This window comes from Trachemys scripta, chromosome 11 (assembly GCF_013100865.1).
Source record: "Trachemys scripta elegans isolate TJP31775 chromosome 11, CAS_Tse_1.0, whole genome shotgun sequence".
Taxonomy (NCBI): domain Eukaryota; kingdom Metazoa; phylum Chordata; order Testudines; family Emydidae; genus Trachemys; species Trachemys scripta.
In genome coordinates, this window is record NC_048308.1 from 29,160,573 (window position 1) to 29,304,751 (window position 144,179).

The following is a 144,179-nucleotide window of genomic DNA, read 5'->3' on the forward strand; positions in this document are numbered from 1 at the left end:
AATGAAACTGAAAAGCCACACAATTTAAAATGGCTAGAAAATATAAACTCAAACAGGATTAGATATTTTACAGATTTTTTTAAAATTGATATAAATTCTCATTTCAAACAAAGCATTTAGTACAGTAAGTGATTGGGATTAGAAGGAAGTTTCCCCTAGGCAGTTTCCCATAATTGTCCACTGCAAGGTTTCCTGTATGTTCTTTTGAACCATCTAGTAGTGGCCACCATCAGACATTGCATATTGAACTAGACGGACCACTGCTCTGACATAACATGGCAGTTCATGTATAGCATAGAGGTGTACTTGGAATACTGTCTCCTAATCAGGTCTGTATAAGCTTCTCTTTCTGTAAATGTATCACGTGATTTGCATCTCTGTTTAGTTTATGGGAATAACCTCGGATTTCAGAATATATGATAAATTAGGAGCAAAGAGTATAATGTATGTAAAGAAGACAGTAATATATTGATTGCTCTTGCTATGAGACATTTATCAGTGTATTTATTTTGGAAAGCCCCTAGTGGCTATTTTAATTTTTGTGAGCACCCCTTTCTGGAAGATGATAATATTTGCCAGAAACAGTAGAAACAAAACTGAAACTGAAGAGGTAACAGGTAGAAATGTGCAAAGATACAATAGGGAGGGAGCAGAAGGGGCGGGCCTGAGCAACTTTGATTTTATTCCAAGAGCCTTATAAAACACAGCAGAGTAGCAGAGAAACCCTTCAAACAAACGTTCAGAGGTCCTAGTATTTAAACAGTGCTCCGTAAGAAAAGGGAATTTATTCAAACAATTCAAGATGAGAGCATACCTTTAACCTGCTTTTAAAGTTATTGGTCTTGTAATTAATTTAGATAGTAATTACTAATTTAAAATTCATACAGTGTGTGAACACGAGATATGATACACCAGCTTCATCATAATTTCAGAGCCAGGAACCTTATTTGCAATATGAACATCTGATCTTTAGCCAAAGTATTGGTGAATTACATTGGGGATTATATTGTTTAAAATTTATAGACAGTGATTACAGCAGTTGGCAAGAAGCATTTAGGGTTGTGCCCTTGCTTTCCTATTTAATGATAAACATTTTCTAACAAGAGAACAAATAGTAAACCATTTAACGATCTGTTTTGCAATATTAAAGATTGCAAGATCCATGTAGAGCAAATATTATAACAAGAAAAAACAAGCAGTCTCTCAGCAAAAGGCAAATGTTTTTTCCTCTCCTCATTTTGCAACTTTGAACATTGTACTCTGGCAAGCTTTTGGTTGTTAATCTCTCCATTTCGGAGAGGCTGCCGATTACAGCTTTCACTTTCTTCTTGTCTGACATTTTCTAATACAAGAAAAAAAAAATTCCTAATGTAGGCAAGTGAAGCTCTTATTGAGGACTTTATTTAATCAGAGAATGACTCCAGCTGTCCTGTTTCTGTACAGCATTCTATAAATGGTGTGTCTTGTGTTATCTGAGTGATGTGTCCAACCACCAATAACGAGGTCCCATTTGACTCACATGAGAGTGCTCTTACATTAATATTCAGCCTGCTGTTCTCAAGTTCCCACATGGCTTTTGGGGACCTCTCACATACATTTGTACATAAGTGCTCCTGCTCACTCAGATCCAGGAAGGGAAAAACAGACACCTTAGGAGATCAGTTCCCATTTGGTATCTATGAATGTGCAGGAAACGTTGAGCAAACTTGGTACAGGCCTGAGAGCTGTATTTTCTCCCCACATTTGAGATGGGGCAAGGCAGGGAATTAAGGCCTGATCCTGAACATACTAAAGAACATGTGAAGCTTCCCATCAGTGGTGGATTAACACACAGCCGAAAGGGGCCCAGTCAATTTGGGGCCCCAGGTGTGGGTGGCCCAAAATGTTCTTTGTGTCCAAGGTCCCAATAAAACTTAATCTGCCTCTGCTTCCCATGGACATCAGTGGGCTTTGGAGCAGAGCCTTAAAAAAAAAAAAAAAAAAAAAAAAAAAAAAGCTATGGGGATCCCACACTTCGTTCCCAACAGCTGGAGCAACAAGGAAGGGGGTTGGCTAAGACACAGGGTGCTGGAGAAGATGTATCTTCAGGAAATCAAAGGAAGCAGAAAGCACACACCCTCCTTCCAAACCACAACAAGAGAGAAAGAGTCCTTCCTCTCTTCTTCCCCTCCTGTGCACCAGCCCACAGTAAGAAAGAATCAAAGAGCCATTTTATCATTGAATAGAGTTAGTGTTGCAATACAATTGTGTACTGGTGCAACAACACCACCACAACATCAGCGTTTAACACCATTAGGGAGATAGGACCCTAAAAAACACAATAAATTAATAAACAGGGGAGTCGGCAGTAAGAGGTAGCCAAACTCTCTCTGCTTGCCTCAAAAGACTTAAGCTTTCTTAAATGTGCTTATTTGCAGGTCAGAAGTGCACCACTGTGGTTTCGCAAAGTTGAGAGCTTCATCAGGCTCTAGTGCCAATGGTCTGAGACCTAGAGAAATAAAATTCCATAATTACAAGAAGTTGCATTTTCCAGATCTGCGAGAGGAATAAGAGTTTCTAGCCCCGCATTTCCCGGGCTCCGCTTTTGGCTCAGGACATATTTTTGAATTGCTCCCCAAGTGTTTATATCCACACTAAGCAGATATCATCATCATGTACTGTTCTTTCTACTAAGCCTACTTGTTTTTTCCTGATATTTCTTTGGCCTGTGCACAGTGTGTTGAAAGGATTTTTTAGCTGTGGTGAGACAAATGTATTATTCCAAAACAAGAGTGGATGTAGGGTATGTGCTATACCATGACATTTTATACATTGTACTTACACTTTAACCTAAACCAAAATCCTAGATGTAAACTCTTCTACTGTGCGTGGATGGACAGACATCTGACTAAATCTTTAAATTAAAAAAGTTAGTTAGACCTTTTAATATTTTAGGTTTTCCCTTTCTCAAAGAGGACTATGACTAGGCTAAATTTGAATTGTGTCCTTTCCTATTTTGAGGTGAAAAAATCTGGTGTTAAAGTCCTACTTCTTGTCTGAGTCTCAGATGGCTCTGTCTGCGTCCCTCAATCTTCCCAGATAAATTCAATTTTGAGCAGAGACTGAGCATAGAAAGTTTCAGCCCAAACAGACCACGAAGAAAGTTATGAGCAAGTGAAAAATGGGACTTTAACAGTAACTTCAGTCCTAACTATAGTGTTTGTTGCCATAACTCTAAAATGATACTATGAACAGAGCACTGGTCGCCTTCAAACAGTCATACTAGGTATTAATCTAAGTGAAATATATTATGAACTAAAAATAATCAACTATTGACAACAGAAGAAAGCATGTTATTCTCTTCAATGCTTATCCTTTTTTAATCTTTATCCTATTAACTTAAAAGGGCAGATGGAACAAGTACAATTTGTTTCCATAGATAGCTAATTGAATATTTACAGTACTACTCATGCGTACCTGGTTGTTTTTATTTAAACACAAATGATATTCTCCTCTTATTGAAGTTTAGTAGCATGTCCTATCTCCATTTGAATGAAGATCCCAGACGTATATCAAAGTGCAGAACACACATTTGTCAGGGACAAAAATAATGCCACTTCAGCTATGGAGCGACTAATGCCATCTCCATAGTAATAAAAATATATTATGACCTTATGGCAACAGATTGTATTAATATACCCAATCTCTTTAAAATATGAGGTACTATGGGCAAAGTTGAAGAACACTGATTCAGTAAACATGCAGGGAACATGATCAGCATTTGTTACCTCCACCTACAGCATCTACAAACTCTAGAAGTATTTTTTTTTTAAATAAATCAAGAAACTCCCCTGAAATCTTGGGGAAACAGTTATGAAATTCAGTGGACTGTCTTCCATGATCATGCAAACAGGCACCTGAAAGTGTGGTTAAATAACCCAAGGACAGTCAAAATCCTGCACTGAGTAGGCAGATGATGTAGAGACTTAATATGGTAGGTCTATTCCTTCTTCAATTTCTATGAAATCTTACCTCCAGACCATGTTACTGAACGGTGTGGATTCTGGGTTCAATTCTGATACTAGATCAGAAAAGTAATAATCTATTGTTAATTATTAGAGTTTGCCAAATTAATTTTGATTTTTTTCCAGTGACGTTTGCTTGATTTGAGTTTACAACATCCACAAAATTGAAGCAGTTTTATGAAACTTCCAAAGTGTTCAGTGAAAATCTGGACACTGTTTCACAATCAAGATGTCAACACAAAATGCCATTTTTGTTCAAATATCCACACTGGGAATTTGGATACGTAAAGAGAAGCAGATAATGGTTGGTACTTCCAAAGAGCCTCCTGGTTAAGGGATTACCACAGGCTGAGAGCCAGGATGCTCAGTGTTTTTTCCCCTCCATCTGTACCAGTAGCTGGCTTTAACAGCAGCATTTACTTAGCACTTCATAAATACATTACAACGTCAGTTCATTATCCCTATTTTATGGGCTGGGGAAGAGTGACTCAATTTCCAACCACAGCTAATTCCTGGCCAGTTCACAGTCATTTGGTCTTGGGCCAATGCTGTTCTGTAGCTTAAATGGCTCTTCTCAGGCAAGTCAATTAAATTTGAGGGTTACTAATCATCAAAGGAGTGAGGTTCTGGCACAGACTTCCAATAGGAGTAATGGGGGCAAACAACATAACTAGTTTTAAAATGGAGCATAAATTTGAGTGGGATTATATGTTGTGGTTGACTGAAATAGCAAGGGGACTAGACACAATAACCCTTCCGGTCCTATGTACTTAAAGTTCCTTGCAAGTCCGTATCCAAAGCAAGATTAGAACATAAATGTCCTGGACTTCAGACCACTGCCTGGAAAAAAAGCTCCTTGGAAATTAGAACACAAATTTCCAATCAGCCCAGTAACTTGCACTGTGTTGAGGAATCCTATTATGGATAATACGAGATTCCTCATGCAACAGTTAAGTGTTTCATAATCCAAACAGCATTAGGAACTACAGTAAAATAAAGTAAGCAGCCAACCAGAAATACCATTTTTTACGTTAACATTTTCTTGAAGACTCCATAGTGCAAAGAAACAGGACTTAATTTTTGTAATCAGCACTTCCCCAGCAAATACCAAGATGCTGTGACTCATCTGTCTCAGTAGTTCAGGGAGAGCAGAAGTCATTGCACAAATCTGGGTGCAACCTGCCAGTAACAAACGTGCTGTTCATAAATATCAGGTATGGCAGCATGTTCCCCTGCCCGATCTAACCTCTGTGTCTAGAATTGTTTAATAAAGCCACAACAAAAGAAAATTCTACTCTACATTTATAATGAGATCTCAAGCATTCCTCTTCAATAACCGGCAGTGCCAGGTCTGGCAGACTAGAATGTTGGTAACACTACCTCAGAGACAGTTGTGTCTCCAGAGATGTCCTCACTAAGGCCATAAAATTCCATCTCTTTCATCCTTTCACACTCTAGAATAGTAGGGAATGATATAACTTATTATGTCCTTAATAGACTGGGAACTCCCTTCCTTGAGACTGCCTCACACACTGAACCCTCCCACTGCATTCCACAATGAGGATACAGCTGGACAGGTAGGTTTACACTACAAGGTTCTGGAGTCAGGCCTACTTGGGGTGGGGCCTTTACTATTTAACTTCTTGCCAAAAAAATTAGACTAAATCCAAGACTTGGCATGTTCATTACCCAGTGTCAGAAAACTTTCTGATTGAGCTTTTCCCCAGGTGTGATGTAATTAGAGGGGAGTTAGCCAGGAACGAATGAATGTGATAGGTCCCAGAAACAGTCCAATAGAAGGAGTGCGCCCCGGGTTCTCCCACTGTTGGGACCATGAGGTCCAGATGCCATAGATGGTGTAGTAAGGTCACCAGGAAGCAGGTGGAATTGTTTCTACCTTCTTTTCCCTGAGCTTTCTGAGGACCATCAACAGACCAGGGAAATAGGGGAAGGAGGTGGAAGAAGGGGAGAAACCACTGCCTTCCCTCAGTACTGAAAGTGGATGTCAAGCTGGGAACTCTGGAGTCAGTTAACTACAGGCAGTAGTCGCAAAATTTCTCTGACCAGTTCAACATGATGGGAATTCTCAGTGGCAGATCTGGCTGAGTCTTTTTGATGCTTCATTTGCCTGCTGGGAACTGGCAGTGAATCAGTCAGTGGGTTATTGTGTTATCCATTGATGGCAGGTACACTGCTCAAATTGACAACAAAAGCTAAGCTTAACAGTAGGGGACAAGATAGGGGATCAGGGAGAGGGCCTGCCATGAGACTAGATGGGGCGTTGCAATCACAGTTCCACTGAGAAAAGAGTGGTGCTACCACTGGAAGGGCTAGTATGTCTGGAGCAGAGGGGAAGCCTTAAAGAAAGGAACTGACCAGCTCTTAGCTGAGTTGATTCGAGGTGGCTAGATGTAGGAGAGATTATGGCAGTGCTGGGAGAGTTGCAGCAAAGCCCATTTCAAACCAAGCAGAGCCCCAAGAAAGGCTGAAGGCAGACACTTCCGGGTCCCTGGCTTTGGCTGCTTTGTAGTTGAATCCTCGAGTTGGAAATGGAGACTACAGTGAGAGCACTTCTACTCCTGCTCCATGGTCAGGAGACAAAACAAAGAAAGTGTGGAGGTGCTTCTATATTCATCATGTCTGTCAGCTCTTGCCTTCCAGCAGGCAAAACCATGATGCTCCATGTACTGACTGCTTCTCTTCATAGAATGGCAGAGGGGGAATGGGAGGGAGAATATAGTAAAAAGTTTTTGCTTCACAAACTGATCTATTCTGATTTTTTCTGTGATATTCCTTTTTCATGTTGAGACCCCAGCTCTTATGCACATGGAATGCAACCAGACAGTCGACTTGCTTGGAAATAAAGACGTAACCTTACAGGATGATTTGTTAAACAAGACCTAAAGACCAGATCAACCCATAATTACCTTTTCTATTGAAGGGGGAAAAAAACAACAAAAACAAAACTGAAACACCTACAACTTACTGGTACTTAATTTACTGACATTGTGGCAGTAAAGAAAAAAAACACAAATGTAACTAGTTTCCTTTAGTTCAAACATGAAATTTATCTTTTGTGATTACATCAGCAGGGAGGCGATGTAGGGGAAAAACTGAGCAGCAGGAAACCATGGCAGTAAGTATGAGAGAGAGAGATCACTAAAATACAATGTCCCTTTCACACTGCAGTGCAGCATCAGCACCTGAATCTCACACAGCAGCAAGAGAGAATGGTTATTAATAGTTCATATTTATATTACTTATCACTCAGATACCTCCACAAGGATCATGGATCCATAGAACTAAGTGCTGAATACGAACATGAAAATATGGTTCCCTGCCCAAGTCTTAAACTTTAGTTGCAGCTGCTATTTCTGGTGCTCGCTGCAAGTGAATGAACCCTCTGCAGAGTGAGCCTCTCTGCCCACATCGCCACAGCAAAGAAGAAGAGTTAACTCATTTAAATAATATATTTGAGTTGGTATTAATACTTCTGGGATCATTATTTGTCAAATCATTGCACAAACGTGTTCTAAGGCTCAAGAAAAGAAGAGAAAGTATCACGATATTCTGAGCCAACCATTTTCCTACTTTTGGTGTATTAAGACTTGTAAACTTGGGCCATAATGCACAATCACCCAGCTCAGAAGATGTGGAGGAACCCAGACATAGGAGAACCACAGCACCAGGCAAGTGTGGACTTTGCACAGGTTCCCAGAGGTCCTTATTGGGAATCAACAGCACCTATGCACCACCGGATGCAGTTTCTGGGGGTTCTTTGAGGCAAGTCTCAAGGAGCCTCTGGTCGTCTGCCATCTCCCTCCCAAAGATGTCGCTTTTCAGTAAACACACAGAACTGAACTATCTCCCCAAATCATTTAGTAAATATGAAATGATTGTGCACCAGGCATCTATAACTCTTCAGTTTGAGTGATATAGAATATTCAACAGTTACTACTTACATCTCTATCTTGTAGTAACAACTAATAATCATGACTTCTTTTTATATAGCATCTTTGAGCCTACAAATTGAAATGCAGCACATATACAGGGTTCCCTTCACCAGGCACCAAAATTCAGCCATCTCTGTTGGGTGAAACGTGGCAACTAGTTAACTGTATAGGTTCAGTACTGACTCAAAAGGGAAGAATGCCAACATATGCCTCACACCTACATGTCCCATCCAAGTATTGACATGGACCTGCTCACTTAAACTTGCAAGATCACTGAAAGATACCAGAAACTGGAAACTAGTTACTAATAGACATTAACTAAAAACACTCATTTGACTTGAAAACATTCTATTTAATTTATACAAATAACTACTAAATAGAAAAAGTAGATTAAAAACAAAATAATGTTTTCTGGCAGAGTTTAAATGCACATTATGTAGAGCTTAGAAGAAAAAAAAATGCATTTTCCAACAGCATTCATGACTTAAAAATCTACTGAAGTCCTACGTTGCTTTCATGTTCTAGATCAGTAAGACACTAGATGCGGTGTTGTGTGGGTAGTGGCTAAATATATGTTCCGCATTTGAACTGAACTCATGTTACAGACCACACCTACAAAAGTGAAGCATTTAAAATGTGACTAACACGTTGTAATATGATAATACAGAAAGCAATTTCTGTTTCAGATTATATTGTGTTACAAAAACATCTGTGTAAGAAATAATGAAAGAGGCCACATAAAAATAAGCTTTAACTTTATGCACTTATTCAGTTTTTTAAAACTGGCAAGTGCATTAGTAATAAATAATTTGCAAGTTTCGTATAAATGAGAAATTCCTAATGTTCAGCATTATTGTAAACATCAGTACACATGTAAAATGCACTAAAATCTGACAGGTACATTTTCAATTTATCAAATCGATTTCCTATTGTTCAGACACAGATCAATGGGGTACATAGCCAAACATTTTTGGCAAGTCACGTCTTTAAAATTAACAGTAACAGTGCAAGTAAGGAATGCAAAGAATTCCTAGTGCAATAAAGAGGAGAAGCACAGGCAATATTGCTGATTAAAATTTACCACTTCCATGTGTTTGTCCTGGGAGTGACTAGGAGACTCTCTATAAAAAGCTATTCAAAGCCACTGTTTAATGCCCTGATCTTGTTTTAGGATTTCTGCGTCTTCCTTCAGGCCACTATCTTTGCAACAGTACATCCAGCATAAGTCTTTATAGTTTGACCCTTTGTGAAATGCCCACGACAGTCGCTGAGCAGGGTTCAGGGTTCGTATGGTTCCATTGTTTCCCAAATGAATGGCTAGATAAGAACGTCTGCCTCTAAGAAGCCATTCGGGACCAGTTCTAGAACTCATCAGGCCAGAATATTTCTGAACTGGACAAAAGACTTCCATCTTGACAGCACCACAAGAACATCAACAGTCAGCTTTCAGTTTATCTAAGGAATTATCAATTTTGGTCAAAGTCTTTTTGATACGCAGGGCTGTTAGTCTTGCCGATGGATTGTGATACCAGCATTCTTTCATCAGCTTGGCAAGAGAGGTTAGTGTCTGGGAAGAGAAAAAAAAAATAAAAAAATAAAAGACAGTTGTCTATAAGCACACAGATTACAAGATCACTGAAGTTTCATTAGCTTTACTGCCTTGTTAATACTCAAATCTTTACAAAAATCTACAACTTGGTTTACAGCTACCAAAAATGATTTCATCCCTTCAAATTTCTGCAGGATTTTTTTTTGTTTTGTTTTGGTTTGGTTTGTTGAATAAATGGAAATAGTATTTAAAGAGGATGGGGTCAAGAAGATGCCCTGCCCAGTGCAATTAAAAAAGGTATGGTCAGATAAAAATTATATTTGAATGTTTAAAAAGAACACAGTTTTACTAAATAGTATTACTAAATCTGTAAATAATGCAACAAAAGGTAAGTTTTCTATAAAAAACATAAAAAGCACTGGAAAATACATGCATTTTCCATTTGTAATTTTAAAATATCTAGGGCAGTTTGTATATCTGGGAAACAGAGCTGTCTAACATCGCAGGACAGTTCAAGTAATATATAGCTGAAGTTTATTTTATTTGTCCATGACTAACAATGTGACTCAAATATACATAAAACACTGCAGAGATTAAACCATCATTCCATATCTTCAGAAACAGACAAACCAGTTACTCAAGTGCTGACAGGATATTCGAGGGCACAATTACATTGATTTTGGTGAAGAAAAACGAAGATTTTTACTCTTACTACTTTAATCTTCGGTTTTAAAAATATTTCTTGATATGGGCCCTTATAATGGGGGAAAGGAGAAAAGTCAATTTTGACATAATCTGCATATTTATGACCCTCTTGTCCTTACATAGGTTACTTCAACACCAACATGATTTTCTACCGAAGAGCAAGAATAAGATGCGCCACAGTGGGTGTGGCCATTTAAAAAACAGTCTGGATTTATATCACAGAGATTAGATTTGTTTCAATTTACCTGGTGAGAACTTGTTCGCTGTGGTTTTTCCCTTAACATACAGTCAGGTATCAGCACACATTTGGCAATCTATCTTTGCAAGCAATTATCTTAGCAATAAGCAACATAGAGACCATTTCAACTAAAAGAAGATATTAACAGCTGAAAACAGCTTACACCAAAAGATTATTGCAAAAGGCGCAAAAGGTATGAGCTGACATTTCAAGTCATGACCTCCAGTTTGCACACTTACTGGGTCTGAGAACCATCTGTTGGGAATGTTTGGCCTTTGCTGATCCACACAGACCACTTTTCTCATATCTTCAAAACTAGGGTCATTTGGAACCACATCATAGAATGGAGGTTTATAGTCTTCTACAATACCTAAAACAGATGAAGATTACATTATTGTGCTGCTGGCTTTTAGTGACTTCATAGATTCATCGATTCTAGGACTGGAAGGGACCTCGAGAGGTCATCAAGTCCAGTCCCCTGCCCTCATGGCAGGACCAAATACTGTCTAGACCATCAGTAAGACGTTTCTGCACTGAGGCTGTGGTTATATGATTTAACAACCATACTATTACTAATTCTTATCAGAGACACAGGTTTACATCTTCAATATGTTAATCCATATGTATGACACTTATGGAGGTAGGCAAGCATCAGACCAATTTTGCAAGTGGAGAAACCGGGGCACAGAGAAATTCCTCAAATCCACATAGTGAATCAGTGACAGAGCTAGGATTAGAACTCAAAGTTCCTTGCAAAAAAAAAAAAAAAAAAAAAAAAAAAAGGGAACACGCTTAATCGGCTAAACCATGCTGCTTCCCAAATTAATAAAGGTACAGAGAATCTATGAGATTCATAAATTTATGGCAGGTAGCTGGCTGTTGAAAGACATTAGCTAGCCACGAGGAAACCTAGCATCTCACATTTTAAAGACTATGTCGAACAAAAAGCAGTAATTTATTCCAGACAAGCAACCTCCCTCTCCGCCCCCCCCCCCCAAAAAGTAAATTCAGTGCTAAACCATATTACTAATAAAGGGTACTAGTTTTGCCTGTGCATTTCCTCCCTTAACATATTTAACTCAGAGATTGCAACTGTTAATGCAAGTGTAAATTATCAAAAATTTTAAATTCCTCTTATGCCCTTGGGAATTCATTAACTCCTTGACATGAACTGACTCTGAAGAGAAATGAGCATTTTGCTAACAAAAATCCCAACAGTAAACGTCCCCAGTCTGTATGCTGGCTTTGATTGGTTGACCATAAATATCTGTTTTTCATGACTCATGGAGGAAGACGAGAAGCACTTAAGTCTCTATATGCTCTCACACTGACACCTCAAAATGAAGATCGTTCTCTTTCTTAAAGACATACTGTAAAGCAGGTGTCATATGATACCATAAGGCTAAGTGAGTGGGGAGCACCAAAAGCGTAAATTATGTTTCAAAATTTTAGAAGCCCCAGGATTTGCTTGACAGTGCTTAAATAAATCTCTGAACTCAGGCATATGCTGCACACGCGTACCCACAGTGGACTATGCACAGGGTGTCAAAAAAGAATCAGAACTGCCAAAAACCATGAAAGAGAAGGTAGGTGAGGTAACGTTTTTTATTGGACCACTTTGTTAGTTACAGAGCAACGAGACACTTGAAATTAGCCCCTGCCAGCCAACTTGTGCTCGCAGAGCCAGAGTCAGCTGGCACAGGCCAGCTGCAGGCTTTTCATTGCAGTGTAGACAGACCCATAGACAAGATACAGAGCTGTTCTTCAGATCTGGAAAAAAAATCAGAATGTCACAGCTAGATACAAGGTGGAACAGTTGCTTGTTAAGCGTAAGGATTGAACACATGTTGCAAGAAACTATGCAAAAATGAAGTGGACAAGCTCTGAAAGATAAAGAAGCCCACTATCTGATATAGTGGGCTTTAAAACAAATACAGAGAGTGCTGGGACACAACAGCACAAGGAGAATGACCGAGGCAGATATAAGGGGTTCAACTGATGTAGACAGAAGAAGAGTAATAGAAAACAACTAGCTTTAAAACAAGGACTAAAACAGCTTGGCGTAGACTGGAATAGCTAGAGAACCAAAGCAGGAAGCACAGAATACCATTGAGATCGTGTGTGACAAGGTATGGAAAACAAGGAAAAGTTCAACGGGCTTCGATACAGAAAACCCTGAAACCACTTTATATATTGAAGCAACTGCAACTTTCAACTCTCCCACTTAGTCACTGCAATCATCTTATTTTTCGATTAGGGATGTAAAACATCAACTGTTAAAAAAAATTTTAATCATTTAAACGGTGAACTTTTAAAATGGTATTTACATCCCGATTTTGGATGTGCTAATAAAATATCATCAGGATTCCTGCCCCCCCCCTGCATGATCAGAAATGACAGACAGTTCATTGTGTCTCAAGCTCTCTCAGCTTTTTCCAAATCTCCACCTTCGAGCCCCTCTCCCATGGAGCTGGGATCTAGATATGACCAATGTCCTGGCTAACAATATGGATTAGACAGAGTGATTGCAAGTCCAAACACCCATTGTGTTATAACCCCCTGATTGAGAACCCCTGCTTTGGAAGGCTAAGGCCTTTCTATAATAAAAAGTTGCATTGCCTTTAACTACACCAGTACAGTTAACGAGGCAGTGTCCTGTCCAGTATGGACACAGTAATACCTGTATAGAAATGTTTATACCGGTATAGCTTAGGCCTGGTCTACACTAAGAATTTACAAGTTGGTGTAGCCACACGTCTCAGGGGTGTGACAAATCCACTTCTCTAAGAGGTGAGAGCTAGGTAAATGGAAGAATTTTCCTATCAGCTTAGAACTAGTTATACTGGGCCTTAGGTTGGTCTAGCTATCGCCTCTCAGTGAGGTGGATTACGTACGCCAACAAGAGAATCCCTCCTGTGGGCACATCCTCTAGTCTGTTGCTCCAGAACAAGGCTTGGTCTAGAGTAGTCCGTGGAGACATCCCTATGTTTCCTCTCAAGAGTCCCTCTTTCTGTACTTCAAATGTTGACAGGTGTGAAGTGTAAAACTAGCATTTCATTAGAGTTAAAATGCAAAACTTCTCCCTCTTGTTCAACATCTGAATGCAGAAATACCAATCTAAGGCACACATTAGGGTCTACCTTATGGGGAAAAAAAGGGAGGAGAATTGAATCTATATTTGAAGTTTGATCTCAATTTCAGCTTAATTTCCAAACCTCATTAGGATGTTAATAGAATCTTTCCTTTATCACCACAAACACAGCATGGATTTATTTTAAGTTACTATTTTCATTTGGTCTGGTATATATTGTTGAGTATAATAAATGGCCTAATTACTTTTAACCATCATAGTTGACTATATTAGATCTATAAGGAACCAGATCTGGCCTTTATTCTAACAGTTAATTCAAAAATATTTTAAACAACCATGCCAAACTTTATGGATCCTATGGGATCACTGTTGGCTCCACAACAACTGTGGGATTATGTCAGCAAGCCACCGTAACCTCTAGTCTGCATTATCGTAACAGAGCTGTCACTGTGAACTATGATATCCCTCTCTTCCTCACTTGCAAGAGAAGAAAACAAGCCTCTTAAATCAAAAAGAACAACCCTAAGCCCATGCCAGTTACCAAACAAACAGTTTAAGGATCCCTTTCATAACTCAGAAAATACTTCAACGCTCCCATATAGAAGCCAGCTTTTCAATAATTGAATTAATGATGAGCTTGCATCCAAGATGGTATTTTTCACCCGATTACTCATTTCTTCATGTATACAACGACTGTATGAAATACAATGCAATTAATTAGTTAACAGGCAGACCTTTGTATAAAAATATGAGGCAAAGCTGCCTGGATTGTGAAAATGGGTATGTAGTCTAAATTCTCTTTCAGTTACAGTATGTCATGATTAGCATTAATGCTCAACAAGATGATAGTATTAGAAATCAGTGAGATTGGGACTCCACCTCTTATTGCTATTACTTCTCAAACAGACGGTGGAGTCTCGGACAAACACCTGTCAGGAATGATCTAGATCAGGGATCAGCAACCTTTGGCACGCGGCCCACCAGGTAAGCCCCCTGACAGGCCGGGGTGGTTTGTTTACCTGCCGCGTCCGCAGGTTCGGCCGCTCGCAGCTTCCACTGGCTGTGGTTTGCCGGTCCAGGCCAATGGGGGCTGCGGAGAGCGGCAGCCAGGGATGTACTGGCCGCCGCTTCCCGCAGCCCCCATTGGTTGGAGTGGCAGACTGCGGCCAGTGGGAGCTGCAAGCGGCCGAACCTGCGGACGTGGCAGGTAAACAAACCACCCCGGCCTGTCAGGGGGCTTACCCTGGCGAATCATGTACCAAAGGTCTAAATAATACTAGTCTAGATAATACTTAGTCCTGCCATGAGTGCAGGAGACTGGACCAGATGATCTCTCAAGGTCCCTTCCAGTCATATGATTCTAGGAAATACAAGGTAAAGATTACTGAGATACTGTAAACTAACTAGGGAAATCTATTCAAAAGCAAGAGAATGATTCTGCAGTGAGCTAGTGAGGCTGTATTAGGCATAGAGTGCAGTACTGATCACCAGGCTTAAAAAAGAAATAATCAGTTATTAGAAGATGATATCTTGCAGTGTACACGCCTCACAAGGCCACACCAGCACTCTAAGTTGGGGGGGTGGGGGGGGGAAATCTGTTAATGTTGTGTCCTTCCTTAAACTAATCAACAACTGAAAGGGGGAAATGTTAGAAAATATTGAGTCACCAAAACCGTCATTAGCAGATAGAATAACCTACTCAGTCTTTATGAATTGAAAGACTAGACTAGATCAACAGTTACAGAATAGGATACAAGATTTGCCATACTGATCAGAACATTAAGACCAGCATCCTGCCAATACAAGTTCATAGCATACACAATTGTAAATTGCTTCCTGCCATCTATGACACATCCTGACAAGAGCAGATTAGCTCTACCTTAACACTTGGCATTACACATGCTATCAGTCATTAAACTAGGAGCATGACTATACGCTAAGTAGGGGATGTGATTCATAGCTCTAGGAGATGCACTGCACAGCTACGTTTTTGAGTGTAAGCTGCAGGATGGGCCAGCCACCATGTATGTGCCCATCTGAGACCCTAGCCATGTACTCAAGATGGCTCGCTCATAGGAGCTACTATAATATAGACCAACATTCTACTAAGATGGGATGGAATATTGTACACTCAATAGCAAGTAGTAATTTTTCAAATTTAAACACTTAAAATATCTAATATGACACTAAGGTCTATCAATCTGCAAACTATCAACGTGACCTATTAAGCCAGGTTAGAATTAAGATGGCAAGGAAGAGTTCAGATAAACTTCTAAGTGGAGGTTGTTTACTAGAACTGGAGGTTCTTTGAGATGTGTGGGCCCTATATGTATTCCATACGCGAGTACGCATGTGCCCCACGCATCTGAGTCCAGCGATTTAACAGCAGTATCCATTGGCCCACACACATGCAGTAGATCGCCTCATGCTCCCAAGCAAGCGTATAAGCAGTGCAGGTCAATACCCTCTCAATTCCTCTTCTTACCGCGAATCCAATCACATCTACAGTTCTCAGAGGGGACGGAGGGTGGGTAGTGGAATACAGATAGGGACCACACATTTTGAAGGAGCTCCATTTACAGTAAGTAACCTCCATTTTTTCAAGTGCTGGTCCCTATGTGAATTCCACACATTGGAGATTGACAAGCAAGTATCAGATTGGAGGTAGGTGTGAGGAAGCCACCAACGAAGATTCATACAGCACCACAGGTCCCACTGCTACACCTGCAGCAGAGGCTTGGACAGGCACATAGTGTCTAAGCAAACATGTATTCCACTCCAGGTGGCTGCTCTGCATAGGGACCTCCTTCAGGGATGCCACCTGGTGGCAGCCTGCACTCTCGCAGAGTGGCTTGTTATACCACCAGGAGGCAGGATGCAAGCTAGTCCGTAGCATTCTATAATGCAGCCAGAAACCCACTTAGAAATCCTCTGAGAGGATATAGCCTGACCATGGGATCTCTGTACTATTGTGTCAAAGAGTCTTGGAGACTGTCTGATGGTCTTAGTTCTTTGCAAGTAAAAAGCCAGTGCACGCTTGATGTGGAAGGAGCGAAAGTCTCTTCTCTTCAGAAGCATGGGGGTTTCGGAAAAAGGACAGGTAAGTGAATACATTGGCTAAGGTAGAATTCTGCAACAACCCTGGGTAGAAATATAGCCACTCTTTGTAGTAAGTCCTGTTATTGCTTATGGTTGTCCGGGAGGGGAGGCGAGGGGAATGGGAATGGGGAAGAGGAAACAGTACCTGTGGTTCTGGTTCAGCATCTTCCTCCATCTCACACACACCAAACAGAACTGGTTGATGGTGCAATGAGGAAGAGTGGAAAGACTTCTAGGTGGGTGCTGGACATCTGGTAGGAATCCCATAGTCCCCAACAGGGCCAGAAAGAGGGGCCAATGTTTGAAGGGGACCCCATGGCATGGGGGACCATTGGTCCCGAGAGAGGCAGTGCTCAGAAGGGTAGCAACCATAAGTCCTCGATCGCCTGTCCAGGCTTGGGTCTCTGTGACAACAAACGAGGGACCAGCTCATCAGATTTGTCCAAATCTGGAAACTGCTCCTTCTGTAATGTCAGAGCCATCAGTACTGTGGTAATCCTGCCTGACAGCTGTAAGAAAGACGGCTCCTGGGACAACAAAGCAATATAGTCTTCTGGTATAGTAATGTCCCTCAAGAGGGTTGGGCTAGAGAAGAAGGGAGACTGCGAGTGGGGGAGGACGATATCCTCTGGTGCCATATAGTTCTCTGTGCACCCCGTGTGCAGGGTGTTCTGATAGTTGGCACCAATGGAACCAGTACACCCCCAGTCGTGGGGTGTTCTTCAGGCGGCTGTGTCACTATCACAGAGTCCAAAGCTACACTTGTGGAAGGAACTCGAGGACAATGGTCCTTGTGCTTCAGAACTGGAATCACCAATGGAACAGGAAGATTCTTCTCCCTATGCATCTTATCCTCCACCCTGATAGTTTTTTGGCAGAATCAGTCCTTAGGGTCTGTGTGCCAAGGGCTTGCCCAACCTCAATGGGCTCAGGGAAGTAGTGTCACTTACAGACAGTCCTCAACCGTGATCTGTCCTTGTGCCCATGAAAGTGTCCCTTACTCTTATGAGAAGCCCTGGAGAGTGTCTTTGGGCTTAGAAACCGAGTGCTCCACTCCTAAGCACGTGCACAGAGGGGCACTGCTCGTTTGAGGCCGATGTACAAGGTGGTCTTCCTGGGCCAGATCAGAAAGGGGCTTCATAGACTTCTCCATCATGTCTAAAGTGAAACTCACAAGCTCTGTGAGTTCTTAGTGGAAATGAATGACAAATGCTGCATTTCACTGAAATGTGTGCCTCTCCTAGACTGTAGGGACACAGCTGGTGACTAAGGCAGGAGATACAGTTTTGAAAATGGGGAGTCCGGGCATAGTCCCTGACTGTGAGGAAGAAGTCCCCAGTCTGGGGAAAACAAATTACACTAACCTAACGAACAACTATTTACAATCTTATTTACAAGTTTTCTGAAAGGGATGACACTGGATTCCAACTCAGACCATGTAGCAGTAATAAGGAACTGAGAGGGTGTTGACGCACACTGCTTATTATATGCTCAACTCGGGAGCACGAGGAGATCTAATGCGCATGTGCGGGGGACAAAGGACGTTGCTTGTTAAAATCTCCAGACTCAGGAGTATGGTGTGCATGCGTACCCACATGTGTAATGCACGGAGGGACAAAAAATGGAAGAACTACAAACTTCACAGCTAGCTAAAAAAAGTTCCATATCTAGTTGAAACTATAAATGTCTTAATTGAAAACTGGTATGAAAAGTTTCATTGTGCGGACGGCTTTGTTGAGAAAAAAATATTGTGCAATGTGAAGATATACAGGCACCCCATTAACTACCACCAGTCCTGTTAACCATAGCTATGAATGGCATCAGTCAGTTATACTGAAACACACATTTTGTTCTCATCTCAGTTTCCCTTGTGGTCTTGGGTTGGGTTACCTATTACACAGTTGGTTAAACCACCACCTACCCAACAGAACTCTTACTAGGACAATCAGTAATTAGGTTTCCATTTCACAGTGCTCAGTGTTTAGAAAGAAAAATATGCAATTTCAGATAAAGTTCAGAGTCTAAATCTCAGCATGACAAGCTCATTGTTACAGATCAAATCTCAAGGCACTCAAGTGACAAACTGCAACCCCGAGGTTTCCAAGTATTGAGAAATAGTCCCTCAATCTTTTTGACTCCCTTTTTAAAAAGTTCACCAATAAAATATTAAAAACATTGATGCTAATTTTATATCCACACAGAATTTGTGCACAACAATTTCTTTAGTGACATTTTTTCCCACTTCTCTATTTAACCATCCCTTGTAGCTACCTCAACTCATCTTACTGGAGAGGACACATACCTTACTTCTAGGGCAGTGGTTCTCAACCTATTTACCTCTGTGGGCTGCACATGCAGCTCTCTTATGTGGGCTGCACCCACACACTAGATATTCTACCTGTATGGCCCTGAGGATGTCACATGGGCGGTAGCTGTGTGCTGATTGGGCCACAAGCAGCCCAAGGGAGCGAGCTGAGAACCACTGTTCTAAGGCCACAACCACATCACTTCATGGTTCAAAAGCCAGCTGTTGACACACCAAAGCGATCCTTGTAACTCTGATGTTCTACTGTATAGAGCAAACACCTCAGGAATGGAGGTTTTTCCTAACTCTGAACAAAACATAGTTCTTTCAAAAGTTTACAACTATTGCCTAATATAGCTTTGAAAACTTTATTATGAAGAAAAATGCTGCTTTCCCTCTATTTTAGTAGTTACATTTAACACAGTACTGCACTGTACTGGGTTTTTTGTTTTTTAGTCTTTGCTGCTGCCTGATTGTGTTCTTCTGGTTCCAAATGGGGTGTGTGGTTGACTGGTCAGTTTGTAACTCTGGTGTTTGTAACTGAGTTTCTCCCAGTGTCTCAATGAGAAGATGGTCCATATTCAGACAGCAGTGATAGTGTGATTCTTCTAGTGGGAGCAACAAGATTCCAGTGGACTTCCACGGGAGCAGGATCTGTTTGTATTTGGCTCTTAGATGTTACGTGGAATTGTTTGCCACAGAGCCACCCAACTAGCTCATCTTGTTTTCTGATCTCAAAAGAGAATCCATTTTAGAATTCTCTTTTAAAGAAATTACTCAAGTTCCAGAATGCAAATTTTATGGAAGTTACTGCCTTCCTGGAGACTGTGTTGAGCATCATCTTGGATGGGGGAGCAATGCTTTGCGGGCGGGCGGGGGTGGGGGGGATCACTGTCTACTTTATAGTTAGGATGGCCACTGCTATTCAGAAGTTGCTGTAAAATGCAGCCTACTTATTAGAATACACGACCAGCTTTTCTGCTTTGAACACTACTGCACCTGCTGACCTCCTCCCCAGGGTCCAAGTCTACTCCCTCTGGGCAAGTCTTCACTAGGACAAAAAAAAGTGTGCTCTTATTTTGAATACATATGGTAAAATCCAAGTAGAGGCAAGGTAATTTGTAGTTTTCATATCTGTTAGCAGGTTGAGACAGATTATAGGGGAGTTTAGTGTTTACCTTGACCTGCCAACAGGTATGAAAACTACCCGCTACCTCATCTTCACTGGGATTTTACCTCATGTTAAAATGTGTGACTAACGTATGGTAAGAACACAACTTTTTTTCTAGTTAAGGTAAGGCCTCAGATCAAGAGACTTCCCTAGGAAAATGATCAGGCCCAAAGCAAATCAATACATACTTATTTCAATAAACAGATTGGAGGCTTTTATCAAAGTTAAACAGATCATAGCCAAGAACCTTACTACATAATATCCCCGCTATTTTCCCTATGTGGATTTTGAATGCTTTCTTAAAATGTCAAGCTTCTCTCAATCTATAGAGAAGTTTCTTTCACAAGCCACTGGTGCTAATTCAGCAGGATACTTAGGCACATGCAAAGTTTAAGCATATGAGTAGTCCTAATCACTTATCTGGCTTGAGGGTTACCACCCCACACGGTGCTCCAAAGGGCTTCCAGTCCCTTCTGACCGAAGGAACAAGACCAGGTTCGGTATTTGTACTTCAGACTCCTGCAGTATATCCCATCCCTTTTGGTCACAGAAACTAGGTATGGTGTTTTCCACTAAAGAATCCTCGAGACAGCTATCTAGAATAGGATTCCCCCTACCAATGCACTATTGCTCACTGCTGAAGAGAAGAATTTCACTAGGAATTTTGTTCTGATAAATTTGTATTTTGAACAGGTATTTCTTTAAGAGTGCAATGTGTTTAGCTTGATATACAGTAAGCATACCCCAGAACACACATCACTTCCCTTCTCTATATTGTCCTTTGGGTTTTCTAGAAGCTCTCACTTAAATACCTCAAGGAAATAAACACGTTTGAATGGGCTCCAGAATGGGGAGCAGAGTAGAATTATCCTCTCAGGACATCAGAACCCCTCTCAGCATTAAAATTTCAGTATAATAATTAAAGTCATCTTCAATTTGGAATTCAACAATGGCTGCTTTTCATCATATCCCATCCAAAGTTGGCAAAAGCACTTTGCACATCAGATACGAGACGAGACAACAAGTCCTTCAAAGTGGGTGAGAGTTCAGCCTCAGCATCTGGAATACAAACACTTCAGAGGTACAGTATTTTCACGTTGCCCACTTAGTTCAACAGCAAAGTGTGCAGTAGAACGACAGATGCTTTCACCTTACCTCTCTTGAAAAAGCAGAGGTCTGAGTCCTAAAAAGAAATCCTCAAATACTCACCATTGCTAACCATGCGTCTAGCTACTTCCCAGAGGACTAGTCCAAAAGCCCAGATGTCAACCCTTTTATAAGAGTCAAAACAGTCCACTTGAATGGTTTCATCTAAGACTTCAGGCGCCATGTAGCGCTTGGTACCCACACGGGGGTTGTTCCCCACATCCAACTGATTAGTGCTTTGGGAATGCATAACTGCAAGACCTGAAACAAAGAAAGAGTTGCTGTTAAATCATTTTTTAAACTCTAGTAGCACATGCAGTAGAGACTTGAACTGCATACAAAAGTTGGTACACATTCCAAGGACACAGAGGTTTCTTGAAAACAAGCAATAGACAGGGTTCAATTGTCCAAAGAGCAGCTGTGTCAGCTCCAAACTAGTTACCAAATATCAAAAACAGCTAGTTTGGCCATAGACTTAGACCAACTATCTCTTACAAGATTACTATTAAACATGCGTATTTCACGGTTATAAAATTTTATCATTCCAGGGATTAAGTGTTTGGCAGCCACTGGATGTCACCGTTACTCTCTACACCAGAAGGCCAGGAATCTTATTTAAAAAGAAAACAATTCTACCCTGAGTCCAAATGTATTTATGGAACTTTTGGGTAGGCAGACACGTACAAACTGTGGGGGAAAGAACTTTCTTTGCAGAGAGAGGAAAAGATACTGCATGACCAATATGTAGACTGGAGTAAAAAATAAAGCTGAAAAACAGCAACACAGATGTAGGTCAGAAAGTAAACATCATCAAAGGGGCCTGAGATGAGTCAACTAAAACCACTCAACTTAGTTTATGCTGATCTCCAAACATTTAAGTAAAGAACATTATGTGAAAGACTAAATTATAGTAAATTTGGAAACCCACAAAGAACCCATTTTACCATGGTAAACAGGCAGTCACTCCAAAGTAAACAGTGACAGGTGCAGGACAGTGCTAAGCAATAAAACAGAACACAGACTCTTCCTGACTCCCTTACCGAATTCTGCAAGAGCAACATCTACTACTTAAATTTAACACAAGCTTATTTAAGACAACTTGATAACACTAACTGCAGACCCATGGAAGATTAAGACACAGGATTACAGTATTCCCAAATATTCCTTTAAAACACGGTCTCTTTTCCACAGTAACAAGGATTTGAAAAAAAAAAAAAAAAAAAAAAACATTTTTTCTGCCATTTAAGTGCACTTAAAGTCAATTTGGAGTTGCTACAAGAATTTGCACAGAACTAGAAATGTGCCATCTGCTAACCCCTTCATTGCTAAGGAAGATAATATACTAAGTCTGCCCATCAGCTAAAGGAACCTCCAATCCTTAATAAGTATAAATTCCCTCTTTCAGATAGGGAAAGTAAATTTTACAGAGCAATTTTCCTGGCAAACTCTGAACACATCAGTACTTTGGGGGATTTTGCTGATATGATCATAACACTATTCAAATTGGACAAAATCCAGGTTTCTCTTGTAGAAGATTCAGTAGAATGACAGGTCAAGGGCTTAACGAGACTCAAGTTAGTGTTTTTCTACACTACAAAATGAGAAAGTGTTGCAACCAGATCCTCAATATGATGGTCTCTGTACTGTAGGTGATATTTAGAGACCAGATGTTTCACTGTTTTAAGCGTACTTGCCTTCCACTTCAAGAAACCTTTTGACAGGTTCAAAGATTTTGACAGGAAACATTTAAGGGAGAGAGGGGAAGAGTTGGAACTGATGCAACTTCTTGGTTTTGGACAAGAAAAGAAAAAAAAGTCGTATTTTACAATCACTATTGGGATCATTAATGGCTTCCATACAGTTATTCTATTCTAAACATTGAGGAGATTATAATATTACCACTCAAGCAATTTTCTTAGCATTTTTACATCTTCTCTAGGAAGATAAGTACTTGTTTCAGAACAGTGACATTTACTGCGCTATTTTGTGTCCTGTACTATATGCAAGTCTCTGCTCTCTTCTACAAAGCTATTGCAATGATTCATTGCGTATGTGGATTGCTTTTATAGTTCTCCCAAACTACAATTTTCCTAAATCCAGTAACTCGAATACAGACATTCATTAAAGTGAAGCCACCACATATACTTGGGTTTCTTTATCAAAAAAGAGTATATCTATACAGAAAGCACGAGGCTTTTTGCCACAACTGTAAAAATACTGCAAGCTAGGTATTTCATTACCTAGTTCCAAAACATTCAAAGTTTTGATTTCACAGGACTTTCCTCCCTAAACTTCTAGTTCATGTCCAGCCTAGATTAGTAGCAACTAAAACTTGTTACCATCCAATTGACATTTGGCAATAAATTTATTAGTTCTCCATCCAGATCTTAGAGGACAGGCGTAACCAGCACTCTTGAAGACACTTTCATCAGAGAAGAAAAGGACTGAACAACAAAGAAATGATCCCACCAGTGACACCAATGTAGGGAAGACTGCACAGATATTGTCTGTGCTACAATTGTTCTATAAACAGAGCTGCTCAGCTTTGAGACAGTTTTCAGAGTTTTTTATTCACACTGAAAAATAAGAGAAAGAGAGAGAGAATATATATACACAATTTTTACTCCTGGGAAAACTCTCTGCAACTGCGGCGTGCAGAAAAATGTCCGCCCCCCAAACAGAATCCCTTTGCTTCCTTGCAGAAAATGGTTTCTGTGGGGAAGCAAAGAGAAACTGCACCAATACTCACTCACCCCTCCCCAGCAGCTCAGACTGTTCAGGCAGCAGAAGGGAGAGGGAGGGAGAGGAGAGGACAATGGAGACAGAGTTCCCCCTCCCCTTCCCCCACACAGAGCAGCTGGCTGAAGGAAGCTCTGCACTATTGGGGGGGGGAGGGGCGGGAAGGGGTTTCGGATGCATGGGGATTGGGCGGACGGGGGAGCAGCTCCCTGTACAGTGACACCCCACCCCCAAAACCCCTCCATATCAGGAGCCCCCTGCACTCGGACCCCCCCCAATGAGCCCCCAAACCACCACCCTGCTGAGCCTCACCCCTGCATCAGAAGCTCCCCATACCCAGACCACCACATGAGCCCCATCTTGACCCCACACCCCACCAAGCCCTAACCACCTTCACCATGCCTCCCCTTGCAGGGTCCCAATTCCCCTCTGCACCCAGAACCCTGCACCAAGCCCCTGTACACCCACGGTCAGTCAGAACAGCAGCAAATACTTCTGCTCCTATCTGTTTAACATACATTCCTCCACTATACTAATGAGATCTCTAAATACCATTGCAAAAAGGTTTCATTTCTCGTCTGTGGTGCTGACTCAATAGTAAAATAAATGCTGCCCCCTTCTGGTGATGATTAAGTATTAGCTTAAAAATGAAGTAAAGATGTGTATTACTTATTTCACTAAATAAAATATCCATTTCCTGTTTGGGATTCCCTCTGTGGATTCCAAGGAGCGGTCCCCTCAGCAGAGATCCAGGTTGTTACTTATTATGGGAGCACCTGCATTTATGCTGCACACCATTTGCGTGTGATAAGGTCAGATCTCAAGGTGTGTCACAGTCAAAAGACCCAGTGAACTTAATAGGAATTATGCACAAAGAAAATCTCAGAATCAAGTCACACAACGTTTTTAAATCCAGCCAATTATTCCCTTACATTCAACATGCCTTAAGACAACTAGTCTGTTCCTTTTTTCTTCCTTTTGCACAGATAACAGAAGCATCGCACCAGAATGCCTTGTACATTAACCAGTCGTGTTGCTTTAATCATCCCTCTACATCCCCCTGGCCTAGAAATTGCTATTTAATTAAAAAAAAAATACAAGTAAGTCAATAAAAGCTTGTTTCTGTGCTCACTATCAATGGCAAAAGTCCCACTGACTTCAGGGAATGCTGGATCAGGCCTATAGGTGTCAGGGAGTTAAATGTTATATTTTGTACAATAAGTTTTACAGGCAAAACATTTAGTAGGATTTTAAGATTTAAGTAAAAGCATTTGGAACAATAAGTACATTATTAGTATATCATTTTTTGTAAGAGTCCAGTTCAACCCAACTCCCATTGACTTCAAATCAGAGTCGGATCAAGCCCTAAATTGCCCCCCTTCCCTTTTGAAATGGAAGAATGGGGGCGGGGGGGGGGGGGGAGGAGAATCATTAATTTAAAATTTAGAGGGGAAAAAAAGTTAATTGGATCCTAAATACTATCCATAAAGCCTCTAAAATGCTATAGACTAGACATTATTAATGAAACTGTGAAGTGTTATTTATTGATGAAGCCCAGTCTGAGAATGATCAAAACATAACATCGGTTTCTGAAATCAGAAGTGGTACTAAGTTTATTCAGCTGGATAGTACTTTATAAGTGCCCCCTAGTGGCTGCCCTAACTTCCAAGAAAGTTACAAATAACTCAAAGCACCTTAAAAATGTATCTACTATAGCTGGTTAGTTATGGAACATGCAGTTTGTGTTTGTAAACTGAAACTCACCTAAATCTGCTATGCAGCACTGCCCATTTTTTTTAACAAGGATATTTTTGCTCTTCAAGTCCCGATGGGAAATGGCAGGCTTCCCCTGGGTCCCAAATATCTCTATGTGCAAGTGTGCAAGACCACTGGCTATGGACAGGACTATTCGTAGGCAGCTGACAGTGTCTAGTGTAGTGAGTTGTAGATAGTCGTACAGAGATCCCATTTCATGATAGTGTGTAATTAACCACAACTGGGTGCTGGAGTTTCTAGAAGTCATATCTGATGCAATAAAACCTGAGACGAGAAAAGCAAAAAAAGACAACAAAATTAGATTACATAGATTTCAAGTTTACATCAAGAGGTAAAATGTCACCAACAACTTATAATTTAAAAAACTGAACTGAAATGTAGTCATACTTGTGAAAGGCCACTGTGGAGATGATAAATACTACGGTGAAGGAGCAATCTTAAAAGATATTTATAAAATGCAACTCAAACTAAGTCACAAAAATGCATCAGACCTTCATTTGAATGACTACAATAAGATAAAATTGCAAGTTAGAAGTCAAAAATCAAACAAGCTTTTTAACAACTAATATCCACAGGTCAAATTTTGTTTTAAACGATTCCCTTTATTTGGATGTTGACTAATTAAGCAAATCAGTTTTTAAAAGGAATTATTAAACTAAGTGTTTTCAGCTTTTATTCCCAATAATTAAAATAAAGTAACTCCGTATTTGCCTTCTACTGTAATCAAAGCCAAGTTATTACACAGTATTTAGATTGCTAAACTAATCAAGTGAATACCCATAGCTCTAGCCACCTTGAACTCAATTAAAATATAATATACAATACATACTCACCCCCACCGGAAATGCAGTCATAAATCGAACAAACCAACTGATACCACATTTCACTTCAAAGCCCCATCAGTCTCTCTAGACCCTAAACCTTCCGCAAATGCCTGCGAGAACAGGCAAACCCTGCAAAGTGCATTTGAGGTCAAATTATTTGAGCTATTTTGGGTCATGGAGTGAGGAATGAAACCAAAATTGAGTGGCTTGCCAGCAACTTCCCCCACTTAAAGGAAGGGAGCTTCAATTTGAGCATGACTGCAACTCTAACAGCGTGGCACTGGAAGAGAAGCAGTCCCTCAAATAGGCAGGTCCCAGGGCATCTAAATCTTTATTAGTCAAAAACAACACACTACTTGAGACCAACAAGCAGCCAGAGCAGATCACAGAAAATGGGTGTTCCAGATGAGCTATTGTGCTCAGTAAGCAAGCAGCCATATTTTGCACCAGTTTAACTGTCAGATTTAAGATGTAGCCTCATGTAGAGTGCTGCAATAGCCTAATTGGAATGACAAAGGCATTGACAGGACTAGGAGTGAAGTCCGTATCCCAGAAGAAAAGACCTCACCTTTCTGGCCAAGAGTCTGGGGGGTGGGGAGGAAGAGCAGAGAGTAACAATAGCTACTTGATAATCCGTGAGCAACTGTTGGTCTAACCAGATCCCCAGATTATGAGCACATAGTAGCCAAGGAATACACCCTCAAATCAAGATATTTCCTTCAAGCTACCATCACCACCGTGGCTTCAGTCTCTTCTGGGCTGAGCAACAAACAGCTTGCTCTGCAGTTGCTGGAAATGCCACTTGGGAATTGCTGAAGCAAAACAAATTAGAAGATGCACCCTAAGGCTGCAGCAAACTGCTCTAGGGACCAAACCCAAGATGCTCCATCCACAGGATTGGTGGACAAAAGGTGGCCAATTGCCAAGAGGAATTTAGCAAGACCTAGTCGAGCATCTTTAATCAGATGATCACTTCCCCCCCACCAAATGCTGGACAACTCAGTTATTATGCAAGGTACCTCAGAGGTACAGCAAGATGGAAAGACAGCTAGTAATTATGGCTGGATTTCTTGATCCTTTCTAGAAAGTCAATTGAGAGCAATTTCTTTTGTAAACTGAGAACCAAGACCCCTAGAGGTGTCCTAGATCAAAATCAAATCCAAGATCCAGAGGTGAAAGAGAGGGATGCACTTGTATTTACAATAGAAGTTTATTCCCAAGTAAATAGAAACAAAAAGTTGTTTCTTTTAAATAAAAGCCCACAGGGATAAACCACAGGGCACACCCAAACGCAAATGCACTTCCAGCCCTCTCCGCCGCCCCCCCCCCCCCACACACACACACACACGTTTCCCTTTAAAATTCTGATTTCTTGTAAATATGACATTTGACATTGTGCCTTAAAAAGAAAAAAAAATCCAAGGAATAACCAAGCAAAATTTCACAGTAATCTAGAATGACTCAGTAAAATCATGTCAGTCTAACAGCGGAACATTGGGAAAGGGTAATATTTCAGCCAACTCAGTATACTCTCAGGAAGAGAAGTTCAAGAATTCACATTTTTGGAGACCACAATATTATTTTTGTAACAGCAGAGGAAACTGTTTCAGGAAACATTTGACAAATATCTTGGAGGCTGATCCATGGAGCCAGGGGGGAATTCTCTAACAGGAAAGAAACGAGAAAGAGCCTTCATAAAATAATTTAAAGCGAGATGGGTAAGGTAAAGTCACTAAGCAGTAAACAGACTGCTGCTTTTCATTTTTCAGAATGATACACTAGTGAAAAGGCAGAGACTGGGAAAGAAAAAAGTACTACCTAAACTTACAAACTGTAACTGTGGTACAATACATTCAAGTGTGACAAAATTAGAGAAGAAAAACCATTTTCTTAGGCTTTTAGCGCCAAAACAGAGAGAGTGTTGCAACAGGTACAGTTGACAGAGAGAAAGTGATACAGGGTCTCAGTATTCAATGTTGTTTATATACAGGAAAAATGGACTACTTCATAAAGGACAACTCTAATTAAAGTCTGACTTTAAAGCAGATTTATTAAGTTGATACACACAAGATCACTACAAAAAAAGTTAAGAGTATGAAAGGAAAATTAACAACCCAGAGTCAGAAGCTGTTTCACAGCAATGAACATAAGGATATGGAACATCTGATTGTGCGCCAAAGCTTGAACCAAAAAGACAGGAGTTTCTCAAATACACATAAGGAGAGAAGATAGTAGCAATAGCAGGAAAAATCAGCAAGGAAATGGAAGTGAAGCTCATTGTCAGGCCATGGCAAGTAGCCTGTTTGCATCCATAATCCTAAAACCAGTGAAGTTTTAGCATATTTTAAGGTGCAAAGGTAGGAACATTTTATTTAAGTGAGCAAGGAGAGGTAGAACCAACCTGTTCACAATCACCTTCATTAGTCTGGTACATTGATCTCACAGTACCAGGTTATAACCAGACCATCTCATGATCTCCTCCTCCTGCATTAGTGCAAGCTCTTGAAATATCTTGTGTTTGTAGGCTTAGTAGATGTTAATTTCAAATGCCATTTTCACCAAGAATATAAGGTATTTTAAAAACACCATGAAAATATTTCCTAATGTTTGGTTCTACATCTTTGTAATAACATCCTTTTTTCCTTATACAGGCAACTCATTTCTGTGTCCTCCATGAAGTCTAAAGGAATACTTATACTCTAATCTAATAAGCACATGTAAGTAATCAACAGTAAGAAAAAACAGAGTTTTTCCCCCCTCTTTCTTCCTACCCCATTACACCTATGTAGATTAAAATGACATTGGGCCTGGATCCAATGCCAGTGACTTGGACAGCTGTCACACAACTCTCAAAATTGTCTGGTTCTCCCCTTTGGTCACACTGCAGTGTGACCTGACAGGCTACTATAATATAATAATATATGGAGATATACCTATCTCATAGAACTGGAAGGGACCCTGAAAGGTCGAGTCCAGCCCCCTGCCTTCACTAGCAGGACCAAGTACTGATTTTGCCCCAGATCCCGAAGTGGCCCCCTCAAGGATTGAACTCACAACCCTGGGTTTAGCAGGCCAATGCTCAAACCACTGAGATATCGCTCCCCCCAGACCCAAGCTGCACACCTCCTTTCTTTTTCCTGCTAGCAATCAACTAATAGCCACGTTGCTTGCTTCTCACTAGCTTGTTTTTGCATTAAGGCAATGACTCTTGCTTTGAGGACCTCTCTGATCAGAGGCTTTAGATTCCAAGGATTGGCCTCTAAATCCCTCCCTTATTCCCATAAGTGTGTCTCCGCTCCCTTTTCCCAAAAGGATGTACCAAAGCCTGGATACTGAGGGGCACTTAGAAAAATTGAAGAGCATGCAACATTACAGTTCAAAGTTAACTCAGTTTCCTAGTGTCCCTGCTTCAGTATAATGGGTGCAATTGTTCTACTTACCTAAAATATTTTCATGCCGCAGTAACACAGTGTTGTACAATTCAGTTTCCCTGAACCAGGATTTTTCATCTCGTGAAGAAAAGATCTTCACTGCAACGTTTTCTCCTTGCCACTGACCCCTCCAGACTTCTCCATATCGGCCTTTTCCTGACAAAAAGCAAATGGGATTTTGATCAACATTCTTCATTAGTGTCAATGGAATAGTAAGTTAGCATAAATAAGTCTCAAGACAATACAGTCTAAATAAAACAATTTTGAAAGGTGATAAGCTGCAGTGCCTGCAGCTCCTTGCCCTCTCTGAAATGCTATTTTAACAAATTAAATGCACAAGCTTACATTAACACAACATAGACTGCAAAGGTAAACACACACACCCCAATCCATAACTAGGATGCACTTCAACAATACAAATAAATAAATGAATCCCTGCTGAGGGCTGGGCCCACTTCTACCATGGAGGATGCGCAGTAACTGGAACAAACATATCTAATATGATGCACAAAACAAAAAGCCAATTGAGAGTCACACATTGTATTGGCTACATCATGGCAATACTACCCTGACCACTTTACTTGCACGTATGCCCTTCCCCATAACCTGCAATCAATCAGTCTGGTCTTTAGATTGTGACCTCTTGGGGGTGAAGACCATGCCTTCTTACGTGTTTGTACAGGAGCTAGATTACTGTGGATGCTACCAGGAACAATTGTGATCACCACCACCAGTAATGAAAGTGTCATTACAGCCTAAGCTAGAACATTGGCTACAGAGCAGCAAAATCATGGCTAGCTCTAGGTCTTGTGGTCAGCAGGTTACACAATCCAGACAATCTGCAAACTCTGAAAATAGAGCATTCAGTGCACACATGCTGGGGAGACTGTGCTCTTTAGATTTTATTTTGCTTACAGCATGAGCCCTGCAAAAACAAACAATATGCCGTGGATAGAAATATAAAGTTTCAACAGGTCAGTTAAATGGACAAAACAGAACTTCAAAAACAAAAAAACCCCAAACTATTCAAAGATATGAAAACCTATCCTATTTTAGGATTCGAGTGTGCTGTAAACACTAGGTGGTTGCACACTTTTTTCCTTCTGGATACCAAGTGCATGCACATACCAGGAGCTCCTACCATTTCGCTATGCCTCCCTCCCCCAAACGCTCCCTGTGTGCCACTCTCTCATCCCCTCTATTTCAGGGACTCCCAGCAACTCCACCCACCCATTTGCTCATGCCTTGGTCTCTGCGTCCCTATCCCATTGTTCCCATTCTCCGCCCTCCAACAGGACATGGGATGTGGCCCCCCATATTCCTCTCCCAATCCCTCTCCTGGGTCCCCACTTCGCCCTCCCATCTCCATCATTTCTACCTCTGTGTCCCAGCCCCCACCAAATCTCCATTCCCCCCAACTCTAGGTCCCTGTTTCCATGGCCACCCACTCAGCTCCTCACCCCTCTGGGTCCCTGCTTCCCCAGTCACCACCACTCTCTGGTGTTGAGTGTAGAAATTTGCTCACATTGTCTGCTCATGACAATGCATTAGCAGTAGAGTGCCACACAGCAGAGCCCAAGTGGTAAAGAGTTCTGATCATTATAGTTTTCACTATTGTATATAGTGACTCATCTGATACAACTTGTGGTCTTTCTAATATGTATAGCTGCCATGGTTCAAGGGTTTTTTTTTTTTTGGGGGGGGGGGGGGTTGGCTGGCACATCGATTCAACAACAGGTGTAATCAAGTGTAAAGAGATATGAAACACTGATGTGGTAGCGCTGTCACACACAAGGGATTTCCTGTCCAAGAGCTTTCACTAGCAGTGCTATGTAGCCTTCCGATCTAAACACTGCCAACTTGAGCTAACTTAAGAGCAGGCTCAGTTCCAAACACACATGGGACGTGACCATCTGCAGACCCGAGACCATGTAAGATCATCAAGTGTATCCTAACACTCCGGGTTAATACAAACTGAAGAAAAACCTCACATGTGGTTTTGACATAAGTGTGAATGTTTGTCACTACTTAATACATTCCATACCAAGAACAGACAGACAGCAGCACTAATACCATTAAGGCTAGTCAACACACTAAGGGGCAGTCAGGGGACAGGGGCGGTTGGATAGGCATGGGAGTCCCGGGGGACCTATCGGGGGCGGAGCAGTTGGGGACAGGGAACAGGGGGGGGTTAGATAGGGGTTGGGATCCCAGGGAGATGGTTTGGGGTGGGGGGGGTCCCGGGATGGGGCAGTCAGGGGACTAGGAGCAGGGGGGGTTGGGTGGGCCAGGAGTTCTGAGGGGGGCAGTCAGGGGGCAGAACGTGGGAGGGGGCGGGGGCCAGGCTGTTTGGAGAGGCACAGCCTTCCCTATCTGGGTGTAGTGTATTAAAATTGCTCCCCGTAGGAATGTGCTACTTAGGGCATACTACTTACAGCTGCCAGTCCTGGTGCTCCATAAGTAGCACATTCCTACAGGGAGCAATTTAAATACACTACACACGGCGGCTCTTGCAGCCACACTGCCCAGCAGGACCTCGCAGCCCCGCCGCCCAGAGCGCTGGCAACACGGCAAGCTGAGGCTGCGGGGGAGGAGCCGGGGGCTAGCCTCCCCAGCCGGGAGCTCAAGGGCCAGGCAGGACGGTCCCGCAAGCTGGATGTGGCAGACGAGCCGTAGTTTGCCCACCTCTGGGCTAGCTACATTTTCATGCAATGTGTTTTTACCCCTTAACTATAATACAGATAACTAAAAACGTTTAAAACTAAAGACCCCCAAAGTTACCAGTATTCCACTTCACATCTAGACGCTTTCAAACCCATATATTCATATTTTTAAAACTGATTGAAACATCATCTTCAAATCAAGTTTATTTGGCTTGTTTTGCTGATCACTTTGAAAGCTATGTTTGACCTCTCTCCTTTCTAGCTTTAGCTGATAGAGCTATGCAGATGTTGGACCGCAGAGCACACACACTATGCAAAAGGTGAAAGCATTTTTCATCAAAAACTTTCCCCCAAAAATTCCATCCACAGGCAGAGGCATGGAGAACTCCACTTAATAGAAGTTATTTGAAAACATTTTGAGTACTGAGAAGAGAAAGACTGTTCAAATGGAAGTTAGAGCTCAACCCTCAGGTAGGGACAATCCCGATATTTGGAGCTTTTTCTTACAATAGGCACCTATTACCGCCCACCCCCGTCCCGATTTTTCACACTTGTTATCTGGTCTCCCTAACCTCAAGTGGTACCAGGACTTGATATTCGATATACAAACAAAGAGTTTTACTAACCTACACACTCTAAGAGCGTAATCTGACGAGCCACTGTTCTTTGTACCAGGAAAGGAAGACCAGAGCCACTTCCAGATGTGCAGGAATGGTCCAATAAGTCCTATTTAAAAAGGGGAGAAAGGGAGAGGAAACATCTGAGAAACGTAGAGTATGTGGACTTTTTATCCAAATACATAACTGTACATGTTCCCACTTGTTCACACAATGTTGATCATTTTAAAGATTATTAGGATAGCTCCCTAAAACCTGATTAGCATCAGGACCACATTGTGCTAGACATGGTGCAGACAGGCAGACACCCTGCCCTGAGGAGTTTACAGTCTTAGACCACAAGCTATAAATGGAGGGTGGGGGAAGAGGGAGATACAAGTTTTACATACACACAGTCATTTTCTATTGCAACCCACTGCCAGAAGTATTCTTCAGACAATGCAAGAGAAGAGGCCTCTCAAGTCTGTTCCTACTTTTTAGTTAGCAATTGTACCTGCCACAATACCATTTTCCTCCAAATATGTTTTGCAATGAAAAAGTGATTGACATTTACTGCTCCTACTACTGCCCTTGGGAGTTTGTTTGCTGAATGCTAGTTACTCTGTAATGAAATTCTACCTAAATTATTTTAACACTCTGCCTTCCCTTTGCCCTCTCAATCCTATATTTGTCACTATCTCAAATGACCTTATATCTGCTTTACTCCCTGTGTTAGAACTTTCTATGTCTCACAGGAGGATTTCCTTCCAAAGCATAGAGGCTTCATTTCTTTGAGCTTTCCAAATTTAAGACCCTTCAACTCCCTATATGATTACGGGAAAGTAAAAATGCAGTGTTTGCTTTTTAAAATCTACATAAGCTTTTACTTTACCTTTTCAAATTGCAGTACTAGCATATTCTTTTCAAAAAAGGTTACCAGAATTGCACATTGCTGTAAATGTGGCCTTGCTAATCACAGGGACAGGAGTTTAACCAAAACTAATAGTTGATACATCACCATATTTAAAAAAAAAATCTTTTGCTTTAAGAATCCCTAAAGGGAATCTTACATTATAAAAAGAGATTTTTAGAACTTGTAAAAATTTTACATTTGCCAGTCAAAACTAAAAAGATTAATTTCAATAGAAAATTAAAAACCTGAAAGAGGAAAATATACACCTGCTGTAGATGTTTCTTTTCTTCCACCCTTCCAAGACCCGGTCCACATTCAGATTTTGTACTGGTTTAACTTTCAGTTCAGAAGTTGATTTTTTGTTGAAATAGTTACACACCAGTACGACCCCTCTTAGTGTAGATGCAGTTATACCGGTACAATCCTGCCCATATGGGAATAAGCTATTCCAGGATAAGCACCTTTCTTCTAGTATAAGAGTGTCCACCCTAGGGCGGCTGCACCACTAACTATGGGGTATAGTTGGAGCTGTACAACTTGTGAGAGTAGATAAGTCAAGCTCTAGCACAAAGGCGCCAGTTCAACAAAACCATTCCTATCCAACAAAGCATTTAAAAACCATGTTGAAGGCCTACTAATTTTAAATTGAATTTAAGCATGTGCTTAACTACTTTGTTCCACAGGGGCCAAAGAAAGCACCAGAGTTGTTCTTGCACATTAAAACCCAAGATCTGTTTGTTATTGAAATCCTGCGAGTATTCCACAGGGTGGCAGCACTTGAACATTCCAAAATGAGACTTTCTGAAGGTCAGTTTTCAAAGTAAACTATGCTTTAAAAAACGGGGATGGGATGCAGGGGAGGGGCTGCACTTTTTGTTGTCAACATAAGCTCACATGCTCAAAACCTATTACTAGCCCATCTGTTTATGTATGTAAAACACACAGAGTAAGTCTTCTAGCAAACAGCATATGATCCACAGGCGCTGATTTTCCAAAGCGCTGGGGGTGTTCAAACCCCAACTCTGCCCCCACTCCACCCCATTCCCCGAAGGCCCCGCCCCCAAGCACTCCACATCAACGCTCCTCCTCCCTTCCCCCCAGAGCCTCCTGCATGTCGCGAAACAGCTGATCACAGCAGGCAGGAGACATGGGGAGGGACGGGGAGGCGCTGATCTGTGGGGCCCCTAGAGGGAGCTGATGGGGGGGCGATCAGTGGATGCTCAGCACCTAAGTTCCCTCTAAGCTGTGCAGCTGCACAGCTGCCTATTAAGCCCCACGCAGGGGCTCAGGGCTGCGGTGGGGAGAGACGCCTCTCCTCAAGCATGGACCTGCCCCAGCCTGGGGAGAGGCGCCCTCTCCCCACCGGCCCCAGCACAGACATACCCCCAACCTGCTGTGGCCGGAGGAGAGGAGCTCCTGCCGCAGCCCAGCTGCGCTGGAGCTGCTGCCGCCAGGGAGAGGTGACTCTCCCATGGCCCTGAGCTGCTGTAGCGAGAGAGGACTGGGAGGAGTCCTCTCCCCACCGCAGCCCGGGGGCAGCCTGCACCCCAAACCCCTCATCCCTAGCCCCACCCCAGAGCCCACACCCCCAGCCAGAGCCCTCAGCACCACCACCATCCCAACTCTAGCCCAGAGCCCCCTCCCGCAGTCCGAACCTCTCGGCCCTACCCCCACTACGTGCATTTTGTTATGTGCACCAATATGTCACACATCACCTTCATATTGATGCACTTAACAAAATTCATTCCACACTGGATGTAAAAATGTAAAGGGAACACTGCTCAGCACCCACCATTTTTTCCATGTGGGTGCTCCAGGCCCAGAGCACCCACGGAGTCTGTCAGGCTATTAAAAGACAATAATAATTAGGGTTAAAAGGATTAGATGAGCAGTTCTCAAACTGTGGGTCAGGACCCCAAAGTAGGATGCAAACCTATTTTAATGGGGTGGCCAGGGCTGGTGTTCTACTTGCTGGAGACCGGGGCCCTTGGGCTTTGGTTCCCCCCCCCTTCCCCCGCCTCACTCCCCTTGCCTGGGGCAGTGGGGCTCGGGCGGACTCAATCTTTGGTCTACCCTCCTGGGGTTGTGTAGTAATTTGTCGTCAGAAGGAGGTCATGGTGCAATGACGTTTGAGAACCGCTGGATTAGATTATTTGGTGTCGGTAAACATGTACTTTAAAAAAAGGAAAAAACAACCGCCACCACCAAAAAAATAAATAAATAAATAAATAAACCCAATAATAGTAGAAATTTACAAATAGGCAAATAAAGAAAAAAGCTGCTTGAGCATTGGAGTCAAAATCCAGAGATTTAGACGTTTGAATTGGGCTCTGTAAATGGACTAGCAAGTGAATAGTAAAGCTAGGTACGATTTTTGATTCAAGGAGTATTTACTTTGTATATTTTGACATGTGATATTGACAATTTGTGCTTTAGCATTTTATTAAGCTTTAACTTTCTGAATCTCAACACCTACTATCAAATAATTGTCTGACCCCCCCCCCATAACTGCCTACAACTATGACAATTTTAATGCTTTAAAATGAATACCAATATTATCAGTTTAAATTAAAAATTGAATTCTGCCAAACCTAATACATACACACAAGGGGGCTGAATAAAAAGTTGCACAGGGCAACCTTCACTCTGGCATTTCCTAACTTGAAGTGCTTGACTTCTCAACCTTAACATTCTTTTAAATATAGGAAATTACATCCATTAAAAAAAATCTAAATGTAAAAAAATTAAATTTGATCACGTGGAGGCATACTGACCCCCATATGGGACAAGTGCAAGGTTGGGCTCGGTTGATCCACAGTTCTACCACTTGAACTAACTGATAACTGGTAGCAGTAGGAGACTTCTCTTTTATGTGGGCCTGCCATTACAGGGAGATGGAAATACTCTGCCAGTGGATTTCACACCTATTTGTGGGACAACAAATGAATATGGAGACTCAGGAACAACAGGTTTCACTCCAGGTTCTGTTGGGGAGGGTTCTCTAGTTTATAGAGCTTTCTGTCCCTTATCCCCTCCCCCTCCAACACCTCTCTGCCCATATTCCTCCCTCTTCTCCACACCCTGGTTCCTATCTCCCACCTCACTGCCTTCTACCCCATTTGCTCCTATCTCTGTCTAGCTCCTGACCCTGTCTCTAAACCTTGCATCTCTTCCCCCTCTCTGCTTCCTTAGCTGCTTCCTTCTCCATGCTGCCTATGCAGTGAGGGATGTGGGCTGCGGGCTGCTGAGAGCATGGGAGAGTGTGTCTGCTCTCAGTTCCTGATTACAGCAGCACATCGGTCCCCCACAGCCAGAATGGAGAACACACAGTCACACTGTGGGGATGACATGTTCAGTCTGATTGGCACAAGGGATTGCACATGATCAGCGCAGATGAAGTCTCCAGGGAGTTTAGCTGCTCAGGTCTAAACAAATCTCTGCATGCCCAACCAGATTTTTTAGCCTCTTAAAATTTGGCCAAATTTCCATGAAGCTAGCAAAAGACATGTTCCTGATATCAGGGTCATTCATCTCTTTGCTCCAAAGCTAGACCTTTTTAAAACCAAAACTGTTTTGTTGAAAAGCATGGGCAAAACTCTTCTCATTTGCAAAAATGGCTGAACCCTTTTATCTGTAACTTCAACCCAAAAATTCAGCCTAAAGCAGAAAGACACCACAGAAATTTTCAGCCCAAACCATTTAATTTTGACAACTGAAGATGGGTGTCGGATAATGGAAAGCTGTTGGCAACCTTAACTATAGGGAATGCTACCTGAACTAATTTTTTGAGAGGGGGAAGAGAAGGAAACAATACTGTCAACCATTTAAGTGACAAATCTTTATCTTAATGTTAAATTTTTCAGTACTAAAAAAAGTGGGAGGTGACTAAAAAAGTTTAACTGTAAACTTAAATAATGAATAAGGAAGATTCCAATACATTGTTAAAATCCTATTACTCTGTTAAAATACTACCATCTATTTTTGTATATTACAAATCCAGTTAAAAAAACCCATCAAGTGGAAAGGTCAACACTATCGAACTTCTATTTTTCTTGGAGAAGAAAGCAGAGGAGGAAGATTTATAATCCTTGTTCTAATATTTCATAAAAAAACAAATTGTGCTTTCAGGTTTCGACCAGAAATCGCTGAAGCCTCATTTCACCCAACAAGATTTTAAGAAGTACGCTCAGAAACAAGATAATTTGAGAATGACAAGATTGTCCGTAAAACAAACAGGGCCCTTTATCCAAAAAGTGAACTAACTTCCCCCTTCTTTCTCCCCCTCCCCAGCTCATTCTGGACTGAAGCAAAATACTATCTGCAGCAACGACTGCAAAAACAAGATTTTAAGGAGCTACAGCTTTCTTCATTCAGGAAGCTTAGTGCAATAAATATTTGCTACACTGTGGGAACGAATCCTAAATGTAAACAAATCTGATGTATTACAAAACCCAAGCTTTTTCTCCTCTTTGAGCGCTTAAATCAGGAACATGAAAAATGAAAGAATTATAGTTGAGATGAACACTCATATGTGACAAGGAACTATCAATTTTGTACATAATCAAAACTCAGTGGAGTCACATTAGATGCACTGCATACATAAAGTTTCATTCTCAGAGCACCATGTAATGCTTAAATTGGAAGTAGCTTTTAAAGTTAGTAACGTCACCTCATTCCTTTTAAAAAGGAAGCTTTGATGTATTCTTGTTTGCTGGCTGATTTGACCTGCCCTTACTTGAACATTTTCAAGGGGGCATTTGATGACTCTGGTGGCGGGGATATAGACCAGATGCTGAGATATAGACCAGATTCTCTTCTGCACTAGGATGCCCTCCAGATTTTTGCTACCTACTCCTAACTTGGTTTCTGTGCTGCAGGGTAGAGACAAGGCAGGGATGCCTGACAATAAAAAGAGGCAGGACTGGCTCTTCGGGTTCTAACCGGCTCCTCCTCCTAATCAAGGTATCCTCTTGACAATGGTGCCACTTGGTGGTCACCTCATAAACCTAGGAAAATGATAAAACAACTTTTCCGAGGGTCAGGTTTCTGAATCCATCAACTCAGCACCAGTTCACAAAAACAGATTTTTAGAAGCATCTCACTTTATAATCTCTGATTTGTTTAAGTGCAGGCATCACTTCACAGCTCCCTGAGTAGGGATTTCCACACTTGACTGTTCCCCAGCATCTTTACTTTAACAAGTCCTCACAACTAGGCCTGCATGGCATTCACCAACTTTCAGGTAAAGAGAAGTGGGCAGAAATTCTTGAAGCAGTCAGCAATGCTCCATTACTTGGTGATGGGGGCCTTAAAAAAAAAAAAAAAAAAAAAAAAGCATACAACCACCAACCTATTTCTCCCCACCTGCAAAAGCCAAGTGCCCATCTTCTGCCAATCCAGGGGAGAAAAAGCCAAACAGAGTAGGTGTCCCAAAACACAAAGGAAATACTAGGTCGAAGTACATATTAATCTTAATACCCTGGTCGACGTTTCTGCTCTCAAGTCACTCTTTAAACCTTTCTATTGCTCTTGAAGGTTTTAAAGTTGTAATGGCAACACTGAGGAAAAAGTTAGTTTGCTTGCTTCCTTGTGACACACGTAAAAGGGCGAAGATTTAAAAAAAAAAAAAAAAAAAAAAAACTCAGAAAAAGTGATGATTTTTCTTCTTGGTATTTATTTTCAGAAGTTTCAGGTATATCAAATTTTGTCTTCCCAGTTGCGGGTACTCTCTCAGGCTTCATGGTGTTGGTGTCGTTTAAATATTCAAACGGAAAGAACTTTCCAAGTAAGGCATTTTTTGTTTAAGAGGAGACTGAGTACACGTTGACAAAAATAAATACAAAAAGTAAAGTAGGATTACCATTAACCTGCTTACCAAAAAGTCCCCCCTCCCTCCCATTTACTCAGATTTCAGCCTCTCCTCGAGTCAAAAAAAACAAACAAACAAACAAACAAAAAAAACCAAACAAAATCACACTCATTCTCCAGTTATCCAGAAATTCTTCAGCAAACATAGGGAAGGCAAGATGTGAAATTCCTAAACAAATATTATTGTAGAGCCATTAAAAACATCCCCACCCAACTACCTTTCAAGACAGTTATACATCATGGACACAAAGGCATATTTGCCCTTTTCATGGTGAAGCTTAAAGGTACAACACTCTTGTAAGGTAACCTGAGCTACTCTCCTGTCACAGCACATCTACACTACAAAGGTTGGTATTGCTACACCAGCGAACCCTCCTGGCGTAGATGCAAATTATACCAGCAAAAAAAGTGCTTGTACAGTTCACTGAGCAAAATATGCTATACCAGCCAAAGCTCTTTTATACCAGTATAAAAGTATACATACACACAAGGACTTTTGCAGATATAGAAACGTTGCCCCGTCTAGCCCCCCCAAAATAACCCGACATTACTATACCAAAATGAGCTTCTAGTGTAGACCTGATCAGAGAGAGAAATTGAGACAGAGGTTAAGCAATTCCTACCATATACAAAAGATTACTTACTGCCAATGTACTGTCGCCAACGTTTGATGTAATGAGTCCCTCAATTGTGCCGTACTCTGCATCCCTAGCATTGAGCCTTTCCATGTGGTTTTGCTGTATTTTTCGAATAATCAGCACAGCTAACGCTGAAAATATTATCAGCACTATCACCGGAGCCAGTATAACAATGACTAGCATTTCCATGCTGTAACCCACAGCTTCTCCCTGGAGGGTTTGCCCTTGGTAAGAAAACAGGAAAGAGAAAGGAGGTTAAGAACTCCCACAGACAGTAGTTTAAAGACAAAAAAATTATGCTGACATTTTCATTTGTAGTCAACTGAACTAAATACCGATCACAGGACAGTCAAAGCTACTTCATATAAGTTTACATTCAGAGCCCACCGCCACCAGTACCACCACCAAATCTTTTATGGCAATCCCATGCGTGGTAAAATCCGTTCAAGTTTTTGAAATTCAGAATCACAGCTGGCTTCAGAGAGCTTTATCCAAGTCAGTAACCCAGAGTCAAAAAACTTACTGTTTTGTGCACTTTAGTCCCCAATATTCAGCAGCAATCAGTGACACTCTGATCATGCAGCTTGCAGACCCCAACCACACCCATTCTCAGTCCCCTCTGGTTCAAGTGGCAAAAGCCTTATGCCCAAAACTTAGTTTGCACTAGGAGAAAAGAACATTAACAGGCAAACGCCCGACTAGAGACGGATTATAAAATAGCTATTTTAAAAATTAACCTTTCACCTTTAGTAGGCAATTGTGCTGTGATATTCATGTTGCACAAATATCCCTGACAGCACTCGACAGCTTGGTCAGGAGACGGGGGTGTTTTGCATGTCATTTTCCCCTGTTCATAGACTTGGAAGCAGCCTTTCTGGTAAACTTTAGTGCCATCATTTATGCTCAGGGAGGCAAAGCACTGCTGGCCCCGGCAGCGATCTCCATTCCCACAGGACATGCCTTCACACACACACTCGTAGTGGACCATATTTAGATTCAGCTCATCTGCAGAGGGGGAGAATTGAGGGGACATCAGCATATGCTCTTATTTCATTTCAGTTACATGCAGAAGATATAGCTATTGTTTAATTCAGTAGACGCTAACTCACTGACTTTCTGTTTAAGAAGGAAGTCGTTTGAATAGAAATTGGTGCTAGTCACACTAAGTGGGACCTAAAGATGTTAACAGACCCAATTTATTAAGATGCTCATTTACTGACAACTAGTTTGTAGCTGCTCAAGTGTCTGGTGAGGATTCTACTCAGCCAGAACCAAAAACATTTACATGTCACACTTGCCGGCGTCTTAGTTGTGATCTGCCTAACTGCAGAGATTAGAAACTGTATACCTATGCTCCTGGGGAGAATACCCATCACCAGCAGGTACTTGAATCAGCAGTGATTTAAATCGGGCACCTGATCAGTAGTGTTTCAGTCCTCATGAGCATTTCTTTAATTGCAGTCTCCTTCTGCCCAGAGCAGACACATAAAACACCAGACTTCTGATGCCACTATTTTACAAACAGTGGCCTGCCAGGATGAATCTGACTAGAAAGTCCATCGGTTGTAGTAACAGTCATTTCAATTAACAAGCAATAAAAGAAATAGCTGCTCTGTAGACTTAAGGGAATTCCCTCTTTATACTTTATAACACTGTCTGGTCACATTTATGTAAGTGATTCAGATCATCTTGATTTATTCAGTGCTGACAAGACCAGACTAGTCTGAGTTTTCTGCAAACTTTCATGGTTGAGAAATAAATTTTGCATGAAAGAGCCACCTCTTGTCTCATGGAAAAGCTACGGCACCTAGGCCTACAGGAAACAAAATTCTCTCTTATGGGGAGGTCTCACCGTTACTTACTTTGTAGATCCGCCAATTCACTGGTGGGCTAGTGAGATATACCAAGTGATTGTATAGTGACCTGCCAACACTCCTCCACTACTGCTTCTGTAGCCTCAAACTTAAATTTTATTCAGACCAAAAACAAAAAAACAAAAACAAAAACTAAGAGTATTGATACTACACCACTAGAGCTTACTGCAAAGTGAAGGGCAGTGCACCACATTATTCCAACTTGAGCAGACCACCATAGACACCTCAACAAGCCCACTGATTGAGAAGACCTACACAACCTAAACAGGTCAGACTCCAGGAGCTGAGGAATGAACTCCCAAATTCTTATTTTTAAGTTTCTCGTAAATCCAAAAGTCTGGCAGTTTCTTATGATGTGGTGTGGAGGAGGGTGGATATTGTCAGCACTAAATTTCACTGGTAACATTTTATATTGGGGATGCATGAGAGGCATACAGGAAAAAGGTGTACACCACACACCCCCACCCACCCACCCCATGGAAAGAGATTTCCCAGATTCAGACAAGATCCTCCAGTAACCCAGAACGTTTTCTATAAGCTTATGTAATTTATATCTCAATAGAATGTTAGTCTGAGTTCCAAAACCTGGCCCTTCTGCCCCTCTCTCTAGATAAGCCAAGTATAAGACAAAAAGGCAAGAAGTTGCTTAGTACTTCAGGATCTGTCCCCTTGGGAGCTTAAGGGTTACAGCCCAGTGCTCAATGGTCATTCATCCCCAACACTGCTCAGCTACAGAAAAGACCAGGGCCTGAAGAGTGAAAAGTGTGGTAAGCCACTCCGAACTCTCAGATGCACTGTCTAAAATATGCAAAAAGTATAAACAGCACCTCCGCACAGCCAGAAACAACTTGAGGCACAGAATGTAGTCAGAACAAGCTACATGCAGCACTTAAGGCAAGATACGAGGCAAGAAGCCAATGTTAAAGTTTTTCCATTACCTAACCATTCTTATCCCAATACACTTGCATACTATGTTAAAGAAAACATACAAATAAACCCACACAGCAATACTTACAGTCCATGCACTTTATGATGCGCCCCAAAATTTCTGACTTGCCACATTTAAAGATATTCTAGCAGCGACTTGCAGTGAGTTCTCAGACTTGTGTGCAAGTTATAATTTTTATGCACACAGTATATTAGTTCATTACATAGTATTAAAAATTAGAACTAGACTACAATTATCAAACTAATTAATTTTAGTTTGTTCACTTACATGCTAAACTTGCAAAATTCTATGATTCACAAGGGACATCCTGTTGTTAGTGTGAATTAACAACTTATTCATATGGAACAAGAATTAGGATATTCAAGTCTTTATACCAATAGAAAGATATTTCTATTTTTTTTAATCTATTATTTCATGGAACATTCTTGGTGAGCCCTTTCACAAGGCCACTAAGCCTCTGAATTCATATTCATCCCAAAGAAACCTTTTTGTATGAAGATGCCTACAGGATGCCAGCTGGCTGGTTACAGCTAGATTAAATATTTAAGATAAAACTAAGGATAGCCACCCCAAAACATTCATTATGTTAGTTCACATGAAATAATGTGCTATTACTAAACTGACCACTTTACTTTGTAGGTTGTACCCAATTTCTATCTTTGAGATAGTATGTGCCTCAAAGAGCTCACAATGTCCTCTTTTATATTTCTTTTGGAAAGCACTGTCTTAACACATTCATATTATGCATTTCCAGTAGTGGGGTACGTATGTTTCTGGTTCTGTTGGGAGATCTCTTTAAAATCTCTAGAGAGAGTTTGGATTCACCTCTGCAACCAGGCAGTGCTATGCCAACCACTGGGAAAAAGAACGGTTACTTACCTTCTGTAACTGTTGTTCTTCGAGATGTGTTGTTCACGTCCATTACACATTAGGGTGTACGCGCGCCGCGTGCACGGACGTCGGAAACTTTTTCCCTTAGCGGCTCCCGTCGGGCCGGCAGGGCCCCCTCCTTCCCGCCAGAGCGGCGCCCCGCTCCAGGGTATATATATCCCTGCCGACCCGACCCCTCCGGTTCCTTCTTGCCGGAGACTCCGACAGAGGGGAAGGAGGGTGGGAAGTGTAATGGACGTGAACAACACATCTCGAAGAACAACAGTTACAGAAGGTAAGTAACCGTTCTTTCTTCTTCGAGTGATTGTTCACGTCCATTACACATTAGGTGATTCCCAAGCTTACCATTGGAGGTGGGTAGGAGTCAAGGTACAACTGACTGTAGCACAGGCCGACCGACCATCGCGTCCTCTCTGGTCTGATGATGGATCGCGTAGTGGGCTGTGAACGTATGTACGGACGACCAGGTGGCTGCCTTACAGATCTCCTGGATAGGGACCTGCACCAAGAAGGCCGTTGAGGACGCTTGGGCTCTAGTCAAGTGGGCCCGGATCTCCGGGGCCGGAACATTGGCGAGTTCATAACAAGTGCGTTATGAACAATCCATGCCAACAAGCGCTGTGTCGAGATAGGCAAGCCTTTCATACGTTCCGCAATAGCAATGAACAGCTGGGGTGTTCTGCGGAACGACCTGGTCCGTTCCAGGTAAAATGCCAACGCCCTTCGGACATCTAGGGTATGTAGGCTGCGGTAGTGAGGGTCCGTACGGGGTTTAGGAAAAAACACCGGTAGGCAAATGTCCTGCCCCATGTGACACTGTGATACCACCTTTGGGAGGAATTTGGGGTGCGGCCTCAGTTGCACCTTATCCTTATGGAACACTGTATAGGGTGGTTCCGAAGAGAGGGCCCTCAATTCCGATACCCTTCTGGCCGACGTGATGGCCACGAGAAACGCCACCTTCCACGAGAGGTGCGTGAGGGAGCAAGTGGCTAGGGGCTCAAAGGGAGGACTCATGAGTCTTGTTAGGACTAGGTTCAGACTCCACGCCGGGACAGGCGGGCGCAAGTAGGGAAACACCCTTTCCAGCCCCTTGAGGAATCAGGCCACTGTGGGGTTGGAGAACACTGATCCTCCCAATTCTCCCGGATGGAAAGCCGAAATAGCGGCTAAGTGAACTCTAATTGAGGCGGGCGCAAGCCCTTGATTCTTGAGGTGCAGTAGGTAGTCCAAGATCGACGGAACTGAGGCTTGTAAAGGCTGTATGCGTTGAGGCTCACACCAGTGGGAGAACCTTTTCCATTTTGCCAGGTAGGTCGCTCTTGTAGAGGGCTTCCTACTATTAAGGAGGATTTGCTGAACTTGGTGAGAGCACCTGTGTTCTGCATCATTCAGCCAGAGAGATACCATGCCGTGAGATGTAGCGAAGACAGGTTCGGGTGGAGTAGGCGACCTTTGTCTTGCGTGACTAGGTCGCGATGGAGGGGGAGGGTGATTGGATCGGCTATGGACAGTTCCAGCAGGGACGTGAACCAATGCTGGCGTGGCCAGGCCGGGGCGATAAGTATGATCGTCGCCCTGTCCCTGGGGGTCTTGAGGAGAACCTTGTGTATGAGTGGGAACGGAGGGAAGGCATATCTCAGGCTCCCTCCCCATGGGATCATGAAAGCATCTGCTAATGATCCCCGGCTGAGGTTCTGGAACGAGCAGAACTGAGGGCATTGGCTGTTGTCCCTGGTGGCGAATAGATCCACCCGGGGAAAACCCCACCTCCGGAAGATCGAATGCAGGACGTCTCGCCTCAACGTCCATTCGTGCATTCGCTAGGATCGGCTGAGGTGGTCCGCTAAGCCGTTTTGAATCCCCGGAAGATACGTCGCGATGAGGTGTATCGCATGGGCTATACAGGAGTTCCATAAGTTGGAGTGCCTCGTGACAGAGGGGAGAAGACCGGGACCCACCCTGCTTGTTTATATAGAACATGGCGGTAGTGTTGTCCGTCAGGACTGCCACGCTGTGACCTTTTATGAAGGCGCGGAAGGTCTGACAGGCGAGGTGAACCGCTCTTAGCTCCTTCAGATTGATGTGAAGCAGCTTGTCTTCTCTGGACCACAGCCCTTGGGTCCGCAGTTCCCCCAGGTGCGCCCCCCAACCCAGGTCCGATGCATCTGTTACCAATGTCAGAGTGGGCTGTGGGGCAGCGAAGGGGATCCCTTCGCATACCTGTTGGCGATCGAGCCACCAGCGTAGCGAGCTGAGCACCTGGTTTGGGATCGTGACTACTTGATCCAATGGGTCTCTGTTGGGGCGATGCGTGTGGGCGAACCACAACTGTAAAGGCCGGAGCCTCAGGCGGGCATGTCTGACCACGTGTGTGCAAGCTGCCATATGCCCCAGAAGCTGCATGCAACACCTTACCGTTGTCGTGGGGAACTTCTGGACTGAGCTTACGGCTCTGTGAATTGACATGAACCGTGCCTCTGGTAGGCTCGCTTGCGCGGTTACCGAGTCCAGGGTTGCACCTATGAAGTCCAGCCTCTGTGTGGGGACTAGCGTGGACTTGGGCACATTGACCCGGAGGCCGAGCTTGTCGAACGTCTGCAAGGCCAGCGTCACGTGGGATCGGACCTCGGCCTCCGACCTGCCCGCGAGTAGCCAATCGTCCAGGTACGGGAACACCCGCATCCTTCTCTTTCGAAGGAAGGCTGCTACCACGGACATGCATTTCGTGAACACTCGTGGTGCTGATGCCAGGCCAAAGGGCAGGACCGTAAATTGAAAATGGCGCTGGTCGACAACGAAGCGCAGGAATCGCCTGTGAGCCGGATTGATTGCGATGTGAAAATAGGCATCTTTCATATCGAGGGCAGCATACCAATCCCCCGGATCCAGGGATGGGATAATAGGTCCCAGGGAGACCATACGGAAGCGAGCTTTGATCAGAAACTTGTTTAGATCGCGCAGGTCCAAAATAGGACGGAGGCCTCCTTTTGCCTTGGGGATCAGGAAGTATCTGGAGTAGAATCCTTTTCCCTTCAGGTCTGTTGGGACCTCTTCTACTGCTCCAGCAGCGAGAAGGGTCTGAACCTCCTGCGTGAGAAGTTGCTCGTGAGAAGGGTCCCTGAAGAGGGACGGGGAAGGGGGATGGCAGGGAGGGGGCGAGGAAAACTGGAGGGTATAGCCAGCCTTCACTGTGCGCAGGACCCATTGGTCCGATGTTATGTGCGACCATGCCCGGTAGAAATAGGACAGGCGGTCTTTGAAAAACAGAGGAGGATCCGGTATGAAATATGGTACGCTGTCCTCGGGCGTAGCTTCAAAAGCCTGGTTTATTCCCTGGCTGTGGCTTGCCCTGGCCGTGACTCTGGCCCTGGTTAGGCATATTGTTACGTCTCCGTCTGTTATCCCGGCCTCGACAGCGGTACGGCTCGTGTCGGGGGCGAGGGTGGTATTGCCTTTGCGGTGGCTGGGGTTTAAAGGGCTTACGCTGCGTTACCGGAGTATGCATACCCAACGACTTAAGGGTCGCTCGTGAGTCCTTAAGGCTATGTAGCCTGGCGTCCGTCTGGTCGGAAAACAAGCCCGAACCTTCAAACGGGAGGTCCTGTAGCGTGGTCTGCACCTCTGGCGGGAGACCTGAAGCCTGCAACCACGCTGAACGCCTCATCACGACTCCCGACGCAATTGTTCTAGCCGCAGCGTCGGCTGAGTCTACTGCGGCCTGCAATGAGGTCTTGGCCACTGCCATTCCCTCATCCACCAGGGCCGTGAACTCCTGATGCGCGTCAGGTGGGAGGGAGTCTTTAAACTTGGCAACTGATGCCCAGGAGTTAAAATAGTGCCTGTTTAGAATAGCCTGCTGATTGCGATCCTCAGTTGAAGGCCCCCAGATGAATAGACTTTCCTCCCGAATAAGTCCAATCTCTTAGCTTCCTTGCCCTTGGGGGCAGGGGCCTGCTGGCTATGCCGCTCTTTTTCGTTGACCTCCGAGACCACAAGCAAACAGGGGGACGGGTGTAGAAAGAGGAAGTCAAACCCTCTAGATGGGGCGAAGTATTTCCTCTCCACGCCTTTTGCAGTTGGCGCACTGGAGGCCGGTGTTTGCCACACCGTCTTATAGTTGGACTGTACTGTCCGTATAATCGGGAGAGCGACTCTGGAGGGGCCCTCTGGGCTCAGGATATCGACCATGGGGTCGTCCTGCTCTACAGTCTCCTCCGCTTGCAAGCCCAGATTGAGGGCTACCCGGCGAAGCAGGTCTTGGTGTGCCCGATGGTCAATCGGGGGAGGGCCGGACACCAGCGTGCCCGCTACCGCCTCGTCTGGCGAGGAGGAAGAGGTCGGGGCCTTCTGCCCATCCTCATTGTCCTGCAATCCGGCATCAGCCAGTTGTTCCTCTGCGGCCTGACCCGCAGCGTGGGATTGGGACGGCCCCGTACTCGGTGCTGAGTCCACTCCTTCCCGCTCCGGTGGTCTAGAGACCGTTGCCTCCCTATACGATGTCGGGCGGTGCCGCAGGGAGCGGGATCGGTACCCGGATAGCCCGGATCTCGAGGCCCTCGATGGGGGCCCTTGCTGGTGGTAGGCCCAGGGGCACTCGAGGTCTTTACCGGTGCCGCCCTCTTGTGCGGGGAGCGTCCTCGGGCCTTAGGTTGGCCCTTCGCTTTTGCCGGCGAAGACGATCGGCGTCGTGTATTTCCCCGCTGGGTAGGTGCCGCGGGCTTCGGGTGACCCGCCGGCGCCGGTTCCCGCACCGATGTCGGGGCGCTCCGCACGGAGGCAGATGGTGCCGTCGAAGTGGAGGGCTGTAACGCCGTCTCCATGAGCAGCTGCTTAAGGCGAAAGTCCCTCTCTTTTTTAGTTCTGGGCTTAAAGGCCTTGCAGATCTTGCAGCGCTCTTTCTGGTGAGCCTCCCCCTGGCAACGGAGACACGAGGCATGGGGGTCGCTCAATGGCATAGGCCTGCGGCACGTGGCACAAGCCTTGAAGCCTTGGGCGTGCGGCATACCCCGCCGCCCAGGGCCGGTGCCAGTGAACAAACAACCACAGCAGGAACTTTAAGTACCCTAATGAGCTGTTAACTACTGGCTCAACACTACTACAAACTAACTGATAACTGCTAGATAACACTAATGACTATTGCTAAGGGACACTCTCAGACGAGAGACAGAGTTGTTCTAACGCCGCCACAGACGGTAAGAAGGAACTGGAGGGGTCGGGTCGGCAGGGATATTTACACCCTGGAGCGGGGCGCCGCTCTGGCGGGAAGGAGGGGGCCCTGCCGGCCCGACGGGAGCCGCTAAGGGAAAAAGTTTCCGACGTCCGTGCACGCGGCGCGCGTACACCTAATGTGTAATGGACGTGAACAATCACTCGAAGAAGAACTTGGCATTTCAACATCCCCAACAGTAATTTTCTGGTCTGGGAAGTAAGTCCCTTCTTGCAGCTGCTCAAACAGCCCGGAGTTCCTAAAGATGCAAGCGTCATGCACCTCTCTCGGCCATCCCACGTTGAGGTCAGTGAAACATCCCTTGTGATCCACCAGTGCTTGCAGCACCATTGAGAAGTACCCCTTGGGGTTTATGTACTGGTTGGCGAGGTGGTCCAGTGCCAAGATGGGGCAACAGACAGAACCACATATCCCTACCACAGTTAGGAAAACCCATTGCAGCAAAGCCATCCACTATGACCTACACATTTCCCAGAGTCACTACCCTTGATAGCAGAATGTCAGTGATTGCATTGGCTACTTGAATCACAGCAGTCCCCACAGTAGGTTTCCCACTCCAAATTGATTCCTGACTGACGGGTAGCAGTCAGGCATTGCAAACTTCCACAGTGCTATCGCCACTCGCTTCTCAACTGTCAGGGCAGCTCTCATCTTGGTATTCCTGCGCTTCAGGGTGGGGGAAAGCAACACAGAGTTCCAGGAAAGTGGCCTTATGCATCTGAAAGTTTCACAGCCACTGGGAATCATCCCATACCGGCAACGCTATGCGGTCCCACCCGTCTGTGCTTGTTTGCCAGGCCCAGAATCGGCATTCCACTGTATCAACCAGCCCCACTGCCGCCAGGATGTCCCAACTGCCACAGCCCGTGCTTTCAGGAACATCTGTGTCCATGTCCTCATCACAATCGTCCTCGTGCTGCCGTCACTTAGCCAGGTTCTGCACATACTGCAGTATAAAGCACAAGGTGTTTACAATGCTCGCAACAGCAGCAGTGAGCTGAGCAGGCTCCATGCTTGCCATGCTATGGTGTCTGCACAGGAAACCCAGGCAAAAAGGTGTGAAACGATTGTCTGTAGTTGCTTTCATGGAGGAAGGGGAGAGTAACGACATGTACCCAAAACCACCTGTGACAATGTTTTTGCCCCATCAGGCATTGGGAGTTTAACTCATCATTCCAATGGGCAGCGGAGACTGTGGGAACTATGGGATAGCTTCCCACAGCGCACCGCCCCATGAGTTGATGCTAGCCACGGTAGTGAGGATGCACTCCGCCGACTTAATGCACTTAGTGGGGACATACACAATCGACTGTATAAAGTCAATTTCTAAAAATCGACTTTTATAAAATTGACCTAATTTTGTAGCGTAGACATACCTTAAGTGCCGCCATGTTAAGCAGAGCTGTGTTCTAGGCTGTAACTAATAAGCTGTGGTGTACTGTTTCTTTGGGAGTAGAGGATCTGGGAATTCTGAATGTGTCCAGTGAATCAGGGACTGGATACTGCAGGCAGACACTTGGTGGTTAGTACTAGCCTGCAGCGGGACAAGCAGAGCCAGGCTAAGCCTTGTGCTGCCAATGGCTGGTGGTTTACCACCTCTGGTGGGCTCAGACAAGGCTTCTTTATGATGAAAAGGTGCCTTGCAATCCCCAGGAAGTGTCTCACTGGATTAATAGCAGAAATCACCAAATATAAAAGCAATTCATTGTAATAGTAACTGGAAAGTCTAATTTCCTTTGGTTCCTCTATCTGCAGTGTTTCAGTTCTAAAGCTACAACTTTGTAATAGCAATGAATTACTTTTGAACAGTAGCTTTAACAATACGAAATTTCAAATACGTTTCCTTCCACAGATTGCGGCCAAGCATATTGCCATTCCAAGTATGCCCAACAGTGGCATTTCACTTTGGAGATAAAAGCAAGAGGAAATGAGTGACACCCCAAAGATGGAGTATATAGGAAGTAAACTCATACATGCTGCTGGAATGAAAAACGGTAACAGAGTGAGTGTAGAATGGCAGAAAAACTAGTTTTCTTCAGGACCTTGAACTAATTAAAATCAGATTATTTGTAAAAAGCTATGTTCAAAAAGAGTATTCTGTGGTGATCTTTCTTCAGCACAGGAGTGGGGTAAAATGAGGGGGAAAAAACAACAAAAAACAAAACAAAAAAAAATGTACAGTACAAGGAAGGACATAAGGCTTTTCCCTCCAGAAGGGAAAAAACAAAAACCCACTAGTATATTCATTTGCCTGTCCATAGTAGTGCAGTAGGAAGCTGTAATGAATCCATGACTGCATACTAGGGTTGATATCTTTGTAGGTTTGCCACTAGAGGTTGAGACTGCCAGCATTGTTGAGCAGGTTCATTTTCTTCAACAAGACAAAAGCAGGGCCAGAGAAGCCAACAAGTTATAATAAGCCTCATCAATGCTTTTATAAAATTCTGAGATGTCATGGAGTTATTGAAATATCTACAGGGATGAAAAAAGTGTTAAACTAACAACACTAAGGATACAGGACTCTCGACAGGGCAGCAAATGATAACAGCCAATCAAATGGTCCTTTTACAAGACAAACTAGAACTGACTGGATTTGTCACAAGTCAAAGAGAAACGACGAGAATTTGAAAGTTTCATTTAACTTTAGATTAGACGAAGAGTTTAGGTCTTCCTTCATTCCTATAACCAGGGATGTTTCCTATGATTGCAGTCCAACAAAAAGCTCCACAAGTTTATAAAGCTAACTATCCTGAGTTTATTTTCCTCTTTCTGGGAACTTGCGGTAACGCAAGCCACATCACAGTAAGACAGCTATGATAATGCATATGCGGTTTACTTTATACAGGAGTTATTAGTTTACCAAAAAACTCAGAACTCCCCAGCATCAAGCCACAGCTCTTTAGGCCTAATCTTATTTTCTACCTCAATGAGGAAATAAAATACCTAGCTCTTATATAGCACTTTTAATCTGCTGAACTCCAAGCACTTTAAAAAAAAAAAAAAAAAAGGAGGTCCATATCATTGTCTGTGCTTTACAAAAAGGGGCAGGAGCACGTATTGAAGAGCAATATTTAAAGGTCTTAGGATTTTTAGTCCCAAAAAAAAGTAACTCCCACCCCCACCCAAAGATGCCACAACCACTGGAAATGGGCCACAAACCACCTCTCATTCTAGTTCAGCTGCTGGAGTGGGAGATCAAGTGAAGAGTGGCCTCACCCTCCAGGCATGCTACTCTGTTCAGGAGCCTCAAAGCCTGGGCCCCAACCTCTCTCTACTGGAGATTTCACTTAAGACTAGCTGTGGTAGATGGGCCTTTCATGGGACTCTCCTAGAGCTACGCATCTGTGATATGGCTCAGAGAAGTCCAACTTGCCAGGGAAGCCAGGTCAGGGATAGCAAAGATGTGACGGAAAGAAGACAGTTGCTCCACGTTTTCCCCTAGTGCACTTAACTCAGAGAGACAGAAGAGTGGCTCATGGATCAGGTTGCTAGCATTTTCTTCCACATCTAAGAGTCTCGTATTAGATATAAATAATGACTATGTTCAATACCTAATTGTAAAAATCCCCAGTGACATTCTGGCCACAGTTGGTCTGTATTAACTCTGCTTTTCTTCTAAGCAACATAATCTCCGTGCATTTACCAGAGACTCTAAAGGCAGATCTATGCTGCAACATAAGCCAGGCTAGGCCCAAGCCTAAACCCTTCTTCCCTCGCCACACAAATCACGCTAACCCAAGGCTCAGATCCAGGGTTCCAGGGCATCACAGGCTCCAATCCAGAGTCAAGCCATACCCCAGGGTTTAAGCCCTGGTGCTTTGCAGGGTACAGCCAGCCCTGCTTGACTTTGGTCCTGGAAATCCCTCAGAAATGTCTCACAATCCCATGGGCCAACTTCCTTTGTCCTCTATCACAAGAATCTCCAATTGACCCAGTGAAAATGGAAGCAACTCCTCCCTGGCTTACAGCAGCGGCTCAGTGAGTCAGTTTTAGCCCTTCCACTGACTTCTGGCCACCGACCTGCAAATGCAAAAATAGAAGGCTTTCTGATGGTGTAATGGAGACTGAACAGAACCAGCCTTTTGTAAAGCTCACAGCTTCATGGTCATAGGAGCACAGCCAGACTTTGATAGGCCGGCAGAACTGTGAACTTTAGTAAGAGTACCAGGAATGATCATGCATACCAGCAAATAGTGAAGAAGTTGGGAGCTTTGCAAATTTACTGGACCAGTGGCCAGTGCAGGGAATGGATTAAGTGGCTCAAGAGAACCAGAAAGCCAGGGACCAGAACAGTACCTCAGGCAACCCACTGACATAGTGCCCATTTTAATGAGGAGTTTGAACAGGTGCTGGGCACCGCATCCAGCAAGGAGTCAGCTGTGGTGCATGATGACCTGGTCACTTGGGATAGGGTGCTGGTCCCAGAGTCCAGCATGAAGACTGATGGGAACCAGCAGGCACAGAGCGAGGACCATGAAGTCACTCTGTTGCTGGTCTTAGAGCAGGCTTTGGAACAGGAGCAGCAGCAGAAAATTTGGGGTCCATACTTGGGGTTTCCTCCACCAGGTAAAGGCTGCTCTGAAGCCTGTAGCAGACACAGAACAGACAGAAGTGGTCCCAGAGCCTGGTAAGTTTCTGATTTCATTTTATTGTTTATTATACAGTAATGTGAGGGACTTCTGCTCTAAGAACCACTGCAAAAATATGAGAAGCCCAGGCTAGCAGAGTGCATCCACGGATTGTATGTCAGCAACTTGTCCCCCCCACCCAACAAAATAGTAGCCAGGAAATGCAAACAGTAAAGAATACCTTTAAAGTGTATTTTTACTGGAAAGACCGGTTTTGCTAGGGCATTCCTCTTTCTTAAAAATAACCTTGCATTCCCATGCTTGTAAGGAGAAAAAATATTCCATTTTCAAATCTATTCCATTTCACTTAGAGGTAATCCATAGGCAACAATCATTTGTCCAAAATAAGACCAATGATTGAATTTTTGTTCAGAAATGTGCCGGGGGCAGGGAGGAAGAAAGATGTAGAGTTCTGCATGCTTGCATGCAGCCATAACTGGGATAAGTCATTTGGAAGTGAACACCAGCACCCTGATGACTCCTTTGTAAATTCTGACCCAATCCTGGGTGCTAATAGCTGCGCACTTTTCCTGAAACAGGAACTCCAAATAGGTAGTAATATTGCAGGGGAAGGGCGTATCTTCCAGGGCCACCTCAATAGCTGGCCAGCCCACTCCACTCAGACATGCTGTTCAGTCCCCAGACGTTTGAATACTTCTCTTGCATTAACTGCAGGTTTCCCCACCAACAGCTTGAAACAACATCTTCCTTTGCCAATCGGGCACCACAAAAACTGTTATGTCCTCCAAAGTGTGAAGCCTACACAGTTAAAAAATAAAATAAAGAAATAAAAGCTTTTGTAGCACAGCCACTGACCGCCTCCCGCCCAAGTAGTTTTGCAATTTTTAGAAAACAAACCAAAAAAAACCCAAAAACAAACAAACAGAAAACACACAGCTTTGAATTTTTAAACTTACTATCGTCTCTGCATTTCTTTCACTGTGATTAACCAGGCTGTGTCCAAGGAGCTTCTGTGGACTGAAGCATACCTTTCACAATATACTGAATTTCAGTTTCAAAAAAGTAACATTTTAGGTCCTTGAAATTCCACATGAATTTTTTCTGTGCTCCTGCACTGGGCTACTTGAGATAACCCTCTGTCCTGTCCTGTTCCGGGCCTCTCGACCTCAATGGGCCACAGCTCACTCACACTTCAGTACAAGCCTGGCCCAATGTGCCTTCACAGACCGTTCCAAGGGGAAGCATTTCCACGATGAACTTACAGTTGAATTCCTTGTTGGAGTGGGCCAACAAGCACGTATAGTACCAAAAAGAGAGACTGAAGGCTAGAGAACAGCCTTGCCAAGAAGCAAGAGGACAGCTGGCTACACGGCGAAGACAGGGTTTCACAGTTCCTGGAAAAGGAATGGTGACTAAGGTAGGAGGACAGAGCTCAGCAGAGAACTGTCAGAGCAGCTGATACGAATCATGGCTGCATGAGCATGGGCTCCTGCTGCCTCTCCCACACAACAGCCCGAGTCCCCTGCACCATACCATTGGATGCAGTCTAGAAACAGCTTGGAAAACTCCATGGCTAGGTGACCCCTGAAATCAGGCCCCACAAGCAGCTGGGCAGGGCAACTTAGCCTCATGCAGTCCACTGACTTGACCTCCTTCCCTGTGTATGCCTCCACCCCCTCCCCTGGCACCAAGTGAGCAGGAAACAATGAAACAAGGGGTGGGATCAGGGGACAAACAATGGTAGAGGGTTTCTGTCATGTACATGGTTTCCACTGTTTGCATTTGTTCATGTACTTACTTTGTTTTAGAAAGGTTCTGATGTAACTAGAATTTTGATGTGGTAATGGCAGCTGGCCTGCCTGGCAAAGGGTGAATGTTGTACTGTTTTAATATGTCTATCAATAAAGCAGTTTGTCGTCATCAAAAGTTTATTACTATCACTGATTCTTAACAGGTAAACACATGATCAGGAACAATTAGGAATTAGTAAGCAAAACACTATTCTGCCATACAATTAGGTACAGACGTCTACTCTTCAATAACTTCCTTAGATGAATCTCTACTGTAAATCATCCCCATTTCATAATTCATCATTTCATTCACAAGTATACTGCATAGCAATCAACCCCCCACCCAAACCAATTAGCTTCATTTCCGCCCATTCCCCCCCTACCCCCAAAGCACATTCCTAGAGGTACTAATCCCCCCTCTTCCATTGGGCCATGCAAGTCCATAATGTAGGAGCACAACACATCCCTGACTTCTGTTGCCTTGGTGCACCAGCTCCAGCTGTGGTAGGTGCACTTTCTGGCTTAGTGTACTGATTCAGTAGCCCCTCACTACCATAGGGCCATTCAAGGGAAAATGGACCACCTCCAAGTTCACAAAGATTGTGAAGAGCACAACAAGCCACAGTAAGGCAGACAGCACTTGACACTGACATCCAAACATGTCTGTAAAAATCTCCAAACAGGATTTCAATATGCCAAAAGGACATTCAACCACCATTCTATACTTGCTGAGAATGTAATTAAACAATCCTTTGCCAGGGCCTCTGAAGTCAGGGTACTGTTTCATAAGCCAAGGCAAAACGGGGTATGTGGGATCCCCCAGAACAGGAATTCAGTCTATGACAATGTCACTTGGTGGGATAATGTCCCAGCCCATCAAGGAATCTTGTAGATCCATTTGCCAAAAAGCATGGCATCGTCAACTTCCCTACTGCAGTCTACATTGACATTCATAAATCAACTTTGGCGGTGCACAAGGGCCTGTATAACAATGAAGTAGCACCCTTTGCAGTTTATGTACACATATGCTCTTTGAGGAGGGCAAACTATGGGCACCAGTCCCACCAATAGTCCCAGCACAGTTTGAAAACCCCATTCTTTCAAAGCCAGCAATTACCCCAGGAATATCTTTTATGGCTACCACTTTGGGTAAAGTGGAAGCGGAGGTTTGAGACAGTCAGGTATGTGGTTTACCCCCAGTCAACTCTCCAACAACAAACTGGTTTGCAACAGACCTATAGCAGTCTGGCATAGCAAGTTTCCAGGGTTGCTATAGCACCACGCTTCTGGAGCGGGAAGGGTACCCTCCTTTGTGTATCTCTATTATTGGTGGATTCGGGCAAGCTGCTCACAAAGCTCTACAAATAGATCTTCCTTAATGCAAAAGTTCTGGACCCACTGCTAGTCATCCCAGGTCTGCATGATTATGTGAGATCACCAGTCTGTGCTTGTGGCCCTGCTCCAGAAGCACAGTGTATGAAGGGGGGCATCAGCAGCTGTACCAAGTGTAATGCACAACATCAACCCATTCAAGTCAGTCATGCCTGGGTACGCCTCATTCTCTCCTCCTCCATAAGCTGTGTCAGGTACCTTTGGTGGGTCAGAAAGTGCCATCGAAACATCTACCAGCATCACACAGAAGCTCTTCCTGTTTCCTGACACAGGAGTGACAGAGCAAACCAAGAGAACTTCTTGAAAAGGTGCCTCCTCCATGTTGCTGGCAAGCTGTGTGGGCCAGCTGTTCAAGCTTCCTGAAATGTGCAGGGTGGGCAGTCAAGTTTTCCCTCACAGTGCACTACAGACCGAGGGCCTGAGCGGCCAAATTCCAGGTGGCCACTAGGGAGTCTGGGATATGGGTTGGTTTGACTCCAGTCTTCAAGCTGCACTGTGGACACCACAGCCCCATATTCAAGCCCAGGTTAGAAAAATCTTAACCTAGGGTTAAAAATCAGTGCAGATGCTCAAGCTCTGGGTTTTCTAACCCAGGGCCAGCTAACTCAAGTCCCACTAACCCTGGGTTTACACTGCAGTGTAGCAATACCCTTAACTTCTCGGTCAACTCAACAGGACCACCATTTACAGAAAGGGTAAGACATATTAAACATATTAAAAAGCACCCAGTTTTCTGAGATAGCCATGTAGGCAAAAAAGTAGATTTGTATTTATGAGGTAAAATGGGGTTTCCCCCTATCCCTTTGAAAACACAGCATGCACGTCAAGGTCACAGAACTCCTATAATCCAACAGTGATACTTTGACTTTATTTTGATGGTGGTAGTGGCGGTGGTGAAGAATGGCTAGACGTATCTAAATTGGAACAGGTAGAGCCCATCTGAGGCAATCTCAAGTGATTAATTAGGCTCCCATAAAATTCTAGTTTAGTTCTCATGAAGAAAATCTGAGTGAGAGGAGAAACTAAAACACATGGGGAGGAAAGTCAAGAAGTTCATATATTCATACCTTCACTATGTTTTGTGGGAATCTTTCAGGAAAGATGAGACCCTCCCATACCACTTCTTGCTTTCCCCCCAAAAAGTCAAATATAGCTAAGCCCCTTTGCTCTCTGTTTAAAACAATTTTTACTGAAAAAATCCTGAGTTTTACAAGTATTATTCAGTTTCCCCCTCCCCTGATTTTCCCCCTACTCTTATATTAAACATAAAAATAACTTGTTTTATTAGGAAAATAAATACATTGCATGAGATATGTATTACGATAATACATTAGTCTGTATGTATATGCAAAGCTGCCTGTTGAAGTAATTCTACATATTAGCCTAGAAGTTACACACAAACAGGCACACATGCAAGCTCTGAAGTACATCTGAACGTACTGATGAATCTCATACCCACCATGTACACATTTTAAGGTGTTAGCAGATAATAGTTTAAAGATCTGACCCTACAATGGGAAGAAAATGAAAATCTGTATCAGAAAACGTTTCAAAACACAAGGAAGTATTCAAAAGTTTGTTGTTGTTTTTTCTAAACAAAAGCAGGAGAAAAGGATGAAGTTGAGTGTATGCACTGCAAATTGTGTGGCCCAATTATTAAATAGAACTATTAGCCTATAAATATTTACAAGTCTACAACTGTAAACTGTTTATTCAAATGAAAAGTTTTGTTGGGGGATTAGAGATGTATTGTTTTCTTAAACTTAGAGGTGGCATTGTGTTTTGAGTTCTGTTTTAGTTCTGCAGCAAACTACATTGAATTCCATTCATCAAAGCATTAATCTACCAAATACTTTTTCCCCGTCCTTCTGTCCACCAAAATAAACCCCAATATTTACCCAGAAAAAAAAAAACTTAATTTTTTCCACTATTTTCACCTGTTTTTGTTGTAGTAATAAACACCAATAAATTCTTGGGAAAGAAATTAAATTAAAATAAAAACTGAAAACAAAGGACCCTAACTATAGCAAAATACAATATATGATATTAGGTAAATTCAATACCACATACCATCACCCTGACAAAAAAACTGTCCATCACAATACCAACAGCAAGCCTAACAATTGTTACTTTAGCATCTTCATCCTCTGCCTCAGACATAATGTTCTAATTTAAAATTCATGGTTAAGGGTATAGGAAATTACTCGTATGCTTTTCTACTATTAACTTGCAAATGCACTCTTGCCTCTTGAAGCACTGCTACAGCATCAGACGGGCTATTCAAAGACAGGCCCAAAAATTAAAGTCTACTACCAGTTTGCTATCGAGAAAGAGGTGAGTGAAAGTGATGGTTAAGAGGATATGAAGCTACTCCAGGTCATCAAGCATTTCTTGTAACAAGAAACTCCTGTTGAGAGACCTTGTTTTGTTCCTACCATAAAATATAGATCTTGAATATTAAATATGGACCTTGTATGAAGCATGCACATGACCCTACCCTGCTTTTCTGTAACAGCAAGGCTTAATGGCACTTCAAGAATCAGGCTACAGCTGCAGTGGAGGTATGAGCAAGGGTATTGCCACTAGAAAGCTGGCCAGGTCTGCTGCAAAACCTGAGGATGTTCTCATGCCAAACATGAAGTATTGCAGTTTTGTAGATTTAGACTAAGGGGCAGAACTAAGCTAACCCACTCCAGCAAACCCCAATTAAAAAAAAAAAAAAAAAAGTGTGCTATGGCCTAGTAGCAGACTTCATAGCCATTCAAAATTAGAAGGCAGACAGGAGTAAAGGGAATTTTTGCCCCAGAACTCATGGGCATTCAGTTCTATCAGTTCTGCACCAAATTATGGCCCAAGCACATGTGTGGAAAGTGGACTAAGGAAATTACAAGGAGGTCAAATCCACTCTGGCTGGAATTGGACAACAGGGTTGGACCATTTCTTCTGATGCATCTGGCATTGGCCACTGCTGGAAGACAGGATATGGGCTAGATGCATCATTGGTCTCAACCACTGTGGGCATTCTTATGTACCTTTGACTCACTCTGTGAGCCCTACTTTATGTTACTAACATGAAAGGAAGTGATGACAAAGTGTTCAGAAACAAAGTGGTTAATTCTCATGAGATCATTGAATGCCTGGCCTCTGCAAGATCAGGTATCTACATGAGCAAACAGATACAAACCAAGATGCATCATGGGTTCCACTAAGCTTTCTTGTTGAACATCCTTCCATATTTGTTTACATCAGAACTTAAGAAAAAAGCAAGACCACTTTTACTATTAGTTTAAGTCAGGAAAAAAATAAAGCAGTATATCATCCCAGCAGTCATACAGTATACAGAAAACAAAAATCAGCCACGAAGAGGGAAAAAAAGAAAGGTGGTGGGGAGAAGAAAAAATGCAGGACTAATTTTCTGCACATGCTACATCATCTGTAACTCCACAAGAGAGACACAGTTACTACAGACACTCTTTGAAAATTTATGGGACAAGTTTACCTCAACATTTCAGTTGAGCGCAAAACAACATGGTTCACCCTATATAAATTGAGCAATTACACATGTGATGAACAATCCGGATATACGGTCCATTCTTCTTCCAAACGCGCAACTCTAAATTCACCCCAGCAGCCAGCTATGCCTCTCACACCATGCATACGGTCCCATGACTCTTAGGATCAGCACAGCAGCAATTTTCAGAAAAAAGGAAGACCCCCACTACGGATTTAACTCTTTCCTTGCAGAACACTTCATTATACTCTTGTTGAAGTGACACCATCAAGACGTTTGAGGCTTGAAATGTAGATTTTTATTAGAAAAGGAGAGTCATTAAAACAATGACAAAGTACTTGTATTATTGATAGGCTTAGAGTTTACAACCACTTTCCCACATTTTCCCCCCCTTCTCCTCTTTGCTTTGGATTGGAGACTACATTCACCTTGCCCTGCAATATTTCCACAACACCCACTTCTACCTGTCAATAGGTGTGCAGAGAAAGTTACGGATATAGATTCTAAGATTTTTTTAGGTTTCCAAAATAAAAATCTTTTTTAATTATAAAAAAAAGAAGAATGAAGTACATGCATTTCCATATGCACTGTCCTAAATTACTTTGGACAAGAACGGGTGCAGTTAAAACTGAACAACACAGTATGGCTCAAGACATTAGTAATCAAACACAGGAGCAACAGTGATTGACTCAGGTTAGAGGGAGCAGAGCAGCATCTGTCCAGAGGTTATTAGACCTTCATCTGAACTACTGATGCTCTTCCACCCTCATTGGCGTGAGCACCGATCAGTTATTTTCTGCGTACTTCCAGCTGAGAAGCCCTCACACATCTCATTTATGAATGCCCAACTGAAACATTAATCAAACATCACTCCCAAGAAGAATTTGTCAACTGTCAATGTATAAGGGTAGAACACTGAACTAGAGTAGACTAGGACCAGATTCATAGTTAAAACTGTATTTGAGTCTGGTGCTTCAGGAGTTAACAGCTGCTGCACTAACCCACTGTAATTCACATTACTTACCTTCCAGACTGGGTGATGGAAAAGCCAGCAGCAGCAGCACGGTAAGAATCATAACTCCATCTATCATTGTAGATCTGGAGAAAGAGCAAAAGGGAAAATAAGTGTACTTTAATGGCTAAGCAGTTGGATTTTCTTCTATAGTAGGCTTTATTAAAAAAAAAAAAAAAAAAAAAAAACACACCCACAACCAGACACACACACACACACACCCCTACGAATTGCACAGCAATTCTTACATGGGGAGGGAGAAGGGGAATCACAGAAATAGCATTGGTATTGTACTGTAGGTACACAACAACTCAAGGACCAGGCTACTGGGTATAAAGCCTGTTCCAATACTGTTTTAGCTAAGCAGATTCAAACTCTTGAAAGCAAATCTTGTCTGGCACACACTTGAATTTCTAGGCTTTCAAACCAAACCAGTAAGATTTAAAAGAAAAAAAAAATTACTGTGAACTTAATACACACTGTACAAATGTTTTTAAGTTGAAGATCTGTCAGAAAAGGGGCACTGCCTGCCAATGCAGAAGCCATAGAACACTGGTGGACAAGTCCCACTATTTATTAGATTTTCTTTAAAACAGAGGAAGTTGCTAGAAGGGAAGAGGGCACTCCATAGTTGAGCAACTATTCTTAGTAATTAAATTTCCAGTTGTATTCTGCATTATTTGCAAAGGGTTCCATTCCAGTGACCCCAACACTATTCCTCTGCTACTAAACATTAAAACAATTGCATCTAGTGAGAGAACTAAGGGGTATTTCCAGCATGCGCATAGTTTCTAGATACAAGTGAATTTATTAGATTTCCTGTATTTCATTAGTTTTTCCCCACACAAATTGCTGGTTTCGCTTCTCACACACATGAAAATAAGATCAGACTGTCACTGCAAAGAAATATATTAACAGGTTTCTGAGAAAAAACACCTATTCCATAGCAATGACTTGTGTTTTCCATCAAAATGGTCTCCTTTCTTTCCAATGCTAAATCTCTGGCATTAACAAACTTCATACATTTCTAATAAAAAATGGAGGCAATAGCTTGTTTAAGACAAGTTATTCTATTCAAGGGAGCGAATGATTAGGACTATCCTAATGGAAGTGTGTTATAGTCCCTATTTAGTTTCTTGGAAGTGATTTCTGTTTGAGTGGATCAAATTTGGAAGACTTAGTACCTTCATTTCTCTCTCTCTCTCTCATGAAAAACTTGCCTTTTTTAACCCAGGCTACTAGTGACTTAATACAGAAATAGGGGTATGGTATGGGGAAGCTTTACCTGGCAGAAAGCTGACTCAAAAGACAGCCAACCAATCTTAAAAATTTCAGTATTTTTAAATAGCTGGAAGGGACTTTTGACATAAAGAAGTTTGTGCAGATTGATGGATGTGACTAGAACACTCTTCCCCCACCATTCCATCACTGGGTCTTATTTGAACTGACATCTTAAGCAAGTCTTCTCTTGATGACCATACCCAGAAAAATTTCTGTACACCTGGACAAGGGTGGTACAGTACACATGCCTCTTTCAGGAGACCAAAGGTTCAAATGCACAGACTGAAAAAAATTGATTCTAGTGATGCTGCTCCACCACATGGAGTTGGTTAAGCCAGCAACCCTGAAGCAAACTATTAGAACAGGGTTGGGAGTTCACTCTCTTCAGTTGCAGGGTAACTCAAATTCACAACACTCAGCCTCTTTTAGAAGTGGAGTAGGACATGTACTGACCCACATCCTGAAAAGGCTGTCAGACAGTCATGGGAATAGAGGAAGAGAGTAAAGCAAACAAACACTGAAGGAGAAAATTAAAATGGGAAATCAACAAAATGAGGAAAAAGGGAACATTGAGGAAAGAGTGGGTTAAGACATTAGAAATAAGACCATGAAAGGCATTTTGCAGACCAGCAAAAGAGATACTGAAGAAACATTAAGATACAAAAAGAAAAGGGGACAATGGGAAGACAGCAAGTTATTTTATCCCCCCAAAAACACCTCTTCAAAAACACGCACTCATGACTTAATAGTTTGGCAGTTTCTTGAGAAACAGAACTTTTCCAGTTTTTGTTCCTCTCTTTGGTAAGAGTCAATATTGGTCCTCATTCACTATTGTATGCAGCCAAACATTTCGTTTTGAAGCATAAACACAGAAGGACAATAAATGTTCAGGTAACATGAATGACAGTTTCTTCCCTAATGGTGAATGGATAAACTTTGAAAAGTTCATCTGATTATTTTTCATCCCCAGACCATCATGCTGTTTAGAGAGTCATTTTCAGATGAGCCCAAAAAAGGAGGCCAGAAGAACCAGTTGATCTAATAATATAGCAACTGTCAATAATGTATCTCAAAGCACTTAAAAAAAAAAAGGAGGTAAGTATCAATCTTGCCATTTTACACATGGAAACAAACATTGAGAAGTGAAGTGACTTGCTCAAGTTCACCCAGAAGGCCAGTGTTAGAGCCAGGAACAGAACCCAGGTCACCATTCACTAGATCTCACCGCTTTCCAACAGCACTCAGATTCAAAGTATTCTAGACACAACTTAAGTATTTCTTAACATTAAAAATAAATAAATAAATAAATAAATAAATAAATAAATAAAGCCTGCTGACTGACCAACATTCAGAGATCTGTTTGAGGGCATCTATTTATATAAACCTCTTTGGACATGCTTATTTAAAAACAGGCCTTTTCTATTATAAATCTGAACAAAAAGGTCAGTCACAGCATTCTAATCTGCATTTTATAATGTGGCTATCTCATGGGGAAAGCAGATACGAATAACTCTAGGCTCCGCTTCTTTGCAACAATTCCCATGGCATTCCTTCTCCTGAAAGCCTCAAAGCATATTTTGCCTATATGTCCTGTGAAGTGCTGTGTATACTAATGGTATTCTTAAAAAAAAAAAAAAAAAAAAAAACCCACCCTGTGTATTTGACAATTATATTTTATGCCGTGTTTATGCAGACTAGGTACAGCCCTTGAGCTTCTGGCAGTTACCACTGTGGCCCTCAATGCTTCACAACAACTGAATGGATTGCCTGCTATCATTGTAAGGCAGAGGGGGCAGAGAGCTAGAATGTGAGCCTCAAACCTTAATGAAATCCTGATTTTCCTTTGAAAGATGGAGAGAGAGAGAGAGAGAAGGGGGGGGGGGGGGGGAGGACTTTGAGAAGCAACCCATCAACACGGCTACAAAAAAAATCTCATCAAAAGCCTTAGCAAAAAATTTGTTCTCTATAAAGATCTGTCTCTGCTCCAATAAGAAGAACAAAAAACAACAAATTCCAAATAATAAAATTAGACTCCAGTAAGCAAGAGAACCAGAGATCTGTTCTCTCATTGTATGTGGTTATCCGGCTCCAGCCAACATACTGTGTTTATACAGTTGAAAGCCTGCCAAAAACTTTGGAAGAGATGTCAAGATCCCTTGCTGGTTGCCATTTTGTTCAGAGAATGAAGTATCTGCTGTTAATTCAGCTAGTTAAAAATAAACTAAGAAAGAAACTCATTTATAAATCTGCGCCACAATCAGACGCCAACAATAAAAACAAACGAAGGAGGTTCCACAGATTACCTCTTACCTCGACAAATGTATCCATCAAAAACAGACCGTTCACAGTGATTAGGATATAAAGGTTTATAAAAGAAATACAACCCTCTGCGCTTTGGTATCTGCTGGCTGAGCAGACTTCTGATGTGTCGGCTGGAAAAGTAGGGAGTAAGGGAGAGGGGGAAAGAAGTGGCAGCAGTCCAAGATGTGTAGCTTCAGAGCAGCTCAGTGCTGTTTTCTGTTCAAATGATCTGTCACTTGAGACTTATCCTCCGATAAGCACCTCAGCCACACAATCCCATCTCCAGCTAGCTGACTGACTTCTCAGCTTTGATTTTCCAGGACATCCTTGCCACTCTTGAAGTTTTAGATTAAACATTTCCTGCTGCAGAGATAAACCTGACAAAGGAACTACTGTTCCTGAGTCTGAAAGTGTAGAGAACTGAAGGAAGACAGCTGCGACTGCTCACCTGCAGGAATCAGACATATTTGTGGTTTTGTTTTGGTTTTTTTTTTAAATGCAGTTACAACCAATAAACTGCACCTTTTATCAATAAACATCAAAGATGACTCCCATGACAGTGCTCCAACAGGATTACATATAAGCCAGTGCTCTATTGTCTTGTTATTTGTTAGGTTACACTGGTCTACAATTTTTGAGAAGTCATCTGTTTCAGAGATAAAAATGTGCTATGTATTTTGATGTGCTGAATTCAAACATGACAATTAAAACAACTGATTGGCTACCATTTCTAAGATATTTAAGTTTTTACATTTTATGTCTATGTATATTGTGTAGACAGAGTTTTAATCATAAATTGTAAACCTAGGTCTTTTCATGTGTTTATGGTTGCTTTACATGATAATATTTCACCTGTCCTGTTTATGTAACACTTAACCCTTTTGCTGATTTGTAATCTAAATAAAATTTATTATGAAACAAAAAGGCAAAAAAGCTATTATGTACATAGTTTAGTCCTATTCAGTGTCTACTCGGCGCTTCTTGGCTTGTCTCTTGTATTCATTAAATTGAGCATCTCTTGTCACTGTCCAGCAATAGTCTGCAAGCACTGATGGGCTCCATTTGCCCTGATAGCGTTTCTCCATTGTCGCAATGTCCTGGTGAAATCGCTCGCCGTTCACTGCTCTGCAGTTCGGTGAAAAAAAAAAAAAAAAAATCTAGATGAGAGTGCAAAAAAATGTATCTTTAGTGACATGTTGCAACCAAGGCTTTTGTATGCCTCGAGGAGGTTTTCCATCAACAACCTGTAGTTGTCTGCCTTGTTGTTTCTGAGAAAATGTATTGCCGCTAACTGCCGTCTTTTCCTTGCCACGCAATGCATGGTCAAATGCATCATCTCGAAGTTCACGAATCTGAGGACCAACAAAGACACCTTCCTTTATCTTAGCTTCACTTAACCTTGGACATTTTCCACGGAGGTACTGGAAAGCTGCTTGTGTTTTGTCAATGGCCTTGACAAAGTTCTTCATCAGACCCAGCTTGATGTGTAAGGGTGGTAACAAAATCTTCCTTGATTCAACAAGTGGTGGATGCTGAACACTTTTCCTCCCAGGCTCCAACGACTGTCGGAGTGGCCAATCTTTCTTAACGTAGTGAGAAACTCTTGCACGACTATCCCATTCGCAGAGAAATCTATCCCATTCGCAGCAGTACTTTGGGTATCCAGTCTGCAGACCAAGCAAGAGAGCAACAACCTTCAAATCGCCACAAAGCTGCCACTGACGTTGGTCATAGTTTATGCACTCAAAAGTTGTTTCATGTTGTCATAGGTTTCCTTCATATGGACTGCATGACCAACTGGAATTGATGGCAAAAACATTGCCATTATGCAGTAAAACAGCTTTAAGACTTGTCTTCAATGAATAGTCTCCACTCATCTGGATCGTGAACGATGTTGAGGGCTGCCATCACACCATCGATGTTGTTGCAGGCTACAAGATCACCTTCCATGAAGAAGAATGGGACAAGAGCCTTTTGACGGTCATGGAACATGGAAACCCTAACATCACCTGCCAGGAGATTCCACTGCTGTAGTCTGGAGCCCAACAGCTCTGCCTTACTCTTGGGTAGTTCCAAATCCCTGACAAGGTCATTCAGTTCACCTTGTGTTCTGAGGTGTGGCTCAGAGGAGGAGGATGGGAGAAAATGTGGGTCCTGTGACATTGATGGTTCAGGACCAGAAGTTTCAGCCTCTTCCTCGTCTGACTCAAGTGAGAATGATTCTGGTGCATCAGGAACCGGCAATCCTTCTCCGTGGGGTACTGGGCGTATAGCTGATGGAATGTTTGGATAATGCACAGTCCACTTTTTCTTCTTTGACACACCTTTCCCAACTGGAGGCACCATGCAGAAGTAACAATTGCTGGTATGATCTCTTGGCTCTCTCCAAATCTTTGGCACTGCAAAAGGCATAGATTTCCTTTTCCTGTTCAACCGCTGGCGAAGATTTGTTGCACAAGTGTTGCAGCATATGTGTGGGGCCCACCTCTTGTCCTGATCTCCAAGTTTGCAGCCAAAATAAAGGTGATAGGCTTTCTTAACCATAGTGGTTATACTGCGCTTTTGTGATGCAAAAGTCACTTCACCACAAACGTAGCAGAAGTTATCTGCATTGTTCACACAAGTACGAGGCATCTCTGCTCACTTTGGCTAAACAGAAATGTGTCCCTTTGCAAAATCAAACACTGACAAATAAGAGAGCACAACACTGTATGATTTCTAGAGCTGATACAGGGCAATTTGTTCAGCAGAGTGATGTAAGCTTCGTTATGATTGCATCATCCATGACTTCTAGGAATAACATGATGCAATTCATATCATGTATGACGCAATACCAGCTTCAGATTGCATCATTCATTGTTTTGCCTAAAAAGCAAGTATTGTCCAAACCCAGTCATAGATTTATTCGTAGATCCAGTCAAAGATGTATTTTAGTCATTTCCGGTTTAAATTGAGATCCCTTCCCTTTATAACTCACTTATCCTCCGCCATTCCCAAGTCAAGGGTCGTATATACTGACCCAATAGCATATTTTGAAAACTAGAGCCAGTCAACAATTTTAAGCATCATTTTCGTTCTCAGTGACCCAAAATTAGTAAAGTTTGACTACATTTATTTCAGAAGCATTTTGGCTGTAGAGCAGTGTTATCAACCTACCACAAACCAATGCAGACAAACCAATTCCAGCACGTTTAAGTTAGGATCACTGAAAATGCTTACCATATTCTACCTAATATGTGCTCTCTTTTGCTGAAGAGGATGACACACTGCACTAAGTACACACAAATATCCAAGCGCATGTTTTTTCCATGATCTATTTGATTTATTTTTGTCAAATAGATTGGATATGAACCTTGACATTTATTTATTCAGTAATAAGTCACCAGGACTAGATAATGTTCACGAGTTCTGGGGGGGGGAATGAAATTTCAAAACATGGGTATGAAACCTATAGCTTAAAATTAGCCTCTGTACCAGATGACTGGAGGATGGCCAATGAAACACTGATTTTTAGAAAAGGCTCTAGAGGCGATTCTGGCAACTACAGGCCAGTAAGCCTAAACTTCGGTACGAGGAAAATTGGTTGCAGCTATAGTAAAGAATAAAAATTATCAGACACAGATAAACATGATATGTTGTGGAAGAGTCAACAGGACTTTTACTAAGGGAAATCATGCCTCACCAATCTATTAGAATTCTTCAAAGTCAACAAGCATATGGAGAAGGGTGATCCAGTCAAATACAGTGTGCTTGGTCAAAGGCTTTCTGAAAGACAAGGTCCCTCATCAAAGGCTCTTAAGCAAACTAAACAATCATGGGCAAGGTTAAGATTGCATCACAATTATTTTTAGTAAAAATCACGGACAGGTTGCAGGCAGTAAAGAAACTCACAGAATGGTGTGTGGCAGGGGCTCAGGGCTAGGGGCAAGGGGTTGGGGAGTGCGGGGGGCACTTACCTCAGGGTAGGGGGCTCCCTGGCTCCCACTAGCATGGCCCCCCTCCAGTTCATAGGCAACAGAGGGGGTCTCTGCGCCCAATAGGAGCTGCGGCAGCCAGCGCTTGTGGCAGGAGCAGTGGAGTCCCTGCCCTGGCCCCTGCCTCCACCGCCTAGGAGCTGCAGGGACAGGGAACTGGGTAGGAACCCCCTGCCAACCAACCCCCCACCCTCCCCCAGCACTAGTGGGGGTCCTGGGCCATAACTCCCAGTGCTTCCTGACCACCCCTTCTTCCCCTCCCTCCCCCACAAGTTTTAGTCCAGGCAGGTATTTTTAGTAAAAGTCATGGACAGGTCACGGGTCCGTGAATTTCTGTTTACAGCCCGTGACTTGTCCATGACTTTTACTAAAAATACCAGTGACTAAAACGTAGCCTTAACAATGAGGTGGTAGAGTTTGCAGAGGATGCAAAATTACTCAAGATAGTTAAGTCCAAAGCTGACTGAAGACCACACTAAACTGGGACACTGGGAAACAAAATAGATGAATTCAATTTCGGTAAATGCAAAGTAACACACATAGGAAAACAATCCCAACTTTACATGCAAAATGATGGGGATCAAAATTATCCATAAGCACTCAGGAAAGATCTTGGAGTCATTGTAGATAGTTCTCTTAAAACCATCTGCTCAACATGCAGTGGCAGTCAAAAAAAAGCTAACATTAGAAAATTAGAAAAGGGATACATAAGAAGTCCATAAATATCATAATCCATGGGATGCCCACACACAATCCTGTGTACCACTCTGGTTGCCTCATCTCAAAAAAGAGAGAGGTATTAGAATTGGAAAAGATGCCAAAAATGGCAACAAAAACCAATAAGGGGTATGGAACTGCTCCCATGTGAGGACAGATTACAAAGGCTGGGGCTATACTGCTTAGAAAAGAGATGATTAAAGGGGGATATGATAGAGGTCTTTAAATCATGAATGGTATCAAGAAAGGGAATAAGGAAGTGTTATTTACCCCTTCACATAAACACAAGAACTAGAGAACACCCAAAGAAATTAACAGGCAGCAAATTTAAAACAAACATAAGGAAGTACTTCTTCACAAAACCCACCTCAAACCTGTCAAACTCATTGCCAGAGCATATTGTGAAGGCTAAAAGTACAAAAAAAAAAAAAATTACATAAGTTTATAGATGTTGGATTCATCAATGGTGGTTAGCCAAGATGATCAGTGACGCAACCCCATGTTCCTGGTGTCCCTAAACCTCTGACTGCCAGAGACTAGGTCTGGAGGATAGGGGATGGATCACTCAAAATTGCCCTGTTCTGTTCATTCACTCTGAAGCGTCTGAACTGTGAGAGACAGGGTACAGAGCTAGACAGACAAGTGGTCTGATCCAGTATGGCCATTCTTATGTTGTTTAAAAAAAACAAAAACAAAACAAAAAAACAAACCCATATAACTAGAACTCTTAATACACAGTGAAAACTATCTCTTGTATATTTTGTGATTTTTAAAATGACTAACAAATATTCTGAAAGAGCCACTGCAATACTCAGTTATAAATCACAGAAGTTTGCAATAGTACAATGAAATCCTTGTAGTGAAACAGATAATGCTAATTAAGACGTACATAGAGCTTTATTAGAACTTCAAAGTGCTATATAAACATGGGGCACATTCCTAAAATTATACTGTGAGAAGGTCAAAGGGGAATGTTCTTGCCTACATAAACACCCAAGATTATTAAAACTTCACATTTTAAATCTGATATGCTTTTCACCATTTAATGCTTTTTGTTTGGGGGAGGGAGGTGGTTCCTTCTCTCTAAGCTCAGGTAATGAAGGCACTTATTTTACACATTGCCAGAAGCATGCTAGATATTTTAGAAGCTGCATAGGAGAAAAAGATCCCATCTGTAAAAGGTTACAATCCAAGCCCCAAATCTGAACCATGAACCCTTCTATCCATGGATTCAGTCATACTGAAGTTAATGGAACTGCCAAAAATGCAAGGGCCCACAACTGTAGACCTATTTTGCAGGATCAGGGCCTAAATAGACAGGATATGGGATGTAACAAAAAGTGGCCCACATCTTGTTAGTTCACACATTTTGGTTTGAATATTTGTATGGGACAGACGGGGAGTAATCTTCTTTGTAAGCAATTTGTTTGAAAGGATGTCTGGAGTTTCTAAGCCTCATGGTGAAGCAAACCCCCGTCTGGGGGGAATTGCCAAAAAGCCGAACATGTCCGGGAAAAATACTGGCCGGGCACTTCCCCTCCTGAGGCTGCTGTGCTCCTCTCCTGGGCTCCAGCTGCTCTGCTCCGGCGGCGCAGGGTCCGGAGGCAAGGGGGCTGCCCGAAGCCAGAGCACTCGGGCAGCTCGGCTCTTAACCAGAGCCGAAGAGTCAGGGGAGGAGCACAGCAGCCGGAGCCCGGGAGGGGAAGTGCCCAGCCGGGGGCGCAGGGTCCGGAGGCATAGGGGCTGCCCGAAGCCCGAGCGCTACCGGCTTCACAGTTTGCTGGGCAGCCCCCAGACTCTGCGCCCGCGGCTGGGCGCTTCCCCTCCTGGGCTCCAGCTGCGCTGGGGAAGCGCCGGCCACGGGCGCAGGGTCTGGGGGCTGCCCAGCAAACCGTGAAGCCGGTAGCGCTGGGGCAGCCCTATTCGCGTGGCTGGGAGGAAGGAGGGGGAGTTAGGGTGGGGACTTTGGGGAAGGGGCGGGGAAGGGGTGGAGTTGGGGCGGGGCCGTGGGTGGGAAAGGGGCAGGGCCAGGGCCCCATGGAGTGTCCTTTTTTTTTTATTTTTTAAATATGGTAACACTGAACATAATTTCTAATTTCTTCATATAGCACAGACATGGACACACACCATTAAACAAGTTCAAATCATTCTGAAGAGATCAGGAGTACCCAAATTCTGTAATACTGACAGCACTGGTGGCAGCTGACAAAAACCCCAAGGGCTGCACATATTTTGCATGTACTTCAAATTAAAAAAAAAAAAAAAAAAAAGACCATATTGATTTGTAATTCTATCTTCCATGATAGCTGCACATCAGCCAAGCTCATCAGCAATTAAAACCTGTATTTACATAAACTTTGTCCTCACCTTGCATTATAGGGAATAATTACAGATGGGTTTAGAGGATCATGTGACCTTACACACATTCCACAGGCCTTCAAAGGGCTTGTCCAGTCTACACTGGAAAGGCTATAGCTGAGCTGCTATAGTTCCTGAGTGCAGACACACCAGTGGCTCTCAAATTTTTTTTTTTTTTTTTTTTTTTTTTTTTAACTGGTGACCCCTTTCACATATCAAATCTCTGGGTGCAACCCCTCTTATAAATATATAAAAGTGTTTTTAATTTAACACTCTTATAAATGCTGGAAGCAAAGCGGGGTTTGAGGTGGAGGTGGACAGCTCACGACCCCCCCCCCCCCCCCATGTAATAACATCCTGACTCCCAGTTTGAGAACCCCTGACCTACATGGAGGGAAGGGATTCTCCCATCAGCATAGGCAATTCACCTGCCCAAGCGGCGGCAATGCCTCTTCCATTTCTCTAGTGCTGTCTAGGTCGGTTGAACTACATAGCTCAGGGTGGGGATTTTTCACACCCCTGAGCAACATAGCTGGCTCAACCCAACTTTTTAAGTACAGGCCAGGCCAAAGTCAGAAGAATCACACATGTGGGTTCTGACCTGGGGGAAAACATCTATCCCCTTACCTACATCACTAAGATACAACATGGAAGTCAGTCAAACTCCATTTTGCATCTGCATGGGTGCTTTATACACATCAGTAGAGTACCAACTTCTGAGCCCAGCAGAAAAAGTCTGAAAGACAGGAAGCCTCAGTTTGAGATGCACCAAGAATGTAGGCATTGCAAGGTTTTGATGTGTTGGGTTCCTATTTGGCCTGTCAATAGTGGAGACACTAAAGAGAAGAGCACTAACTCCTGGATCAAGGTGTCATCCCCTAAACAAATCAACAAGTGTAATGAAAGTTAGTCTCACTTATAAAAAGTTTTGATTTCCATAGCTGTTCTAGCTTTAACAAAAAAAACCACCACCCACCCAGAGTAGAGTAGTCAATTACAGGAATAAAATCTCATTTGGTCTCCCTGTTGGCGTCAAGCTAGCATACATTTATTGTCTATGCTGTTACCCACAGCTCACATACTGATTAGAGAAATTACAGTGTGAGGGAACAAGTATCAAATACAGGGCTTGAACAACCTACTCACACAGGAGAAATTTTGCCTGGGCAAGTGGACTGAATGGAGGCAGAGAACCCCTGGCTCTTTCCTCTCCCGCCCCTCCTTTTTTGAGGTGAGGAGGCTCCAAAAAAGGAACAAAGCTGAACAAGCAGCACTAATTGCTTTCCATATTGGGGGGGCGGGGAAGAGGTGGGCAGGGATTACATCAGTGAAGCTCCTTTAAAAGGAGTCTCAAGTGTGTCTAGGAGAAGAGCAGACCCAGGAGGAGTCTTGTCAGAGGCTGGGGCCCAATTGCCCCCCAGGGGAAAAGACCCAAAATTCATTTATTCAGGGAGCCTACCATTCATTAACTGTATGTGTGGATTCATGATTTTATATTGGGCGTGGGATGGATTACAGAGTTTATAGAACAGTGAAGATGTGGCAATTTAAATTAAATAGATACAGGGGGGGGGGGGGGTGAGGGTTTGGCAGTGCAAGTACTTTTCACCTGGGACAGTAGGTGAGGAATTGTCAAAGAATTTTCTTCAAGTCCTTTCAAAAACTCAAGACACATTACACCCTACTTGTGTCTTAAGATTCTGTAGGTCACTGTATTTAGGGCTAGTCTACACTGGCAACACTAAAGCAGAGCTGTGGCAGCATTTTAATGTGCCTTGTGTGGTCACGGCGCAGCGCTGACTCCCAGCGCTCTTAAAAAAATAAAAATTAAACCACCTTAACAAGGGGCACAGCTCCCAGAGCTGGGGCACTGTTTACCCTGGCGCTTTACAGCGCTGCAACTTGCTGCGCTCAGGGGGGTGTTTTTTTCCACACCCCTGAGCGGAAAGTTGCCACACTATTAATTGTCAGTGTAGACAAGCCCACAGTTTACTGCCTTTCACAGAAGCCAAAGCCATTCTCCCACCAAAGAGAAGCCAAGTTCACTGCATTTTTACTGAAGTCAAGGCCTAATACAGCACTATGATGAAAGAAGAAGAGGCTGTAGAGTCTTCTTCCTTACACACAAAATAATGTTTCTTAAAAATGCTCATTCAATAACTAAGGCTGTGTGTACACGGCCACTTTCAGCGCTAAAAGTTTAGTCATTCAGGGGTGTGGAAACACACACACACACACACACACACACACATTAGGGCTGAAAAGCGCCAGTATAGACAGTGCTTTTGTCGCCGGGAGCCCTCGTTCGGGGCTGGTTTTAAATCACCGGGAGAGCTCTTCCCTGGCGATAAAGCGCGTCTACACTGCCCACGTCACAGCGCTGCCGTGGCCGCACTGTAACATGGGCAGTGTAGACATTAGTGACTCTGGTTCACTGGTGACATTACCTCTCAATATTTAAGAGCTGTGTGCACGATTCTATGTATGCAAACAAACAGTCAAGTAGAAACTAAACTATCATTCGTATTGACAAATAACTGATATATTCACAAGTAATTGCATGAGAAAGTTAGGCTCAACAACTTGAGTATGCACTGGCTTTGTGCGTCTTATCAATTTACCCCAAGGACACAAACTAAGCATCAATTAAGCAAGACATCTAACAGCAAGTACACACGTTATTGCTGCTTCCCACATATTTCAGCAGCTCACTAAATATCCTTAGTAATATTTTGACTATTAAATGAGTTACACTTTTTATGTCACATTGTGTGCCAATGTGATTCTCAGACATGCTCCTAGGGAAGGGGAACATTGCAGCCTGCTTGCTGAAGCCAACAGGCACGTTGAAGATAGTCTTACAGTAGCAGCATGAGCTCCTTCTTGAATACTTTTCTCCATTTTAAAAATAATCTCAACAGTATATTTTAAACTGGTTTGGGTAATCCTGAATTCTGCTGCAGCCACATCAAACCACTGCACATATCAATACACTTGCATAATATGGGGTATTTTAATTATAAACACCAGAAAACCAGTTTAGAATGAAGATTCTGTTATAGAAGAGGCAAACATAGGGCCCAATCCTGCAAACACTGCCAGATATTGAGCTCACCTACTATAATGCTTCTCATCCAATCACAAGTGTCTGCAGTATCCTGGCCATTGTGCTTAAGATCTCAGCACAGAGCTTCAGGGAAAGGAGGGCTTATTTATTTTAAAACAGAACTTAGCTTGACCATTGTTAGTTGCACAACTGTAAACAAAAGCCAAAATCACAAGTCAGATTGTTATGATGATCAAGGAGTTATGTTTAAAAACAAAACAAAACAAAAAAAAACCACCACCTGGCAAAAGCACAAAGATAATTTTAAGAGGTAAACAGTACAGATTTTAAACTTTGGGAAGTGACTTGTGAGTGTCTAGCAAATACTTTTAATGAGGGTAATATTAGCTCTAGATACTTACAGTCTTTGCTCAACCAGATTCAGGGATAAACAACTATCAAATGGGTAGCCGTGTTAGTTTGTATCCACAAAAACAACGAGGAGTCTGGTGGCACCTTAAATACGAACAGATTTATTTGGGCATAAGTTTTCGTGGGTAAAACCCCACTTCTTCAGATGCATGGAGTGACTTCATGCATCTGAAGAAATGGGGTTTTTTTACCCACAAAAGCTTATGCCCAAATAAATCTGTTAGTCTTCAGGGATAAACAGAAGCTCTATGATAGGCTGTAGGCTTTTCAAAATTAGCTATTAAAAAGGTGTGTGTTACAAACTGACAGATGATTAAGAGGGAAGAGAAACCTTACCTTGCTTCCCTACAGAAAAGAACACAGGGCTTGTCAGACTTTCAGATGGAATATTTATTAGTCTTTACATGAAAATCTGTCTGTTTTGGTGACAGAACAACATTCTTTAGCTTGTAGAATTTTGTTTTTTAAAAAAATTAAGCCTGCTAAGTAACATTAAGAATAAATATGCAGATGCTGATATTCTGACCACCAAACTACTTGAATGCTTTAAAAAGTAGGTGGTGTTTATACGGTGTTTATACTTTGCAGCCATAAATACAGAAGGAATTTTTCTAGCTGATGAGGTACTTCTGCATTCCCCTCTCCAAGAATTGTTAGCTGCCTGCCCTGAAACTGATTTGCTTCAGAAAAGACATTGCAAGTATTTTCCTGACAAACTAGTTCTTGTAACTTTACAAGACCATTTAAGATCAAACAGTATTTTGTTCTTGCAAATCAAAACATACCATTAAGAGTTTTGGGCCAGTTTTAGAGGATGTTTAGAAGAATGGTTGCAAGCAAGTCTGACAAAGGTCCTGTCTCTGCACTGTAATTTCACCATACTGGGGGAATGTGATGCAGTATGGGGACCATGTTTTAAAAAGTGTATTTGTGTTGTGCTTCCAGCCCTACAAAAGTCGAAGTCTATATGATAATTTTTGTACACCGTAAAAGCAGAGAATAGCCCCACCTATGCTGCATGATGGATCTGTACTTTAGCCCTCTCGGGACTACAATATATTCTATTGTAACTTCTAATCAGGTCCTGAATGCAATGTAGATAGAGACCAATGTCAACATATGACAACACTAGGAAAAGATGTATTTTTAAAACATTATTTTAACTAAAACATTGAAAAATTTTGCATGGACAGGGAAAGTTGGATTTTAACATTGTGTGAAGAGATGGTGAATCAATCACCTTTTGAAATGTGTTAGTTAAAAATGTCATGGCTAATACATTTTAAAGATACACCTTTTATCCTAGTCTAAACAAAAGCAGGGGGGGTTGCTCGTCTATCAAAAAAATGTAGGAGACTAGTTCAACATCACAGGGCATACAAGAGACGAAACACACATTTCCTATAATCAATTATTCTATGCCCCCAATATCTGACTAATAACTAACTATTTAGAGACCCATAATTCAAAATGAACCTCCTTCACTAGGTAGGTGGGGAGGGGGAGAAGGGTGAGAGAGAGAGAGAGAGCGCTAGTCTAGATTCTGCAGATTGCCATGTGTACTAATTAAATACTGTCTCACTAGTGGTTAGTTCTGTGTTTTCACACATGCATGGAATTTAGAAGGTGCAAATGTTTCTTATTTTCAGCCTGTGATATTATCAGGTTGGAGCATTTCAAACTGAATACCTAGTAAATGAATTCATGGAATGCTATTGCAATCACTGTCATTACAGACAGAACTTTTTTGGTGACCCCTTATCTATTTAAATACTCTACCACAAGTAACTAACTTCATTTGCAAATCAATAATCCCAGCAGGATTTTGCCTGCCAGAGTAAAGCTGAACCTCTGTAATTATTTTCCCAGGGTCTATAATGTTAACAGCAAATTACATTACCCACTAAATCAAGAGTGGGGGGAGAAAAGTATAATAAATACTTAATATACAAAAATACCTTTGCTTTGTTCCCCTCATCCCAACCCTCCTAACTAGAATGTGATTAATGGAATTTTCCAGCAACTCAGCTTGAAACATGTTTTTGCCCATCTCACTGCTATGGCAGAATCAGATAATTGCAGTGTGACTCAACAAATGCACAGCTGTTCATTAAAATATATTCACCAAACAAATATGAGCAGGCCAGGAGACTAAGATGTCCAAAGGGACTCCACACAAGTTAGTTAGGAAGAAAGCAGAAAAAGGAAGATCACAGCTTGAAGTCATCAACAATATCCCTAGACAGTTAGCCCTCTACAAATGTGAGGGAACAAGCCACATATTTCTGTTTTTCCAAGAAGGCAACTTGAAGGGAGTTTTTAAATTGGGCTCATCACTCTTTTTAGCTTCTTTATGATGGTTAAGGCTGGAAAGGTTGTGGTTTGGGGGGGGGGCAGTGCTCTGAGGCAGGAAGATTGGGGGGGGGGGTACAATGGGTTAACTTCCCCCCTTTCCTCCAAAAGGAGCAGCCAGTCATAGAAGTTTAGGAGATGTTTAAAGACTTAAAAAAAAAACAAAAAAAAAAAACACACCACACACGACACTCTCTATTATGCTGGTCCACACACACGTCATTTAAGGAGTTTTCATTAAATTCTTTCCCTAACTATCCTCTTGAAAGGCAAATAGCTGAATGTAATTAGTTATCCAGGCAAAGAAGGAGGATCCAGCTACACAAGCAAGTTTAGCTCTCAGAAACTGTATTACAATACCACAGAGAGCCTTGACTACATTATACTATATAATTTGGTTTTGCCTGTTTGGACAGGAACAAACCATGTTACCAAACTTGTAGGATCTTAGGTACAGGCAAGGTCAAACTATGGTACAATAGGACTAGGGATTACACAATAAACACCTTGGTAGATTTGCTGAACAACAGCATACCCAAGAATAGTTCAAGGGAACTCATTCCCCCACTCCGCCATGCCACACACTTCCTTCCCCCGATGAGATTTTGCAAGTTTGCTCGGCTCTGGATGCAGCTACACAGCAAAAATAAAATAAAATAAATAAAAACCCCACACCACACAGTTTAATCTTATCTACTTTTATGTTTAGAACCTAAAGACTACCTATCATTTCTAGAATATTTTAAACTCACTCAGTTTTAAGATGACAAATAAAAGTCATAGATTGTGGACACTCTAAAGTAATAGCTTAGTTATTGATCTTTACGGTAAGGTAAGGAATCATTTTCAAACCCATCAGAATCTCCTTAAAATCCTGTAGGTAGTTTGTTTCTAAACAGCCTTATTAGACTGAATCTTACGGTTTTCAATGAAGTGGGTGAAGCAACAAAAAAAAAACAACACTAATTTATGAGGGGGGGGATGCTTCCGAAACAGGAGACTATATCATTTCTCACCCATGAAAATTATCTTTCAAACACCAGGCTAACGTGATATATTTATGTGACCCACCTTACCAGAATATAAGCTTTCACTTAATATTTAAAGTTTCTTGGAGTGATGGTTATGAAGAAAGCCTTCCAAACCAGGTGTAAACCAATGCAATGTTTGTCTGTCTGCAGACTCAGGAAGACCGCAATAGTTTGAGGGGTTCTGAACTAACTTCTCCTTCTATCAAACTCCTCAGTAAAATAACTAAAGCCTGATTATGCTTTCAGCAACATCTCTATGCAGATCATTTTAGTGGAAGAATTAAGGAATGGGGAGAAACTTACAGTGATACAGAAAGGTCAAAGAAAAGAAAAAGATTGTGAAAGATAAGAGAAACAAGGAGAAAAAGCTGAAAGGTGAGCTTACTTTCCCAATGAGTGATACTGAATGCCATTATAAAGATACTAACAAATAATGCATATAAAAATAAGTTACAATATTACATAAAAGGCAATACTCTAGCATTGATCTTTGTGCAAGTCGAAAGAGATCAGAGAAAGTTTCACTAAGGATATGTATGTAGCCATAAATGTACACTTCACCCCACTAAATTTAAAAGATTAACCCAGTCTCTGGCAGAATGAGTTTGTTACTCCAGTTCCTTCTTGCACTTAGGGTATGTCTACACTGGAAACTTCAAAGCGCTGCCGCGGGAACGCTCCTGCAGCAGCGCTCTGACGTGAGTGTGGTTGCGCAAGAGAGCTCTCCCGGCGCTCCTGGTAATCCATCTCCACAAGGGGATTAGCGCCACGTGCTGGGAGCGTGGCTCCCAACGCTCGGAGCTTGTCTACACTAGACTTTAAAGTGCTCAGACTTGCTGTGCTTAGGGGGGTGATTTTTCACCCCCCCCCGAGCCAGCAAGTTAGAGCACTATAAAATGTACGTGCAGACAAGCCCTTAGTGTGTGTTGGGTGGGGGGGGACAGACGTGACCTAGATCTCAGTCACTGGCAAGACAGGTAACCCATCTCCACAAAAGCCCAAGTCTTATTCTAACTCAGCAGCAGACAATGAACCACATTTGTCTATGGAGGCGCAAGCAAAGCAGGAAAAACTTCAGCTGGAGGAGAGCCGAGTGGTCCAGGAAGCTGCAACATAGAAAATGAACTCAGGCACCTAAGATAATGCTCAGAAACGAACTGCAGTTAAACAAGCTAGAAGGGGCACAAAAATATTTGGGGGGGAATTGAAACATCAGCAACAGGGGCATCATGGTCCTACTGCCACCTCCAGGCAATAGAGGGAAAGAATGTAATGCCGCGCCCATGATAAACAGATGATAAAATAAGGGAACTCTTTGCCCAGCTCCTTCTATACCCTCCACTTTGTTCCAGCTCTATCAGGAGTTTGTCAGCCTTTTAGACTGGAATTCCTTCAAATGAGTACCCTACTCCCTAAAAATGGGGCTAGACCAGCATACGCAGGGCTGGAGATTAATCCCTCCATAAAGATCACTGGACCTCAACCACTGCCCATGGGGAAGGGAAAGCCTCTCACGAAAGGTTCCCCCTCTGACTCCCAAGCTCAAAAGGCAGAGACATAAGCTTAACAAAACCCATCCTAGAAGGGGCATGAAGTAAACCAATACTCAACTTAAACGGAGCAAGAAATTAAGAGTCAGAGTCCGAACCAGAACAACGGCAGGAGCAAGGTCCAGAGAAAAATGGCAAAAGCCTTGATAAGCCACATTTGGAGTGGGGGAGGGTGGTAAGGGGGAAGAGGTGAAGAGCAGGGAGGGAGGACACTAAAAATTCCCTAGTGTAGACAGGGAATAAGGACTTATATGCAGTAGAAATTTGCAGCCAGAAATGCAGGCTAGCATAGCTACACCAGTGCAAGCCATCAGCAAAGACCGAGAAAGCCTTTACTTGCCCTGAGGAAGTTTACCCCCATTTCAAGCAATAGCAGTCAGTCAGTCATATGGACACAGCTTTAGATCAGGGGTCTCAAACACGGGCCGGAGCTCTCCCCTGGAGCCCGCCAAGCTCCCCATGCCGCCCCCTCCCCAAGTTATTTTATGAGGCAGCTAAGCTCCCTGCTCACTACTCCCCAATGTTTGGGGCCAGGTCTCTCCCCCAGCCCCGCCTGCCACCCCCACGCGTCTCCCCCGGGCTCACTTGCTGCCCCCTCACCGCCCGGAGTCTGCAGCTCATGCTGACTCCACTCCGCTCTGCCAGCTTCCAGCATCACCTGCTGCCGCAGGGTCCTAGTGCCCACCTCCACTATGGCCAGGGCAGGCTGCCCTTCCCCTTCCCTTCTGCTCTAGTTCTGAGCCTCTCCAATGTCCCAAACCCCTCATCCTGAGCCCCACAGCCCTCACCCCTGCACCCTCTCCTATCCCCAAACTCCATCCCAGAGCCTGCACCCTCCACCCCAGCCAGGAGCCTGCCCCCAAACTCCATCCCAGAACCTGTATCCCAGATCCCCTCCCCCACCCAAACTCCCTCCCAGAGCCTTAGGCAGGTGGGGGTGGAGTTGGGGGGGGGAGGTTCTGGGCACCACTAAAGTTTTTACAAGCCTGCCATCCCTGGAAGAGGCAGAGCAGGAGTGGAGTGGAGGTGCAGCCCAGTGCAGTGGGGTGCGGGAACGACAACTTTAACAGAAGTAAAGCCAACTAAGTGCATGTTTTGTCCTTTGAGTAAGGTGCATTACTGTTGGTGGCACTTAGCACTTTCCAGGAGGGAGGGGGGAGAAGCAGGGAGCTGCATGCTCAGGGGAGGAGGAGGAGGAGGAGGAGGAGACGAGATGGGGCAGGGGCGGGGCCGGCGAAGGGGTCAGTGATGCAGCCCTCAGGCCAATGCACTAGTCCTCATGTGGCCCTCGTGGTCATTTGAGATTGAGACCCCTGATTTAGATCCTGAGTGCTCAGCAGGGACCCTAGAAATCCATTTGCCACAGAAAAATGCAGAATTTGTGTTTTTACAGAGAATCAAGTTTTTACATTTTGTGGGGAAAAAACAAAACAAACTAAATTTTACTAAAATTACCAGTGTCATTTATTCAATGCATGCAACCTCCCGCTCTTATGACTGATTTTTGAATGCACTTTAAGTTTACAGCTGAACCCCATTTATTCAATCTAATTGGGATGGGGCCAGATTGGGGGAGGGGGTCAAAAATCCAGATAACCAGAAGAATTGGCAAAGAGCTTTCTCCCCTTATTTTAAGATGGGGTGAGGGGTTTGGGGAGTTGGCTCCAGCCAATATTTCAGTTGATACAGAAAGCCAGATGATGAGGATTGGATAAACAGGGTTCTATAGTATATCAATAAAACATTGTGTTCAACTGATACCTACTGTGACAGACCCAGACCAGTGGGGTACAAGAGTCTGGTAGAGGGCAAATATACTAGTCACTGGATGAGTAGTTTTCTGTTCCCTGAGTGACCAGAGTAGGGGCTGCACTAGAGTAATCAGGAACCTGCCAGAACCAATTAAGACAGCAGGATAATTAAGACACCTGGAGCCAATTAAGAAACTGCTAGAATCAATTAGGACAGGATAGCTAATCAGGGCACCCGAGTTTAAAAAGGACCTCAGTTCAGTTTGTGGTGTGCATGTGAGGAGCGGAGAGTGAGAAGACATATTGCTGGAAGACTGAGGAGTACAAGCATTATCAAACACCAGGAGAAAGTTCCTGTAGGGAGGAGGCGGCTATGGTGAAGTAGCCCAGGGAGTTGTAGCTGTCTTGCAGCTGTATCAGGAGACACTCTAGACAGCTGCAGTCCACAGGGCCCTGGGCTGGAACCTGGAGTAGAGGGCGGGCCTGGGTTCCCTCCAAACCTCCCAACTCCTGATCAGACACAGGAGGAATTGACCTGGACTGTGGCTTCTATGAGAGGGTAAGGTCTCTGAGCTGTTTCCCGACCCACATGGTGAATCTGAGGCGAGAAAACCTGCCAATAAGCGCAGAACCCACCAAGGTAGAGGAGGAACTTTGTCACACTATATATACTGTGGCTATGGAAACTAAAGTTCAGCATTTCATTTAAATGACAGATTTGAGATTTTGTTTTTAAAAATTGGACAATTCATGGGGGCGGGGTTAAAAATCACTGAAAACTAGGATCCCTGGTGATCAGCAATGGCTTAGTTCCACACTACATGAGGGTGGCTGATACTGCCTCCTATAACTATTAGTATTATGCCATGAATCAGCATAGTTGAAGTAGCTACCTTACAACAGCTGCACTGCAAGGTCAGAGAAACTGGAGAATGAGGGTTTTGTTAGAGGCCTGAAGCAGTTAAATAGCACAGTAAGTTATCAGATACTGGATGAGGAGGGCATTCCACTGAATGGAAAACCTGCATTCACTGTTAGTAAGATTTGCCAGGACTCAGGAGAAGGATGCAACTCAGATCAAGAGGAGGAAATAAGCAGAACAGTTATTTAAAAACAAACCTTCTTCATGGATTGTAGGAAATATTTAGCTTAAAAAGTTAAATAAAAAATAGTCACTATATAGACCAATAGAAGTGATTTTTTTCCCAGGGTGGTAAGCCACCAAGAGGCCACATGACCCCTAAGAATACACTCTTTCAGAGAGAGATGTATTGACTTCTCTCCATCCTCCAGCCCCTGCTCCTTCCTACCACAAACTCTATACATGGCTAAAGCATTTTAAAATCCTCTTTTTTCCATGCAATATTGATCATTAAAGATTAACCTTTAACTGTAACAGAAGAAAAAACTCAAAAAACCCAGTCCCACCCAAATCATGTAAGTGTTTTTATTTTAATACTTTTGTTAGTCTGCAGCTGGCACTGATCACTGCCAATATGGAGTTTTTTTTCCAGTGAAGACGGCATTGTTTTATTGGCTTCTTCAGCAATGCATGCACCATTAATGGAGTTTTTATCTCTCCATATTCCTGTCAGTACAGAACCAGCCAGTCTGACTCTGTTGTCATCATTAAGAAAGCTTATTTTTCCATTCACTATCTTTAATCCAAAACAACATCTGGAACTTCAGCTTCTGTTGTATAAAGGCGAACAGATTAAAAACAAAAAAAACCCACCACATATCAGCTTCCAGAGCATTATAAGTTTCTGCTTTTATCTAAAATTCTCCATATGTACATTTTCAACAATTCTGCTAGCTAGCCAATCAGCTTTTAAAAATATAAATCTCTTTTCCTCCTTCTCTCTGCACATTTTTGATAAGGACTCAAACCCACAAAAATCTTTCCAACTAAAATGATTAGAGATAAATCACCACAGAAATACAGTAGTTAGGTCTTCAGGAACAGAAATCATACTAAAGCTTGTAGTACAGATGAGTTCTTTGAAACATAGTATATTTTAAGGTAAGACACTAGAGACTTAAGAGGAAATGAAAAAGCCTTTAGTGAAATATTACTCCTGTGTACCTTACTGGAGAAAGTAATGGAAGAAAAACCTGGCGCCATTACACCATGAGTACATCTCCTACTTGAACAGACAGCTGTCTCCATCATCATTTAAGTATGCTTTTTGCTTAGCTCATGTTCAACGAACCATGAATCAATACAGAGGAAACACAAAGCCATGCTGGAGACACAGAAATCAAGCATGTACACACTATTTTTTGGAAGAAAGATATACTGGAGAAAGGCATGCCACATAAAACAGTTAAATGGTGCCAAGTATCAGAGGGGTAGCTGTGTTAGTCTGTATCCTCAAAAACAATGAGGAGTCTGGTGACACCTTAAAGGCTAACAGATTTATTTGGGCATAAGCTTTCGTGGTTAAAAAACCCCACTGACTCCTTGTTTTTATAAAACACTTGTTTTCCCATTGTCACCTGTTTAACTTGGTATTTAATTAGTAGATTGTCATGATTACTGTACATTTCTTAACCAGCAACCAGACTTAAGAGAACTGTGGGCTGGAGACAAGCCCTCTGAGCAATACTTTCACAGCTGTTTGACCCATCCCCACCCCATATAAGAAAGGGGGTGGGGGACAGCAAGACTTTACCTAATCTAGGGAAGAAAAAAAAAAAATTACTTTAATGCATAGCTCCATTTAACAGAGGACACACTTAGCACAACTTAACATTGAAGAAAGCCAGTATTGGGCAATCGCTGCAGAGTAAAGATTTTTCTTCAATTGTTTAGTAAAACACCTACTGTCTAAGCCACAGACTCCTGCTCAGACATGAAGCTATATCTTAGAGCATGGTGTCATCTGTTAATGACAGACTGTGTAACTTGATCTTCTCGGTTGGTGCTCTGAGTAAGCACTTCCTTCTCTCCCCCTTCCTATAGTCCCATCCTACTGTGCCAGCTGTTTCTGACAGCCAAATTGCTGTGTTCTAAGCAATGAATGCTGTCAGAGAGAATTTTCATTTCTGTAATGCATAGGCCTCCATGGACAAATTATACTGTTTATAGTCCTAGGCTGCAGGAAGCTGCTTTGCTGTTGAAAGGCTGCCAAATGCAGGGTTTTGGAGGTTTTTTAAGCTGACAATCACGTAAAATGAATCTAATGACCAAAGCAGTACAGAGTGTATATTTTCAAGAACAAAACATATGTCAAGAATTTCTCTGTCTAGCAATAGAGTTTTAACAGAATGACAGTGGAAACCAATTAAGAGTTCCTGTTAAACACAATCCAATGGAAAGATGGGATGCCAACCGTTACACAGCACAGCTATCTTACCAAAGCCTCTCTGCAGTGACTAGGTGCTCTGAAGAAGTGTCTTGTGCCAGCTTCAGTCTGGGAACCAACAACTGCATACACCCAAGTGATAATTTGATGTTGGATACATACATAGTTCTTCTGTTTGTGATGCTTAAGGAATGACGCTGCTTTATGCTGCATAAGGCAAAGAAACCCAACAGTATCAAATATTCCATCTGTAGCCTCCTCCCTATGCAACAGTTACTGAGAAAGTGCCTAGTATTTTAAGCAGCCATTTTTATTTTTAATATCCCTCTTAAATGGGTACACACGAAGTTGCAAGACTTAGAGCACTAGCTAAATCCATTACAGCATGAGGAGAATTCACTGATAGTTTCCCCCACACATGCAGCTCTGCCAGTGCAGAGTACAATGTGTCATACAACACCCCCTGCTATTCCAGGCTTGGGATCCCACAGCCAACTCTGCCAGCGCATCTCAGGCCAGTCACGAAAAACTCTGTTATTCTAAAGATGGGGACCTCTCAAGCAGAGGCTGAAGATTACAGCTGACTAAAGGAGTTATTCCCTTTTAACATTATTCATTGATTGCACCCGTGCATCAAATAAGTTACTTAATTATCTTTTATCCAGCCTGGGGAGCTCGCTGAATAATATAACACATTATCTGTTGAATAATGTGAGCTACCAAAAAAAAAAAAAAAAAAAAAAAAAAAAAAAAAAACTGTCAAAAAATTTCAAACCAGCTCTATTGCTGATCTTGCCAAACCATGCAGTGCTTATTTGTCTTGTCAAATATGCCCTAAGGACAAGGACAACACCACACTTGTGATTTCATTTAGTATTTGAGTCTGCCCTTTTTGCCGCCCTCCCCCCACAACAAAAAAAGAAAAGATAAAAGGGCACCATTGCTTGATTTTCACCACAGTTTAACGAAAAGGTGCAGGGAAGGTCATCAGGTGGTCTGAGCATACTACAGGCTTTCAAGAACTGTGCTAGCAAGCTTTGAAACCCAGTGACAAGTTACCATTCACTACCGCAAGTAGTGAAGTCTGACCCAATTTGGCTCAAGTATCAAACAACCTTCTGCCAGAAGCTTTCATCCCTTTTCAAATTAACTGTGCTATGCAGTATTTTCATAAGTAATGCTTCCTTTATTATAATATGCACCTATGAAGTTTCACTACCTAAAATGCTGTGTGAAAGTTTTATTTTTTAAAAAACAAACAGGATTTCTTTCCTCCTGTTCTACTCCTATTTAATCTGTTCCATTTCCTCACTATCACCTGTTTATTTTCATTCCCCCCCCCTCTCCCCCCACCAAAAGACACTTTCAATGGAGAAAGACAGTGAAGTGCATCTATCATTTCCCTTACCTTTCCTTATTGCTACTCACCTACAGGCTCCTTCCTTACCCTTTTCTGCCACTATCTTATGATGAACTCTCTGATTTGCCTTATGTGCCCACTCAGCTGGTAGTTTAGATCCATTTCACATTAAAGTCAAAGGAAAGATTCCATTGGTCTTCAGTGAGAGCTGGATCAAGCTCCAAGTACCAACCTTGGGGCTCTCTAGCTAATGGGAATCTTCAGCCATGGTGCTGGTCCCATTCTCAATACTTGAGGCAGGAGAAGAGACACCTCCCATCCCTTCCCCGCACATACTCTTTTTAAAATAATATTTTTGACATGCATGATTTCTCTAACTCCAAGCTGGATCACAGTTTAATTCTAAACAGCATCTCTCTAGAATTTGCTTACAAAATAGCCTTTCCAAAAAACAGTGCAGTATTACTGAACAGATTGACTGCAAGGAAGAGACTGGGATAGGTAGAAAAGGAAAAATCTCTTGCACCAGTACAGCTTTCTTTAACACTATTAGAGATCAGCTTCACCTGATTTCACTGTTAATGGTTTGACAATTTTGGGAAGAGTTGCAAAACAAAGATTGAACAGCCATGGCAACATTAATAAGTGCAGCCATCTCATCCTTCATTTCAACTTATTCCACTTGTTTTATTTGTAAGTGCCACAGAAAACACACAAGCAGTGATACTGCCTTCTAGTTAATGCCCCATCCCACTTCCATGGGAATTGGGTGCAAAATTCCCCATCAGTTCCAATCAGGATCTGGCCTGAAGGAATTAAAGTCAAACCTCACTTCTTATAGTTCTCCTTCCCCCAATGTTTCAGAGTCAGATTCAGGCTACTTACCAACCAGTTTGGTAAGCTCTTCAGGGCAGGAACTGTCCTTTGTGATGTGTTTAAGTGCCCAGCATAACAGGACCCAGCCAGGCTGCGTCCTATAAGTAGTATCCCAATATCTATGGGAAATAATTATTAACACAGCTGCATTTTTAAGGGAAGAGTCTTTTAGTGTTAGCTTCCAACGCCTACTATTTCAGGAGCTTAAAAACTTACATTGCTAGTATGGCTCCAAATAATAAAATCTTACACTGGTAACAGAACTTTTCAGGGCAGGCCATAGGCTGGCGTGAAGCATGTCGCTGCAAAGGGTCCCACACCTCTGGGGTTATGATTGTCAGCTTCCTTCCAAATCCCTCTGCAAGGGGCATTAGTCCAACCAACTAGCTGCCTCACCCTCTCACTTCTCCTCATATTGCTGTCTGAAATTTTAATTTGCACCTGGCATCACAAAGCCTACACCCATCCCAGCTGTGGATGAAAGGGTGGAGTGCAGAATATAACTGCTGTCCTCTCCTCCTTCCCATAAGATTGCCTATGCCCTTACCACAAGTGCACCTGCATTAATGGGAGTGCTAGTTCAGGCTGGTCTCCAGCATTTTAACCACATTGTGCAATCTTTCTCAGAGCAAGTCTAGACTGTATTTACTTATATGCCAGCAGCAGTGTCTGTATTAGCATTCCCACCAGTGGAACTATTAAGGAGTTAACAAGCACAAGCTCTGGGGAGATTCTGTGCTGAGCCTCATAGGGTTCTATACAGTGCAATCAGAAGTTGACTGCAGCCTGGGTAGACATACCCAAGTAACAGCAACAGTGAAGCCACAGCAGAGGAGCTGTGCAAGCCCACCCAGGACCCTGGTTATGTACTCAAGTGGCTAGCTTGTGCTGCCACAGCTTCATGCAATTGTTATTTGGGCTACTGATTTAGCTCGGTATGTCTGCATGAGTTGTCGCACCTCTCAGAGGCAGAGCCTGTATTTTCTTTTGATGCTTGTAAGAGTAGGTGGACTATCTAGACTCACATGTTCTATTTGCTTATTTATCCGAAGAATATTTTGGTCAGGGTAGTGCACGAATCATCAAAATAAAGTGAACAGGAGCAGTGCCCATCTAGAATAGAATGTCACCCACTGCACATATTCCCAATACATCTCTTACCATTGTACTGGGGAGCACTTTGCATAAATTAGCGCTACATCAATTTGCCATGGAGGGAGCAACATTCTTTTTGACTCCCTCTGCTGTAGCCACTTTACTTGAATAGGGTACAGAGCCAGGTGTTGGTCAACCAGTAGAGCACTGAAGGGGCACTTCTCTATAGCAGTGGTTCTCAACCAGGGGTACATGTACCCTGTGGGGGTATGCAGAGGTCTTCTGAGGCACACCAACTCCTCTAGATAGTTACCTAGTTTTACAACAGGCTACATAAAAAGCATTAGTGAAGTCAGTACAAACTAAAATTTCAGACAATGACTTGTTTATACTGATAGATTATATATATATGTATATATATATATATATATACACACACACACACACACACTGAAAAGTACAATATTTATATTCCAATTGATCTATTTTATTATGGTAAAAGTGAGAAAGTAAGCAATTTTTCAGTAAGTGTGTTGTGAAACTTTTGTATTTTTATGTCTGATTTTGTAAGGAAGTAGTTTTTAAGTGAGGTGAAACCTGGGGGTACGCAAGACAAATCAGACTCCAGATAGGAGTACAGTAGTCTGGAAAGGTTGAGAACCACTGCTCTACAGTACAGCTGAAGTGAACTAGGCAAAGAAAAGGAAATACAGAGTAGACCTTATTTGAAGTACTAAGGCAGCTAACTTAGAGAACGTCTCTTACTAGTAATGCCAAAATTAATTTGATTCAGAGAAAGATTAAATCAAATTTTAAAAAGTTTAGCGATTCTAAACGCTACCTGGTCTTCTTAAAAATAATGTTTCTGGAATAGGTTTCACATTTATACTTAATGAACAGTTTGGTTCTCCTGGTAACAGTAGTTAAACAATTCCCCATATTTCCTTCCAATCGAACCAGTGTAGCACTATGGTAGCATGTGAGAACCAGAAAGTGAACAGAATATATAGTGAGATGAGCATGTAAACTTAGTATATTCAACATTAAAATGATTTCAACATTTCAAAATGTAAGTAACACCAGGAAAGGAAACTGAACCTGACTGTCTCTTTGGATCAGTCAATCAAGGAGTTAAAATCCCATGCCTCAAAACTGATCAGAATAATCATTTGTTTCCCTAGAACCTTGTGGGATGAATTTAATCTGGTCCTCGAGCTCCCGCCAGGGAGTGGGATCCAGGGCTTGTCCCACTCCGGTGCTCCAATTGGGAAGCAGGGCTGAGGGCTTACCCCACTCTGTGCGGCTCCCAGAAGCAGTGGCATGTCCCCCCTTCAGCTCCTACACCTAGGGGCAGCTAATGGGCTCCACGTGCTGCTTCCATTGGCTGGGAATCATGGCCAATGGGAGCTGCAGGGGTGGTGCCTGCAGAGAGGGCAGCATGCAGAACTGCTTGGCTGTGCCTCCACGTAGGAGACAGAGGGGGGACCTGCTGCTTCTGGGAGCTGCTTGAGGTAAGCGCCGCCCTGCCCCAGCTCTGATCCCCCTCCTGCCCTCTGAACCCCTCAGTCCCAGCCCGGAGCCCCTTCCCACACCTTGAACTCATTTCTGGCCCCAATCCAGGGCTTGCACCCCCAGCTGGAGCCCTCACCCCCTCCTGCACCCCAACCCCCAGTTTTGTGAGCATTCATGGCCCCCCATGCAATTTCCATATTCAGATGTGGCCCAAGGGCCACAAAGTTTGCCCACCCCGCTATAGAGGTAATATGATATTTTCTGTCTTATCTACCCCTTTCTTAATGATTCCCAACATTGTTAGCTTTTTTGACTGCCACTGCACATTGAGTGGCAACCAAACCAAACAAAGAAGGGCTTCGCTATCTCCCTGCACATTTAACTTCTCACCAGGAAGGTGCCCTGGTCTCTGGCAATTCTGCAAGTCAACTTTTGCAAGTCAGTTTAGTCCTTTGGTCAGGGACTACATGCTGTTTCTTCTCCTACCATTGGAGAAGTCAAGTCCTTTCTTAGAGCCTTGGACTCAACGCAGGGCTTTGGAGCTGTACTCCGGCTCCGCTCCAGCTCTAGGCAAAAACCTGTAGCTCCACTGCTCCGGAGCTGCTCTGCACTCCAGCTCCGGCCTCTGCTCCAAAGCCCTGTAAATTAGAATCTAATAAATTGTTTTATAAATAGTTATTGGAAAATAGCTCCTCAATGATTAATTCCTAATTTAAAAGAAGTCATAGAAATGCTTTTCTCCTACAAATTACCATTTATGCTTAAAGCATAGAAATACCCTACTGCTGTCAGAAAGGAATTCCGCATCACTGCGCAAGGGCAGAATTAATGTCCCCCACAGATTTTTTTTCCTCCTGCATAACATTGATTCTGAGACAGAGGTGAAGGGAAGCTGCAATTAGCCCTTGGTGGGCGAGAGGTGTGATATGGCACCAGAAGAGAGGGCGGCTGGCTCGTGGACCGGAGCAGCCAGCCATGGAGAGGGAGGAGACAGAGACTGCATTCCTCGGAGTGCCCCGGTCATGGGGATATGTGTGGATGTGCCTGACTGAATGGGAGAGACTAGGGGTCTCCATGGGAGAGGCTCCCCAATTCCTTAACAATCCCCCCCTCCCAAAACACAGTTCCATATTTCTCCCACCCACACCCAACAACCCATCAGGTCACGCCCAAGCTCCTTCCCAGCAATTACTTCCCTCTCTCTCAGCTCCATCACCTCTGACTCCCCCAATCCTTTGCACCGTTGCTGAGAGGTGTGGGAAATACATTTTTTCTATTGTAATTTAAATTAATTATTCAAAGTTCCGTATTGATATGCCTAATCAGGAATCTGTCAAAAAAAATTCCTGAATGTTTTTATCTGTACGGTCACAGACATACTTGCTGACAGGTATTTGGAAATCAATTACCAAAATAGTTGAAACTGCTGTGATTATATTGTGGTTTTTGACAAATAAAATGTGTAGAATTTTAAAATATTGCACACTGAATTTTGATGCAGAATTCCCGCAGGAGTTTTACATTCAGCTTTCTACCAGAGGTATGTACATGAGTTTTACATGTGTGCATTGAGTCTACACAGAATGGAACAAATATCCTACCAGTTAAGTTAAAACATGTTATCAATTTGCATTACCATTGGCTGAAGTAAAGGACAAACATTTATAACTTGGAACATACATGAGGAGCGTCCACACCAGGCTTCACAAATGAACCAAGTATCTCAAGTTCACTGACAGTCGTTAACTAGAGGTTAAAAATAAAAAGGCTAGCAAAGAAAAGTGCAAAAAAAAAAAAGGGGGGGGGGGAAGGGAGTAGCCCAGGCTGAAGTTGGAGGGATAGTATGAGAGCAGTTATGCAGAGCTGTGAAGGGCCTTGAATGCAGCACCTGATCTGACAGAAAATGGGAAGCTAACAGATAAACTCCAAGGACTTGCCTTCACTCTTCTTGGTGATTACAACTTCCCTGCCAGAGAGAGCCCAGGTGAGCAGTACTCGAATTAGCCTAGCCTGGATATGAGCAGCAACATTACAAAGCCCTTACATGAGTTACTGCATCCTCACCGGTGCTGCACTTGTGTGTGTTCCTAGCATTTCTGGGGACACATCCCATGGGTCTTTGTGCTGTAATAAATTGAGCCACTCTGATTCTTGCCTGGTGAACTGGGAGAACTAGTCTGACCTTATGGTCCCATGAGGGAATTGTGGGAAAGCATTGGAGGACTATCAGCACTGAAGTGATTTAGCCTGTGTCCTCACTGCAAAGTGGCCAAGTTACTAGCCCAAGTAGAGTAGCACCTGGGCTCCTACCCATACCTCCAGACAGGCCAGCTAGCCTAGTTGAAAGCACCACTAAACTTGGGTGAGAGGGCTGTGTGTGTGGATGGGAGGGTAGTTGAGGTAACATCTAGGTAAGAACCCAGGTGAACTCTGCAGTGAAGACATACCCTTACAAAAAGCTAGAGAGGCAATCCCCATGTTTATTCCAGGTTACAAGCATTTGTTCTTTACCCTAGGGATCAGCCTATTTGAGCTATTCCCATTAGTTATACAACAGTAAGCACCTCTATAACAGGTATAATTATATACCAGGGGCAAGCAGCAATGATAGAGCAGTACAAAAAACTGTGTTTAGATAATGCTCAGTGAAAGGATAAGGGTCTGGACACAAATTTTAGCTGTACGGAAAAAAAAAAAAATATACCAAGGAAATTGAATACTTTTGTTATAGTTGATTAATTTAGGCATACCTTATGCTGTCTGTTATTTTACATCAGTTAATACAGCACCCCTAAGAATACCTTAAATCATTAGCAACTTTACAGGACATTTTTTCTTTCAGTGTATACTTCATCATCTTTAATGTATTCTTCCACTATGGTCATTTGTCAAAACCACAAGCGATATTTTTCTTAAGAAAATACACTTTTTTCAAATGACTCCAGTACTGTTTGATGTATTTGTTACCCTTTAACTTTAGCCAGAGTTTAAAGTAAAATTAAAGCAAGTTCTTTAATGAGAATCAGACCATAATTCAATTCCAAAATAGATATGAACTGCTCAATTTAGTACCCTGTCTAGCGAACTACAAGCTGTAAATTTTGTTTAGGTAAGATGGGAGGGAATAAGGACCCACCTACAATACAACCATTTTACGAGACCAACGGCCCCAGTAACATGCTACCAAATCATGCTGCACCCATGTCAAGTCTCAGGCTGTAGCATGATCAATAGAGAGTTTGGTCTTGTCCACACAACCAAAATCAGTCTGTGTTTTAGCAATGTTGGGGGCCCTACCCCAATTAACTGAGTCACCCACGGTAGTTGTTGTAGTGAAGGCCCTGGATTAGTACTCATGTATAACTGCTTTTATATATAATTCTAAATTAAAAATATAAATATAAAGAAATATAATTCCATATGGTAAAATCCTGACCCTAGTGAAGTCGTTAGCAGATTTGCCATTCAGAGGGGCCAGAATATCACCCAAGGTACATACATCCAGCAAGGCACCACCTATTCCATTGCTATGTTCAACATCATCCTTTTGTAGAATTATCCTGACTTAAACCAATGATCAGGTATTTAAATGGGCACAGTCCAGAGACTTGATAAGTTGTAACACAGGAGAGAGTTCCAGTTTAAGAAGCTGCAAGTCTTACAATTAAGTAATATACACCTTTACCTCGATATAACGCTGTCCTAGGGAGCCAAAAAAATCTTACCGCGTTATAGGTGAAATTGTGTTATATCGAACTTACTTTGATCCGCTCGAGTGCGCAGCCCTCCTCCCCTCCCCGGAGCACTGCTTTACTGTGTTATATCCGAATTATTGTTATATCGGGGTAGAGGTGTATGTTGAGTATCATCTGATCATCAGCCCTTCCCAAATGCTTAACATAAGAAATAATCCACCAGCTATGTAGTGAGGAAGAGACTATATATTCTGGTAAAATTCTACAATTTCAAAAAAAGCATCTGGTGTATACTCTTTTTGTATTTGCCAGTTTTATTGCCAAACTAATACTTCCTTTAGTTGGTTACCTTGTGTCTTAGTTACCATTTAAAATTATCAATAAGTGAGAATTCTCCCAGCACCCAATATTTTAAGCTGCTCATTTACATTAAAAAAAAAAAAAAAATGTTTAACAAAAAAATTTCAGTCTTAAAACAATGTAGTAGTTCCAGCCCACCCACACAAACACACTTAGGTAAAACTGTCTCGTAATTCTTCAGTGAAGAACTCTAAATAGCATAGTCTGTTCTGAAAAGACTAATACACCTGCAGTTTAATTTTACAATTCTATTCAGTATTAATTGAAATTGGAGAGAATGATCTAATCCCAACAGGATAGGTAACACAGCCAAATCTGCCAGAACAACTGATATCAAGGAATGGATTGGTAGACATACCAGTTGTGCCCCTGACAAAAAACAAAGAAAACAGGGACTTTAAAACAATCATGTCTAAGCTATGGTTTGTGGAACTTTCAAGTCCCTGAGAGTTTCATGTTCAAGCTCATACAACATGGGAAAGAGGAACCCACAAGGACAGAACAACTGGAAACACCAACAAGAAACCACATATAGCTTCAAGAGCTGTTCCATGAGACAAAAGAACAAGACCCTTAAATAGAAAGGAACCCAAAGACAAATTTTGATAAGTTTCCCTAGTGAAAAAAGGCCAGGATGATCAGTACACCCACAGCCTATTCTGCTGGAGGAAACTATATGCCTTCCTTAAGCTAGTGTTCAGAGGATCATCTAGCACAGGGGTTCTCAAACTGGGGGTCAGGACCCCTCAGGGAGGTCACAAGGTTATTACATCGGGGTGGGGGGTTGCAAGCTGTCAGCCTCCACTCCAAACCCCGCCTTGCCTCCAGCGTTTATAATAGTGTTAAATATATTTTTAAAAGTGTTTTTAATTTATTCGGAGGGGGGGTGTCATACTCAGAGGCTTGCTATGTGAAAGGAATTACCAGTGAAAAAGTGTGAGAACCACTGATCTAGCAAAGGATTTGAGGGTTTGCTGAGGCAAGTGAAACCCCTGACCTCTCTCCCTACTGCTTATCAGAAGCTTGCATGACTTCAAAGGGAGACATTAGTAGTCTCCTGTTCATTTGTACAACCAGCAGCAGCTGCCCACCTGCTTCACTGGCTGCAGGATACTTGTCAGCCAGACAAAAGAGCTCAAATTAGAAAAACGGGTGCCTGATCTGCCTGCCTCTTGGACCCTCCTCTGCAGTTTGCCTTTTACCAAGCTGCTAAGGTTCATAGCCAAGGCAAGAAATGTCTAACCCCAGAGGAGTATGGCAGCTGGCTCCAACTTCATTGAAATACTTAAGTGAGGGCCTTAGTACCTCTACCCACCCCCTTTCCATACCTTCAGAGTGCTGAAGGAGATGCCCTTCCTCACTTATTTGGTCCTGCTTAGATCACCAGGGTGGAGAATGCTTGTATTGTTAAGAGTCACAGCACCCTCTCTTCCTCTCAAGCAGTCTTTGCAAGAAGCAGGTCCACTTCCCTTCCTCCCACACCCAAAAAGGGCAAGAGGCAGGGTAGAAGGAAAAGGCAGGGAGGGATCACCTTAGAATAGAGAGGTATGTTGTTAATGAGCTCTATCAAGAAAGTGGTGATTGCATGCTCCTCCCACCACCATCTCCCAATACTGAAACCAGACTCCCCTTCTTCACCAAGTTTGTTTTCAGTTTGGAGGGGGTGAAAAAGAGAGAAACATTCCGCACTAGAAGGAGCTCAAACACAAGTAAAAAGCCACAGATCCCTAGATCTCAAAACTTGCTACCAGATTCATGCCGTATTCAATAGCTACTCTCTGTGCCAACTAACACTTCAGAAACATGGGCACATCTACACTAAAAGCACCTCTGTCACGCTTGACTGAAGATGCTACCTACGCCAACCTTCTCCCATTGGCATAGTACCCAACCTTCAAGAGGCAGTAACTATGTCAGACTTCTCCTATCAACTTCGCGCGGTTTATACCAGGGATTAGGTCAACTGAACTGTGTCGATCCAGGGTGTTGATTTTTCCACACCCGACAGATATACTGACCTAATTTCCTACAGTAGACTCGGCCGAGTCTTGCCCTCTTAGCCATAGTCTCAAATCCTCTCTTATATGCCAGGACAGGAACGATAGTGTTGTTGTAGTGTCCAGAGTCTGATGCCTCAGGATCTGACTATGGTTTGCCTAGACTGAAAAAATACATTTAAAAACGTGCCACCTATCACCACTTTGCATTAGCACAGACAAGACAAGTTGCGTTTAGCCGTTTGCAGTCATCCCTTGCAGAAGTACTAGATTAAGTTGTGCTTTGACAATGTGGAGTAGCTAATTTTCCTCAATCTAGACTAGTGGTTCCCAAACTTTAACAACCTGTGAACCCCTTTCACTAAAATGTCAAGTCTCACAAGCCCTCCCCACCCCCCCAAAAATGAATACTTCCAGGGATTTTCTCCTTTACCTGAGTATATGTTATAAAAGCAGTGATCCTGGAAATATAAAATTTGTTTATGATATGCTTATTACACACTATTATAATTTATCATTACAGTATTATTATATTATGAAAACGGCAATACTCTTCCAAAAATCTCGTAGCTTGTATCACTTTGAATAAGACAAGGCTCCTATGTTTCATCAAGGAGTATCAGATGTGAAACAGCATGAAGGTATTTAAGAAGCCAACTCAAAGAGCTCCTCCTACACAAGCATTCAGGTCTTGAGCAGTCCAGGCAAACAATGCACGTTACAACAAAGCTTAAACTTGTTCTTCATAATAATTTTAAAAACACCACTAGCTGCATATTTAATTTTTAAAAACAGCAAAAAAGTATCCTCCTGCCTTTCCATTTCTTATAAGGAGCCTTGAAGTTTAAACCTCTTTAGTGTGATAGATATGCTTGCTTTGATCTGCTTAGCTCATGGCAATCCAGGGGCTCCAGGCTGCTGGCCCCGTGCTGCCTGGGTTCCCTAGGGACAGCTCTGTCCACCCTTAGGGATCCCTCTCCCCCCCCTCAAGAACCCCCTGTAACATTTTGCGAACCCCAGTTTGGGAACCATTGGTCTAGACAAACCCCCAAGGGCAGTCTACATTATAGGAGGCCCTGCAGCTATGCCACTGTAGTATCATAGCGTAGACATTTCCTACATTGATGTAAGGGGTTTTTCCCCTCCATTTTATGTAAACCCAAGTGCTGGTAGCTAGTCAATGGAAGAATTGCATCCCGTCACATCTACACATTGCCTTAATTACAGTGTTCAGGAGTGTGAATTTTTTCATATCCCTGAGCAACGTAGCTAGGTAAACCTAAATTTTAAATGCAGAAAAGGATAGTAGGGAGGCTGAGCCCTATGGAAAACCACAAGTTTTGTCAGCTAACATGTGTTTACTTGGTAGATGGATACTGCACAACGTTAACTCTTGTTAACAGTCCTTGGGCAGACATATCCCAGGAAACATTGTGGAAAACAGGCAGCAACATCATTTTATGACAGACCTCATAGACTCATAGACTTTAAGGTCAGAAGGGACCATTATGATCATCTGGTCTGACCCCCTGCATGCTGCAGGCCATAAAACCGTCCCTACCCCTTCCCTGGACTCTGCTGTTGAAGTCCCCAATCCTGTTTTAAGTGACTTCAATCGGCAGAGCCCCTCCTGCTAGAGATCCCTGCCCCATGCTCCGGAGGAAGGCGAAAAACCTCCAGAGGCTCAGCCAATCTGCCCTGGAGGAAAATTCCTTCCCGACCCCAAATATGGCGATCAGTAAGACCCCGAGCATATAGGCAAGAGTCTCCAGCCTGACCCCTGTCAGCCATTATACTATTAACCTACCATTGCTTGGTTTTCCTTGACTACTATGTTTTACCATTAAACCATTCCCTCCATAAATTTATCTAACTTAATCTTAAAACCAGACAGGTCCATCGCCCTCACCGTTTCCCTTGGAAGGCCATTCCAATATTTCACCCCTCTGACGGTCAGAAACCTTCGTCTAATTTCAAGCCTGAACTTCCCCACGGCCAGTTTATATCCATTCGTTCTCGTATCCACATTAGTACTAAACTGGAATAATTCTTCTCCCTCCCTTGTATTAATCCCTCTAATATATTTAAAGATAGCAATCATATCCCCCCCTCAGCCTTCGCTTTGTCAGACTAAACAACCCAAGCTCCTCTAGCCTCTTTTCATACGACAGGTTGACCTAGCACTTGCCCCAAGGAAAATAAGTGTTCATACAGCCTGATGTCTGCTTCATGAGGACACTGGGTCAGCACATCAGGTGACCAGTCAGCTAAAGCATGCTAGACTAAACACTGGCGTAAGACTAGCGAGGGCAGGTCCTGAAAACAGACATTTCTAATTGCAGGGACCCATGGATACCCTAATTATTTATGAAGATGGACATTGTGTTGTTCATTTGCACTAATGCAGCATAGGATGTGATTACAGTGGACGAGTTGGTAACTAGCGGTTTTGCATAACCAGCAAAGATTATTTAAGGCTGGTTCTGACCAATGGCAGATACAATGCCTAGTTCCAATGCCCTGCTCAGCTGCCATGCATATCCCAATGCTCCATTGACTTCAGTGAAATGTTAACAGGTAACAGTAGCAAGCAGTTGAAGTGGAGGACTACCAAAGGGTTAAGCTGAATCCAATCTGAAAAGAAACACCAGATCAGAGGTTGAAGAGGCTCCCCCTACTAGCTCCGATAATGAGATGCAGCACTTGATATCCTTCAAACACTAGCTGATTAATCGTTATTAGTCATTTCTGATTTGGGCTTTCTATCTCTGAGTAAGCATATTTAAACCCTCTACTAAATGGGTAAAAGATTTATAAAAAAAAACCCCACATCTTAACATCAAGATATGACTAATAATATGTTATCTGACTTAATCTCACTCATCTTATCCAATAAAAACAAACTCAATATCATCTTTGTGATTTTACTCAGTTCATTTTGGTTCTTATGTAATATAGGGTAGCACTTTCAAAAGCACACACTGAAAGTCAATGGGCCTAACTAGCCTAAAGGTATGTCTACGCTGCGAAGATAACCCCACAGCACTGAGTCTCAGAGCCAGAATCAACTGACTTGGGCTCAGACTGCAGGACCAAAAATAGCAGCATAGTTGTTCCTGCTCAGGCTGGAACTCAGGCTCCAGATTGTTTCCCCTTACCGGGCACCAGAGCCTATAGTGCTATTTTTAGCCCTGCAGCCCAAACCCTGCAAACCCAAGTAAATTGACCTGTGTTCTGAGACTTGGTTTTTCCTCTACAGTGTAGACATACCTTTAATCCCTTCTGAAAATGGGACTTGGGCTCCTAAGTCACCTGATGTAATTTTGAAAATATTACTTTAAGACTATGTTGCTATGTAATGGTTGCAAATACTGCAGGGGAATAGTTTAAATGTAATAAAAATGTACTTGGTTATTTCTATAAAGCATTTCTATTACATTTAATAACAAAACTTTGTGCTCATATAGCTCCTTCTATCTGAGAATCTCAAAGCACTTTACAAGTATTTGGAAATTAAGCCTTCCAACATACCTGGGAAGTATCATCACTGTTTTGCAGATGTGGTAGACAGAAGCACAGAAAGATTAAGATCTCAGCTACACACTAAGGGCTTGTCTAGAGTAGGATTTAAAATTATGGTTTTAGGAGGTAACTCGTCCTAACGTTCTTAAACTGTGTTAAAATCTACACTGCCTTGTCTACAATAGTGTTTTAGAACACCACGCCTTTAACTCCCAGTCAAAACACACAAAAAGCCTAGCAGAATCCCCATTAGTAATCACATGCTTAATAGTTGGCAGGGCGGGACCCAGATTAAGCACTGTCTGGTGACCCAGTCCCACCACAATGTTAAAACACAGCTCTTTCTTGCTGTGTAGATGGAAGTGAACTGTATTTTTAGCATATACTTATTAGACAGAGGTAGATCTACAAGCACAGGTTACAGGAACCCCACTTGTAATGTCAAGCTGCTAGGAAGGGGAAAGGATCCAGGGATTTCTACAAGGATCCTGTCCTTAGATCCTGCTCCTACATCAGCTTCACATAAAATTTCAGCTCCACTCTACTGTGCCACTGTTCCTGCTGAAAGGAAGAAGAGGCTTTTCCAAGTCCTCCTACCCCCAAGAGCTTCTCAACTGCTAAGAAAGAGCAGGTCACTTCTCCAATTTCCTAAGAGCACCTGGCTATCTTATTTGGATGGACAGACAGCCTGGGGGGGAAAAAAGGGGGCACGGGGGGGGGGGGAATCTTAACCAACTTGACAGATCAGGCTAGACAGCAGCACAAAAACAGTCATCAGAACATCAAGAATTATAGCTGATACAAAACACATTCCTCCTATTTGTGTATTAAGTTTGTTAATAACTAGCTTCAGGAAATAATATAGCTAAAAATGCTCTGAGAAAGGTCTGCAGAGACAGACTGAACTTCTGTGGTCACTATTAAAACCGTTACAAATCCCTTTGTAAGTAATTAATGTGACTACACTATTCCATATACTAAGTAACAAACACTAGGTAACATGATTCATTTGCAAAGGCAAAGCAACCAATATGCTGCTATATTCCTTATAAAAAACATAAAAATGAAGGAAATACGATGGTTACATTTTCACAAAAGCAAAATTAGAAAGATGTTAATGATGACTGTTGTAATGTAGATTATAAATAGGCTTGGAAGAATTAAACTTATAAGTATGTCAGTAAGTGTCAAGTTCACCACATACAATGAAAAAAGTATTCCCACAATTATAACTGAAATTTACAGATAGGCCAAGTAAAAAAAAAAAAAAAGTTGCTTGAGAACTTGAGTATGATTTAAGGCTATTTATTTCATACATTTTGGCATGTGATGTTGACAATTTGTATTTTAACCATTAAAGCTTTGAGTCTCAATGTCTAACACCATTAAATAATTGTCTGACCACCACTCCCATCCATAACTTCCCACAACTGCCAAAATTTAAGTCAATAAAAACCTAAAAAAGGCAGAACCACCAAAACTGTGGGCAACTGTGAAGATTTATATTGATAAAAACTGCAAGAGTGCTTAAAAACATCAATATTATCCATCAAAATTATAAAAACAATAAAAATCAAGTTCTGCCATGCCTATTTATAAATAATAGAGTGAAAATACAAGGAGACTGCCATTGGAGTGCCCTATAAAATAGAGCAGCTGATACAACTGAAAGCGACTGGTACTGCCAATACCAATAATATCCAAACAGGATTTCCATTTCTCTGCTTCTAACTTTGAAGTGTGCTATATTTACATGAATTATAATTAAACACAGATAAATGGTTCCCTTCTCCCAAGCATTTTTTTTTTTTTAAATAAACAGCCCCACCTTCTATATTTTTGGACAGACTACAGTTCATCACAAAGACTAATGATGTAGACAGTGAAATGGCTGCAAAAATTATCTCAGTCACTGTAGTATGCCTTGAAGTATGTCCTGAAATGGAGACAGAGGGGAAGAGACCACTTTGTCATTAGATTACAAAAGGGCATATGAGTAGTGGGAAGAACTACAAGCCAGGACTACCCATAAATCTTGGGCCATCTGGGTCAACAGGCAATTCCCAAAGTATATGGCATGCCAAGGGCCCTTTATGAAGTTAATTATAACACAAACAGAAAAGTGTTTTTCATACTAACAAGGTACATTGAGGTGGGGTCCAAGTGACTCAAAACAACAGTATGGAACACATCAGTGTTTGTTCAAATGTAGGGGATGAGGTGGGTTACTTTCATTTTGGAGAATCTGTTCTCCTAAAAAACAGACTAATTCGTAATGTCTAAATATATGTTAGAACCATCCAGGGAAGCATCAATGCATTTGCAGGTAGCTTCATTTGGGTGATTGGCCTTTTTACTGCCTTCAATTTCATACCCTTCTTGGGAAGAGCATTATTCTCAAACAACATCTTACAGATGGTACTTGGAGGGCATTTATAAAATATTTGCTATGGTCACTACAGCCTCCATGGATAAGAAGCATAGGGCCTAGTTCAAGGCTACAGGACATAGAAATGAAAACTGAAAAGAGAGACATCTAAATGTGTCACTGATCATAAGCAAATTGCTTCATCCTTTGCAAGAACAGGATTTTTCCTAGTTGGAAGATTGGGGGGCCACAGAAGTGTCTCAATGCATGTCACAAAAATGGACAATCTTTGTTGATTTGAAAGTATGGTTCCACTTGGAAATCTTAGTGACTGTGTTATCAAGAATGCTCACTTTAGGGTGAAAAAAAAATGTTTCTCTAATAACTGCCAGCCCGTCAAACTTAAAAACTTTCAAATTCCAGGCTATCTCCTGCATCATCACAAATAACAAAAAGTTCTCTAGGACAGATTATGCCCTCAGTGATAGCTGTACAAGCCCACAGTCTTCAGTAGGTTTAAGCAGGGAATGCCTACAGGGACATGAAGCGTTCTTCTTCCAGTTTACTATAAAAAAGGTACTGCTGTAAATAGATCAGGGGTTCTCAAGCTGACAGACCACTTGAAAATTGCTGTGGGTCTTAGCGGACCACTTAATGATCTTTCCAAATGTTGTTCGTACATAGATGAGCCCATTAATACTACATAAAATAGGTGGTTTGATTTAGTCTCCCAGAAATGCATTGACTAAACACCACCAAATCAGCAATGAATGAAATAGTCTCAAGAGATTCAAATGCACACAGGATTTCTGGCCTCTGACTTCATCAGTTTCCTGTCAAAACTTCAGCCTTCTCTAAACTGGCTTTTGCTACACTGGCTTTCAGTGTTGCCTTCTTTCTCATATACCAGGGAATGAGAAAAATATTAACCATTATAAACATCTTCCATGATGACTGCACTGTATGTAGTCCAGAAAATTTCTTCCAGACTCAGTGATTCAGATATATGGTTGTTTGTATATAAATACTAAACAACAAGAGCTGTAAGAGAAATAGGGTGGAATTTGATACCTTGTATTCTTCTGTTTGGAAGGCAGAGTCATTGGGGTTCGGTTATTAGCAAGAGCTTCCCCTCCTCCCTCTGCCCCCTGCAATCTCCAAATTGAGACAATTATCAAAATAAGAGACTGTATCCTAAATGGATACAGCGAGAGAAGTTTTTTTTGTTTGTTTGTTTTTTTAAAGGCAAAACCACACACCACACAGTTTGTTATGTCACTTAACTTTTTCCTTCCCCTGAGCAGTAAAATTATTCACAGTCTCAACAATTGAGCCATTTTCCATCCTCACTTTTAAAATACCCATTTCTCCACAATTTTCAGAGTTGGGGGTTTGGGGGAGGAGAAAGATGACTGGAAGATAATTTTCTCAAGGCTGAGGACTAGACCAGACAAGACTCCTTAAACTGTGCGTATGTCTATACTACCTGCAGAATCGGCAGGCAGCGATCAATCCACGGGGGGGGGGGGGGGGTCAATTTATCTAGATGCGATAAATCGACCCCCCAAGCACTCTCCTGTCGACTCCTGTACTCCACCGCCGCGAGAGGTGCAGGCAGAGTCGATTGGGGAGGGGCAGCAGTTGACTCACCGCGGTGTCCATTTAAGTACGTCAACTTCAACTACATTATTCACAGTTATTCATGTAGCTGAAGTTGCATAACTTAGATCGATCCCCCAGTGTAGACCAGGCCTGTGTTAATACCACTCTCCATCAGACTAATGGGATTGCTGTTGAGCATTACAAGACATTCTTGTCTCACAGAGCTGAGCAAACTACATCTAAAGCACTTGCTAGTTTGAGAGAGACCAGGAATCAAGGCTGTATGTAGCTGTCTTCCACCCAGGTGTGTGGAACACTCAACAGGCCATGTTCTACATTTCTGAACTGTGATATTTTCCGTTTGTTTTGATTTCAGTTATCAATACACATCCCAAAAGTCCTGGTAATATCTATTTATCTCACAGGGTTTTTCCACCATGAAATCACATACCTCAACCATTTTCAAGTTGGTCCTATGACTTCAATGCATTTAGAAAGGGAGTGTTGATTATTCATCGTGAGCACACGACAGGAACAGCTTTATAACGTTTGGACTATATTTTGGAAAAATAGTTGTGTACTTTAAAGCATGTTTGATAACCACTTTTTAAGATATTTATAAAACATAGAAAAGCAATTTTGAAACAAGTTCTATTTTTGGCTCATATGATGTTAAAAAAAAAAAAAAAAAAAACCTCTGCTAGTAGAGTTTTAACATTGCTAACAGGAAAGAGACTTATACTAGACCCCAAAAGATAGTTGCATTCTTCAAAGGACTAAATTAACAGCTTTTTATGTGTGATAGTCATTGTAATGTTTAATCAATCAGCATGAGGCAACTGAAAACAGGAAAGTGTCAGTCTTGTTCACCAATCATTTCTACATTACAAAAGAAGCTTGAAAACTAGTGGGAACTCCAGCCTTTCTACAAAGTGTTTCTGTGCTTAAAGCAGTGATAGAAGAACCCAGAGATGAACTGAAAATAGCAATTCGTCCATTTAAAAGCAGCATTCACCTACCCAGATCACCCCCCTCCTTCATCCATTTAAAGGTTCCCAAGCTTCTCTTTTTACTGTTATGGTTACAGCGCAGAGGGAAGAGTTTAAACTTGGCAAAGTAACGTGTAACATCTGTAACCACATTTGCCTTGTGGGCATCAGAAGATGAATCCCACATTCCTGCCTTTGAAGCTATTCAAACGGCAGCTAGCAAGGAAGGGAGCTCAGAGAGGAGTTTCCTGGCTCTCTCTTGTCGAGCAGGGGCCAGGAACTCCCAGCGGAGGGAGACATTCAGGGCCGCGGCAGGCAGAGGGCAGATGTCATGTTTTGGCTGCCAGCGCCCCTGAAGGCGCCTCCCAGCCGGAGGTAGGTAGCGAGGTGCCCGCACCGACTCCCCTACACGCACGGCCGGGAGCTGGGACTTCCCGCCTGGGCCCCACAGCAGGCAGGACCGAGGCCCCGCAGGCAGCGCGTCCCCTCCCGCGCCCCGGGGCGGGCAGGACCTCCCCGCGCTGCGCCAGCGGCAACTCCCGGCCCAGGCGGCGCGGGGGCTCCGCAGGGCCGCCCGCCGCAGCGGGGCCCGGCAAGGCCACTCACCGTCTCATGGCAGCGCGGAGGGAGGAGGCGCGGGGCTGCGGCGGCGCCGGGGCGCTAGAGACCGGCAGCCCTCGCCATGGGGCGGCGGCGAGACCTCCCCGCGCCGCTGCGCTCTAATCACGGCGCTTCCTCTCGGCCAAGCCCGGCCGCATGCCCCAGCCCTGCCCGCGGGGACTGGGCGGCGGACGAGGGGGAAGCTCACACAGGGACGAGACGCCGGAGAGCCAAAGTTCCCAGCGGCGGCAGGCGGGGCTGGGATGCTGCTCCTGCGGCGCCAGCGGGAGGAGGAAGTGGCTGCTCCCCGCTCTGCCAATGGACGCCCGGCGCTGTAATTAATAACCAGGCACCAGGCACATCATTTCCTCCCGGCACAAACCCAGCGCGCCGCCCCGCCGCGCCCCCTGCCGGCCGGCCGGCGCAGCGCACCCTGCCCGGCCACGTTCGCAGCCGGTCGCCCCTCCGGCAATGAGCGCACCGTGTGAGTGTAAAGTCACCGGTGCCGGCCCCAGGGCAGACACGCAATGCGGTGTAAACCCGGCTGATGTGGATTGAGTTTAATTCAGTCCGCCTGAGCCATAGGCGCCGCCGCCTGGTTTAAGAGTGCCCCTGCCAGCCCCAAGCAGTCAGCAGTGTTGAGTCAGACCCCCAGAACTCATGGCATTGACTTGAAAAGTAAGAATTTGTTGACGGAAACGAGGAGTCCGACCCACGAATGCTTATGCCCAAATAAATCTGTTAGTCTTTAAGGTGCCACCGGACTCCTCCGTGTTTTTGTTGATACAGACTAACACAGCAACCCCTCTGAAACTTTTTAACGGCCTCCATTTCTGAGCCATTAGGATTCACTGTGGTCACACCCTCCAGCTTTCCTCTGCAATCAGGAGGGCTAGAAACTCGCTTTTTTAAAAAGTGGAGGTGTATTGCCAGGAGCAGTGACTTTAAGCAAAACACCAACTATTCCATAACTCAGCCTGAAATGGCAAGAGCTGGCAACATAACCACACTGTGTTTAGCTACATCTCTTAAAAACCGATTTAAAGTAATACAGATGCAACTTTGGCTACAGACAAGGCCCCAGAGTGGGCACCCATAGAACTGCTCCACCAGAGAGCAGGTCAGAGGCACCTGAAAGCGCGAGAGTACACACTCACACCAGGGAGCTGCCGGTGTCATGCACATAGATACCAGAGAGACAGGTAGAAAACTTTTGAGGCACTGAGCCCCAACAGTACCTGCACTCATGTCAGACAGAGAGTTTCTACCAAACCAGTGGCTCTCACAGATCTTGTTTCCCTTTACTCCTTCAGCTTTGGATTCCTTTCTGCTCCTCTTGCCCCGTTCAAGATCCTGCTCCTCTCTGGCTCCTGCAAAATGTACTGCAAATTGAATGAAAGAAATAATACCTGGTACATGCAACTATCTTGGATTCACAGAGTGTGTTGCAATTGTGCATTCAGATCGGCATTTCTTGACATTCAGGAAGCAGTGGGTGAGGAGGAGGGACTAGAGGGAAGGTGAGGTTACAAAGTCAGCATTTGTCCATGTTTCTGTGAACTAACTTAGGAACATTTGGCCAATTTCTGCCTTCAGCTACGCCTGCATCCCCATTAAAGGCAGTGTGCAATGGACTTGCGGAGCTGAGCTGTAATTGCGGGGCAAGAATTTGGCTCTTATAGCATTTAAAAGTAGGAAAGAATCACTAGACGAATGAGTCTGTTCCACTGGCAAGCGCAGGTTACAGCCTCCCATAAAAGACACATCAGATAATTTGGTGCAGGGTGTGCACTAAATTTATAGGGCCATGCATGAGGCAAGATGTATGGTGAACTTAGGATAACTGCCACAAAGAAGAGGATATATTTATGGGGGTACAGGATGTCAGTTTTGAGTAGGACACTTGGTTGGTTGTTACTACTTGGGAGCCAGGAGCTTTATCGTATGACAGGGAAATCTAGAAGGTTTTGTCATTAGGATACAGAAAAGGATGGTCCCTCCCCCAATTTATCTCTCAGGGTGGAGAGGGAGGACATAGGAGCATTTTAGGAAGTAATACCCACAGTGTGGGGAAGGAGGGCAGGACTATTCAGCTGGTTATTTGACATGCCTTAGACTGGCTCTGAACTGATTTAAAAATTTTATTAAAGCTAATGTTAAAATTATATAATATACAGGTTAAGGAAATAGTGTCTGTACCTCTATAAATCTATTACATTAGATTTAGCCAAGAAACATCAGGTGCCATATTTTCTCTCTTTTTCTACATACAATATAAAGTCTCAACATGTTAGGTCAAGTCTACACTAAGGGTATGTCTAAACTGCAAAGAAAAACCTGCAGCACCAAGTCTCGGAGCCTGGGTCAATGGACTCAGGCTGCAAGGCTAAAATTGCAGTGAAGACATTTGAGCTGGGGCTGGAGCCTGCGCTCTGCAACTCGGGGAGTGGGGAGGGTCCCAGAGCCCAGGCTCCAATCTGAGCTGAATGTCTACACTGCTCTTTTTAGCCCCGCAGCCTGAGCCTCGCAAGCCTGAGTCAATTGACTCAGACTCCAAGATTTGGTGCCACAGGTTTTTCTTTGGAATGTAGACATACCTTAAGAGTGCTTTGCCATTATGCCTATACTTGTATATTATACCGGCGAAGCACTCCACCTGTGGATGCAGCTTAGACCACCAAAAACAATTTTGGCAGTCTAGCTTATTCCAGTCTCTCTGAGCAAAACAATCTATATTGGCAAAAGATAAAATTGCCAGTATATCTACATCCACACTAGCAGTTTTTGTTGGCACGGCTATGTCAATCCGGGATCCCACCTTGTCACAACCCTGACCAATTTAGCTATGCTGACAAAAGCTTGTAGTATAGCTCTGCACTTAGAGTCTTTCAAGTATGAGTTTATAACTGGAAGAATCTAAAAGACAATTCCATATGCTGCTCTGTTACCCAGGTTCATCTCAGGGAGATACAACCACATAAATTAAAAGCAGAATCTGGCCCCTAATATTGTTACTCAGGGCCATTCTACACTTAAAATGTTGCTGGCCTAGCTCTGTCAGGAGTGTGAAAACAAAACATCCCTAACCGACATAGTTACTTTGGCAGAAGTTCTAGGGCAAACACAGTCGTACCAGCAAAAAAGTCCTTGTGCTGGTATAACTTATTTTGTTCGAAGAACTGGCATAAGCTATACCAGTTGGCCAGGTTAAGTGGCACCCACACTGGAGAGTTTTACCAACAGAGCTGTACCACTATATTGCTATACCAGCAAACCCCTTCTAGTACAGACAAGGCCTCAGTGATCTTTCCTCAACAGAAAATGTATTTTATTAAACTTAGATTTGATATATGGGAGAGTAATCAAATAAAGATGGAATCTGTAGAGCAAAATGGAAATGTTGGCTGTGGTTCAGGAGACTGTTTGCAAAGTAGGAAAATGCAACATCAGGGGCTCATCACAAGAGGCAGTTTACAAACTCAGGAATGGGGAGAGGTTTTGGTGCTAATGAAAAAAATGCTCATCTGGACTCTCTCAGGAATCTCACAACTAATTGCTTTAACAGGCAACGATCAACTAAAAAACATACCATTATAAAATGTACAGTATAATGTTTCTGATTAGCGGTAAGTAGACACAATCATAAGAATAATATGAGCCGCTATGTTGATTGTTTTTTGTTTTCATAATCTCTGTATTGAAGAATGCAATATGCAAAAGTTGGAGTGATCTTTTGACTGTCATCTATTGCTGGCAAATTATTTCTTAGTTTCTTCCATCTTGTCATTGTAGACATGAAAAATAAATTAATAAATGTTCATTATATATATTTTATTAATTTCAGCACAGAATTAAATGTATTTATAACAACAAAATATTCTACCAACAGCTATGCTGGAGATTCTGGCAGTTATGTTGTTCTTTAGTAAGATCATACAGGATCCTAGTTCAATTCATCCAAACAGTTGATCCATAGGTCTGCCTCATGGCAAAGCACTGAAGTGACTGAATAGGAAAATAAATTGATTAATGGATATTTTTGTAAATAAAAAAGACAAGTTTGGTTTCTGGGTTTATGTCACTTCTGGGTAGTCTTACAATCACTGAATACTCACATGAATCCTGAAAGTTAGATGAATTTTAGCATGAATATTATTCATTATTCATGAGTATTTGTAGCAGAAGTATATTATTTATTTGTCAATTATTCTCCCATTTAAAATGTTTGTCGTCCACAGAATGGAAACACTAACATTTTATTTAGGTGACCGACCACACAATACAAATATTGAATTGTCAAAGTGAAAAGTTTCCAAACTCCCCATAGTATGAAAAATAATTGTCCAAACTATCAGTGAATACACATATGGATAACTAATACAAAGAGAATTGAGCTCAGTTTTGTTAATGATTCACTAAACCATGAGGCTTACTTCATAACAAATACAATTCATACTCAATAGTTCGACCCACTCTGTAATAAATGACAAAGATACTTTTACTATGGTTACAGAACAGTAACCAGTTTTAATTTCTGAAATGAGTCCTTAATGTTTCTTTCTATAAATAATAATATACTTTGGTCTGTCTCTGTAAACATCAGAGAACTTATTTTAATTCACTTTAAATTGCAGCAGGCTCTGCTGCAAGGTGCTGCTCTGCTAACTAGTGAGGCCCACAAAGCCTGAATTATGTGGAAGCTGGTATAGAGAATCCTCTGACATGCAAACAAACGTCAAACAAAACATTACAGTTAATTTCCCTGAATGTTTTAGAAATGGATTAACCCCCAGCGAGGCAGCATGAATTCACACGCACTACACATGCTTGCTCAATTTGGAAAATTAAACTTCGAGGAAACTATGATGTATCATGTCACCAGGTCTGCTTTTATTATTCATAATCCTCTGAGAACACTTGCAGTAAGAGTGTTAATCCAAAAAGAAGAAAAACACATAACGTGATAACAAGGATTACTTGCTCATATGGCCTGGTCTATGCTCAGATTTAGGTCAGGCTCAAACTAGACCAATATAAATACCTTTATATTCATACAACTGTGTCCACGCTAATGGGTGGCACCAATTTAATTAAATCAGTTTCGCTACCAGGGCCACCCAGAGGGAGGGGGGGCAAGTGGGGCAATTTGCCCCAGGCCCCGTAGGGGCCCCCACAAGAGTTTTCAGGGGCCCCCATGAGAGTTTCTGGTGGGTCTTCGGCGGCAGGTCCTTCAGTGCCGCCAAACACACCCGGAGCCAGTGAAGGACCCTCTGCCGAAGACCCGGAGCTTCTTCCACTCCGGGTCTTTCGCAGCAATTTGGCGGCGAGGGCTCCTTCCGCTCTGGGTCTTTGGCGGCAATTCGGTGGCGAGGGCTCCTTCCACTCTGGGTCTTCGGTGGCAGGTCCTTCACTCGCTCCAGGACCCGCCACCGCAGTGCCCCAAAGACCCAGAGAGGAAAGAGCCCTCGCCACCGTATTGCCGCCAAAGACCCAGAGCGGAAGAAGTTCCGGGTCTTCGGCAGCGGGTCCTTCACTGTCCTTCACTTCGGCAGCAGCTCAAAGAGGAAGAGAGGGACTAAGGGACCTGCCGACGAATTCCCGCCGAAGACCCGGATGTGCCGCCCCAATAGCGGACGGAGTGCTGCCCCTTTGTATTGGCCACCCCAAGCACCTGCTTCCTTCGCTGTTGCCTGGAGCCAGCCCTGTATGTAGGTGAATGAATCTCAGCATAGGCCATATACATGTATGGTATATATCATTCCTTTGAAGATAACTTTCTACATATCAATGTTGATAACTCCCAGAAATTTGAAACTAAAATTTGACTCCTGAAAGTTTTTCCTTTATCAATGTGACTTATTATTACATTTGGGTTGATCAAAAGTGCTCAGCTGTTAATACAGATTTGTTTATTATTTTTTATTATTTTGTTTCTTTCCGTAGAAAAAACAGCATTGAAACCTATGTTAAAAAAATCACAAATCACCCATGTGTTCAGTGGCCAGAGAAAATGGCTGGGAGTCAGGAAATGTGTTCCAGAGTCTGCCACTTATTTGCTTTGTGATCCTGGGCAAACTCAATCTCTCCATGCCTCATTTTCCACGTTAGTAAAATGGGGACAATGATAATAACACCCACCTTTATTAAAGAATTTTGAGATCCTTTGACGAAAGGTTCTGTAAATTTGCAATGTGTGTACATGGACTTTGCAATCACAGACAGAGAATAAAAGGCAAGGTTAAATTCTGTTTCTCTCAACCTTGACAGTGTCCCTTGAAGATAATCTTTTTTTCCCCCATAGTGTTAAGTATGTCACTTTCTCCTACAGAATGTTTGCATTCCTAAGAGTTTAATAATGGTGATATGTTGATGTGAAAGGGGTACTAAAATTCCCATTCAATGAGTTCATCAGAACAGCCCCACTAAGTTTAGTGCAGTTGTTATACTGTTTAGAGCTATATAACCCCCAGAAAACAACAGCAAAAAGGATATCAAACCTTACGTTTTGTGGTGGCGTCATGTGTACAATCCTGTGGTATTTTCACGTGCAAAACCTTACTGACTTCATGTGCAGAACAAGTGCAGTATCACACCCCTTTTCACAGCTATAGAAATACCAATGTATTTGCTGGATCCCCGGCTTGTGGACTAATAATCCTTGTTGAAATTAGTGGAAGTTTTGCATACACAAAAACTGGTGGAGAAGAAATGTTTCCAAATTTTCCCCACTGTTAATATTTAGCATTTCTAAAATGTATTATCCTTAATTGTTACTATATGGGCCCAGCCCTGCTCCCTCTCAAGTAAATGACAAAAATTCCGTAGAATTTAACAGAAGCAGGGTCAAGCCATTCAAGAATAACAAACTTTATTAAATCAGGTGAGGTGTCTGTGCTCCAACAGTTTTTATTAGTTCCCAATGTTTCCTCAATATTGTTTCAAATGTAAAATGTTATAATATTTATCAAGCCCCAAAAGCACTGAGGAGCTTTCAGGGCAGGCCCAGATCCTCAAAAGATGCCTGATTCCCACAAATAACTTTGAGGATCTGGGCCATTGTCTTCATATGTGTTCATATAGGGTTTATGAAGCACAATGGGGTCCCAAGCTAGGATGGTAATACAAATACATAGGGGCCTGATTTTGCCACCTTTGCTCATGTTGAATAGTATCTTAGACTCTGATACTGCAATCACTTATCCATCTGAGTACCTTTACATATGTGATTAGTGCCATTAATTTCAGTTTCAGCGTGGTAGCCATGTTAGTCTGTATCAGCATAAACAAAACTTCAAAAATAGACTCCAACGAGAAACTGCGGAACTGGAATTAATTTGCAAATTGGACACCATCAAATTAGGCCTGAATAAAGACTGGGAGTGGATGGGTCACTACAAAAACTAATCTTCCCATACTAATTTCCCCCTACAGTTACTCACACCTTCTTGTCAATTGTTTGAAATGGGCCACCCTGTTTACATTGGCCTCATTACCACTATAAAAATGAGTTTTCCTCCCTTGGTATTCTATTGTTGAGAATAGCCCACTTCCACTTTAATTGAATTGTCTCCAACGTGATAAGGCAACTCCCATCTTTTCATGTACTGTGTATATATACCTGCCTACTGCTTTTTTCCACTCCATGCATCTGATGAAGTTGGTTTTAGCCCACGAAAGCTTATGCCCAAATACATGTGTTAGTCTCTAAGGTGCCACAAGTACTTCTTGTTGTTTTTACTGATTTCAGTGGAACTACTTGAGGAGTAAGGTACAATTCAATCTGAGCATGGGGGCAGAATCAGACTCCAAATAATGAATAAATAAATAATGATAATCTGTGATTTTTCTTGATTCAGCTTTGCATTGCAAAAATTGCACTTATTAAATTAAGCAAAACCATGTTCTCATAACATTAGCGGAATAACTGTCATTTTCATTCCATTTTTTAAAATAACACTTGCTTTGCTTTACAGACTCATCACAAGCAATATTTTGTTTTTTTCCAAAACACTTCCCAAAATGCATTCAGGTTCTATAACTACAAACATTTTCTCTACAAAGCTATACAACTTCTCTTCTTCGTGTTCTTGGTGTTATTCAGGAACAGTCAAATGGAATTTATTGAAATTATGTCAAAAAATAAATGATTAAAATTGTTCCCCCTCTGGGTATGAGAATTCATACAGTTGAGTCACAGTATATGCTGCTGAAAATATGGGGTTATAATGAAAACACTTTTTACCATTGGAAACAACAAGTCTATAATACTAGGGAACTGATCCCTTAAAACTAACTTAATATCTGCTAAAAGAAATAGGGCAAGACTCACTATGCAGTGAAATTCTGCACTTACAAACTTCTGCTCCATCAGCAGCTTGCAGTATAAAACTAACAGGACACTATTTTTCTTTACATGGAGTTTTCAGAGGACATCCCACATCAACAGAATGTTTTTGAAGAGCAGAACCAAACCCATTGCTTTATGGGGCTCTGTGGCACCTAGGGATGTGGTCAGCCTCATCTTGTTTGTTCCTGAAGGTGTATATTCTGTGCACTGCCCGATTCCAACTCAACATGAATTGTTTGTTTACCTCTAGTCCTTTTGGCTTAGACATGCCCATTCCCATTCCAACTTGGCTAAAGAAGGTGCTTTCTTTGGCTACTGCTTCTATCATTTGGCATTTAAACATGCACTAGATCTCTCATTGGTAATATTTACAGCAGCAAAATATTTAGGTTCTAAGGCTTCTAACACATGTTATTAGTGTCACATTGCCAAGCACAGCTGAAGGTCCCACAAATTGATCTCTATATTCACTTATGATCCTTCTCATCAAACAGAACTTCATTTTTAGTTATATCAAGATAAGTAAGAATCGGCAGAAGTGGTTATTTCTGATTAGTGTCATTCACGAGTAAATCACCCCCATTCAATGGGTGCTGAAACCTAGGACACTTTCAAGGGACTCATCAGAAACTACTGGACTAGATCTACAAAGAAAACTTAGACTCATTGTTGCACAACACCTAACTTTTAGGTGCTCTGTTGCCTAGTGGAATCCATACCTGTGGTTTAGGTGCCTAGATTCCCTATAAAATGCACAGACACATAAGAATGAGATTCACAAAAGCCAACAATCTGTGTGGGGAACTACCTAAACTAGCCAATGGGAAAACCCTCAAAACAAGTTAGGTACCTAATAGGAGGTGCTCCCCTCTGCTTGGGATTCACAGTCATGAACCCTCTCCTGGAGTTAGGTGCCCAAGCCAAGTCACTCCTTTATCACAGTGATCAGAGGGTAATGGAGGACTTTACCCAATAGCACAGTGGTCAGAGAACTCACCAAGGATGTGGGTGACCCAAGTTTAAGTCACCTGATATGGAAAAGGGACTTGAACCCAGACTACCTACTTTGCAGGTGAGTCTCCTAATCACTGGAGTATAGGCTATTTTGGGGGGCTGGACTCTCTCCATAACTCCTATTGAAGCTGTTCCACTTTGTTTGAAACACTTAAATAACCATTGGGCCAGAGAATGAGGGAGAATGACTGCCTAGCCCGCTCACTTGGGAGACCCAGGTTCCTGTCCCTGCTCCAATGTCTGTCAAAGATGAGTGACCTAACCAATGAGCTATTTGGTAATCAACCAAACAACACAGTAATAATATATATGATGGCAAGACAGGTGGTATATAAAACAGTTAAACAGAAGTAACAAATTACCTATAGAAAACACCAGGAGGCCACAACGGCAAGCCAGATTTTCTGTGGTTTTGTTTGAGTATCTCTTGAGCATGGATTGCCCTTATCCTGCTTTATAAACCAACTGCCAAGCTTGCTAATACAACTTTATCTAGACCAACAGTCTGAAGAGGTTATCGAGATGATTATGTCATTCCCAAACTGCTTTGATAATGTTTATGAAAGCCTCTCTTATCATAGGTCGTAGGAGTAGTAGTGGCAACTAACTAGTTGGTGAACTGGTCTACACTTAAAAATTAGATCAACCTAGCTAAGTCACTCAGGGCTATGAAAAATGTCACACTCCGAACACCATAGTTAGGTCAACCTAGTCCCCAGTGTAGATGTGGCTGATTAACTAAAGAATTCTTTCATTGACCTAGCTGACACTTCTCACAGAGAGGTAGATTAACTATATTGACAGAACAACCATTCTGAACGTCCGTTGATGTAAGAAGTATTGACGCTATGCCATCTACTGCAATGCCATAGCTATGCTGCTGAAGCGTACGCAAATCCTTATTCCGTGTGATTCATGATCTAGGATCTGATCCTGCATTCCTGGTGCACCAGAGCACAAGAAATGTAGGGTTTATTCCTTAAAAGTGGAGACAGACTCAGTGCTGTGGAAGAAACAGAGAGTTTGTTCATTTTAGACAGTTTAGGAAGCAATCTCCCAACAAAGAGTTAAAATCTTAAAGGACAATCCACAGTGAAGGACAGGCCAGTTCACTTAAGAAGCAATTAAGATAATCAACAGTGAATAAGGAGATGCTGCTTTCTGCAGTTTCATAAATGCCATCAAACCAGGGACCGGGCTCCCCTGTTGTAGCACAGTCTGACACTAATCAAGACACAGCAGGGAAGCACTGAATAGATGAAAAGTGAGCTCCAAGTTGTCAAATGGCTTCCTTTAGGAGAGGCAAGGCAACCTTAAGCAAACCAAGTTCACAGTCAGAGAAATTGGAGCTGGAAAAGATTTACGGTCATCTTATCTATGCAGGGTTGTTGGAGAAAAATAGTGAGCGTGCAGATTAAAAAAAAGAGAGAGAGAGATAAAAACACCCATCACAATAATTAGTAACAAATGGACAAGGGCACATATTTAAAAAAGAAAGAAGTATTGTATCTAAATTATACCATGTTAGTCACCCCGGTGTGTGAATATCGGACTTCCAGCCAGCACATGCGTACACACACATATATACACAAACTATGTCTAGACTAGAAAAACAGGTCATATTTACCAACCCACTAACACACACATTTTTAAGCAGCGTTTAATACCTTTTAAAACATTTTAACTGGCCGTCAACCATAGAAGGGAGCAGTAATTGCTTTGATCTGGAGCAGGGCTGCAATGCATCCCTGTGCTGCGTATGAGATCTTTTGGCTTCACCACTGGAGCTTGTAAATTCTTTGAACCAAGCTTACACACCCATCTGTGTATGTATCTATGATCAATTCCGAAGTCTGCAGTCGGCACAGTACTCTTCAGAAGTGATGCACACCACGCAAGTTTGCACAAGTTAAGCATACAAAAATCGGTTCAAAGAACTTACTGGTTCCAATGGTGTTGCTAACAGAGCTCACACACACTGCAGGACTGCAGACTTGTTCTGGTGGATAGCACTGACAGGCTCTGCCAATGAAGCCAGCAGAACTTGTAAGTTCCAAATAGCTCTAGAATTATTCTTTTCTTTTAAAAAAAATTAAAACAAAAAACAAGCAAGGAAATTAAAAACAAAAAACAAAAACAACACTGAAGTGGTGAAGTCAAGATTACAAAAATGTTGCAGGAGAACTGCTTTGTTTTGTTATTATTTCTGTTCTTTCTGTTAAAGGTGTAACTCACTGTTGCATTGTAAGATCCCAGTCCATCTCCTATTAAATTCAAGGGAAAGTCTTCCATTGACTTCTGTGGGAGCGGGATTATGTCCTTAGTCATCATTCCAGAATTTGTGCCTGCACAAGCTTTTACAAGTAGCTCCAGCTGCAGCTCTGTGTATGTTTGGGGGCAGTGGGGATTTTCAGAACAGAGTGCTAGTAGTACCCAAGTCCCCCGTGTGCTCTAGGGGCAGAGTTTTCCCAGACAGCGGGTCAACGACATGGTTAAGAGACTCATTTGGGATTTTCCAAAGTGCTCTCAGCCATGTGCTGCTGGTCTTGACGTATCGGGGGGCTTGGCCCAGAGCAGACTTTACAGAAGACAGACTCTGGGCCAAAGTACTTAAGTAACAAACAAAAATCACAAGCTCAGTCACAATTTATTTACTGCTTCCCTATTCTTCATGGCCACATGACCTTTCTTAGCAGCAGTTCTGAAGTGGAACCTCTGATCCAAATACCCCATGATTTGGAGAAAGTCTAGAACCAAATCCGAATTTTACTGCCCAGTTCACTATATTTCTTCTTCGCTTTAGGTTAAAAATAAAATCTGTTGCAGATGTTGTTGCTTGTGATATGTGGTAAGTTTAAAACGATGCCATCACTAGGAAGCAGTATTGGTGTCAACAGCCATAGCCTTACTCTGTGAAAGCTTGAATAGGAATAATCAAATTATGATCTTTAAAAAATTCCTCAGGGAGAAGTGGAACCCAATGTCCAGCTTCCTTCCCCTGCTGGACCATGCCTCCAGAGGAATGTCAGTACTGCACACAGCTTGCTCCCCTCTGACAGCCCATGAAACAAGATGAACAATGGGAGCTATCATACTTAGCAATTTTCTTAAAGCCCCAGCTCCTGGAGTCATTTGATTAGGTGACAACCACAGCCTTCATTTAAAAAAAAAAAAAAAAAGGTTCTGGCCCTTAGCTGTGTCTATGCTAGCACTTTTGTCAGTATAACTTATGTCGCTCAGGGGTGTGAAAAAACACACCCTGAGCGACACAAGTTACACCAACAGAAGCACTGGTATCAACAGCGCTATGTCAGCAGGAGAGCGTCTCCCGCTGACATAGCTACTGCCGCTTATTTGGGGGTGGCTTAATTACGTCAACAGGAAACCTCTCTCCCATTTGCTTAAAGTGGCTACACGAGAGATCTTACAGCAGCACAGCTGCATCGGTACAGCTGTGCTGCTGTAAGCTCTCTAGGGTGTACATGGTCTCAGTTGCAGAGAAAAAACTTGAAAAACTTGAATACTAAAGATTCAAAACCCAGAATGCAACTGTTTAAAAATCTCATATTTTTTAAGCCAATCTCTTGATTTCAGGGGCCTGACTCATGATCTCTGAGCACTTGAAGTTGGTGTTACTGAAACCACTCCCACTGAAGCAGCAGGAATCACTAGGGATCCTGGCTGCTAAAACCCTTTTTCCATCGATTCATCCATCCTAGAAATTCTTGGGGGTAGAAGGAGCCATTAATGGCCTGCTGTCTCATTGTCACAGGACAGATCTTCAGAGAGTGGCAAACTCCTCCAGCTGGCTCACGATTCCTTCTGCTATAAGGCACTGACCTTATTCCACTATGCACAAGATGAGCACAACCCACACTGTGTGTTCTGAAAGCAACCTCAGCATGCTTGGAAACAGTTCTTGACACAGTCTCTTCATTTTGAAAAAGGAAGCATTAAAAAGAGATATGGACCAAAGCTGTTAAGTTTGGACCTAGGAGGTGCAGGAGGGGGAAGGAAATCAGATACAGCGGTTTGGTGCATCCCATTATAATGACATGAGCCTTCCGTCAAATTTGGATTCAGGTTCAAATATCTCCAAAGTGCAGGGTTTGGGTTCAGGCAAGTAGAGTAAAACTCCCCAATGTCTCTGGCTGAAGTAAAAATTACGAAGAGAATGAACTCCACTGAGAAGAGTCATTATAAATCAGATCACTCAGACGCCATTTTTATTTTCTACTCTCCTGTAGCTGATTAAGTAGCTGGCAAAAGGAAGAAGTGTAATTTGTCATCTGATTAGGGACAAGGAACTGAAGTCTGCTTGCCGTGATGTTTCTGAACAGCTGGAAAAGAAAAGAGATAAAATCTCTGTTACTAATTTAATATTGGACATGACAAAAATAACCCAGCAGTATATCAGAAGGCAGACAGAGTAAACCAGCTAAGGGGGTAGAGTCTGCTGTGAGATACTATTATACTTTATTTAAAGTGAGATAGAAGGTCCAAGATTCCTGTAAATCTCCTGTGACTGGCACATACCTGGTTATAGCTCTCTCAGAGTAGCCCAAAATGATCTAGCAGGCAGCTATCTTTATGTAATCCAATAGGATCCTTTTTTGGTAGTGTAATTGTTGCATGCCTGGTACAGTACAGTTTAAATATACTGCAGTCTATACCAAACTATCACTGCTACAACTCAGCTGTGAATGGTATTTGTGTGAGCTGACCAGAGAGGATCGGGGGAGTGGTTATAAACAGCTATACAGCATCTCCTCAGCAGGCAGCTGTTTGAAGCAGATAGGAATGTCATCGTGAAAGAAGAAATGGATCCAGATCATCCCTGTCAAACGGGATGTTTTGCTCCACTAGTTTTACAGAGATTTATTTACCTTCGGCATTTTCATATAAAGTAATCAGAAACCTTATGCATTTTTGGTTTAAACATGGGATGCACCTGGGTGCCAAAACCACAGTACTAAATGAGAAGTCACTTCCAATTTTAGTCAGCCAAGAGGTGTATGAGAACAGCTGCAGAAAAAATATACGACATATACTCTTAACACCATTACCACATTGCAACCCTAAGCAGTTGAATATTTGGGAATCTGAGGAGTTAGCAGCTCATATAGAAGTTGTCCAGATATTCTGTCTAATATGAGTTATGTTATATTGCAAGTGTTGGGATCAGTGTGGCTTAATCTGTGGATTAATTTGTAGGATATCAGTTTTGGTGCTGACACACATAATAAAATTACCTTTGATTCATTACATGAAATGAGATACGGGTCCTGAGACATTGGAGCCAATGGAGTTGTACCAGAGTAAAACTGGGGTATCAGATGCATAATTCCGACTACTCTCCAAAGTTCAGAGGGCCGACTCAACATGAATCTTGTTCAATGGTGATGAGTGGATATGCAAAAGAAGGAGCTTCTTCCTACCCTTTTCTTACTAGCTTTGCATTGTGATGTATCTCCTCCACAAAGACGACAGTGGAGACTGCATGCCTGTACCAAAATACAGTACTGCCCACCCCAAGCATTCAAAAACCACAAGTCAGGACTCTGAAAATCTTGGGATTGGTTTAAAAATAAAAAATTAAACAATCCACAATACATTCTGGTCTCTTTTCATTTACCTTCATTTAAAAAAAAAAAAAAACATTTTAAGCATACACCAGGGACATGTTTTAAAGCTTTTCTCCACAACCATAAGGGCTAGAAATGTACTTTAAAAAAAGAGCTGACATTCTCATTTATTGGCATGAGTCCAGGAGATGGGGTTTAAAGGAATATACCAAATATTACAAGACTTGTTGTGATAACATTGTAAGAGTTGGCAACACTGATTCTGGAGTAAGTCTATACTGCAGAGATAGTCTGTGCTCTTACCCTGGGTTTAGCCCTAACCCCGTCTACCACGCACACAGTCAGACAGAATTTGTTTAACCTTCCAGGTTAAAAGGAAGGTTCATTTTGACTTGACTGTTTGTGCAGGAGAAACTTTATTAAAAAGGATTGGTGGTTTGACCACAGCAGCACCAACCTTTCCTAAGTATAGCTGAAATGGAGGTATTCACCTGCCCACTGAAATCCCTATTGTACCTTTGGAAGTGAGTGAAGGTGCTTGTTTAATTCCATGCTCATTTTACCTTCTGCAAGATTCCTTCAGCTCCAAGACAAAAGAGGAAAGAAAATAGTACAGCCCACACAAATTAGGATGGGAGCTAAAAGGAATCCTCCACAACAGACCATGCAATCAAAAGTGCAGTGCTGGGAACATTAGCTGAATAAATAATGAATAGATTGTATGAGCCACCTTGATTAACTGATCATTTACCCAATCAGCTAAAATGGAGCAAGGGTACTCAGAAAAACCCAGGCAAGGGTTTAAATTAATGATAGTGGGGAGCAAGGAGCCAATCTGAATCCCATCTTCTTCTGGCTGGCCAGTGGGTGGCAAAGCACCCACTAGTAGGCCCTGCATACACCCTCCCTCTTCCCTTTCAGTGTGAGACTTTCCTGAACCCTGCAGATCCAATCAAGTCTCCCATCTCCCATCCATTAAGCCAGGAGGATGGAATTCAGTACAGAGCAATTCATTGGTAGTCTCACCCTCATAATCATGTCGGTGAGTGATGCTAGCCATTGCTGCAGCCTAAGCAGGGTGCAGCAAAGGCCACTTTTTAAAAATTATTATGACTTTTAAATTATTTTTTATTACTTGCTTGTTCATCAGGATGGGATGCAGCATTTGTTGGTTTATTCTTGTCTCCCTACAGCCTTATCTCCCCATAGTTCTCCTCATATATACAATACAGTAATACACAGTATTTGTAGCTTTTGAATGTAAGAAAAAGGCCAGTGGTGGACACCTCTCAACATCACAGCACACTGCACAATTATGTGAATTTAAAAAAAGCACTATGTTCACATGAAGACTGACAGTTTAATAGGCAGAAAGGCTGCACTGGAATTTAGCTGGGACACTAGGAAGTTTATTAATATTGGAATATTAAATAACCACTGATGGCTAGAAGCTCAGTTTTGTGTCTCATCTAAAACATACCACCTCCAGCGCAACTCCCCTCCTGTGCTGACTCAGAAGGAGGAGTGTCATTTTTTTGACTCACCCACTATACTTCATCTAGCCCCTAAATTTTCCTTGGAATTCTCCCACTCAAAGCCAAACTCTGCTTCACTTTTGGGATCTGACAAAAAAATATAGCACTAGGCAAGCTGAGCATACGTGGAAGAGCTCTCCCATCTCCCTCCTGAGCTGGCCTTCCTGGTGGATAGGGCCTGCCCAGTATGAATAATCCTCTTTTCTACCTAAGGACATCATGTTTAAATTCCATCACAGTTTGTCAGTCTGGTCTGGTTTCTGCCAGCAAACACTTTTCTTTCCTCATTTTCTGATAATTATTGATATTTTTGAATGGATAGATACTTAAAACACCAGTCAGTCATGACCCCTGCCCTGGTATTTGGGTGCCAGCAGTTCTGAAATTAGCTATTACAAAGAAATAATATTGAATAGGGACAGCAGAACTGAAATCTAAGCTAATGTTGCTATGGTAGCCAGCAGCAACTACATTTGCTTAGAGCTGAAGAGTAAACAATTGGTTGTAGCTGGATGCTGACTAATATACACTAAAATGGAGGAGCGGGGAGAGAATAAAAGCCAAGAGCTTTCCTGGATGAATCGCTTTTGTAACTTTGAACCATTTAATTAGAATCCTAATAGAACTTCAGCACAGGTTTTTTTGTGTTTCAATTTGATACAAGCAGTACAGCAATTTCAGTCCACAGTCCAGGTCATCAGCAACAATGACATGTCATAATAGGGCTTACTTTAAGTATTTTTTTCCACTGCCAATAACATAGGTGGCGGAAGGCAGAAGTTTGCAGGTTGTAAAGCTCTAGAATGTAAGAGCAGGCTTTTAATCAGCTGCAATTTTTAATTAAAAAAAACAAACAAACCATTGGTGATAGACATAGCTTTCCAGTAAACCTTTTATTGGTTCTTAAGGAGATCTGCAGAGGGGGAAAGAGGCTTGTGCCATTTGTGCCTTGATGTATGAAGACCTGAGAGGTTTGTTTAAAGATGTTGGGAGCCAAGGGGAAGGGTGGGGAAGGGTTCTGCCTTTTTAAAAAAAGGCAGGTCTTGTTTGCACAATTTTTCTGCAGGGAGAGAACTAGCAACATTATTAAATCATTAAAAATGAAACCTGATGAATTGTGAGGGGAAACAACTTTCATTCAGACTTTGTGAAACTCATGCTTTTTCTTTATTTTTGTTAACATATTTAACTCAGATGCTTGGGAAACACTTAGGAGAAAAGATGTCTTTGTTAAAGATTCAACATTTCCACTCCATCAAAAAGCCCAAGAAAGCTCATATCAACAACAAAAACAAGAAAGGGGGAAATCATATTTGACTTCCCTAATATTCTTAAGGTAAAAAACAAGCAGAAAAATGAATGCGTCCTCAAAATTAATAATTACTACAGCTGTCAATTAATCACAGTTAACTCACACAATTAACTAAAAAAAATTAATTCAAATTAAAAAAATTAATTGCGATTAATCACATTGTTAAACAATAGAATACCAACTGAAATTTATTCAATATTTTTGGATGTTTTTCTACATTTTCAAATATATTGATTTCTATTACACCACAGAATACAAAGTGTACAGTGCTCACTTTATATTATTTTTGATTACAAATATTTGCACTGTAAAAATGATAACAAAAGTAATAGTATTTTTAATTCACCTCATACAAGTACTGTAGTGCAATCTCTATCATGAAAGTTGAACTTACAAATGCAGATTTTTTTTTGTTACATAACTGCTCTGAAAAACAAAACAATGTAAAACTTTAGAGCCTACAAGTCCACTCAGTCCTACTTCTTGTTCAGCCAATCGCTAAGACAAACAAGTTTGTTTACATTTATAGGAGATGCTGCTGCCTGCTTCCTATTTAAAATGTCACCTGAAAGTGAGAACGGGCGTTCGCATGGCACTTTTGTAGCCGGTGTTGCATGGTATTTACATGCCAGATATGCTAAACATTTGTATGTCCCTTCATGCTTCAGCCACCATTCCAGAGGACATGCTTCCATGCTGATGATACTCATTAAAAATAATGTGTTAATTAAATTTATGACTGAACTCTTTGGGCGAGAACTATAGGTCTTTGGCTCTGTTTTACCTACATTCTGCCATATATTTTATGTTATTGCAGTCTCGGATGATGAACCAGCACATGTTCGTTTTAAGAACACTTTCACAGCAGATTTGACAAAACGCAAAGAAGATACCAATGTGAGATTTCTAAAAATAGCTACCCGCTTGACCCAAGGTTCAAGAATCAGAAGTGCCTTCCAAAATCTGAGAGGGACGAGGTGTGGAGCATGCTTTCAGAAGTCTTAAAAGAGCAACTCTGATGCGGAAACTATAGAACCCAAACCACCCCAAAAAAAAACAAACCAACCTTCTGCTGGTGGCATCTGACTGAGATGATGAAAATGAATATGCATCGGTCTGCTCTGCTTTGGATCGTTATTGAGCAGAACCCATCATCAGCATGAACACATGTCCTCTGGAATGGTGGTTGAAGCATGAAGGGACATATGAATCTGTAGCACATCTGGCATGTAAATATCTTGCAACACCGGCTACAACAAAATGCCTATTCTCACTTTCAGGTGACATTGTAAATAAGAAGCGGGCAGCATTATCTCCTGTAAATTGTAACCAAATTTGGTTGTCTGAGCAATTGGCTGAACAAGAAGTAGGACTGAGTAGGATCTAAACTTTTACATTGAAAAATAAAACAATGCAGTTATTTTTTGTACATAATTCTACATTTGTAAGTTCAACTTTCATGATAAAGAGATTGCACTACAGTACTTGTATCAGGTGAATTGAAAACTACTATTTCTTTTGTTATTTACAGTGCAAATATTTGTAATAAAAACAAATATAAAGTGAGCACTATACACTTTGTATTCTGTGTTGTAAGTGAAATCAATATATTTGAAAATGTAAAAAACATCGAAAAATATTTAAATAAATGGTATTCCATTATTGTTTAACAGTGCAATTAATTACAATTAATTTTTTAATCACTTGACAGCCCCAATAATTAAAAATATTAAAATTATTTAAATTAGACGTTTCCTAGGTAGACTATTTAGAGAGACAATGCCCTTCGCTGTGCTGTGATTTATGTATTGAAACTGAAGTGAAATATCATTGCTTTACAATAACTGAGATACAGATTCAATACACACGATAGGTGAACAAACATGAACTTTGCTCTCAGTTTCACAAATGGCTTTGTGAGAGTCTCATGTGCAAAACCTGCCTTGAGCCACTCTTGATCTTTTCCCTTGCTAACAAGATAGATCTGCTGTGTTGTTGGTTTGTTTATTAATCCATGTTATTGTGTTCAGATTAGGAAAATCCCTCATTTCTTATTTCAGTTATGATATGTCCTTCTCCCTAGACCACTTTCGGTTTTTAGTTTCAGCAGGGCTAGTAAGCTAGTTTTCCAGATAAGGACACTTCAGACTCTCGGGTCACAGAGTCCGCCTATGTTGCTGTGCTGTTCACTACTCCCACTTCAATAGGTGCTGCATGAGTTTATTTGATGCTGAGAGCTGTGACTCCCTTAGGAATCAACATATCTGGGACACATCAGTGGTGGTTACCCTCTTCTGTTTAACAGGGAAACGAAATATAGCCCTTATTCTCTTGCTCCACACTCCCTCCCCTCCCCTCCATTTTGAGCATATTTCCTATCCTCTCCCCCTCAACTCCATAGATCCACCCAGTGATGTCTCCCCCTGCAGTCATCCGGCATGGAATGGCAGCTGGGCCTGGTCTGGATCATAACCCTTGCAGCTGCAGGTCTGAATCCACTAGCTTTGCAGGAGGATCCAAATTTGCTTGAAATGTTCCTTTTCCCAGGACCACATTATCCAAGGACTGTATCCCACCATCCTCCAGGAAAATACATGGAAAGGGATTGAGGGCTTGAGAAACTCTGCACAGTTCCCCTTGTGACACTGGGTAGGGATTTCAATGTTGAGGAAGGTGCTGGGAGCATTTGCCCTCAAACTCCTGCTACCTGGCCATCCCCAGGAACTTCACTCCATCCTTACGGACCCCAGGCTGTCTACACCAAGGTATATGCAGTATCTAAGATTCCTGGTCAGTCTCACCCAATCCTCCTCTTATTGATTTAAACAGGAGCAAGATTATTCCCCTTCACACCAATCTGGACCTCAGCCTCAGAGCAGCCATCCAACCACCACACTGCCATCTGGGTGCTGAATTAAGGCTATTACAGTGAAGCAATTCCCGCTCAGAACCAGCCTGACATCTGAAAACCTTGCAGCACTAGAGAGTTGGAACATACCTTTCCCATGCATAGCCTTTCATAGACGCTCATGATGGCTGCAGCCAATACTTTGTGGATAGCCAATAGGAGTATTTGAGTGGGGCAAATTATATTTCTTGGCCTTTTCATGTATAATTCTTACACATCCTGAGTCCGTTCCCCAATCTCTAAACCCCACTTGTAAGACAAGGATTTGTCTGCTTTACCCCACTCTATAAGCAAGACCCCATGTTCTCTCTAGCAAACTGGATTTAAATCCTGCAGCAAATGTAACCCTCACTTGGAGTTTGCCAGCTCATGGAACTCTGGATTGAGCCTCTAAGGCAGTGGTCCCCAAACTTTTCAGGGTCACGCCCTGCCCTTATCCCAGTTCATGCCCCTCCCCCCCAGAGCCGGGGCCAGGAGCAGGGCTGCAGTACCAGGGAGGAGGGCAAGAGACGGAACATGGAGAGGGGTAAGGGGGCCAAGGCTGGGGCCGCAGCTGGGGGTGGGTCTGGGAGTAGGGCCAGGGCTGAGAACAGAGCTGTGGCCCGAGGCCATGGCTGGGGGTGGGGCCACAGCAGAGCTGGGTGGTGCTCCCTTCCCACCCTCTATGGGGGCTGGCCTGGGGGGCATGCCCCACAGTTTGGGGACCTCTGCTCTAATGGGTCTTAACTTGTGGACTACAACAAGCACGGCTACCAGAGCCCTCTGAAACCATTTCCCAGCATGCTTGGAGTCAGGGGAGGGCATGAATGATGTATTTCATAAAGCATTATATACAAATAACAAGAATGACACAAATCTACCTCCCACACATAACACAGTGTTCTGCCTAAACAAGGGCATGATCCTGAGGGGTACTAAACACCTGTAGTGAACAGGAGTTTGAGGGTGCTCAGCTTCCCTCAACAATCAAGGCTAGGGTGCAGTTGCGCCACTGCAGTGCTTCAGTATAGACACTACCTATGCTGATGGGAGGGATTCTCCCACCGGCATAGGTAATCTCCTCCCCGAGAGGCGATAACTAGATTGATGGAAGAATTTTTCTGTTGACTTAGAGCTGTCTACACCAGGAGTTAGGTCAGTACAGGTACATTTCTCAGGGGTGTGGATTTTTCACCACAGAGAACCCCAGAGCAGCCATCCTTATAGCCAGGGCCCTGTATAGTTCACATCAGTAATAGAACCCATCCCCACTGTGGAACTGTACTTCAGAATCGAATCTTTCATTAATATAGATGTATGTACATTTCTAGCCCAGTTAGTAACAAATATAACCTTGAAAACGTATACTAACATTAAACTGTGGTGACTGCCAGAGTCTACAGACAGCTTGAAACAACAGCTATGACAAGTCTCAACTACCTCATTCATTTCAATAGACTGAAATAATTAACAATGTTGACGTTTAAATTGTCATCTTTAGGTTTCAGAGTTAACAATGATCTTTTAAATGGATATATTAATTGCATTTACTTATACCCTAATTCCAGTCTGCCCCCTAATCCTCCCCAGGGGTCAAAAGCCCCAAATGCCTGCTACTCAGCTGGAAAAACGTAAAGTTTTGCTCACATGCTTTGCTGGAGTGTGACCAGAGAGCAAAGAATTTTGAAGACTCAAGCCTCAACTGAGCATCTTGCCCTTAACCTCAGAAAAACATCGGAGCTCAGTCTAGCAAACTGTATTATACCGGATATTAGACTAAGCTAATATTTAGGAAGCAGATCTTTTATTTTATTTATTTAACATAGGTAACATCTACTGATTCCTTTAAATTGGCATTGACCATCTGAGACTCACTGCTCTTTCTAGCTGTTTTAATTTTAACTCAAGCTATGAATATCTTTTCTTGCCCCCTTATGAAAACAATGTGATTTGGTAACTTGTATATATTTCTTTTAATATACTGTAATGAAAGGAATGTCTATTCCATAGTGATTAGCACAGGATAGATGCCTGAATGGATAGAATGATCTATATCAATGATTTTCAACCTGTGGTCCGTGGACCTCAGGAATCCGCAGACTGTATCTAAGGGGTCTGCGAAAGGTGACTATGAAAATTTTTCAAGTCACAGAAAAGGCACTCAGTTTTTCTGATCAAAAGTATGTGAATACCCCCACCTACAGGTCAAAACCCAGAAGTGTTGTCATTACCATAGAAGCCCACAGTGTAACGCCCACTGAAAATTTCCATTACATGCATCCGAAGAAGTAGGCATTCACTCATGAAAGCTTATGCTCCAATACATCTGTTAGTCTTAAAGGTGCCACAGGACTCTCTGTTGCTTTCTCACACTGCGTCAAATGCCATGCCGAGCACGTGCAACAACATTTATAGTTTAATTCTGTTCAGTCAGTTTTCAGTCTAAGACTTCTATGGAAGGGGTTCCGTACCTCCATTTGAAATTTTTTTAGGGGTCCACAAATGAAAAAAGTTTAAAAACCACTGATCTATATATTGAACTTGTGCATTATTTTTAAATTAATGTTTATATCTGCTTGTAATATACACTTCAGTGTGCCATCCTTTTCTGAAGATGTTCTTTTTTATCATCTAGATAAAATAGTTACTGTTAGGGCTGTGGAGTGAATGTAAATATATATCAATTAAACTGTTTGTAGATTTACAGATACACCACAAGTTTGGTATGGCCCAAAGTCTGATTAGCATTCTTACTTTGTTTGCCAGATCTATGTATGATTATTTACAAAGAATTACATGGGAGGAAGTTGGTTTTGCTTTAAAAAAAGAGCTATACTCTTGTTTCAAAAGAAAAACCTATAGTAAGTTCTTCAGTGCCGAGATTGTCTCTTACTGTGTGTATGTACAACATTTAGCACAGTGGCTCTGATCTCAGATGGGCCTTTAGGCACCACTGTAATACAAATATAATACAAACACCAAGAGCTCAGAATTCGTGAGCAATCTGCCAGTGTCAAAGCTGTGTATTGTTGGAGAAAAGGAGATTGCAGTTTTGAAGTTTTGGGGGCACCATGCTAACCATATGAAAACTTTTATTCTAGAAGGTATGAAAATTACTTTGACTGTATCCCTTTAATTTGATGTAGCAGGCCTATCTTTTATTCTGTATTGCCCAAAGATTGCACCTGTGATCTGTCAGTATTCTTCTTTGCTACTTTTTTATATTAAGTAATAATATAATAACTAATACATTTACAAACAATCTGAATAAAATTTGAGATGAACTGAGATGATTATAGTTGCAAGGAAATAATTTAAACAATTCATTTGTGTGATCCAAACTAGCTAATAAAGCACCTTCTTTTTTTCACAAAAATCTTTTTTGGTCAAGTGATCAAGAAGCCCAAAAGCTTATCTTAAGAGATGTAAACTATGTGTATGGATTGGCATTACAGATAAGACATCACCCCCATTGTGGGAGGCAGCATGATCTGAAGGAGCGCAAACAGGGTTGAGAAGTCACGTTTCATGTACAGATTGATACATGCACTCAGATACCATGCTGGTGGTGGGTGCATTGAAAATACATTGCTAGAGAGGCAGAAATCCTGGATTTAGTTAATACAAGTGGCAGCACCATAGCAGCAGTTTGGTTAGTTCTCAGCTTGCTTCCTGTTTCAGAGATATCCAGCCTAGATGATTTTTCTTTCCCCCAGAGATGAGGGAATTTCTGGTCAATCTCGATTTATTATTGAAATTAATCTATTTAGCACAGTAAATGTTCAAGGTGCTTGGCACATCCCCTGCCCAAAGGAATTTACAAACCAAGATAAATACAACAAACAAGTACAAGACTAGACCAGGGAGAACAGCCCAAGTGAGGAGAGCTTATAGGTGAAGAGAAGAAAGGCCACTTGGCAAAGGTGGATTTTAATAGAAATAAATAAATAAATTCCTCCACCTAGCTCTTACAGAGCACTTTTCATATGCAATTCTTAAAGTATTTTACAGAGGTGGTCTGTATCATTATCCCCATTTTTTATAGGAGGGGACACGCAGACAGTGGCAGAGCCAGAACTAGAACCCATGATCTGAAGGAAGAGAAAGAAATGGATAGGGAGGGAAAAGACAGAGACAGGAATTGGGTGATTGCTCCATGCAAAAGCAAGCAAGAAAGAAGTGCAAGAAAGAATCAAGAGGTGGTGACATGTATAGGAGGAGTAAGTAGTGAGCAAGAGAGCAGAAGGAAATGACATCAGGGAGGGAGGTGTGGGGGGTGAAGCTTGAAGGTGTTGACAAGGACCTCAGATTTAATGTAGTATGAGACCGGAAGAGATTTGAGGCGGTTGGTGATGTGGAGTGAGTGACAGGAGAAAGATGGCTTTAGCAGCTGTGTTTTGACTAGACTGGAATGGGGAAAAGGAGCTGGAAAGAAGCTTTTGCTAACCAAAGCAAGGACAAGGGACTTAACAGTAGGAGTGGTCAGGAAAGGGCATATTTGTTGATGTTCAAGAAGACTATAAGAAGTGACAAGCCTTAATCAGACAGACTGAATATAAGGAGGGAAGGAGACAGATGAGCCAAAGATTAAACTGAGGTTGAAAGCTTGGGAGATGGGAATGGTGACATCATTTTTATTTTACCCGTGTCCCTCTCTTTCGTCCTCTGTCTTTCACTTTGTCTTTTCTGTCTAGAGCATCCACCCATACATGTAATAAGCCTCTAATAAGATCTGCTCTCCTGGCAGCATCTCCACACTACAGTAAGAGTAGCTTCAGAAAGCTGGGTTGCCTACATGATCCATGACACTCTGCATTGCCATAGACACTGAAAGAGTTGCAGAAGGAGGTAGGATTTCCCCAGTACTAACTTCTCCCTACTATTACTCACACCTTCTTGTCAACTGTCTAATGGGCCACTCTCTTACCATTTCAAAAGTTATGTTTCCTCCCTTGGTATCCTGCTGTTAATTGATTTCTCTCATTAGACTGACCTAACACTTGGGAAAGCAACCCCCATCCTTTCATGTATTTATACCTGCTCCTGTATTTTTTACTTCATACATCTGATGAAGTGGGTTCTAGCCCACCAAAGCTTATGCCCAAATAAATTTGTTAGTCTCTCTAAGGTGCCACAAGGACTCCTCATTTTAGAAGGAGGCAGGGTCATTTTCCAAGTGCCAGATCTGATTTGTCAAGACCTTACAGGCTGCAGTGTGCCACACGCAGCCCATGGTTCTATTTTGTGCACAAAGACATATCTTTACTTGTTGATCCATTATGACTTGCCCCATTTTTTCCAATCTGCCTAACTAAAGATCCTGTGATTGGAGGGAAGGTGACCTGCAAGCCCACAACCTTGTCTTTGACCCAAGTAAAAAAAAAAAAAATAATAATAATCCTTATGATTTTTCTTACATGTATTGTAATGTTTGGCCCCTAGGGTCTTTAATATATATTTTAATTTAGTTCATTACTTTGCTGCTGCAGCTTATTTTCCTACCTTTCAAAAAGGGTTTCCAACCTTGAGAGACAAACACTCCACTCCCCTCCCTTCCCACCCCCCCAGTGCTACATCCTCAGTTTCAGAACACCCTCCTTATTCCAAAAAGGATGCAGAGAAAAAGCATTGCAGGCATATGTGGGGGGTGGGGGTGGGAGACGGATATAATAGGTGTATTTGAGAGTTAAACTACATCTTAAAAAATATGTATGTCTCCCTTTCTCCAGAAAATTAGAGAAGAAGATTTTTGATAAGCAGTGCGAATGTGCTTAGTTCTGATCCACTAGGTAGTAGCATCCAGTGCAATAGGTTATCATATTTGCTTCGCACTTATGGTGACCTGGGATCTGCTTCTTCACTGCTTTACATTTTGTGTAGTCATCTGCATCTGTGCAGAGTCAGTGTAAAATGCAGTCATCTGGCTTTGGTAGCAGTTTGTGTCAATTTGCACACAGGTGACTGCACAAGGAAAGCAGCAGTGCAGAAGGGAGGCACCTGGTGTCCAATCCTTATTCCAGGTCACAAGAAAATGTGTATTGAAGATAAGATTACCATCAAATACTGCTACACATTTTAGTACAACAGGTGACAAGGTAGGACCAGGCCTCTAACAGCAGGGGACAGGATACAGAAGGACTGGCATAGCTGCATGGAGAAAACTTGCACAATATTTTCCTGCCGGTCCTAGTTCAAGACATCAGTATTAGTTCCTTACATTGGTGAGTAAAAATGTAAATACATATTCAAAACACAGAAAACCTGAAAGTGATAGCAGTTATCATATAGACCACAAGATGGCAAGCTTTAGCATCCATTTAAAGGAGGCTGCATTGCAAACAGAGTACCCTGTACAGAGTATAATGTTAAACGACCATATCGTGGTCTGTAAAATGCTTTAGGTCTTAAAAAGAAGAGTGGCCCCAAAAAGTAGGGCATGGAAAAAAAAAAAAAAAGAGTGGAGCTGGCTTGTCATACAAAAATAATTGCAACCCCTATCAAATTAAGCAATACTAAAAGTTTCCTTACAATCCAATTACATAAAGTCTTTAGTTTACAAAAGCAACTAGTTTTTTTTTAATAGTAACACCTGATGTAAAATTGTCAAACAAACAAAAGCCCAGTGACAGAACTTGTATCCAAAGAGCTAACAGCCATGAATTATTATATCAGGTGGTTGACTTGAAAGGGGTGTTACTAAAATTACAGTAATGTCTCTGCACCAGACTATGGCTCCCTGTTCAAATCTGGGAGTACACATTATTCTGACAGTAATCCCATTGAAATCAATGGGACTACAGCAAGGGATTACTTAACATAAGTACGGGTGGCAGAATCTGGCCCTCTGCAAAAGGGATTTCAGAGCAGTTTTCATAATACATTAGCAGATCCTGGCCAAGAGAATGACAGTAATCAGCCCAGAAGGGCATTTTGCTCATGGAGATGATTTATTTACTCAGTGCAGAAATCTCTGCTGAAAACTGTGTGGTGCCTGTAGTAAACCCAGAGGATCCCCCCCATCTCTCATATCTCTAGTCATTTGATTTTCAGATTGCTTTAATTGAACATACACCACCATGGGCTTTGAACAAAAATGAAAGGGACAAGTACATGATGTTTCAATAAATACACTAGTGAAAGAGTCAGTAGAAACACTGAAGAGATAAGAGTCCATGTCAACTCAATCTGCACATCTTAAACATATGCCACTACATTATCAAAGCAGCATGCAGGGATTTGGCTGTGCAGTTCCTATTAACATTAATGGGGAGTCATGTGGCTAAAACCCTATGCTCCACTTTGAAAATACACTTGACGTGTGGATGTGACTGCTTCATCTGTGTGCTCCATAAACCACCCAGCGTTTAGGTTTTCATTAATCTAACTGCGGTTAGATTCGGTTTTTAAAGGAAATGCTTTCTGATTTGCCCATGGAAACATTTCTAACACTGGTTCCTGACTAAGAATCCAAGGTGAAAAGGAAGAAGAAATCCATCACCCACAATGTTAGCATAAGCTCCACTTAGAATTTGGACATCCAGCCCCACTACTGCGGCAGATAAAGGAAAGATACGTGATGGAGGAGGGAACTGCATGAGGAAGGAAAAGATTTAAGAGGTACGGTCTGTAGTTCCTTTATGGAAGAGAAACTCTCCAATTTCCAAAGTAGTTTTCCAGTACAGAAACTCCCCCATGTCTCAGCTACAGATGGTCTGGGTAGGTTTGGTGCTAGCCCAAATCTAACCCCGAGTCTATCATTTGGGTTGAAGGCCAGATCAGGGCTTCAGAATCAGTATAGATCTCATGACAGTGAGATCTTACAAGTTGCTCCTGCTAGACTGCAGCCACATAAAAAACTGGGACCAGAAGAGAGACCTCATCCAGTTTGGGATCTGACCCAGAGCCAAAACAGGAAAGGAATCAAATCTGAACGCCCAGCCCCCCCTATATGAATAATGGGTTTGGATTCAAGTGTCTGATTTAGCCCATCTCTAATTTGGAGGGAGGACAGTCTTCCAACACCCCATGGTTACATGCTTACCCTCCCCAGGAACAGTGGTGTTTATCAAGATGCAGACTACTTAGAAAGCAGAGGGTGTGATAGGAGAACCCTTAATCTGAAAGGCTAGACATGTTCTAGGGCGCAGAGGCTTATTGCTTAGTTAATTATATTAGATCCCTGGCTGTAAAGCAGAATTCATGTACTGGAGCCAAGCTGGGAAAAGGAAACATGTACAAAACAAAACCGTGGGCGATATTTTTCAGCTCCTTCCTCAGCAGTATGAAGGGCCCCTGCACTGCTGAGCCAGTGTAGGTTCTACTGTATAGAGGCAAGGCTAGGATTTTGGGAAGGGTACACAGCAGATACTCATGGTTTGTGTGGTAAAGCCTTATTCCATTAGAGTGCCCTCATTGTATGTGTGTCATGGGATCAGGGGTACAGCAGGGGTGAGGCTAATAGATCTGCTGCTACATGGATCAATCCACAACATCTCTGCCTTCCTCTTTGTGGATCAGGGGCTCATACTGCACCACCACAGCTAGTCCAGAGCTGATGGCAAGTTCTTCTCCCATTAGGCGCCTTGTGAAGATCACCAGCACACACAGCACATTTCCTGAGAAAAGTCTTGATCCTGCTCCTATTCAAGTCCTCCAAATACATCAGTGGTGCAGGGTTATGCCTAAAAGGTGGATCCAGAGTTCTAGGCTAACGTCCATTATCTTTTGACAATACATGGCTATAAAAAGGATTGTGACAGTGACAGGCTCTGTCTTTTTGTGAAGGAGCACTGGCTGGAAATCGCTTTCCTTCCAGAGACATATCAACTCTACCATTAAGATTTCATTGCAGGATCAAATCAGACAAGGAAATGAACCTTGAGTGCGCAAAATTGGTTGAAACGCAAATCTCCATTTGTCATTGGTAATTAATGACAAACATAGCAAAGAAAGCTATGAAATCCATTACAAATGTGACAAGTTGTTCTTTATCAGAATTGTTGGGTGCCAACTATCTATCATGAGCGCTTGACAGAGACTTAGTGGCAATCCAGATATTGAGCACTGCTATGGAGGAGAGAAGGCCAAGGGAGAAAGCTAGACAAGATGGAAAAGAGAGTCAGGGCATCAGGGTAAGGATGAAGTAAAGGAGGCTCCTCCTCTTCCCTTTTGCTTAATAGTTAGGGACAAATGGGGAGGAAGTAGCTTGGCACTGGAAGGACACAGGCAGGAAAGGTTGGGGGGGAAATGGGAACATTCTTCCTCAACATTTTTTTGTTTTTTTCCCCTCCACCACACATTTTTGAATTTCAAAGTTTTTCAACCAATTCTAGTCTACATCCAGTTAAAAGGGCAGGAGGGAGTGGGTCAACATGGCTCCTGAACATGAATGGGGGCAGCCATTTTAAGCATTTGATATTAATTCAGACTGGATTTTGCAATCAAATGGGTCTGAACATAAGTCCAACCTAAGGCCTGGACTCAGGCTCACATCAGAAAAGGGGTGCAAAGAGTGCCCATAAGTGAGTGATAGGAAGATTGTGATAAGCCTAGATACGGTACATTTTTTTTCTTCTTTAATCTAAGGTTTTATACTGTGAATACCCATCCCTGTGGTATTCAAGCCCTTGACTGGTAATAACATGGCTACAATAGAGGGTGGAGGCTGGGAAGAATCAGGCATAGTAATGTTGCAGCTGTGTGTTGTGTTTTTGTTTCCTTGTTCCATTTGATAAAGAGTTTGTGTAATGAATAGTGTGTCTTCAGGGTGTCCTCTGACACAACACATGCCTCTTTGGACTTCCAGTACAACTGCAAAATCCCCATGGCAATCATTGCTGGGCACGAAGGAAAAGGAGAGGGATTGTTAAGGGTGCTCGTGTCTGTAGATAGCTGGATTAAAAAAAAAAAAAAAAAAAAAAGATAAAAGAGGCTGTTAATATTTATAGGTAGAAGGTCCAAAGATTGCACTATGCTCAAAAACATTACGGGGCGGGGGGGGGGGTGTCTCTTGAACAAAAAATAGCTGGAAATGATTCTTTCAAAAGACACCTTTGTAACACTGAATATTTAAGATTACTTCCCCATTCAGCTCCATACAGGGCTAAGCAGCCTGTCAGAGTTCAGCAAGTAAATAGGTATTATAATGGAACTGAAGAGGCTGAGTTTATCTGACTCATTTTCCTCACACATTCCAGTGTGTGTGCAGCTCACTGACTGAAGCAATTGATAAAGCCCCAACTGACCTCAAGAGCAGATAATTTATTGCGGCTGGATTGCTCTTGGAAAATGATTAAACTTTGTAATATTTATGTTGCCCTAGAAGCAAATATGTTAATTGAGTATTTTTTCAAATCTGCTGGATTGTCCATAGAGTAGTACAGTAATGGGAGAGTCTAATATCACTTTAGATAATTAGGCTATGTGCTCTAGAGAGTGACTGATCTGTCATACAGTACCTAAATTCACTTTCTCAAAATATTTGTGGAGTGGCACCTAATTGCCATATGGACCTTTTAAAGGCCCCAGTGAGAAAGTGAACCTATGATCCTAGTCCACCATTCACACCTGGGGCTAGGTGCTCAGGGCCTGTCTACACTTTTGGGTAAATGCACTTTGCAGGGCTGTGATTTCTAAATCACTCCAATGGGCTGCAACTTCATTAGTCCACATAGACCCTGTGTGAACACTGAAGGTTCCCTAGCATGCATTGACATAGTAACATTTCAAACAGCACTACATAAAAGTGCACTAGGAGGGTCTATACAGACCAATTAGTGCACAACATCTTCGTTTGCTTCAGAAATCACACCTCTTAGCCTCCATTACCTCACCATGTAGACAAGCCTCCAGGTGCATCTAAGTGAGACTTATTGCTCCTGAGGAGAGGTGCAGCTATAGTCAGGGGCTGGTTCAGGTTGCTAGTGATGGGCAAATCAAGCAGGTGAGGAGGTTCACTTAGGCTGTACATCCATAATTTCAGCATCTTATTTAGAGGCTTCTAGCCCCTTTAGGTTAAATTCACGTCAGACTCCAGGACAGAGCCATCAGGAGGGCCATTACCCTATCCCATCTTTTGAATGCTGAATTAAGACAGACAAGCAAAAGGCACCAGTTTCATTTTTTGGTTTTCACACTCAGCCCTCAGGGTTTTTGTTTTTTTGATTGATTGTTTTTTGGGGTGGAAGGGTAGAGAGAGGGCTTGCTGTACAGAAGAGGGGGAGCTGAGGCAGCTAGCAAGATGGGGGAAGTGTTTAGATTAGAGCAGCAGGGCATATGGGAAGAGAGAAGGGCTTTATATAAAAAACAGAACATGGAACTAAAACCATGGACCTGAGATCATTGCCTCAGACACTTGGCTTGCCAGTCTATCCCTTTCCCACAGCACTAGGCTGTCTTCTCTATTTAGACTGTAACCTCTTTGGAGCAGGGACTTTCTTTGTATGATTTCTGTATAGTGCCCCATGGCACTATCACAATATAAAAATAATAATACCTGGTGTCACAATATATCAGCTTCAAGCCAATATTCCCTGGTTTCATCTTAGGTCCAGAACAGTGGGATGACATGTCTAGTGGTACTTCCATCCCAGATGAAACTAAGGCAACATACAAAGAATGAAAACGACAAGCAAACAAACTAAACTCTCAGTCCGTGTACACGTTCAAGTCTGACTCATCTTCTGTGAGAATGTACCTGTTAGTTCTATTTTATTGTAACAACTCACCCATTTCTATGATAAATTTATATGCTTCTCTTAGGGGCATTTTAACATCAGTTGTTTCAGATAAAAAAACCTATCAAGAACATTTAGATCTGGACAAATGAAGTTACAAAACTAGAACAATGTTAGATTATATTAAATACCTCAGATGCTCTGGAGGATTTAAGTCAAGGAAGAAATGAGTCGCTGCTTAATAATCCAACTAATATAAACATGGAAAAGCAAGATGGATTTATATTCTCCAAACCTAACAAGGTTTGCTGTGACTTTGTGAGAGATCTAACACCAATGATCAGGTTGGAAGCTTGAATGGAGTCCTATCTAAATGCCATCATGTTGCCTGTAGGGGATAATGATTGAGTGCCTCCTATTCAATCACCACTTTCTCCTGAATCAACTAACTCAAAACCACTTCATAGTGGTAGGAGGTACCATGGTGGTGAAATTGTTCAGTTTTGGGTCAGACCTAAAACTACAGTCCTGAGCACTTGTGATCATTAAATGTCTTCACTTTTTTTAAAGACATTCTCTTTGATCCCACCTGTCAGCTCAGCCGTGATGATGGGGCTGAATGAAGTCTTTCCACCATTTTCTGTCTTGTACTATCTTCACAGCTTTGTTCTTCTGAGAAGTGAACATGGTCCTTGTTTGTCTGGGCAGTGACTGAACCAGCATGCTTTAGTTTAGTTTTCCCAACAGTAGGGGGTTGTAATCCAGATGTCTTGGTCAAATCACAGCATATGTAATTACTGTATTGCAGTCAATATGTCTTTCCATGACTGCTTAATCCAGGGGATGACTTCAGGAGATTCAGTATAGTGACATTAGGTAGCACAAGCTACACCAAATAGTCTGGGAGTTAGAGACAACTACATGCTCTTGTTGGACTCCAGTGGTCTCAGTAAAGAATCCCCTTTATAATGTATTATAGGTGAGTCCTGTATCCTCTCTTGTATAAGGCATGTTACAATTAAATTCTACCAACCTAAATTGCCCTGGGGTTTTCACTGGATATGGTATTCTTAATCACTGCCTGTCTTAAAGTGGTTGTGTTGCTGTGCACTGTTAAACAGCTGCCACATTCCAACCCAGAGCAGACTGCATTTAGGTGACAGGTGAAGCATTTTATATAGGCATTACAGTAGAACCTCAGAGTTACAAACACCTCAGGAATGGAGGTTGTTCATAACTCTGAACAAAACATTATGGTTGTGCTTTCAAACATTTACAACTGAACATTGACTCAATACAGCTTTGAAACTTTACTATGCAGAAGAAAAATGCTGCTTTTCTTTTTGTAGTTTATGTCTAAACACAGTACTGCACTTGGTTTTTTTTAAATCTCTGCTGCTGCCTGATTGTGGACTTCTGGTTCCAAACTCAGTGTGTGGTTGACTGGTCAATTCGTAACTCTGGTGTTCATACTTCTGAGGTTCTACTGTATTTGTAAAGACATTTGATTGGCTTTCACTTATTGTGCTAAGAAAAGGCTTGACAAAAGTTATTGTTTGATAGGTTAGTTTTCTTTCCTTGAAAGCAGGAACTCAGTTCCATTTATTACATCTTCTTCACTCCCTACAGTCTCCACACTGTGAAGAAGCCAGAAAGTATTCTCCATAATTGAACTCTCAAAAACAGAAAAGCCAGGATGTAAATAAGGTTCTTTATTAATTCAGACCATAGCAATCAATACTTGCAGAACTCACTAATGCCTCCTAGGACTACTGATCAACAAAATAATTAAGTTGAACATTTTGATTAGTAATATTTAAAATTTGAGAGAAACAGTCAATGCACAAAGATAGATTGTAATAGGCTCTAGTATTGGATCTACTTCAGAGGAACAATAGGGGTGAAATACTGACTTTACAGCCAGGATTTCACCCTAAACCTTTAACACAAAACAGAGGAGAAGAGGACTGAAGTCTAGAAACAGAAACTTTATACAAAGTGAGGCTGTGGGACAGATCCTCTGGTCCAGCTGCGCTGTGCTCAGTGCACCCAAGGACTAGGAGAGGTGGCAAAGACTCTGTAACATACAATAATCACCACCCATAGCACCCACTGATGTAAGGGTGCAACGCTGCAAAGGGACCTCATCTTTGGCACCTCTTGTAGGTCATTTGCCTCTCATTGGGTCTTCTGTGGCTCTGTCCTCCGGTCAAGTCATGTAAAGTTCAGTTTCCTTCCAAGGTAACAAGAAGGTCCAACTGAAAGTTCACAAAATGGTTCCAACATGAAAAAGCCTCCAGCCCCTTCTCTTGGGCTACTCCTCAGCCCATCCTTTGGGGGTCAGTCTTCAGGTACTCCCTGGGCTCAATATTGCTTATGTTGAGCTTACATGCCCCTGCTTTAAAGGCTGGTAGAAGAACCCAGGGTTCCAGCCCAGAGACCCTGTAGTAAGCAGCAAGGTCTGCTTCTCCAGATATGCTGCTGTTTCCCTGGGCTGCTTCCTTACCTCCAAGCCTTCTTGTGCTACTTCTCCAGTCTGTGCTTAACACAGCCTCATTTTGGTTCTCAGGCCTTTAGCTTCTCTCTTCTCTACTGAACTCATAAGTCTTCCCCCTGAGGCTTTACTTTTACTGATCCTATCTCAGGGCCTCCCCTACAGGAACCTAACCTACTTCCTGTGGATCCTCCTAGTTAGCTTCTTGTCTGTTTAAACCCTGTCTCAGAGCTCTCCACTGACCTGTTCGGGGGGGGGGGGGGGGTTTGCTCTCTGCAGTAGTATGCTGTCACCTTAGCAGTCTCTCCCTACTGAGTTCCCATCACTCCCAGTTCCTTATAAGGCCCAGGTGCCTAATTATCTTTACCTAGCTCCATCTCCTCTGTCAGGAGGCAGTCAGTCACAGGGGCACTAATGGGTGCTTAACCCCTCATCTAACAGGTGATGGGAATAACCCGTCACAGGTACTTTAAAACTACCTTTGTGGCCCCAGTACAGCAGTCCAATCTGCACTGTCCCAGAGCTTCAAGATTGTTGTCCTTTGTTCCTGAGTAGCTGTTTTGCAGCTGGGGGTCTGCAGAGTGTAAGGATGCCCAGCTACATTGCCCTTTCCTCTTCATCACCTCACTACAAGAAAGAAGAAGTGGGCTGTAGTCCACGAAAGCTTATGCTCTAATAAATTTGTTAGTCTCTAAGGTGCCACAAGTACTCCTGTTCTTCTTTTTGCGGATACAGACTAACACGGCTGCTACTCTGAAACCTGTCACTACAAGAAGGTGGACTAGGTGAGGTCAGTGCAGAAGCAAATACAGCTGCTCTATATGACTCAGAGTTTCCCATGTGCCGGGGGAATCCCCAAGGATTCACCACCTACTCAGGGGCAATTCTTAAAGACTTTAGGACTACTTTGCACTGGAGCAATGCAAAGGACTTGGATTGGGGCCAATGGCTCTAAAACATTAATTCTTATTGGGCAACAGCTTATAAAAAGCTCTCTCTCTTTTAGCCTCCTATAATACTACAGATGAGCAAAGAGGTTTATTTACTTCTAAAGGATTGGTCCTGTGCTTTATTTGATGGAGCTTAAATTATTGTTTTTATAAACATAATTAAGACATTTAAAAACATATTTTCATATATACTGCAGTGCAATTAGCATTCAGGTGACAGATTATATGGTTTTACATTCAAATGCAAGACGCCTAACAATTTGGTTTCCACAGCACTTATTACAACTATCTGATAGCTCTTTCCTTTGAGCTTTACCTTTCAGCATCCCAATGCTAAAAGTTATCAAGTATTGTTCACATTCCTCTATTTCAGAAATACACAGTATAGTTAGAAACAGGTCCTGCGCTGGCTCTTGACTAGAGCAAGAGTGCACATGATAGTGGATCAGACAGAGGGGGACATGTAACCCATGAGACCAGTGGGTTACACATGCAAATAACAGTGCCACATACAGGGCCTGATTTTCCAGTGTCTTGGCTCTTTTAGTGACATTTGCTTTTGCGCAAAGCAGGTGTAAAATGTTTCCAGATCAGAATGGATAGTGATTTATGCCAGGTAGTGATGGAGCTGAAAATCAGAGGCAGAGGCAAAATGCCTGAGCCAAAGGTCAAACAAGAGTCAGAGCCAAAATTGGAGCCAAGAGTCAGAACCCAGTCAGGGAAAGCCATAGCAGAGCTAGGTCTGGGGCAGGAGCAAGGCTGGGACAGGGTTGGAACCAAGCAAGGATGCAGGAATAAGGCGGGGTCTGTCTCCACAGCAGACCAGGGACCTGTGGCTTGTCACACAGACAGCTTCCTGAAACTCCCACCATGCTTAAATTATGAAGTCCGGGGGTGGCACTTTCTGTGGTACCGAGGGTTTACTGTGCATTGATCATGGCTGTGCCATGGCTACCAGATGGAGGTCTGGTGAAAGTGTCAGTCACTCAGAGCCCTGACTGGGTTCTAGCCCACCGGATCCTTACGTCTCCCCACCTCTTCAAGGGTGTCCCTGGAGTGTCACTGGGCCAGGTTTGTTTGCGTGATCCCTGTGAAAGTTATCCACCAGTTCAGGGGCATGGACATAACTAGCAGGTTCTTAGGACCACAGCCTCCCCAATCTATGAAATACCACAGCCTGCCCCATTTCAATTTGGAGTCCAATATGGCTTGGATGTCATATTCTTTGTGATCTTGAACTGGAACCAGCAGCAGCAGCAGCATCCTGTTGGGGAATGGGTTTTCCATGTGTGGCTTTAGGAGGGAAACATGAAAGACAGGATGCATCTTGAGAGACCTAGGTAAGGAGAGTTTGAGCATAATGGAATTGATTTTCTGACAAATTCAATAAGGTTTGAGGAACTGATGGTCTAATTTGTGAGATGGCCTGTTCGTGTGGAGATTTTTGGCAGATAGCCAATCCTTTCTGGCCCACTGAAAAAGTTGGTCTCTCCTATCGTCTATGGTCTGTGTGCAGTTTGTAAGCCTTCTTGGCATCCTTGAGGTGGACTCTTACCTTTCCTGAATATGGTAAATCTGCTGAACCAAGTTGGCCGCTGCCAGGTTCAGGGAGGCCACCAGTAGCGCAGGGTGGAATCGCAGGTGGAACCCTTACCTGGGAAAAGTGTGCTCTGCCCATGGAAGTATGGTTGGCATTATTGTGGATAAACTCAGGGTGAGGCTGAAGGCTAGACCAGTCATGTTGGTGATAGTTAACAGACCATTCTAGATATTGCTCTAAGACTTGATTCACTCTTCCTGTCCTGCCATCCTTCTGAGGATGATATGTCAAGGGGGCACAGGCTTGGACATCTAGTAACCAGAGGGCCTCACACCAGAAGCATGAGATGAACTGTGGCCCTCAATCTGAACTGACACTGTCAGGAAGCCCATGGAGGCAGATGACCTGAATCATTAGGAGCTGAGCAGCCTTCTTGGTGGAAGGCAAATGGTCAGAAGCGACAAAATGTGCCACCTTGATCAATTGATCCATGACCATCAAATACTGGCATATAACTATTGGATTCAGAGAGTTCTACAATGAAGTACATGGTGACAGTGGTGCAGAGCCTGGACAGAGTTTCTAGGGGAACAAGGGTGCTCAGCAGCTTAGTGCATGGGAACTTGGTACAGGCGCACAGATGGCTAGTGCTAGGAACCAGCATGCAGGCAGTCTGGCCTATTGGGAGGGGCTGGGAGAAGTGGTTGGGAGTCAAGTTGGAGCTGGTAACCAGAAGATGAGTCAGGATCAGAAGGCAATGGTCAGGAGCAGAGTGGAGCGTAGGGCTGGAGCCAGAGACAAGGCAAGGATCAGGCA

At 42.5% G+C, this 144,179-nt stretch overlaps 1 protein-coding gene and 1 long non-coding RNA gene across 3 annotated transcripts in view; both read right to left on the reverse strand.

Annotated features, from left to right (window-relative positions):
• Positions 1-8,288: 8,288 nt before the first annotated feature.
• On the reverse strand, positions 8,289-106,340 carry ACVR1 (activin A receptor type 1). Of its 2 annotated transcripts, none has more exons than XM_034785541.1 (10): positions 106,031-106,340; positions 61,960-62,033; positions 41,454-41,714; positions 40,716-40,933; positions 33,321-33,420; positions 30,041-30,187; positions 25,765-26,040; positions 21,325-21,522; positions 10,689-10,819; positions 8,289-9,524 (listed from the first exon to the last, which is right to left on the reverse strand). In XM_034785541.1, exons 1-10 carry the CDS (start codon positions 106,036-106,038, stop codon positions 9,390-9,392), a joined length of 1,548 nt encoding a protein of 515 aa, XP_034641432.1. In that variant the 5' UTR covers positions 106,039-106,340; the 3' UTR covers positions 8,289-9,389. The 2 variants fall into 2 exon arrangements, with proteins under 2 accessions (XP_034641432.1, XP_034641433.1); XM_034785542.1 differs by lacking the exon at positions 106,031-106,340 and adding an exon at positions 65,539-65,557.
• A 27,413-nt stretch (positions 106,341-133,753) lies between these two features.
• The window catches only part of LOC117885127, a 19,731-nt gene continuing 9,305 nt past the window's right edge, over positions 133,754-144,179 (reverse strand). Inside the window, exons 2-3 of the long non-coding RNA XR_004647723.1 lie at positions 138,199-138,301; positions 133,754-136,595 (exon numbers count right to left, since the gene is read on the reverse strand). This is a non-coding gene — a long non-coding RNA (uncharacterized LOC117885127). The remainder of the gene's footprint in view (positions 136,596-138,198; positions 138,302-144,179) is intronic.

Bases quoted from the DNA above. Each gene is read 5' to 3' on its own strand.
- ACVR1 (XM_034785541.1), bottom strand. The intron at 33,421-40,715 runs GTAAGTAATCTT...CTTTTTAAATAG, and splicing joins TTGGCGACAGTACATTGGCA to GACTTATTGGACCATTCCTG. The intron at 21,523-25,764 runs GTGAGTTTCAGT...TCTTTGTTTCAG, and splicing joins GTGCTGCATAGCAGATTTAG to GTCTTGCAGTTATGCATTCC.